The sequence below is a fragment of the Microcaecilia unicolor genome, chromosome 4, assembly GCF_901765095.1.
Source record: "Microcaecilia unicolor chromosome 4, aMicUni1.1, whole genome shotgun sequence".
In the NCBI taxonomy this organism is placed as follows: Eukaryota; Metazoa; Chordata; class Amphibia; order Gymnophiona; family Siphonopidae; genus Microcaecilia; species Microcaecilia unicolor.
In genome coordinates this window covers 294,650,400-294,772,295 of record NC_044034.1, presented here as the reverse complement: position 1 = coordinate 294,772,295, position 121,896 = coordinate 294,650,400, and the positions used below count along the sequence as shown (strand labels likewise).

Here is a 121,896-nt window from a genome sequence, read left to right as displayed (position 1 = left end):
TAGGATATACAACAGTGGGTGTTCATGAGAAAGATTTGCATGGAGTGGATTCAGTGGCTGCAATTCTCTCATGAGTATTTATTACACAAATCCAGAACACATGAGTGGCAGTAGAGGCGCCAGGACCAGGTTTGGGACACACTGACTGAGAGTTCACATTTCCACATTGCATCCTCTAGCAAATGGTAGACTACAGGTCCCACCATGCAGTGGGATCTTCCCAGGAGTGGATCGCCAGTGTGACCTGCATCTGGATCAGCTTGCACTCCTGAATTCTACAACAACTGGCCATTCCCAGAGAGGTTGGGGACTTATGGCACCCTGGCCGCTATTCCTACCCCATACAACATTTAAGTGTTATCAACAGCTCTGAGGAAACGTGAAGTAACAACATCTGGAGAGGAGCAGAAATCACACATAAGCCACATGGAGGCACAACGCATATGATAGACAATTACACCAGCGGTTGCCAACCTAGTCCTGGTTGCCCTAGACGGTCAGGTTTTCATAATATACACAGTGAACACAGTGTTCAGAAGGAATGGATCCTAAGGAGCTTAGCCGAGATTGGGTGGCACAGCCGGTGGCGGGAGACGGGGATAGTGCTGGGCAGACTTATACAGTCAGTGCCAGAGCCGGTGGTGGGAGGCGGGGATAGTGGTTGGGAGGCGGGGATAGTGCTGGGCAGACTTACACGGTCTGTGCCCTGAAAAGGACAGGTACAAATCAAGGTAAGGTATACACAAAAAGTAGCACATATGAGTTTATCTTGTTGGGCAGACTGGATGGACCATGCAGGTCTTTTTCTGCCGTCATCTACTATGTTACTATGTAAGAGAGAGATTTGCATGGAGTGGATGCAGTGGCTGTAAATCTCTCAAATGAGTATTCATTGTGTATATCCTGTAAAACCTGACCGGCTGAAGTAGCTCAGGGACCTTGTTTGCAAAACACAGCACCGGGCTGTGATATGACCTCAGCATTCTCAGAGATGCCAAGTTACCTGTTCCAGGAGGGAGAAATTTTGGCTCAACTTGGACTTCTGCCAATCTCATCATGGTACTTTATGGGACCTGCAGTGTTGGTTTCAATGAATAGAATCATGGACTACAAATACCATAGTGCTTTGAGGTGTAAGTTTACAATCAGGACCGGTCAATAAGCCTCCCCCCTGGAATGGGCAAGTTGTCAGCTCAGCATTCTAATCGTTGATATAGACTGAGGAGAGTTCCCCCACTTTCACTAACACTATGATGTTGCAGAATAAATGACAGGCATAACACACTGAATACCACACTGAATATATAAATCATAGCAGGACTACTTGTTTGAAAAACAGCATCTTTCCACTTACCTATTAGCCAACCATGGCTGTACCTGCCCTACTTGAACTGCTGGAACAGGGCTGAGTGATGCAGGATATAGGAATCGTGGGTGGACCCTGGCTACCGCATTCAGGATTAGCATATTTTCATCACACACCACCTGCACATTTAGGGAATGAAAGCGTTTACAGTTCCTATATATCGCTTCTCTTTCACTAAGTGGTATGAGGGCCATGTGTGTGCAATCTATTGTGTGTGCGGTAGCCCTGTGATGTTCAGAAACTGGTCACCCATGGCCTCCCACTGTTGCCTAGTATTAGGGAAATGAACATAGTCCCTAAGCCGGCACATCATGGCACACAGTACCTGGTGGATATAGTGAGAGACAGAGGGGCGGCCCATGCTACCGACTGTGTCTATGGATTGTTGGAAACTGCCGGAGGCCACGCAATGTAAGAAGCTCAACATCTTAGTCAAACCAGGTATTGGGTGGGACTTGTCTGTAATGGGAACGAGGTTGGCCCTTAGATGTTTATTATAGCTGCCGAGCTCAACCGGTACAGGGCGACCACACAGTCCTCACGCATCTCTCGCAGCAATGTGCGGACGGGGAAAATGCGTGGGCGCTGGGGGCGTTGTTCCAGCCTATGGCGCCAGCACTGCCTCTGCACTGGCTGCTGCTGTCCCTGTTGTGCTGGAAACCCCTGTGCCTGTGCTGGAATGGGTGGTGGAAACTGTGCTGGGCCTGAGCCTCCAACACCCCACCAAATGTTGCTGCTGCTACTTCATCTACATAGAGTACCATCTTGATTGATGGGTGTTAATGTGTCTTTATAGGCTGATGGGGTATGTAGGTGGATGCATATTAAGTCGTCATGCTATTTATTTATTTAGATTTTGCTCACACCTTTTTCAGTAGTAGCTCAGTATTTCCGTTTCAGACGCGCGTTAATAAATTTGACACGTTAATGGAGAAAAATACCTTAACAACACCTATACTCATGGTGATAACACTCATGTGCTAGCATGAGCGTTATGCACCTACGAGTGTCTATGATAACAACCTCTCATAGACCTGCCTACAGAACACCCCTTTGTCCTCCCCAAGCATTAACAGGTGATTCAACACGCGTAGATGCCAGCTTTAATGCTCCGGTAACTAACACGCTTCCATACGAAGTTCAGCCATGCGTTAAAGCACTAACGCAGCTTAGTAAACATACCCCCCAAATTACAACGTTCTTGTACTGAACTGTTCTGGTCCTGTCCTGTGTGAGATAAAGCCTGACATGTAAAGAGAACTGGAAAGAGGTGGCTGGTTCAAATCCCACTGCTGCTCCTTGTGATCTTGGGCAAGTCACTTAAACTTCCATTGCCTCAGGTACAAACTTAGATTGTGAGCCCTCCTGGGACAGAGAAATATCCAGAGTACCTGAATGTAACTCACCTTGAGCTAGAACTGAAAAGGGTGTGAGGGAAAAAAAAAAAAAAACCTACTACACGATAATACACCTCTCTTATAAACAACCTCGACACGAGCTAAAGCCAAACTATATAACTCGACTGTCAATCATAGATATATTCCCGCCTCTTTCAGTAGTCCGAGCTACAGAAACTGGAGATTTTTGTTTCTACAGCTCCGCCCCTTTTTTTTATGTTCCCTCGCGCGCTAAACTTTCTCTGCGTCGGATTGGTCCTCTCCGGCCGTCAATCTGTCCTTTCCGGCTCCATATATATATTCGTACGTTGGGCAAGCTTGTTCTCTTTCCGTTATACTTTGGCGTGAAGAAGTTGGGCGGTTTGGGGCGAGCGGCTATAGCTAGCATGGCTCTCCCGCGAGTATTCTTCGATATGACAGCCGATGGTGCATCTGTTGGTCGCATCATTATGCAGGTGACGGTGGAGTGGGAGCGAATATGCTGGGTCGCTCGGCACCGTGTAGTTCTTGTAATTGGTGCCGTTAACTAGGGGAGGGGTGGGTTATTGTTTGGCCAGTTCTTAGTGTAGCTAAGGAATGGTTCTTTTTCCTGTATAGGTAGTGTTTCGGCACTAAAGTAACGTGTGTAGCTTTTTTTCCCCCTCGTCTGCCCATCTCCTTCTCTATTTTATTGTCCTTTGTCGATGGATTTAAACTATAGAACTTGAGAAACCCCTACCGGCTTCTCTTATTTGAATTATTTTAAGCGGCCCAGTCTGGGCATTGCAAGTGGTCTCGCTGGAGGGGCCGCACGTGGTCTAGAAAAAAAAGGAAGAAAGCCCAATTCTATCTCGTAATTGGTTACCGCCTCCCTGGCAAGTCAGATAACTACAATTTAAATATAAGAGCCAGTAGATGTGTATAAGGTGCAGTACACTAATAGCTGCTAGTGCAACTTATTCAGTATCTTTGTAGGTTTTGTTTCCTGAAAGTTGCTTTGTGCAGGTACCCGAAAAACTAATTGGGTAATTGGAACCGACTTCTGAAGGGTAATATGTGGCGAAATCGGTATGATTCTTGTCTATATCTGACAGCGATTCGGTTGCTTTGGTTAGAGGTCGAATCTCTTTGTTCTGGACGTTTCCTGGATAAGAGCTCCAGGGGCTAGGCAACGTAAGCAGTGGAATGGGAAGGGAAAGGATTTAACTGATAATCCTACTACTAATAATTTCTAAAGCGCTACTAGACAAACGCAGCGCTGTACACTTGAACATGAAGAGACAGTCCCTGCTCGACAGAGCTTACAATCTAATTAGGACAGACAGAACAAACAAGAGATAAGGGAATATTAAAGTAAGGATGATAAAATAAGGGTTCTGAACAAAGTGAATAAGGGTTAGGAGTTAAAAGCAGCATCAAAAAGGTGGGCTTTTAGCTTAGATCCTGATGATTTTAGCCTAGTAGAGCCGAGCTGATGCAGAGAGCTACTGTAGACAGAAATGTATGGTTACTGAACTTGGTGTGTACCTTACCTGGGTACATGATGCAGAAGAAAGGGGTTTTTCATGCAGTAGACATAGGTGCACAGCATCATTAAAACGAATAGCCATTCTGCCCCAATGCAGAGAACTGCAAAAGTGGAGTGCCTAGTGGTTAGAGACCCAGTCTTTCAATCCAGAGGTGGCCGGTTCAAATCCCCACTTTTGCAGTTCTCTGCATTGCTCCTTGTGATCTTCAACAAGTCACTTAACCCTCCATTACCTCAGGTGCAAACTTTGATTGTGAGTCCTCCTGTGATAAAGAAATATCCAGTGTACCTGTAACTCACCTTCAGCTATTACTGAAAGGTGTGAGCCTAAATCTTAAAAAAAAAAAAAAAAAAAAGCACTTTAAAGTGCGCACAACATGGGAACATGAAAGCCAGTTGTGAAGTATGGCTTGAATTTGCTCTCTTGCAGCAGTTGTATTGGGGCAGAGAAACAAATAGCTGCCCCCCCCCCCCAATAGGGAAAAAACTCTTGTGCTGCCGTATTAAAAGGTAGTGGTACTTGAGACCCCACACAGTATATCCTGAGAAGCACTGTATGGGGTCAATGTGCCAAACAAGGGAATTTCCCCTTATTTGGTAGTCTGGGTTGAGGCTAGCAAGTAAAGGGGAGAGATGCCTTATTTGGTGACTGACCCTGTGCAGTGCATCTCAATATGCACTGGGGGGGGGGGGGGGGTCAGGCACTGACACTTTGAGACCTTGGTGTAGAGGCAGGAGTGATTAGGCATAGCTCTCGCTTTTTCAAAGTATGTGGGGGAGGGTTGGCCAGGGGTCTTGGGGATGCCACTAGATATCAAGGATGTTAATTCTGTTCCAGTTCAACAGCAGAAGAGGGAGCTAACCCTTCTACACATTCTATATGTCAAGGACTATGTTCATGTAGGGCCCTGGGGGTGCCACTAGGCCGCAGAGCAACTTTGGAGTAAAATTGGTAGGGGGGGGGGGGGGGGGGGGGATTCACAAGACACCAGGGCTGATTGGGGGTTGGTTAACTTTTATCTCCACATACCTTCATTTGGTTTGTTTGTTTTTTTTTAATGTTTCCCTGTTGCAGTATGAGCTAACTGCGCACACAGGAAGGAACAATTTTGTAGTGAGCTGCAGACTAGTACACACACTTTCCATGAGTAATTGCATGCTCAATGATTACTGCATCTAGGAGGCAATCTTTTGTGTTGGAAACTGCCCTCAGCTATTGTGGCATGGTTTTAACTTGCAGCTTTCTGTGTCCATCCCCCATAGCATGTGGTTACTTGTGCCCAGAAAACACTTGCGGTCCAATAGTTCCCGAGCATAAAATGAGGGTATTAGCATTTAGGTTTACAATCAGGCTAAAGAGGAACAGTGTATGAATAAAAAGGTATGGCGTTCCACAGCATGGCCTGCAAACTGACTGCCCTGAACTTTCCAGTTCAGGGAACAGATGTAATAGGCTGTAAATGGCAATATGTTCCCCACAGCTGGGAGAAGATAAACCTCATTCTCAACCAAGCCACCCCCACTTCTCCTTCCCTTTGTCCGTTCCCCTAACTCCCCAACCCCTCCGTCCTTTTCCTCCTTTCCCGAAATCACTGATGAGGAAACAACACATCTTCTCTCCTCCTCAAAATGAACTACCTGTTCCTCTGATCCCATTCCTACCCACATTCTTAACACCATCTCTCCTACTCGCACCCCTTTTATCTGTCATATCATCATCTTCTCTCCTCAAAACGAACTACCTGTTCATCTGATCCCAAACACCATCTCTCCTACTCTCGCCCCTTTTATCCTTCATATCCTCAATCTTTCACTTTCCACTGCCACTGTTCCTGATGCCTTCAAACATGCCGTGGTCACACCACTCCTTAAGAAGCCGCCTCTTGACCCTACCTGTCCTTCCAACTATCGACCCATCTCCCTCCTCCCCTTCCTCTCCAAGATGTGTGCCGTTCACTGCCTGTCTTGACTTTCTTTTATCTCAAACTGTTCTTGACCCACTCCAATCTGGCTTTCGCCCTCTTCATTCAACTGAAACTGCACTTACAAAAGTTTCCAACTACCTGTTACTGGCCAAATCCAAAGGTCTCTATTCTATCCTCATCCTTCTCGATCTATCCGCTGCTTTTGACACTGTTGATCACAGCTTACTCCTTGATACGTTGTCTTCATTTGGATTCCAGGGCTCTGTTCTTTCCTGATTCTCCTACCTCTTGCTTTGCACCTTTAGTGTGCACTCTGGTGACTCCTCTTCCACTTCTATCCCACTACCAATTGGTGTACCTCAGGGTTCTGTTCTTGGTCCTCTCCTGTTCTCCATCTACACTTCTTCCTTTGGCTCTCTATCATCCCATGGCTTTCAATACCATCTCTACGCTGATGACTCCCAGATCTACCTCTCAACCAGCATCCAGACCAATGTATCAGCCTGCCTATCTGATATCGCTACCTGGATGTCTCATCGTCATCTGAAACTTAACATGGCCAAAACTGAGCTTCTCATCTTCCCCCTAAACCCATCTCTCATCTCCCCCCTTTCTCTTTCTGTGGATGGCACTCTCATTCTCCCTGTCTCATCAGCTTGTAACCTTGGGGTCATCTTCGACTCCTCTCTCTCCTTCTCTGCTCACATTCAGCAGAAAACCTATGGTTTCTTTCTCTATAACATCAGCAAAATCCGTCCCTTCCTCTGAGCACTCTACCAGAACCCTTATCCACACTCTTATCACCTCTCGCCTAGATTATTGCAACCTGCTTCTCACCGGCCTCCCACTTAGCCATCTCTCTCCTCTTCAATCAGTCCAAAACTCTGCTGCGCGACTCATTTTCCAACAGAGTCACTATGATCACATTAGCCCTCAAGTCATTTCACTGGCTTCCTATCCATTTCCGCATTCAATTCAAACTTCTCTTACTGCCTTGTAAGTGCATTCACTCTACCGCTCCCCAGTACCTCTCTACTCTTGCCTCTCCCTATGCCCCCCCTCGGGTACTCCGCTCCTTTTATCTCGCTGCACGTTATGCCTGGAATAGACTGCCCGAGCTTGTACGTCTAGTCCCGTCTTTGGCTGTTTTCAAATCCAGGCTAAAAGCCCACCTCTTTAACGCAGCTTTTGACCCCTAACCACTACTTGCCCTGTACCCTTTTATCCCCTCTTTAATTCCCTTACCTCTTAGTTCTTCTGTCTGTCCTATTTATATTTAGCTCTTTGAGCAGGGCCTGTCTTTTCGTGTATGGTGTACAGCGCTGTGTATGCCATGTGGCGCTATAGAAGTGATTAGTAGTAGTAGATGGCCTTAAGGAGGGAAAGTCACAAGACAGTGTAGTAGGTTGTTTTTGCAGACGTAACAAGATAGGCAGATAAGCTGTGTGCAAAATGTGCAGTGGCATAGGAGAATGCTAGATATACATGCACACAGGGTCATTGGAACATAAGAATGGCCTTACTGGGTCAGACCAATGGAAGCAGGATACTGGGCTAGATGGACCAACAATAGCCAATCCAGGTTACAAGCATCTGGCAGAAACTCAATTAGTAGCAACATTCCGTGCTATCAATCCTGGGGCAAGTAGGGGCTTCCCTCATATCCATCTCAATAATACGGGATGGTTGACAAGGTGTCTGGCACTTTGATAGTGTCTTGACTCTTATACTGAACTCGAGACAGCATATAACATTTAATTTGTCTCCATGGACAAGCAGGTCAGTTACAGGAGCACCCAATAATGACTGCTTCAGAACCACTGTGCTTGGAGCCCTCAGTATAGAAGCTGTTAAAACATGAGCCCACACCCACTGAGTTGGGCAATTCTAAAACCCCCAATTGGCAACTGTTAAACAGGCTGTGGACTTGATCATTGGTTAGCCAAGTATGGTACTAACCTGCACTAGGTGAATTTGTATTGCTGAAGTGGGGAAGTTGAGGCTCTCCAAATTGGCCAAGGATCATGGTACTGTGGTTAGTTTTGTGCAAGAAGGAAAAGTTGGATATATGCCTGGGGGGGAGACAATGGCCAGAAAAATTAGCTCTGGGAGTTGAGAACTGTTACAACTTTGGGAAGAAGTTGAGCCTTCTTGGGGTAGGGGGAAATTCTGCACAAAACTTATAAAATGTACAAGATACTTCCAGAGTATGTATTACCCAATTCTGAGGGTACATAGAGTAAAACATAATAGTAAGGTGACTGAAGTACAGCATCAGTATCTTAAGTTATGTGAATCCTGGAGGTGTGACATCTGAATACCTGAAGTTTTGAAATAACTGGAAGAATTCAAACACAGCTAGGTTCACTGAATTTTTGTGGTGAGCTAAGATTAACTTTTTTTTTTCTTCCCCACAGCTAAGGTCAGATGTTGTTCCAAAGACTGTAGGTAAGTGCTTTACTGTAGGCAATACAACACATTTCATAGACACACAGTATATCTAAACCTATAAGTTCTTTATAGTTGGGCTAGACTCTTTCCATGGTTATACCTACTTTTACTACTTCTAAAGTACAAGGTAGGTAGCCATGGACAATATATCTTGACTGTTGTAATGTGAAGCAGAGTATTAACCCCAGCTGCTGCAGATTCTTAGACTGGATAATTAAGCTTCAGGAAATGAGTACTAGAATTAAAAATCTGCCGGGTAGTTCTGTCACCTACATCTCATCTGGTTTCAAATCTTTAGTTTGTATGGATTTACTAAAACAAATCAAGTGGCTGGACTTTGAGGATTGAAGTATTTCAACCTGCCTAAACTTGACACAGGGGAAGGGATTTGGGTTTCTTACAGCTCGTGTAGGTGTTTCCTGCCCCCTCCCCCCCCACACCAACCTACAGTCTTTAAGTTGTCACCTGAGGCGTGACTTGCCAAGGTTCACAAGGATCTAGAATTTGAACCAGACTTGATGGGCTCTCTGCTATTCTAATCACTAGGCTACTTCTGCTTTGTCACTGTCCTTTTGGGAAGGGACAATCTTCCCTACCAGCAGGGAGAAGGTCCTTCTAATTGAATAAATAACTAATAGTTCAGGGGTTGCATAGCATGTATAGTCTGTTTAAAGAACAGGATAGGGAGTGTTGTCCTTGGTTATGACTAATCTGCATATGTTTGTTGGCAGAGAATTTCAGGGCACTGTGTACAGGAGAGAAGGGCTTTGGTTTCAGAGGATCCATTTTCCATAGGGTCATCCCTGACTTCATGTGCCAAGTAAGTCTATAGGTGTGGAAAATCATTAGATGGGTGCATGGGAAAATGTCTTCAGCTATTGTTAGTTAACGCAGTTGGGTATAGAAGGGCAAATGCCTTTGAACATAAGTCAAGATACTGATAGTATGTGGATACCAGAATGTTGATCTTTTTGCTTAAGCAACAGGTGAGCTAGTAGTCTGGTAGCTCAGTCTCTGCACTGCTTTGGTTGCAAGGAGTACTAGCTTGCAGCTGACAGGGTGGCAGCTGTTCATCTGCTGTGGCATCCAGGTTTTTGATGGAAACTTTTTGTTGGTATAGAGCCTGTTAAGCATCAGACTTGAGGCTGATTCTCCGAGGACAAGCAGGCTGCTTGTTCTCACGACTGGGGGTGACGTCCGCAGCAGCCCCCACCAACCGGAAGAAGCTTCGCGGGCGGTCCGCACGCAGGGCACGCCCACCGTGCATGCGCGGCCGTCTTCCCGCCCGTGCGCGACCGTTCCCGCCAGTCTTGTTTTTTTCCGCACTGGAGAGAGTCGTGCGTCGCCGCTCTCTCTTGTTCAGCCCGAAAAACCGTCGCGTTTTTGCAAAATTTCTTAGTTTTTGTTTGTTTCTAGGTGCGTTCCGGCCTTTTCTTTTTCTTTAAAAAAAAAAAAAAAGTGTGAACACGCTTGTTTTCCCTTGTTTTCTAGCGGGGGCGTCGCGTTGCGGCCTTGTGGCCGCGCGGCCAATTTATTTTTCGAGGTGTGATTTACCGCCACCATCGACGACTTTAATTTCGCCGACGCGATTTTTCCGTCGATGTCCTCGAAGGTCCCGAGTGGATTTAAGAAGTGTGGTCGTTGCGGCCGGCCTATCTCGCAGACCGACACCCACGCTTGGTGCCTCCAGTGCCTCGGGCTGGAGCACAATATCAAGTCGTGCTCTTTGTGTCTTGGTCTCCGGAAACGGACTCAGGTTGCGAGGCAAGTTCTACGGGACCGTCTTTTCGGAACTTGCGCCGGCCCCTCGACGGCATCGGTATCGACGGCCGGTTCTTCGGTACCTGTATCGATGCCCGCGAAATCGGCACCGATGGCATCGACCCCAGGAGCACAGGTCCCGCCGGTCCTCCGGTGAGGGTAGGGGTGAGAGGCCGCCTGGGCAGTCGGCCCCGGTCACTCCCTCGGCCCATGGCCCTCGGGACCGAACCCTGTCTGACCCGGTTCCTCGAGACCGAGGGGGATCGTCCTCCTCCTCCTCCATTCCACCTGGCACCGATGACGGGCACCGCAAGAAATCTAAGAAGCACAGTCATCGGTCGCCTTCGATGCATCCGGCTCTCGGTAGCGGCGAGGAGTCGACACGGAAGCGTCCGCGTCGAGAGGAGAGATCCCCTTCGGTAGTGGAGGTACCGACGCGTCAGGGTCCCAGCACTTCGGTGCAGTCTCCTGGACCCGAGCAGCTTCCGACACCTCTACCGGCCCCCCCGTCTTTCCCGGCAGCGGGCCTCGACGAGTGCCTCCGAGCCATCCTTCCGGGGATCCTGGAAGGGCTGATGCGCCAGGCTGTGCCGGCGCCGGGGGTGCTTGCGCCCTCGGCGCCGTTGACTGTGGCGCCGGCGAGCTCTAGCCCGGTGCCGAGGCCGTCCACACCGCCGCCGCTTGCGGCGCTGGTCTCGACCGCCACGCAGGTGGAGTCGACGTCGATGGAGGGAGCTTCGTCCCCGCCGGCGCGGGAGTCCACCGCTCGACGACACCAAGGCCTCGGTGCCTCGACGTCAAGCCGGGCCCGTTTAAGGACTCAGCTACATGAGCTTATGTCCGATACCGAGGAAGAGGCCTCGTGGGGGAAGAGGAAGACCCCAGATATTTCTCCTCAGAGGAGTCTGCGGGTCTTCCCTCGGACCCCACGCCCTCACCAGAGAGGAAGCTCTCGCCTCCTGAGAGCCTCTCCTTTGCCTCCTTTGTAAGGGACATGTCTATTTGCATTCCGTTCCCTGTGGTCTCTGTGGATGAGCTGAGGGCTGAGATGCTCGAGGTCCTCGACTATCCATCACTACCTAGAGAGTCCTCCACGGTGCCATTGCACAATGTCCTCAGAGACACTGCTTCGGAACTGGATGAGACCACTATCTAATCCCATCATTCCCAAGAAAGCAGAGTCCCAGTACAGAATCCACTCGGACCCAGAGTTAATGCAGCCCCAATTGCCCCATGACTCGGCGGTCGTGGATTCTGCTCTCAAGAGGGCACGGAGTTCGAGGGATACCGCCTCGGCGCCCCCGGGGCGGGAGTCTCGCACTCTGGACTCGTTTGGGAGGAAGGCCTACCAATCCTCCATGCTCGTGACCCGCATCCAGTCGTACCAGCTCTACACGAGCATCCACATGCGGAACAATGTGATGCAACTGGCGGACCTGGTCGATAAGCTCCCGCCGGAGCAGTCCAGGCCTTATCAGGAGGTGGTCAGGCAGCTGAAGGCGTGCAGAAAGTTCCTGTCCAGGGGTATTTATGACACCTGTGACGTGGCATCTCGTGCTGCGGCCCAAGGTATAGTGATGCGCAGGCTCTCATGGCTGCGTGCCTCTGACCTGGACAACCGCACCCAGCAGAGACTGGCCGACGTCCCTTGCCGGGAGGATAATATTTTTGGTTAGAAGGTCGAGCAGCTGGTGGACCAACTGCATCAGCGGGAAACCGCTCTCGACAAGCTCTCCCACCGGGCGCCTTCAGCACCCACCTCAGCAGGTGGACGTTTTTCCCGGGCCCGGCAGGCTGTGCCCTATTCTTTTGCAAAGCGTAGGTACACCCAGCCGGCCCGAAGGCCTCGTCAGGCACAGGGACAGCCCCAGCGCGCTCGTTCTCATCAACAGCGTGCGCCTAAGCAGCCCCCTGCGCCTCCACAGCAAAAGCCGGGGACGGGCTTTTGACTGGATCCACGGGAACATAGCCGCCCTCAAAGTGTCCGTACCGGATGATCTGCCGGTCGGAGGGAGGTTAAAATTTTTTCACCAAAGGTGGCCTCTCATAACCTCCGACCAGTGGGTTCTCCAAATAGTGCGGTGCGGATACGCCCTGAATTTGGCCTCCCTGCCACCAAATTGTCCTCCGGGAGCTCAATCCTTCAGCTCCCATCACAAGCAGGTACTTGCACAGGAACTCTCCGCCCTTCTCGGCGCCAATGCAGTTGAGCCCGTACCACCCGGGCAAGAAGGGCAGGGATTCTATTCCAGGTACTTCCTTGTGGAAAAGAAAACAGGGGGGATGCGTCCCATCCTAGACCTGAGAGGCCTGAACAAATTCCTGGTCAAAGAAAAGTTCAGGATGCTTTCCTTGGGCACCCTTCTGCCAATGATTCAGAAAAACGATTGGCTGTGTTCCCTGGATTTAAAGGACGCATACACTCACATCCCGATACTGCCAGCTCACAGACAGTATCTCAGATTCCGCCTGGGCGCACGGCACTTTCAGTATTGTGTGCTGCCCTTTGGGCTCGCCTCTGCCCCACGAGTGTTTACAAAGTGTCTCGTGGTGGTAGCGGCGTACCTACGCAAGCTGGGAGTGCACGTGTTCCCATATCTCGACGATTGGCTGGTTAAGAGCACCTCGGAGGCAGGAGCCCTCCGGTCTATGCAGTGCACTATTCAACTTCTGGAGCTGCTGGGGTTTGTGATAAATTACCCAAAGTCCCATCTCCAGCCAACACAGTCTCTGGAATTCATAGGAGCTCTGCTGAATACCCAGACGGCTCAGGCCTTCCTTCCCGAAGCGAGGGCCAACAACCTCCTGTCCCTGGCTTCGCAGACCAGAGCGTCTCAGCAGGTCACAGCTCGGCAGATGTTGAGACTTCTGGGTCATATGGCCTCCACAGTGCATGTGACTCCCATGGCTCGTCTTCACATGAGATCTGCTCAATGGACCCTAGCTTCCCAGTGGTTTCAGGCCACCGGGAATCTAGACGATGTCATCCGCCTCTCCACCAGTTGCCGCACTTCACTGCTCTGGTGGACCATCCGGACCAATTTGACCCTGGGACGTCCATTCCAAATTCCGCAGCCCACGAAAGTGCTGACGATGGATGCAACTCGCCTGGGGTGGGGAGCTCATGTCGATGGGCTTCACACCCAGGGTCTGTGGTCCCTCCAGGAAAAGGATCTGCAGATCAACCTCCTGGAGCTCCGAGCGATCTGGAACGCACTGAAGGCTTTCAGAGATCGGCTGTCCTACCAAATTATCCAAATTCGGACAGACAATCAGGTTGCAATGTATTACACCAACAAGCAGGGGGGCATCGGATCTCGCCCCTTGTGTCAGGAAGCCGTCGGCATGTGGCGTTGGGCTTGCCAGTTCGGCATGCTCCTCCAAGCCACATACCTGGCAGGTGTAAACAACAGTCTGGCCGACAGACTGAGCAGAGTCATGCAACCGCACGAGTGGTCGCTTCATTCCAGAGTGGTACGCAAGATCTTCCGAGAGTGGGGCACCCCCTCGGTGGACCTTTTCGCCTCTCAGACCAACCACAAGCTGCCTCTGTTCTGTTCCAGACTACAGGCACACGACAGGCTAGCGTCGGATGCCTTTCTCCTCCATTGGGGGACCGGCCTCCTGTATGCTTATCCTCCCATACCTTTGGTGGGGAAGACCTTACTGAAGCTCAAGCAAGACCACGGCACCATGATTCTGATAGCGCCCTTTTGGCCCCGTCAGATCTGGTTCCCTCTTCTGGAGTTGTCCTCAGAAGAACCATGGAGATTGGAGTGTTTTCCGACTCTCATCTCACAGAACGACGGAGAGTTGCTGCACCCCAACCTTCAGTCCCTGGCTCTCACGGCCTGGATGTTGAGGGCGTAGACTTCACTGCGTTGGGTCTGTCTGAGGGTGTCTCCCGTGTCTTGCTTGCCTCTAGGAAGGATTCCACTAAAAAGTTACTTTTTCAAGTGGAGGAGGTTTGTCGTTTGGTGTGAGAGCAAGGCCCTAGAACCTCGTTCTTGCCCTGCACAGAACCTGCTTGAATACCTTCTGCACTTATCAGAGTCTGGCCTCAAGACCAACTCAGTAAGGAATCACCTTAGTGCGATTAGTGCTTACCATTATCGTGTGGAAGATAAAGCCATCTCTGGAGAGCCTTTAGTCGTTCGATTCATGAGAGGCTTGCTTTTGTCAAAGCCCCCTATCAAGCCTCCTACAGTGTCATGGGATCTCAACGTCGTCCTCACCCAATTGATGAAACCTCCTTTTGAGCCACTGAATACCTGCCATCTGAAGTACTTGACCTGGAAGGTCATTTTCTTGGTGGCAGTTACTTCAGCTCGTAGGGTCAGTGAGCTTCAAGCCCTAGTAGCTCATGCTCCATATACCAAATTTCATCACAACAGAGTAGTGCTCCGCACCCACCCAAAGTTCCTGCTGAAGGTGGTGTCGGAGTTCCATCTTAACCAGTCAATTGTCTTGCCAACATTCTTCCCCAGGCCGCATACCCGCCCTGCTGAACGTCAGTTGCACACATTGGAATGCAAGAGAGCATTGGCCTTCTACTTGGAGCGGACACAGCCCCACAGACAGTCCGCCCAATTGTTTATTTCTTTCAACCCTAACAGGCTAGGGGTCGCTGTCGGGAAACGCACCATCTCCAATTGGCTAGCAGATTGCATTTCCTTCACTTGCGCCCAGGCTGGGCTGGCTCTTGAGGGTCATGTCACGGCTCATAGTGTTAGAGCCATGGCAGCGTCAGTGGCCCACTTGAAGTCAGCCACTATTGAAGAGATTTGCAAGGCTGCGACGTGGTCATCTGTCCACACATTCACATCACATTACTGCCTCCAGCAGGATACCCGACGCGACAGTCGGTTCAGGCAGTCGGTGCTGCAGAATCTGTTTGGGGTTTAAATCCAACTCCACCCTCCAGGACCCGAATTTATTCTGGTCAGGCTGCACTCTCAGTTAGTTGTTCTTCGTAGGTCAATTTCTGTTATACCCTCGCCGTTGCGAGGTTCCATTGACCTGGGTTCTTGTTTTGAGTGAGCCTGAGAGCTAGGGATACCCCAGTCGTGAGAACAAGCAGCCTGCTTGTCCTCTGAGAAAGTGAATGATACATACCTGTAGCAGGTGTTCTCCGAGGACAGCAGGCTGATTGTTCTCACCTACCCTCCCTCCTCCCCTTTGGAGTTGCGTTTTCATTTTTTTTGCTTGTCATTCAACTGGCGGGAACGGTCGCGCACGGGCGGGAAGACGGCCGCGCATGCGCGGTGGGCGTGCCCTGAGTGCAGACCGCCCGCGAAGCTTCTTCCGGTTGGTGGGGGCTGCCGCGGACGTCACCCCCCAGTCGTGAGAACAATCAGCCTGCTGTCCTCGGAGAACACCTGCTACAGGTATGTATCATTCACTGTCCTTAACTGCTCTTAAAAAGGAGGCAACAAGTCTGATCTGACAGCTAGTGTTGCCCCCTCCCCTTAGGTGGGCCTTGTGTACCAAAGCCTTCTATTCTTCACTCCAGAAGAGTAATCTATCGGACCACAAAAGGACTGATAACTGGATGTGGTATACCTAACTTAGAGGATTCCTTGGATTTGCTGGAAGGGTCCACTTCCAGAGGAGGATGATCACTTCTAGTGAAAAACCAACAGTCATACAGACTTTTCACAAGGATGAAATATCACTCCTTAAGACCTGGTGGCAGCAGCATTTTGAGGTGCATCCACTGGAACTAGAGATGGGAGATTGTCCTTAGTTCTCCATGGGACAACTTATGATTGTGGCATGGCATGCAGGTCTATGGCTATGTTGTATCCAATTTATGTTGAGGGGAAAAGGAGGATGTGCCTAAGATAGGTGACCTGATCTAGGCCATAACTTATCACAGGATCAAGAATGTGTCCCCTCTACATAGGGTACACTGGCTACCAGCATCCCATCAGATCTTTTATATTGCTTTCCTTAGTATACAAAATACATCACGCTGGTACTCCTTCACCTATTGATGCCCTCCACTCCTGCCAGGTTGTCTGCTTTCACTTGACTTGCCTTTGTTTTAGGTAGTTACTGCAGCTACTTAATGCCTGGAGTTGCTTAAAGCCATCATTCCCCAACTGCCAGGTCATAAACTCCAGGCCACCTTTAATAACCCTTCTGCTCCCACACCGCTACCTCCACAAAGACCAGCAGCAACAAGAACATAAGTCACAGGTCTCTTCTGGTACCTCCTTCAGCCTGTATATATGCAACTGCCAACTCTGCTGGTACCACCTTCAGACATCGCGTCTGTTCCAAGAGCAGCTGTGTATAGAGGATTGTGCTCTGCAGCTGCTTCTGGAAAGCAGCAGCCACTGTGACACTTGAAACAAGAGTTGGGGAAATATGAATAGGAGGAGTAGGGTATGGAGGAAAGATTATAGAAGGGGATAGATTGGATAGAAGGGAGGGGTGAGACCCTAGTGACTAAATGGAAGAGGGAGAGGGGAGTTTGAGGGAACAGAAAGTAGTGTTGTAACCATGGTCCACTTTTTTACTAGCTTTGAGATCAAAACCTCCCACAGGTTAGCTGAAGAAGGAAGTTTTTTGGGGGTGGTAAAAGCTAAAGTAAAATGTTTTTGTTTGAAATTTTACACATCTTTATTTTGCACAATACAAGGGGCTACATCACCTAGGCGACCCTCAGGGGGAGGAATGCTGGCTTCGGCCTAACCCCTGGTAAGCCTTTCCTCAGCTGAGAGGGCCCAGCTCTACCACCGGCTGCCTTTCAGGTGCTGTGGAGGACTTGCAGCTCATCTGCATATCCTTACAGCCCATCCATCGACTTAATCACCTCACCTTCTCTCCTACCCTCTTCCTCCCTCTTGGCTTTTAATCTCCGCCTCTTTCTTCCATCCATTTTGCCTTCCCCATTCCACCTAAATACCTCTTGCCTTCGTGGCCACACCTCTCCTACTCTCCTCCGCTCTCTTTTACTCCTTCTCTTACTCTCAGCCGGTGACATCAATCCCAATCCTGGCCCCCCTCACCAACTATTATCCCAACTCTACAGATCTCACCGTGACCTCTCTAACCTCATCTCTATTCCTCTACTCCCCTCCTATTCTCTGCCCTTCTCTTGCGCCCTATGGAATGCCCGCTCTATCTGTAACAAACTCGCCTATATCCAGGACCTCTTTATCTCGCGTCACCTCCATCTGCTCGCCATAACAGAAACCTGGCTCTGCCCTGATGACTCTGCTTCAGTCGCAGCCCTGTGCCATGGTGGTTATCTATTTTCACATACTCCTCGCCCTGCTGGCCGTGGGGGCGGTGTTGGACTACTTCTCTCTCCCTCCTCCAGATTTCAACTCCTTCTTCCACCTCAATCTCACTGTTTTTCCTCCTTTGAAGTCCACTCTATCCGCCTTTTCTCTCCTCTGCCTCTTCGAATAGCGGTCATTTGTCGTCCCCCTGATAAGTCCCTTTCATCCTTTCTCAGTGACTTTGACGCCTGGCTTGCCTTCTTCCATGATCCTTCCTCCCCCTCTCTCATCCTTGGTGACTTTAATATTCCTGCTAATGATCCTTCCAACTCTATTTCCAAGTTACTCGCTTTAACGTCCTCCTTTAATCTCCAACTATGCTCCACCTCCCCCACTCATCAAAATGGTCACTGTCTTGATCTCATCTTCTCCTCCAACTGTTCACCCTCTAGTTTCCTTGCCTCTGATCTTCCCTCCTCTGATCACCATCTTATAACTTTCACACTTAAATCTCCTCCCTCCCAGTCCCGTCCTATCTTATCTAATTTATCTAGGAATCTTCATGATATTGACCCTTCATCTCTGTCCTCCCATATTTCAAACCTCCTCTCTACTGTGGCACCATCCACGTCTGTCAACGAGGCTTTCTTCTTACAACAATACTCTATCCTCTGCCTTAGACACTCTTGCACCTTTGATGACCTGCCCTGTAAGGCGTACAAAACGCCAACCTTGGCTGACTTCTAATATCCGCTACCTACGTTCCTGTACCCGCTCTGCCGAACGCCTCTGGCGGAAATCTCGGGCCCTTGCTGGTTCATGCTGACCTCCTTCCAATCTGCTCTTTTACGTGCCAAACAGGATTATTATTATCCAACTGACCAACTCTCTTGGCTCTAATCCTCGACTTCTCTTCACCACATTGAACTCTCTCTCCTCAAGGTGCTCCCTCCCCCAACTTCCCCTTCATTATCTCCTCAGACCCTTGCTGAATTCTTTCACAGCAAGGTTCAAAAGATAAACTTTGCTTTCTCTACCTCACCACCTCTCCCTCCACTAGTCCGTTCCCCTTTCTCTCCTTCCCCTCATTCCCTTTCCTCCTTTCCTGAAGTTACTATTGAGGAAACTACACTTCTCCTTTCTGCCTCAAAATGTACCACCTGTTCCTCTGATCCCATTCCCAACCACCTTCTTAATGCCATCTCTCCTGCTCTTATTCCTTTTATCTGTCACATTCTCAAACTCTCACTTTCCACTGGGACTGTCCCTGCTGCCTTTAAACATGCTGTGGTCACACCTCTCCTTAAGACGCCTTCACTCGACCCTACTTGTCCCTCTAATTACCGACCCATCTCCCTCCTTCCTTTTCTCTCCAAATTACTTGAGCGTGCTGTTCACCGCTGCTGCCTTGATTTTGTCTCCTCACATGCTATTCTTGACCCACTACAATCTTTTCGCCCTCTCCACTCAACTGAAACTGCGCTTACTAAAGTCTCCAATGACCTATTACTGGCTAAATCCAAAGGTCAATATTCCATCCTCATTCTTGATCTTTCCGCTGCTTTTGACACTGTCGATCACAGCATACTTCTCGATACCCTGTCCTCACTTGGATTCCAGGGCACTGTCCTTTCCTGGTTCTCTTCCTACCTCTCCCTCCGCACCTTTAGTGTTCACTCTGGTGGATCCTCTTCTACTTCTATCCCTCTGCCTGTCGGCGTACCTCAGGGTTCTGTTCTTGGTCCCCTCCTCTTTTCTATCTACACTTCTTCCCTTGGTTCATTAATCTCATCCCATGGCTTTTCCTACCATCTCTATGCTGATGACTCCCAAATCTACCTTTCTACCCCTGATATCTCACCTTGCATCCAAACCAAAGTTTCAGCGTGCTTGTCTGACATTGCTGTCTGGATGTCTCAACGCCACCTGAAATTAAATATGACCAAAACCGAGCTTCTCATTCCCCCCCCCCCCCCCCCCCCCCCCGGTTTCTATTTCTGTTGATGGCTCTCTCATTCTCCCTGTCTCCTCAGCTCGAAACCTTGGGGTCATCTTTGACTCTTCTCTCTCCTTCTCTGCTCATATCCAGCAGATTGCCAAGACCTGTCGTTTCTTTCTTTACAACATCCGTAAAATCCGCCCCTTTCTTTCCGAGCACTCTACCAAAACCCTCATCCACACCCTTGTCACCTCTCGTTTAGACTACTGCAATCTGCTTCTTGCTGGCCTCCCACTTAGTCACCTCTCCCCTCTCCAGTCGGTTCAAAACTCTGCTGCCTGTCCCGTCTTCCGCCAGGGTCGCTTTACTCATAGTACCCCTTTCCTCAAGACCCTTCACTAGCTCCCTATCTGTTTTTGCATCCTGTTCAAACTTCTTCTACTAACCTATAAATGTACTCACTCTGCTGCTCCCCAGTATCTCTCCACACTCGTCCTTCCCTAAACCCCTTCCCGTGCACTCCGCTCCATGGATAAATCCTTCTTATCTGTTCCCTTCTCCACTACTGCCAACTCCAGACTTCGCGCCTTCTGTCTCACTGCACCCTACGCCTGGAATAAACTTCCTGAGCCCCCTACGTCTTGCCCCATCCTTGGCCACCTTTAAATCTAGACTGAAAGCCCACCTCTTTAACATTGCTTTTGACTCGTAACCACTTGTAACAACTCGCCTCCACCTACCCTCCTCTCTTCCTTCCCGTTCACATTAATTGATTTGATTTGCTTACTTTATTTTTTTTTTCTTTTAGATTGCAAGCTCTTTGAGCAGGGACTGTCTTTCTTCTATGTTTGTGCAGCGCTTTGTACACCTTGTAGCGCTATAGAAATGCTAAATAGTAGTAGTAGTAGATTTCTTGGGGTTCAGTTTAATTCAGCATGCTTAAAACCATTTAGTATGGGTTAAAGAGAATGTCATTCAAAATACCTTAGACTGTACAGATATGTCTAATGATTGCTGTAATTCAGCTTGACCTTGACCTAGAGCATAAGCGTGTGTGTTAGTGGCTCAGGGAGCTGCCACAGACTGCCAAGGTGGAGAGCAGCTTTTTTAGATGCTATCAGGGAAGGTCTTCAGCTGGTGGAGCTTGGGATCCCTGCCAGCTCTGGTATTTGGGGATGGAGAACTCTAATCTGGTTCTTTTTTTCTTAGCCAATTTGCCAGGCCATGAGTGTGAAAAGGGTTGGAAATGCTGGCTTGGAGCATTAGCAAGATTTCAGCTATCACGGTGTGACACTTCTTACAATTTCCAGTGTGAAAGACTTTTGTAATAGCACATTAATCCTCTAAGTCAGATAACAAGTATGTTCACAATGTATTGGAAATGCAGAGAACTACCTTGAGCATAATGATCTGGAGGTATGCCTCTTGAGTACCTGCTCACACTTAACTGTAGATGTGTTAAGCTGTTAGCTTGCTTTTTTCTCATAGGGTGGGGACTTCACAAACCACAATGGAACTGGAGGAAAATCAATTTATGGAACAAAATTTGCTGATGAGAACTTTTCTCTTAAACACACTGGTTCAGGGATCCTGTCCATGGCTAATGCCGGCCCAAATACAAATGGTTCCCAGTTTTTCATCTGCACAACATCCACTCCCTGGTAAGAGTTCACTATCTTTGTATTTTTTTTTGTAGTGGCAGTATTGAGGCTGTCATCTTCTCTCCCCCCCCCCCCCCCCCACACACACACACAGTTTAGTTTTGAAACAGACTGCCTGGGTTGCTCAGCTGTTCTTGCCATTTTCAAACTGAAAATGGAAGGCTTGAACCTGTCATTATGTAATACTAGAAACTTGGATTGTTCTCTTATGTATGACTGAATACTGTCGCTCCTGATGTGCTTTTTTAGGGCAAAATTTTCTTTGCCTCTGAACTAAAAGCATAACCTTAAAGGCTGACCTAATACTAAAATGAAGACCAAATTAATAATCCTGTGCTATGGAAGCCATGGACCTATAAGTTGCAGCTGAATTCTCAATGTAAAACTTCTTAGCCTGATCATACAGTTTAAAAACTTATTTTTGTTCCTCATGTCTTCTGTTCTAGGTTGGATGGAAAACATGTTGTCTTTGGCAATGTTGTGAGCGGCCTGGAAGTTGTGAAAGCAATTGAGAAACTTGGGTCAAAGAGTGGCAAAACCAGCAAAAGGATTGTCATTGCAAACTGTGGGCAGCTATGATTAGGTCCTAATATTAACTATTGTTCCTTAGCTGGTGCTATACCATGCACTGGTTTCTGGAATTCTATCTCCTGTCATGAAGATGCTTTTGACTAGCTACTGTAATAAACACCTGAGGCATTTTCCCTTCACACTAAGCCCATTTGAACAGACAAATGTGAAATAAAAAAAATAATCTACTCTTTTGTCTTTAAGGAAGTTTGTTATGGTCTACACAATTAACTTACTATAGGTAGCCCCTTCTAGCTGTGGTTAGTAATGACAAAATATGAAATAAAAATAAATTTCTACTGTCTTCAAGGAAGTTTGTTTATGGTTTACACCATTCACTTACTAGAGGTAGCCCATTCTAGCTGTGGTTAGTAATGAGGAAAGCCAATATCAATAGGATGTAGGGCTAGCAGTTGTTTGTTACTTCTGTAGACTTAAACTGCTTTAGCAACTGGTTTTTCTCCCAAGGACAAGCAGGGCATTAATTCTCAAAAGTGGGTAATGTGGTGCTGCATTGCCTGCTCCAGGACAAGCCATAAGAGCTTTGGTGTAGACACGCCCATTCTGCATACTCAAACTGCCTTCCTGCCTGCTGTATGTGTGGCTATGGCAGTGCTTTTTTTTTTTTTTTTTTTTTTTTTTTTTGTGTGCCTTCTATACTTTGTTGTGCTCTTCCAATTTTTAAGCTTCATTGTCCATCTGCTAGGCCTTTCCTGGTGCTTTGCCCTGTTTTGTTTTTTCTTCTAGGCACCATTGTTTTTTGATCTAGTCTTTTTTTTTTTTTTTTCCTACCCCCCCCCCCCCCCCCCCGGCTTAAGTGCTGTACCCAGTGCAGTCAGACAATCTGTGGCACAGACACCAATTCTTGGTGTCTGCAGGGGCTAGGGCCTGACATAGCCCTGCTAATTGTGTCCGTCTTCATATGAAGACACAACGGTCCAGCAAGGCACATCAAGAAGAGTTTTGAGCTCCAGGGTAGCAGATGCATCAGTTCTTATGGTTGCCTTGAGGCTCCTAGATGGAGCAGTAGTGTCTGGGTCTCTAGCTGCTGATGCCAACTGAGCATTTGACATCATCCTCATTCGCATGGAGGAGGCTGACCACTGAGCTTTGGGTGAAGGCCAAGAAGAATCAACATCAATTTTCCTTGTCACACAGTGCCAGGGGCAGTGAGGGACTCAGCACCTGGAAACAGTGGTGCCAGGAGCATTACTCCCCCGCTATCCTGGATGGGCTGGTGCACCCTCTCTGCAGGTAGCCAAGACCTGACTCCACCTCAGTCCCATTGTTCTACAGCCCATATCAGAGCTGAAACCCCAGACTTTATTTATTGCATTTGTATCCCACATTTCCCACCTATTTGTAGGCTCAATGTGGCTTACAGAGTTTAGTTATGACATAATCATTCCATGATATGATACAATTAGTAAAGTACCTGGCTCCATCTGCTGCTGGAAGGCCTTGTGCATTGGTGTTGGGGGTACTTGCACCTAGCATCCACCCAGCAGTGCTGCCTCTTGCACTGCCTGCCACCTAAGCTGGTACCCCCCTCAATAGTAGTGGAGTAAGCTTTGCCAGAGTTGAGGCGGGAGTAGACTCCTCAATGCCCCTCTTGAGGCCAGCTCCTCAAAGTGGAGGCAGGCTTGGTCGCAGCCCTCCCATGAGGAGGGAATGCTCATGTGAGTCAAGAGGAGGAGCTATGATACTTCTCCTCAGCTGAGTCCTATGGTATCCTCTCTGATTCCCTCCATTTGAAAGGAGAGTCGCTGGCAGAGAGCCCTTTAGTTTTCTTCTTTTGTAAAGGAAATGGATGAGGGTTAAGGGAATGGGCATATATACCGCCTTCTGTGGGTTTTCCAACTACATTCAAAGCGGTTTACATATATACAGGTACTAATTTGTACCTGGGACAGTTAAGTGATTTGCCCAGTCACAGGGAGCTGTAGTGGGAATTGAGCCCAGTTCCCCAGCGTCCGCTGCACTAACCACTAGGCTACTCCACTCCACTATTAAGGTCCCTGGACTACACATCTCATAGGGAGGCTGGGGGGTGGTCTTTGTCATGCCCAAGAAGGTTTGATACCTAGTGCCAGATCCACAGTACACCTGGTTTTGATAGGCATCAGTTGCCACACAACTCCATGATGGTGGAGTCCACTCAAAGAGCCAGAAGTTGTAGACATGCCTGGGTGCCCCTAGCCAGAGAAGCTAGGAGCTTGGACTCTTGGGTGAAAGATGTTCCAGACATCAAGGCTTGTGTCACACATACAATTGCACCAGCTGTTTACAAGCGTCTGTTTGTTTGACTCTGTGCAAGACTTAGCACACTCTTTCCCACCAGATCAGGAAAACAATTGGCTATGCTCTCTGAACTTAAATACTCACATTCTGATACTTCATTACCAGTACTGTGCATTGCCTTTTGGCATCATGTCAACACTCGGGGTCTTTACAAAATGTCTAGTGCTAGTCTCAGTGTTACTACACAGAGTGGGAAACCATGAGACACCGACGCATGATCACACCCTAACATTTTGTCTGAATCACCCCAACCTATTTACTGATACTTCTTTACTGTACTTATCACTGTAATAGTACCCCTATACTGTATTTGTTCACACCAGAGTCTGTAAGCACCTCTCCGGAACTATGTAAGCCACTTTGAGCCTACTAATAAGTGGGAAAAGGTGGGATACAAATGTAACAAACAAAAATGAGGGGCATAATTAAACGGGGCGCCCAAGTTTTCATGACGGTGTCCTCGCAGGACGGCTCTGTGAAGGGGCGGGGAAACGTATTATTGAAACAAGATGGGCGTCCATCTTTCGTTATGATAATACGGTTGGGGACACCCAAATCTCAACATTTAGGTCGACCTTAGATACGGTCATCCCCGGTTTTCAGCAATAATGGAAACCGAGGATGCCCATCTCAAAAATGACAAAATTCAAGCCCTTTGGTCGTGGGAGTGTTACAAGATATATGGATTGGAATATGTCCTTAGTTGGAATATGACTGTTATAAGCAAAAAGACTCATCATTATTACCCTTGTTTGCTGTTACTCATGCCTTTCATTTAGGTAGCTAGGGTTAAGTTTTCTGTGGTCAGTTTCCTAGTCAGTCAGGTGGCAGAGTATGGCTTTGCTCTGATTTAAAATAGGCTTGCAAGTACACTTTATATGACTTCAGCCACACAAGCGTCACCTTGTTCTATTTCCCAGAGACCATCTCTTTTTGTGTCACCTGCTCAGGGGCGTAGGCTGCTCCCAAGTTTATGCCACAGGATATCTTACCTAGTATGCTAGCCAAATCAATAGCATGAGAGTGCGCAATTGACCAATTTATACCACCGCAATGGGGTGGAACAATCTATTCAGTCACTATTCTCAGCGTTTGACATTCCAAGGAAAAATACTCTGTGAATGTTTCCCTATATTCTCTATTTCAGAGGCTAACTGATGTATTAATAGCAATAACATCTAAGGGAATAGGTGGTAGTTCAGGGGTGTGTATGGATAAATCATTGGAAACATACTGCAGCATTGGTCTGTAATTACTAAAATCACTTACTATGAACAGTACATCATTAGCAGTAATAGAAGGACAGATAGTTCTAATACAGAAACAAGAGTGGTAATATGGAACTGCTATACTACTGTTTCATTAGAAATAAGAAAGACATATGTATATGCAATTATAATAATAATTTCCTAGGTTACTAGTACACACAAAACAATTATTCCTATCAATCCTATGCAATAATATTTACTTAATCATTGACCAAATAAACAAAAACAGAGTCATGGTATAGTACCGTGAAATACTTTTCAGAGAGAAACTATTTATGGGTAATGTGTGTGGTAAAAGGTTACCATATTTGTCTGCTTTAGCAGTGTTTAATGTAGCACTTTAATAGACAATACTCATGTGTTTAATTTTGTAAAGAATTTAGAAAAGATATGTTAATTGTGCTTTGCACAAGCCAATATTTCATTCCAGAGAGAGACACTCAAGCTCATTTTCAAAGCACTTAGCCTCCCAAAGTTCCATAGAAACCTATGGAACTTAGCCTCCCAAAGTGCTTTGAAAATATGCCTCATTGTGTGCGTACTGGCTGTAATCAGAAACATTCACTATACTGACTGTATCTGGTAGATCATGTAGAGAGAAACCTTTGCTCATATTTTCAAATATACACGTGAATATATAACCTTAGATAGCAATTAGTAGAACTTATTATACGTGAGCCATAGCTTGAATGATTCTTTTCTATAGCTTGCCTGCCAGTGAAAATGGTTTCTCTCTTTTTTTTCTTGGAAAAGGACATGGTACAATGTGAACTAATGGAAGGACTGTTAGTAGGGAGGGTCTATGAATGTCTGTTTATAGTTCTCTGGGTACCCCATAACATAAAACAAACATATAAACATGACCACATGACAATCAAAGAACTCTATAGGCCTTTAGGTCTCCGATTGTCCATTCCAGATCCAGGATTGAGCTTAACCTGCAAATAAAGCACAAAAGCAACGTACGCGGCATCCATCTTGGATTGCCAAAGCATTTTCATTCATTTAGAAATAAGCAACAATTAGCAAAATTATACATGGTTATTTCATAAGTATAACAGGTATAGATCCATTCATTTAAAAATGTAGAAGAGGCATAGATCTATTTTAAAATGTAGAACAGGTATCTGAGATAGCCATGTATGTATTAATTACTAGCGCCATAAAAATATTAATATCTCATAAGTAGAACTTGAACTCTGAAAAAGAAAAAAACATTTTAACATTAATTTAATTTAGCAGGTCACATGGCTCTCCGGTTCTGGTGGGGGTTCACTCTCTTTCTTCACAGTTCCTTCTCAGGACTTTAGATCACGACACGCAAGCGGCACATATACAGGTTTTAATTTCTTCTACAACAATAAGCATATCTTATTAGTTCACATTAAAGCACATTATTTAGTTTCAGCTCAAGTGGGAGTTATTGGAAAAAGAGACATTTTTAAAACTTCTTACCCAGTATTTTAGTTTCAACTCCAGTGGCGGTCACTTATCAGAAAGAGACATTTAAAAATCCTTCATATTATCAAAAACAAATTACAACAGAAGCTATCACAGAGAGACATTTTAAATCTGACTTATTGCAAAGAGACATTATTAATTATTACATATTCAAAAGAACAATAGAAGAATAATTTTAAATCCTTAACAGTGTTACAAAAGGTTAATAGCAAAAACTTTTTCTATATTCCTGTCCAACCTATTCTAAAAATCAACCACCTGGATTTCTCACTGCTATCTGCCGAGTGGGTCACACTGTGGAGAAGTCCAGGCTGGATGCGTCTCCTCATTTTTCATTGAAATACATTTAATGGAGGCCTGAGAATATGTCAGTGTCTGGCACGGTAGGACCTGCAGTTATAGGTTTCTGCTTATCTGGGGGCAGGTTTCTCTTGTTATTGTTGTAAGAGTTCCGGGCAGCTGTCTGCAATATCTGCAAGGCTCTTGCAGTAAGGGTACTGGTGGGTTTATTTTCCCAATATGAAAGATTCTCACCATAAGATTTTAAAATGTCACATGCTTGCTTGTGGGTTTCAGTATCTACATATTGAGTACCTACATATTGAGGAGCTGATTTCTTTATTACAGGTTCGCTTCTATGGGAGCTTAGATCAGAATGCGGCCTAGGTGGTGCATCTGTGTGTTGAGGAGCTGAATATTTAATTGAAGGCTCACCTTTATGAGTGCCTAAATCAGAATACAGAACAGGCTGTGTTCCTATGCACTGGGGTTTTGGATGCTGTGAGGGGGCCTGGGGGGCCTGTTCTTGGTATGGAGCTAAATCAGGATATAGAACTGGTCTTGGATGCTGTGAGGGGGCCTGAGGGGCCTGCTCTTGGTATGGAGCTAAATCAGGGTATAGAGCGGGTCCAGCTGCTGCCACTGGGTACAAGGCATAGGGTTGATACCTTAGTACATTTCTGGCCTTCAGGCACAAATTCCTAGCAGAGGCAGGCTCACCTGGGGCCCAAAAGCAGAGAGCTCTTGCAATAGTAGGATGCATGCCCTGACAAATTTCTCTCAACCTCTCATCATCTACGTTTACATCTAGAAGATCTCCTGGGATCTGCCTTCTGGAATCTCTTCCTTCTACTTCCCCTGTCATAATTAGCAAAAGAATTGCCCTCCTTACATAATCTTCAATGCTCTCATTTTTGCCCTGCTGGACATATGTACTTAAGATCTTGAACGTTCTCATGCCAAAGGATACACTTGCAGCAATAGCCAAATTTAGCAAAGAGAAACCCCTTTGTCTTGCCAATTCAATAGCTCCCTCCATCTGTTCTGCAAATTCCGGTTTAATACAGAGACGGATCACTTTAATTGATTCATCTGCATCAACCCTCCCTTCCTGTTCTAATTTCCATAGCGCTGTGCAAGCATGGGGGAACTTATCAGGGTCTATCTTGCCTATTTGTCTTGCTATTACTTCTATATCTGTCTGTGAGAGGGCCTGGGAACTGATCGTCTGGGTGAGTCCTCCCGGTAGCGGTCTAGACTCATACTTTTACCACGGCTGAAACAGGCATGGCTGTGGCTGTATTTGGAGGGGCATATGGAAGGCCTGAGATAGCTGATATCTGCACATGAGAATCCTGTATTTTTTTGTCTTACATGGTCCGTGTTATTCTCACCTATAGGGGGCGTCTGCAGTATTAGCTCTCTGGTTGGTTGTTTTAGGCCTGGTTGCACTTCTAAAGCTAAAATTTGGGCCTTCATTTTATTTTCCTGAGTTTGCTGGTGCTCTATCTGCTGCTTAGAATAGTCTAATTGATAATTTAAGAAATTAGCCACTGTGATCAAAAAATCCTTTTCTGTGCCTATCTGCTTGCATTCTTTCTCTTTAGCTAGTAATTTATCGTTCAATTCTGCATGCTCCTTTAAGGCTTTCTTACACATGGCCCACATTAACCAAGTGCATGCAGAGATTCTCTTGCTCCCTTCCTTAATTGAATATAAATTACAATATTTCTCGAATTTGCTCTCCATATCAGAGATGCTACTAATGTCCTCCACTACGCTAGGGGTCCATGGATTGGGGCCAGAGGATACTATGCATTGCTTGAGCAAAGTAGGGTTATCTACCCCTAGAATAGTTTGTTTCTCTGTGTGTGTATTCCCTTCAACAGAAGCTGTAAAATTGGTTTTTATTTTATGCCAGAGTATGGCTAAAATTTTTGTTATACAGTGGATACAGTACATAATTGCATAAGTACTTAAGTATTGGCACGCTGGCAGAGCCCAAATCTCGATCCAGCACAGCATTCTGAATACCTGAAAACCTTATCAATTTATCAATCGGAAATTTAATTAATGAAACCTGATACTCAGTTCACTATAAAGCAGCAAAATACAAAAATATAATTTAAGAACACCGCTACTTTGGCACAATATTTCTGCCCACATTCTCCACAATTAAATATATGTTACAAGATATGATTTACTTGGGGGAAAGAGCTCTAGAGCACTCGCTACTGTTTATAATTTAAGAGCAGGCGCTGTATTTATAAGTTTTAGGATATTAATTTCTCCACCAATCACCAAAGGTGATAATTGCAATAAATTAAATAAATTAAGTATATATAAAAGATACCATATACTCAGAACACAAAGAGACCGTATTTTTAGCTTCAAAAAGGTTGATTTAATATACAATTGCACAAGAGAGGTAGGTTTTTAAAAGGATCTTAGAACAGAGAATTTGTGCATAAAATAGAACAAAGTAGCAGGTAGGTTAACTTACAGTCCTTGTTACAAGCATGCTGTGGTCCAGCTGATTGATGAGCACATGAACAGGAGCAAGGCATCAGCAGACTCCAAAGAGAGCAGCAGGTTTCAAGAGAGCGAGCTGAGCTGTTTCCAGGCCTTTTATAATGTTAGCAGAGAAGCATGGTGTGTGCATGTCCTGGATATTTTGCAAGGCATTATGGTTAATGTAGTCTGTTCACATGACCACATTATAAGTCCTTTCTGCAGATGTTCTGGCATCCATTTGTCTGATAGATGATGGGAGGGGCAGGTATACCTCTGATGACAGGCAAATGTTCTGTTTATGCTTTTCCTCTGAGTTCTTTGTTTTCAATGGGGTATTCAGGTACCCACCTTAATCAAGCTTTTGTTAGGTGGGAGGGCAGAGGAAGCTATATATCTCTCTTTTGTCTTTGTTAAGTGTTTGTAATTGACTAACCCTGCCACCAGAAATTCCCAAGGAAAAGGGGAAAGAAGGCATTGAAATGCAGCTTCAATACATCTCCTAAAAGCTGCATTCTTATATTGATAATTCTGACAATTGGCTTACACCATAACAGGAGGAGTCAGAATTTGTAGTGCACTGGTCCACCTGACATGCCAGGGCAGTGGGGGGGCACTGCAGTGGACTTCACAAATGGCTCCCAGGTGCATAGTTCCCTTACCTTGGGTGCTGAGCCCTCCCAAAACCACTCCCCACAACTGTATAGCACTACCATAGCCCTAAGGGGGGGCACCTACATGTGGGTGCAGTGGGTTTTGGAGCTCACATTTACCACCACAAGTGTAACAGGTGGGGGAGGGGATGGGCCTGGGGCCACCTGATTGAAGTGCACTGCACCCACTAAAACTGCTCCAGGGACCTGCATACTGCTGTTATGGAGCGGAGTATGACATTTGAGGCTGGCAAAAAAAATTTTAAGGGTTTTTTTTTTAGGGTGGGAGGGGGGTTGGTGACCACTGGGGGAGTAAAGGGAGGTAATCTCTGAGACCCCTCTGGTGGTCATCTGGTCAGTTTGGGCACCGAGTTTGAGGCTTGGTTGCAAGAAAAAATGGACCAAGTAAAGTCACCCAGGTGCTCGTCAAGGACACCCTTCTTTTTTCCATTATCGGCCGAGGACGCCCATCTCTTAATCACGCCCCAGTCCCGCCTTCGCTATGGTGCCATCACGCCCCTGTGAACTTTGGTCGTCCCCGCGACTGAAAGCAGTTGACGCCCAAAATTGGCTTTCGATTATGCCGAAGTGGTGAACTGGATTAGGAACTGGTTGACGGACAGACGCCAGAGGGTGGTGGTTAATGGAATTTGCTCGGATGGGGGAAAGGTGAGTAGTGGAGTGCTTCAGGGATCGGTGCTGGGGCCGATTCTGTTCAATATATTTGTGAGTGACATTGCCGAAGGGTTAGAAGGTAACGGTTGCCTATTTGCGGATGATACTAAGATCTGTAACAGAGTGGACACCCGGGAGGGAGTGGAAAACATGAAAAAGGATCTCAGGAAGCTAGCAGAATGGTCTAAGGTTTGGCAATTAAAATTCAATGCGAAGAAATGCAAAGTGATGCACTTAGGGAGTAGAAATCCACGGGAGATATATGTGTTAGGCGGTGAGAGTCTGATAGTTAATGACGGGGAGAGGGATCTTGGGGTGATAGTATCTGAGGATCTGAAGGCGAGGAAACAGTGTGACAAGGCGGTGGCCGTAACTAGAAGGTTGCTAGGCTGTATAGAGAGAGGTGTGACCAGCAGAAGAAAAGAGGTTTTAATGACCCTGAAATAAGTTGTTGGTGAGGCCCCACCTGGAGTATTGTGTTCAGTTTTGGAGGCCGTATCTTGCTAAGGATGTAAAAAGAATTGAAGCGGTGCGAAGAAAAGCTACGAGAATGGTATGGGATTTGCGTTACAAGACGCATGAGGACAGACTTGCTGACCTGAACATGTATACCCTGGAGGAAAGGAGAAACGGGTGATATGATACAGACTTTCAAATATTTGAAAGGTATTAATCCGCAAACAAATCTTTTCTGGAGACGGGAAGGCAGTAGAACTAGAGGACATGAAATGAGATTGAAGGGGGGCAGACTCAAGAAAAATGTCAGGAAGTATTTTTTCACGGAGAGAGTGGTGGATGCTTGGAATGCCCTCCCGCGGGAGGTGGTGGAGATGAAAACGGTAATGGAATTCAAACGCGTGGGATAAACATAAAGGAATCCTGTTCGGAAGGAATGGATCCTCAGGAGCTTAGCGGAGATTGGATGGCAGAGGCGGGGCTGGTGGTTGGGAGGTGGGGTTAGTGCTGGGCAGACTTATACAGTCTGTGCCCTGAAAAAGACAGATACAAATCAAGGGGCTGGTGGTTGGGAGGTGGGGCTAGTGCTGGGCAGACTTATACAGTCTGTGCCTGAAAAAGACAGATACAAATCAAGGTAAGGTATACACAAAAAGTAGCACATATGAGTTATCTTGTTGGACAGACTGGATGGACCGTGCAGGTCTTTTTCTGCCGTCATCTACTATGTATCTCCCGATTTGTGTCGGAAGATGGGCACCCTTCTCTTTTGAAAATAAGCCTGCATGTGTTCCCTTACGATAATTGGCTGGTGAAGAGCACGTCAAGGGCTGGTGCTCAGGAGACCTTTTGGGGGCTAGAACTACTAGGGTTTGTTATAAACTACCCCAAGTCCCATCTTCACCCTGCACAACAACTGAAACTCATTGGAGCCCTGCTCAATACACAGAAGGTTTGAACCTTCCTCCCATGGCTGAGGGCAGAGACTAGTCTCATTGGCCTCTCAGGGTTGAGCCACTCAGCAGATGTTGAGATTGTTGGGCCACATGGCTTCCACAGTTTGACACCTTTATATGAGATCAGCCCGATGGGACCCTAGCCTCCCACTGGTACCAGGATACGGGAGACCTGGAAGATAGTATCTGAGAGTCTCATTCAAACAACCCAGTTTCAATGTATTATACCAACAGGGTGGGGGGGGGGGGTGGCATTGGATCATGCCCTCTGTGGCAGAAGCCTGTCTGCATGTGGTGATAGGCTCGTCAACATGGTATGTCATTTCCTCCAAGCCACTTATTTGGTGGACAGAAATAGTCTGGCTAGCAGACTGAACAGTCTTATGCAACTATGTGAATGGTCTCGCACTATGGGCATTGCCTGTGCAATCTTCCAAAAGTGGGGTACCCCCTCAATGGATCTCTTTGCTACTCTACTGAATCACAAAGTCCCTCAGTTCTGCTTCAGGCCCATGACAGAGTAGCATCAAGATGCCTTCCTCTATTGGGGGACAGGTCTCCTTTATGCATATCCTCCCACTCTTTTGCAAAAGACTCTGCTGAGACTTGAGCAAGACCACGAGACCAAGATCTTGATCATGCCTTGCTGACCTTGGCAGCTCTGGTTCCCTCTTCTGGAGTTTAATCTCCACATTTCTTTGGAGGATGAGTGTTTTCCAATCCTTATCAGGTGGAACTACATCCCAGCCTTCAGGCTCTGGCTCTGGCTCTCACGGCCTGGATGTTGAGATCCTAGAATTTGTGCTTATCTCTGTCTGTCAAGGGCTGTTGCCTGGGTGTTGCTGGTTTCTAGGAAAGATTCCACCAAGAGGTGTTATTCTTTCAAGTAGAGGAGGTTTGCCATCTGGTGTGAGGGCAAGGCCCTAGATCCTGTTTACTGTCCTACACAGTCCCTACTTGAATACCTTCTCTACCTTTCTGAGTCTGGTCTCAGGACCAACTCTATAAGGAATCACCTCAGTGCAGTTAGTGCTTATTAGTGTGTAGAGGGTAAACCCATCTCTGTATAGCCTCTAGTTGTTGGTGTCATGAGAGGTTTGCTGTTGTCAAGCCCCCTGTCCAACCTCTGCCTGTGTCATGGGAACTCAATGTTCTCACCCAGATGATGAGAGCTCTTTTCGATCCACTACATTCTTGCCATCTGAAGTACTTGACCTGGAAGGTCATTTTCCTGGTGGCTGTTAGCTTGTAGAGTCAGTGAGTTTCAGGCCGTAGTGGTGTGATTCACCTTGTACTAAGTTTCATCACAAGAGTAGTCATCTGCACGCACCCTAAGTTCCTGCCAAAGGTTGTTTTGGAGTTCCATCTGAACCAAGTCAATTGTCTTTGCCAGCATCTTTCCCTGACCTCATGCTCATCCTGGCAAGAGCATGTTGCATACCTTGGATTGCAAGCGAGCAGTGGCCTACTATATGGAGTGGACAAGGCCCCACAGACAGTCCGTCCAACTTTTTTTTTTTTATTCTTTTGATTTCAGTAGGATGGGTTTTGCCTTCAGGCAATGCACAGTCTCTAATTGGCTGGCAGATTGCATTTCTTTTGAAGAAATTTGCAAGGCTGAGACGTGGTCTTCAGTCCACACATTCGCATCTCATTATTGTCTCGAGCAGGATATGCAATACTATAGTCTGTTCAGGCAGATATTGTTGCAGAATCTGGAGTCTAGAATCCAACTTCACCCACCCCTAGCTAGGCCTGTTTTGTTCTGTTCTAGGCTGCATTCCTAATATATAGGTTAATCTGAGTTATATCCTGACTGTTATGAGGCCCAGTTGACCAATGCATGTTTTCTGTCAGCCTTGGTGCTAGGGATACCTCACTTGTGAGAATGCCCTGCTTGTCCTCTGAGAAAGCAAAGTTACCCTGTAGCAGGTATTCTCTGAGGACAGCAGGGCTTATATTCTCACAAACCCTCCTGCCTCCCTTAAGAGTTGTCTTCTGTTTTTTTGTTTTTTGCTTGCTGTAGTATTTAACCGTGGTAGCCGCTTATGAGTGGCTGGCATAAAGCCCAGACTGGGCAACAAGGTGCCGTGTTACTGCTTGTGAGAATATAAGCCCTGCTGTCATCGGAGAATACCAAGTACAGGTTTATTGGGCTTTACAACCCTGCCTATGAGGATATACGTAATAGAGACCAACTGAAAGCAGGGTCTTCAGTTTCTACCAAAATTAATCTGATAAACTAGCCAAAAATAAAACTCACTGTTGAGAATAGAGAGGCTAGGGTGGCAGTCAGCCAGGGATAACTTGGGGCTGTGCCTCTCTATCCCTAATTCCCCCCCCCCCCCCCCCAATGACACGCATGGCTCCCAAGTAGCTTGGGAGCCGTGAGGAGGCAATGCCTCACAAATGCTCAACAAGCTAGAGAGTGGGAGAGAGCGGTCATGTTTAGAGAACATGAAGCATGCATGTGGATGCTCCAGTTTTGTGTACCTTTCCTGCAGCTCTGGGTGACTCAGGAGAAACAGCTACACCGATTGGTCATAGGGACCCCAACTGGATAAGATTAATGTCACTGATACTGGCTAGTATGGAATTTTAAAAAATGCTGATGGTTGCTGCAGCTGCTCGTGGCTCATCTTTGACCATAGCCTACTGCACAGAACCCTGTCCCCATCCGCAGCCTCTTAGGGTAAGCTGCCTTGTTGAGTCACTTACCTGTTGCTCTCACACTAGACTGTTAGTACTGCGGGCAGTCAAGCATCATGGACACTTTAGAAACAGGAAAAACAATGCAGCTGTTATCCCAGCCATCAAGACATGCGGAAGCTAGTGGCGCAGGTACTTTGTGTCAGGCACAGAACCTATAGCAACAGCCAGAAGGACAAGGATGTGTTCAGTCTCCGAAACAAATTAAGTCGGCCAGCAAGCCAAAGTCCAATGGCCCCTACCAGCAACTAACTTGGAACTACAACTCACACTACTACCCTCCCAGCTACCTTCCCCTCACCCATCATTTTCCCTACCCAGATCCCTGCCAACCCGCACACAATTTCCCTTGCTATGCACCCGGCCTGGCTGGAGCTTGCTCCCCAGGGTTACAGGCACAGGGCAGCGATGCCAGAGCAACCAGCAATGGGCCAGAGAGTGTTCATCGCAGCCAAGAGCCTGGGGCCATGATAGCTCCACCCCTTGCCTCTCATGCTCCCACAGCTCAGGGGTTGGTACCTGGAGCAGTTGTGCCCTGGGCGCAAGGACAACAAGCAGCAGCGGACGTATAAATACAGATAATCTTGGTTACCATGAACAGGGGTGAGTGTACTGCACAAGCAGCTAGCACTTCTATGACAAGAAAAGTAGGAAAAAAGAAGTGGAGATCCTAGAGGAGGAAACACAGCTCATCCAGCTCTAGCAGTAGTTCTGATTCATCCACTGATGAGGGGGTGCAGGTAGCTGACACAGGGACCGGTGGTAAAGGCAGTGACGGGCTCGTCAACACTTACCTCTTTATTGCCATTATGGGAGTTGATGCCAAGAAAACTCAGAACAAAAAGGAAATGTTTAGACATTTTCCAACTGTTAGAAGGGAAATAGAGGAACAGTGACAAAAAAAAGGGGGCCTCTTGACAGGGACATGAAGGCCCTGCGTAATATAGTTAATTGGATGATGGCCTTTCTTAGAACTGCAGATGTACTTAGTGTGATGGGAATCAAGTGGGCCCCATGCTTTCATACATGCACAATATATTAGAAGCATACAGGGACTTTGAGGGTAGCACGTGGCTTAAACATGACACGGCATTTAGAGAAAAAATGGAAGAGAGCGATTTTATGAACTGGGGCACTACACGTGTTAACTTATTTATTTATTTGTTACATTTGTATTCCACATTTTCCCACCTATTATGGTTGCATCATATGACTAAAACTCACTATGAGGCGGTGCAGGGCCAGCACATTCAACGGGCTAGCCCAGCTCAACAGAGCAGGGCAAGATGTCTGCTGGAGATACAACCATGCTGCTTGCAGCATATGGGAATGCAAATTTAGACCCTCTTGTTCCACCTGTGGAGCCAATCATCCAGCAGTTAAATGTCTAAATTGGGCACCGGACAAAGCTCCCACCCCATCCACCTGAGGGGCATCTCACTGCAAAAGTACCATCCCTGGTGTCTTTAGAGCTCATGACCCCCTGGCTAAACATATACCCTAAGTGTTGAGCAGCCAACCTCATCGGGGAGGGCTTCACCCTAGGTTTTAGGACTCCCTACACAGGCCCAATACTGAGTCGGAGTTCTAGGAACTCCCCTTCTGCTACTGCTATGGCAGAAGTGGCCTGCAAGAAGCTAAAGGAAGAAATAAAGTTGGGTAGGATAGAAGGCTCTTTCCCAACCCACCGTTTGACCCTATGATCCTTTCTCTGTTGGCAGTCGCCTGGGCACTGAACTAGACTCGGTTGAGATGGTGTCCAGACTGCCTCAGGAGAAGTTGACCAAGCTTAAGGGACTAGTGGCAAAGACAAGAAAATCAATGGTAACTTAATGCAGTCTTATAGGAGATCTGAATTTTGCATGCAGTGTCACTGTCATGGGGAGAGTGCTCACCTGCAGGTTAGCTGCCGCTATAACAGGCATGAAGAGACTGTCCCATTTCATAAGGATCACGTAGCCAATCCACGAGGACCTGCGCATATGGGACTCCTTTCTGCACTCATATAATGCTCTTTCAGTTTGGCAGGGCAAGCCTGTCTCCAGCTAAGAACTTCAGCTTTATTTGGATGCTTTGGTGTTTATTTTCAAAAGGCATGGTGCGCGACCCAGTGGCCTGATTACTGGCACACAGCAGGGGTTTGTGGGAACATCACCTTTTTGGAACTATTTCCCATGGTAGTTGCCTTATTCATTTGGGGAGACCGGTTGCAGCACAAGAGGGTGGTGATCCGGTCAGTTAACAAAGCAGTAGTTGAGGCCACAAATAGGCAGACAACGCACTGTGAGCTTATAGTAAATTTATTGAGGATATTAGTACAGTGCTTCTTGATGTTTGATGTAACTGCGTGAGTGAAGCACATCCCGGGGGTGCACAACAAGATAGCTGACTGTCTCCCACTCCAAGTGGGCTCTTTTCAGGAAACTGGCCCCGGAGTTGGACCCCACCGGAGCGGCAGTGTAATGGAAGATGTGAAGGATTGCTTTTCAACCCTGCTTTGATCGATAATGAACTCTGAAATCTTCTGTCTTTGACTGAAAGTAACTTTCCTTGTAAATACAAAAACAAGTTGGAAGATAAGAATTAATTTGGTATGCAAAGGGGAGGATGGTTCTTGTTTTTGGAAGTTCAGCTTGGCCACCTGGACTTGGAAAGCATGTGACCACGTTCCCACAGTATGGCTTGTTTAAGTTAAGGTGGGATACAAATGCAACAAATAAATAAACAGAGAAGCATTCTGTATTTTCCTTAGCTCTGAACATGAGTTCTGAGCCTAATAAAAAGGGGAGTTTCTTTCAGTGAAATCGGGAGCTCATCTGTGAGTAATGTATGTACTGTACAGAGGACTTGTTCCTGGTCTAAAAAGCCCCTGGCTTTCGCTGTAATGGGCCCCCCCCAGCTGATGATAAGAGCCTGGATGATGTAAGGACCAGTGATGATTGTATGTATAGTGTATTATTGCTTCTTTTCCTGGTCTAAGAACTCTTAGATTGCTTAGATGTAGAGACCAGTGATGTAATACTACTACTACTACTCAACATTTATAAAGCGCTACCAGACTTACGCAGCGCTGTACAGTCAAACATGATTGTTTATATAGCTAATCATTGTATATACCTTGATCATTGTAGAATTTAGCACCTCTATTAAAGGTTTCATTTATCTAATATGAATCCATAAGAATTCACGGTAATTATTGAGTAGTCTGTGTCAGTGAGACAGGCTGTAAATCCATAGCAGTACAGGCCTGGACCATGTGTGGCTAATAGCATCTCAGAGGCATAGGAGCTGCTCCATCCATCACCCCAAGCCCATGGAGGGCCTACTCACGTGGCTTCCAGCAGATAAAGAGTAAGATGGGAGGTCCTTGGCCAGAAGTCATGATAGTGGACTTCATCAACTCCAAGAAGAAAAGTGGGTCGCTCAGGGACAGCGTTTCCTCCCACCTGTTGGCGGTCGCATTCTTTGCGCCTGTTGGTCGCATTCTTTGCGCAGGTGGAAGGGCACCCCGATCCCACAAAAGAGTTGTGGGTCAAGAGAGTTATGGTAGGCTGGGCAAGGGAGACAGATCTTTGCCCACCCCCCCACCCCCCGATAAATGGTGTCCCATTACACACAATATACTAAAATCTGCACAACCACGTCGGTGAGAGTGTCTTTGAGATGTCTGTTCTGCACAGCCTTCTCGCTGTCCTTCGCAGTGCTGAGTCAGCGAGCTAGTAGCGACAACAAAGGAAGAGGGGGCGGGGCAGCGGGCTGTTACTAAAGGATGTGCAATTAGAGGGGGGCACTTTGTGCTTGTGCATTAAAAGATCCAAAACTGACCAATTAGGCAAGGGCATAGAGTTAGTATTGTTCAGGGTGCGGGAGTTACAAACTTGTCCGGTAGAGAACATCACGAAGTATGTAGCGGTGAGACCAGCTTCGGGAGAGCAGCTGCTGATGTATAATTGTGGCACACCCATGTCCAAATTCCAGTTCACCACAGTCCTAAAAAGATGCCTAGGAGAAATGGGGCTTGAACCTCGTGCATGTGGAACGGCATGTAGGGGTTTGCCACCAGCCGTAATTCAACGACTAGGTAGGTGGAGGTCAGACCCCCTATAAGACTTACATAAGGAAGGGCATATAAAACATTCAAGCCTGTGTCACCCTGCTAACTGCTCTGTTTCTCTTCCCACAGGACATGCACCATGATGTGGATTGTTGGCCATTCATATGTGGCTTGGGTATGCAAGTGAGCTGTGGAGAGATCCTATGGCAGCAGCCTGGGTCTCGCTGGAAGAAAGCTGAAAGTCTATTGGATGGGGCGAGGGAGAATGCGGTGGACCCAGTTACATCCTCGCCTCAGAGTGTACTGCGAGGAGATGGAATGGCCAAGGGCCATCATTATCCATCTCAGAGGCAATGATCTGGGTGAGTGGTCATGTGTTCAGCTCGTGCGCTGCAAAGCAGGATCTCACTGAAATTGCTTCATTATTTCAAGGTACACACTTGATGTGGTCTGACGTCATCCCTTGTCAGCGATGTATGCACCTGAAAACGGGGTGAGGAAAGAAGATAGACAGGAATGTGGACTAGTAGGTTGGGAGGCTCACATATCATGCACGAGTGGGGGACCCAGAGGGTGAGGGGTTTTCTCCGAGGACAAGCAGGCTGCTTGTTCTCACGACTGGGTGACGTCCGCGGCAGCCCCCACCAACTGGAAAAAGCTTCGCGGGATGGTCGGCACGCAGGGCACGCCCACCGCGCATGCGCGGCCGTCTTCCCGCCCGTGCGCGACCGCTCCCGCCAGTTCCTTTTTTTCCGCGTCTGGAGAGAGTCGTGCTTTGCCGCTCTCTCTATTCTCAGCCGCCGGAAAGTCGATCGCGTTTACGCGAATCGTTTGAATTTTCGTTTCTTTTTTCTACTTTGGTTTGTATACCGGTTTTCTTTAAAAAAAAAAAAAAAACCTGAGCGTGTGGAGCACGCGCTCCCCTTTTTCCCTCGCTTCTAGCGGGGACGCCGCGTTGCGGCCTAGTGGCCGCACGGTCGTTTTTCCCCTTTTTCGAGGTGTGATTTCCGCCACCATCGACGACTTTGACTTCGCCGACGCGATTTTTCCGTCGATGTCCTCGAAGGTCCCGAGTGGATTTAAAAAGTGTGGTCGGTGCGGCCGGCCGATCTCGCAGACCGACACCCACGCTTGGTGCCTCCAGTGCCTCGGGCCGGAGCACAATCTCAAGTCGTGTCCCCTGTGTCTCGGTCTCCGGAAACGGACTCAGGTTGCGAGGCAAGTTCTACGGGACCGTCTTTTTGGAACTTGCGCCGGCCCCTCGACGTCGACCTCGACGGCATCGGTATCGACGCCCGGTCCTTCGGTACCGGTATCGATGCCCGAGACATCGGCACCGATGGCATCGACCCCAGGAGAACAGGTCCCGTCGGCCCGCCGGTCCTCCGGTGAGGGTAGAGGTGAGAGGCCGCGTGGGCAGTCGGCCCCGGTCACTCCCTCAGCCCGTGGTCCACGGGACCGAACCCTGTCTGACCCGGCTCCTCGAGACCGAGGGGGATCGTCCTCCTCCTCCTCCATACCTCCCGGCGCCGGTGACGTGCATCGCAAGAAGGATAAGAAGCGTCGTCACCGGTCGCCCTCGGTGCATCCGGACATCGGAGAGGAGGCGACGCCGAAGCGTCCACGTCGAGAGGAGAGGTCCCCGTCGGTTGTGGAGGTACCGATGCGTCAGGGTTCCGGCACCTCGGTGCCGTCTCCTGGCCCCCACCAGCTTCTGGCGCCGACACCCCTACCGGCCCCACCGCCTTTCCCGGCAGCGGGCCTGGACGAGTGCCTCAGAGCCATCCTTCCGGGGATCCTGGAAGGGCTGATGCGCCAGGCTGTGCCGGCGCCGGGGGTGCTTGCGCCCTCGGCGCCGATGTCTGTGGCGCCGGCGAGCTCTAGCCCGGCGCTGGGGCCGTCGACACCGCCGCCGTTTGCGGCGCCGGTCTCGACTGCTACGCAGGTGGAGTCCCCGTCGACGTCGATGGAGGGAGCTCCGTCCCCGCCGGCGCGGGAGTCCACCGCTCGACGACACCGAGACCTCGGTGCCTCGACGTCGAGCCGGGCCCGGTTCAGGACTCAGCTACATGAGCTTATGTCCGATACCGAGGATGAGGCCTCGTGGGGGGAAGAGGAGGACCCTAGATATTTCTCCTCAGAGGAGTCTACGGGCCTTCCCTCGGACCCCACGCCTTCACCGGAGAGGAAGCTCTCACCTCCTGAGAGTCTCTCCTTTGCCTCCTTTGTGCGGGATATGTCTATTTGCATTCCCTTCCCCGTGGTCTCTATGGAAGAGCCGAGGGCCGAGATGCTCGAGGTCCTCGACTATCCATCACCACCTAGAGAGTCCTCCACGGTACCGCTGCACAATGTCCTCAAGGAGACACTGCTTCGGAACTGGGTGCGACCGTTAACTAACCCACCATTCCCAAGAAAGCAGAGTCCCAGTACAGGATCCACTCTGACCCAGAGTTAATGCGGCCCCAACTGCCCCATGACTCGGCGGTCGTGGATTCTGCTCTCAAGAGGGCACGGAGTTCGAGGGATACCGCCTCGGCGCCCCCGGGGCGGGAGTCTCGCACTCTGGACTCGTTTGGGAGGAAGGCCTACCAATCCTCCATGCTCGTGACCCGCATCCAGTCATACCTGCTCTATATGAGCATCCACATGCGGACCAATGTGCAGCAACTGGCGGACCTGGTCGATAAGCTCCCGCCGGAGCAGTCCAGGCCTTATCAGGAGGTGGTCAGGCAGTTGAAGGCGTGCAGAAAGTTCCTGTCCAGGGGTATCTATGACACCTGTGACGTGGCTTCTCGTGCTGCGGCCCAAGGTATAGTGATGCGCAGGCTCTCATGGCTGCGTGCCTCTGACCTGGACAACCGCACCCAGCAGAGACTGGCCGACGTCCCTTGCCGGGGGGATAATATTTTTGGTGAGGAGGTCGAGCAGCTGGTGGACCAACTGCATCAGCGGGAAACCGCCCTCGACAAGCTCTCCCACCGGGCGCCTTCAGCATCCACCTCAGCAGGTGGACGTTTTTCCCGGGCCCGGCAGGCTGCACCCTATTCTTTTGCAAAGCGTAGGTACAACCAGCCGGCCCGAAGGCCTCGTCAGGCACAGGGACAGACCCAGCGCGCTCGTTCTCGTCAACAGCGTGCGCCTAAGCAGCCCCCTGTGCCTCCACAGCAAAAGCCGGGGACGGGCTTTTGACTGGATCCACGGGAACATAGCCGCCCTCAAAGTGTCCGTACCGGACGATCTGCTGGTCGGGGGGAGGTTGAAATTTTTTCACCAAAGGTGGCCTCTCATAACCTCCGACCAGTGGGTTCTCCAAATAGTGCGGTGCGGATACGCCCTGAATTTGGCCTCCCTGCCACCAAATTGTCCTCCGGGAGCTCAATCTTTCAGCTCCCATCACAAGCAGGTACTTGCAGAGGAACTCTCCGCCCTTCTCAGCGCCAATGCGGTCGAGCCCGTACCACCCGGGCAGGAAGGGCAGGGATTCTATTCCAGGTACTTCCTTGTGGAAAAGAAAACAGGGGGGATGCGTCCCATCCTAGACCTGAGAGGCCTGAACAAATTCCTGGTCAAAGAAAAGTTCAGGATGCTTTCCTTGGGCACCCTTCTGCCAATGATTCAGAAAAACGATTGGCTATGTTCCCTGGATTTAAAGGACGCATATACTCACATCCCGATACTGCCAGCTCACAGACAGTATCTCAGATTCCGCCTGGGCGCACGGCACTTTCAGTATTGTGTGCTGCCCTTTGGGCTCGCCTCTGCCCCACGAGTGTTTACAAAGTGCCTCGTGGTGGTAGCGGCCTACCTACGCAAGCTGGGAGTGCACGTGTTCCCATATCTCGACGATTGGCTGGTCAAGAACACCTCGGAGGCGGGAGCCCTCCGGTCTATGCAGTGCACTACTCGACTTCTGGAGCTGCTGGGGTTTGTGATAAATTACCCAAAGTCCCATCTCCAGCCAACACAGTCTCTGGAATTCATAGGAGCTCTGCTGAATGCCCAGACGGCTCAGGCCTACCTTCCCGAAGCGAGGGCCACCAATCTCCTGGCCCTGGCCTCGCAGACCAGAGCGTCTCAGCAGGTCACAGCTCGGCAGATGTTGAGGCTTCTGGGTCATATGGCCTCCACAGTTCATGTGACTCCCATGGCTCGTCTTCACATGAGATCTGCTCAATGGACCCTAGCTTCCCAGTGGTTCCAAGCCACCGGGAATCTAGAAGATGTCATCCGCCTCTCCACCAGTTGCCGCACTTCACTGCTCTGGTGGACCATTCGGACCAATTTGACCCTGGGACGTCCATTCCAAATTCCGCAGCCCACGAAAGTGCTGACGACGGATGCATCTCGCCTGGGGTGGGGAGCTCATGTCGATGGGCTTCACACCCAGGGTCTGTGGTCCCTCCAGGAAAAGGATCTGCAGATCAACCTCCTGGAGCTCCGAGCGATCTGGAACGCACTGAAGGCTTTCAGAGATCGGCTGTCCTACCAAATTATCCAAATTCGGACAGACAATCAGGTTGCAATGTATTACGTCAACAAGCAGGGGGGCACCGGATCTCGCCCCCTGTGTCAGGAAGCCGTCGGGATGTGGCGTTGGGCGTGCCGGTTCGGCATGCTTCTCCAAGCCACGTACCTGGCAGGCGTAAACAACAGTCTGGCCGACAGACTGAGCAGAGTCATGCAACCGCACGAGTGGTCGCTCCATTCCAGAGTGGTACGCAAGATCTTCCGAGAGTGGGGCACCCCCTCGGTGGACCTTTTCGCCTCTCGGACCAACCACAAGCTGCCTCTGTTCTGTTCCAGACTTCAGACACACGGCAGGCTAGCGTCAGATGCCTTTCTCCTTCATTGGGGGACCGGCCTCCTGTATGCTTATCCTCCCATACCTTTGGTGGGGAAGACCTTACTGAAGCTCAAGCAAGACCGCGGCACCATGATTCTGATCACGCCCTTTTGGCCTCGTCAGATCTGGTTTCCTCTTCTTCTGGAGTTGTCCTCCGAAGAACCGTGGAGATTGGAGTGTTTTCCGACTCTCATCTCGCAGAACGACGGAGCGTTGCTGCACCCCAACCTTCAATCCCTGGCTCTCACGGCCTGGATGTTGAGGGCGTAGACTTCGCTGCGTTGGGTCTGTCTGAGGGTGTCTCCCGTGTCTTGCTTGCCTCTAGGAAGGATTCCACTAAAAAGAGTTACTTTTTCAAGTGGAGGAGGTTTGTCGTTTGGTGTGAGAGCAAGGCCCTAGAACCTCGTTCTTGTCCTGCGCAGAACCTGCTTGAATACCTTCTGCACTTATCAGAGTCTGGTCTCAAGACCAACTCTGTAAGGAATCACCTTAGTGCGATTAGTGCTTACCATTATCGTGTGGAAGGTAAAGCCATCTCTGGAGAGCCCTTAGTAGTTCGATTCATGAGAGGCTTGCTCTTGTCAAAGCCCCCTATCAAGCCTCCCACAGTGTCATGGGATCTCAACGTCGTCCTCACCCAGCTGATGAAACCTCCTTTTGAGCCACTGAATACCTGCCATCTGAAGTACTTGACCTGGAAGGTCATTTTCTTGGTGGCAGTTACTTCAGCTCGTAGGGTCAGTGAGCTTCAAGCCCTAGTAGCTCACGCTCCATATACCAAATTTCATCATAACAGAGTAGTGCTCCGCACCCACCCAAAGTTCCTGCCGAAGGTAGTGTCGGAGTTCCATCTTAACCAGTCAATTGTCTTGCCAACATTCTTCCCCAGGCCGCATACCCGCCCTGCTGAACGTCAGTTGCACGCATTGGACTGCAAGAGAGCATTGGCCTTCTACTTGGAGCGGACAAAGCCCCACAGACAGTCCGCCCAATTGTTTATTTCTTTCGACCCTAACAGGCTAGGGGTCGCTGTCGGGAAACGCACCATCTCCAATTGGCTAGCAGATTGCATTTCCTTCACTTACGCCCAGGCTGGGCTGGCTCTTGAGGGTCATGTCACGGCTCATAGTGTTAGAGCCATGGCAGCGTCGGTGGCCCACTTGAAGTCAGCCACTATTGAAGAGATTTGTAAGGCTGCGACGTGGTCATCTGTCCACACATTCACATCACATTACTGCCTCCAGCAGGATACCCGACGCGACAGTCGGTTCGGGCAGTCGGTGCTGCAGAATCTGTTTGGGGTGTAAATCCAACTCCACCCTCCAGGACCCGAATTTATTCTGGTCAGGCTGCACTCTCAGTTAGTTGTTCTTCGTAGGTCAATTTCTGTTGTACCCTCGCCGTTGCGAGGTTCAATTGACCTGGGTTCTTGTTTTGAGTGAGCCTGAGAGCTAGGGATACCCCAGTCGTGAGAACAAGCAGCCTGCTTGTCCTCGGAGAAAGTGAATGATACATACCTGTAGCAGGTGTTCTCCGAGGACAGCAGGCTGATTGTTCTCACCTACCCTCCCTCCTCCCCTTTGGAGTTGCGTTTTCATGTTGTTTCTTGCTTGTCATTCAACTGGCGGGAGCGGTCGCGCACGGGCGGGAAGACGGCCGCGCATGCACGGTGGGCGTGCCCTGCGTGCCGACCGTCCCGCGAAGCTTTTTCCGGTTGGTGGGGGCTGCCGCGGACGTCACCCAGTCGTGAGAACAATCAGCCTGCTGTCCTCGGAGAACACCTGCTACAGGTATGTATCATTCACTTTCCCTGCGTGTTGATGGAGAAAGCACAGCAGTCATACTTTTTCCCTCCCACCATCCTTGCTCTTGGAAATTTTTATTTTCTATGATATGGACTGAGGTGTGGTGAGAGGGGCTAGTTTTGAGTGGAACTAGCAGTGCAAGCTCAGGGTCTTAAAAACAAACAAAAAAAGTTCCCTGAGCTAGGGGAGAGCACCACAAGTGGATCTGCCCAGAGGACTTCACCAACAAGTTTGGCTACATTCCCCTGCTGCCCAGAGAGAACTCCAGTTACAGGTAAGCAATTGCACTCTTCCCTGGCCCCTGATACTGGGTGATCTTTAACACCAATGCAAGCTTATGGAGTCTACTCTCTGAATCAGGTCATACAGGAGACAGGAGCATTCGCCCCCCACAGGAAGAGACTGGAGGTATCAATTGTCCAGAAATGAGGGTTGTGTGATTAGCTCTTCAATGTTTCCACCTGCTCCTGCAAGGGAATGCAGTATGAGTGCTCTCTGACAATGTGACAGTGTGCCTTTCAGGGAATGTCAAAGCAGTTTACATTAAAAATGGAAACAGAAAAGAACTACATCATTGGAAAGGACAGGATCACACCACAACTCAATTGTCCACACTTCAGAACAGAACTAGGCTCAGCAGAGATTGATGCCATTCTGCAGCCCAGGACCTGGAACCTCTAATCTGTATAGGTTTCTCTTGTTGGCTTTGGCATTGCATACTGATATGTTTCAGGCAGCACCACACCTTATATTAGTGATGTCACTGAGGGGACAATGTACTGTTCTAGTCAAAGTTGTCACGTCCCCTACCTCAGCGACATCTTCGAGCAGCGCGGGGCTCTGTGGCAGCGCTGCCTTGATCAGTGTGATGCAGTGCCTGTCTGTGGGTGGCGCTGTCTGCCTGCTGGGAGCCTCTGCAGTGCGATTCGCCACACATCCGCGTGGCTCTGCCCCCGTCATCTGCATGGCCAATCAAGGTGCTCCTTCCCCTGGCCCATTTCCTTTGGCTCCTGCTTGTTCCCACCTTCTGTTTTCTCCTTATGGCTGCTCTCCTTTCTCCTGCTGATGTCAGACGCCAGCACTTTATCTGCTGATCCTTTCCTAGGTTCTATGCTTCGGCTTCTACCTCGGTATGTGTTTGCTCTGTTCCAGCATTCTATTTGCTTGGTTCCTCGCAGTGGCGTTCCTAGGGGCGCTGACACCCGGGGCAGATTGCCAATGCGCCCCCCCCCCCCGGGCGCAGCGCCCCCCCCGGAACAGCGCGACCCCCCAGCGAAATAACCCCCCGGGTGCAGCGCGACCCCCCCCCAGCGAAAGAACCCACTGGGGGGGGGTGCCGCGCGCCTGTCGGCTCTTCGTTTCCATGCTCCCTCTGCCCCGGAACAGGAAGTAACCTGTTCCGGGGCAGAGGGAGCATGAAAACGAAGAGCCGACAGGTGCGCGGCACCTCCCCCCCCCCAGCGGCGTGCACCCGGGGCGGACTGCCCCCACCGCCCCCCCTTGGTATGCCACTGGTTCCTCGTTGCTGACTGCTGCCTATTTTCTGACTACTCTCTGTGCCTGCTACCTGCCTACTGACCCAGCGCGTATTCTGACTACTCTCTGCCTGCTGCCTGCCTACTGACCCGGCCTGTATTCTGACTACTCTCTGTGCCTGCTGCCTGCCTACTGACCCAGCGTGTGTCCTGACTACTCTCTGTGCCTGCTGCCTGCCTATTGACCCAGCGTATACCCTGACTACTCTCCATGCCTGTTCTCATAAGTTCTGTCGGCAGCCTGCACCTGGGGGCCCAACCTCCGGGGAACGGTGGTCATTACAGGTGAAGCCTCAGGGTTGTCTGACCGCTGAGTTAGGACCTGGGTCCTTCTCTTCTCCAAGAAGCTTCAGTGTTCTACTCGGCACAAGGATTCACGAGTCTGACAAAAGTATAGTGTAGCGTAAACCATCCCCAAGCAGAAACTTCACCAGTAGACTCTCAATTCTTAAGGGAAATGGGACTTGATATACCGCCTTTCTGTGGTATTTTGCAACTATATTCAAAGTGGTTTACATATATATACAGGTACTTATTTTGTACCTGGGGCAATGGAGAGTTAAGTGACTTGCCCACAGTCACAAGGAGCTGCAGTGGGAATCAAACCCAGTTCCCCAGGATCAAAGTCCGCTGCACTAACCACTAGGCTGTTCCTCCACTAAGCAACTATTCTTTATTGTAGTACCCAGAATACACAAAGAAAATCCAACTTACAGTTCAGTTACTTGTAAAAGAATTGTAGCCTGCCCATAGAGTCTGCATCTAACCACCTTAGAGGCAAGGAGATGGCCAGAACTTCAGCCGAGCTGAGAGGAAAAGCTGTAACACTTGAGGAAAGTAAGGGAGAGAACTCAGAGAAAATGAATGGGTAATGACTTGGGAAGATGTCTTGAGGAATATCCTGGGGAATGCCTTTAGGAGATGGCTTGGGGAAAGATGGGGAAAAATGGTGGTTCCCAGGCCCTGCGCAGTGCATTCTGGGTGGGGCTAAACCATATAAGGGAAATAACATATGGTGTTTAGCCCCACTCAGTGCATCCCAGAATGCACTGGGCAGGGCCCAGGCACCGCCATTTTGTTCCGGGCGGGCCAGAGGGAGGAGTTGTTGCTCCTGCTGCCACCTTGTATAAAGGGGTGGGGGTGGGGGGGTCAGGTACGGGGGGGGGGGGTGTGCACACGCAAGGGAAGGAGTTCGATCCACTGAACCATCAGGGAACATGTAAAAAGGTTTGGGGGGTCATGGGGGGGGGGTGGTCGCAGTCCACTGGACCACCAGGGAAAATGTTTTTAAAAGGTTCAGGGCTCATGGGGCAGTCGTTCATTGGACCACCAGGGTAAAAAGGGGGGGTCGGGGAGGTCCAGTGTATTAGGTTTGACAGCAGTGTCAAATCCATTTGACAGCTCGAACTCGCAAAAAGTGAGAATGCACAAAGGGAGATCTGTATAACTCATTTGCATGCGTGTACAGCTCATTTGCATGTGATCCCCTTTGTGCATCACTGGCTCTTAGCGAGTCGCTAAATTTTAGTGAGGCAGCCATATTTTACAGCTGCCTTTGTGCATCGGGGCCTCAGAACTAACAGCCAATAGGGAAAGCTCATCACAGGAACTGCAAGCTATAGGAAAAGCAGTCCTAATACACAGTGCTATCTATTATACAAACAATGCAATCAAATATAAATAATAAATATATATCACAATACACCCTGTCTCCATGAATATGGGGGCAGACCAAGGAAGATTGGAGGGGATGGAGAAAGTGTGGGACAAATACTGCAAGTGGGTGCAGGCACAGAAGGTAAGAGGCCTTTTCAGTTTTAGGAGAAATCTAGGGGCATGGAGGGGGGAGCAGATTTGGAGACTTACCCATATATCCATATAGGGAGGAGGGGGTATGGTGATATGAGCTAGTATAGGGTCAATAGTTATCTGATAAATTGTGACACTGGTATCTATTACGGTATAAGCTGGGCAGAGGAGAATGAGAGGGTTCATACATGAATATGTCTAGAACTGATTGCCTAAAGGAAGGGTAATGATGGCTATGTGATATGCTATGCTGGAATGTTACTTTGCACTGATGTTCACAATGGAGAACTATTTAATAAAAATGTAAATTATAAAAAAAAACTAGTGAAAAAGGCCCGTTTCTGACAGAAATGAAACGGGCGCTAGCAAGGTTTTCCTCGGAGTGTGTATGTTTGAGAGTGTTTGTGAGATTGACTGTGTGAGAGAGAGAGTGAATGTGCGAGTGTGTGTGTGTGAGAGAGAGTGAGACTGGGTGCGAGTGTGTGTGTGAGAATCAGAGTGTGTGCCAGGGGCCTCCACCCTCCCAGTTCCAGGGTCCCCCCTCCATCCCTCCCTCCCAGTTCCAGGGTCATCCCCCCTCCCTCCCTCCAAGTTCCAGGGTCATCCCCCCTGCCTCCGAGTTCCAGGGTCCCTTCCAGTTTCAGGGTCCACCCCACCTTCCTCAGAGTTTCAGGGTCCCCACCCTCCCAGTTCCAGGGTCACCTTCCCTCCCTCTCTCCCAGTTCCATAGTCCCCCTCCCAGTTCCAGGGTCCCCCTACCAGTTCAAGGGTCTCTCCCCCTCCCTCCCAGTTCCACAGTCCTGTCCCCTCCCTGCGTGGGGGGGGGGGGGGGTTGGTATTTGCTGTCAGCCTAAGGAGACACTGCTTCTGGCGTCCAGCAGCTAAGTCCTGTCCTGACTCACAGGCAGCTGGAGCTCCCTCATACTCTTTCAGTGACACACATTGACAGGCAACGGCAGGGCTGATGCAGCCACGGGCACTTACCTGGATAAAGTTTGTATTGTTGACAAATGATCTGAAAATACAGAGTTTAAAATTGCTGTTTCTAGCAGGTAGAATCATTTTTAAAGCTGTTTTAGTGATATTTAATTTAGATTTCATGATATTCATATGTACAGATGGGTAGCTTTCAAATAAATTAAAAAGGTGTGCAGTAAGAAACCAAAAACAAAAACATTTTGTCTTTTATCTGTTAAGGCGCAGTTTATTCAGTAGAAACAGCTTTAGACATGTTTCAGATGGAAGAAGAAAAAAAAAAACAACAATGTGGATCAGCAGCTCCTAGGTGTGCTTGGTTTTGAGTGTATGGGAATGACGGCTGTGTTGGGGAGTGGAAAAGAGATTTACCAATGGGCTTCCTTGCTTACATTGTAGTTGATTGGGTCACTTCCACTCGTGTGTAGTAATCGTCCTGGTGCATGGCCAGAGTCAGAGAGGAGAGGGGGTGCGGCGGAACGGTGAGTGAGCGGCTGTGGGAGGGTGGGTGAGGGGGACTGTGGGCGGGGGGACTGGGTGCAGCGGCAATTTTGTTTGGTTTTGAGTGTATGGGAATGACTGCTGCGTTGTGGAGTGGAAACAGAGATTAACCAATGGGCTTCCTTGATTTGTTGAGTGTCAGTGCTCCACCCTCGACGTAATCACATTTGACGCGAGGGCGGGGCAGACACTCATGGGCAAATCGGATATCTACACCACCACAAAGGGAGACGTTTCTGTCTTGCAGGTGAGGCTTCAATAGAACGTTGGAGGTGAGTTTTATATACCGGCACTGCTCTTCTCTTTTTGCGCCGTTGGCTTTTTTTTTTTTTAATACTTTTTTGGTCCTCTGTGACTCCACCCTCTACGTCATGACGTTTGACGCGAGGGCGAGGCAGACAGCCATGGTGCAACTGCGATCTACACCATGACGGAAGTTGGAGATTAGCGATGTGGCTTCATTAGATCATTGGGGTTGTGAATTATGTCCGGAAGGGGCGTGGCTGAGGGCGGGTCTATGAGTGAGGGTGAGTGGTGGTGACAGCCTAGGAGGGTGAGTGCTCCTGACAGCCTACCCTAGGAACAGTAGTTTCAGTGCTTCACAGAACTTTGGAGGTGAGAATTATTTATATAGATCTGTACAGTAGAAGCCAAAGATCACTGCAGAAGACCTGCTAGAAAAGTTTAGCTACCATGACAACACTTGTCCACACTTCTACAGTATAGTGTCAGTTACACAACAGTGACATACATCTTTTCTACAACCTTATCCAAAAAGTTACTGCTTGAAGTATACAAAACACCTTGATAAGACTGAACTTTTGGAACAATGTGCTTTGGACTGATTAAAGTAGAACTTTTTGGCCACAGCCACACAAAATACATTTGGAGAAAAAAAGAGTGTGACTCCAGGGTCAGTCCTATCACTAGGGGGACGAGGCATGGACAATGACACAACAGAACAGCTGAGTGGCACTTTGAAGATATGAGTGCAGTGCAGGGCCTTTTAGCACTTGTACATGCTCAAAGCCTGCCATGTTCCAGCACACATCTGTGCTCAAGGTTCCTGCTCCTACACACAGCCCAAGTACAAGTAGGGCAATGGTTTGACAGCAAACAAGGGGAGGAAACTGACCTGATTTGAGGGGTGGGGAGGTGGGTGGTTAGAGAAGGAGAGATACTGGACACCTGGGGGGAGCATTGCTAAACATTTGGAGAGTAGAGTAGGTAAGGTGAAGATGATGAACTGTGGGAATAGGGAAAGGAAGAGAAGAGAAGGGAAAATGTTAGACAAGGAGCAGGGGTGAAAAGAGAAGAGAAGGAGAAAGATGCTGGAGGGGGGGGGGGTGGAGAAGGGAAAATGCTGGACTGGCACATTTGGAGAAGAGAAGGGAAAATGCTGGGCATGGAATTGGAGGAAGGAAAGAAGGGAATTTAAATAGTGAGAGACGAAATGAGAAATAGATGGGGAATAGAAGGGCTGAGGTGAGGGAGATGACAGCTGAAGGTAGATGCAATAAGAAAGGGAGACTGAGGACTGAATTGTGAGGAGGAATGAAATTGGAGTGGATAAAGAAGCAGGAAAATACATGGAAGAAATATGAAAGCGAAAGATCAATGCCATTGATGGAGGTAGGGAAGGAAGTGAAGATGAGTAAAAAAAAAAAGTAAAAAATGGCAAATTAACAGACTCTGCAAACAGAGTTAAGAGAAGACAGATATAGGAAAGTAGAAACCAGATAATGGGGGTGAGATCAGAAAAATAAAATGGCCACCCTACCTTTGCCTGGGCTGTTCTGCAGCACTAAAAAATAGTGCATGCAGACACAGAGCCCTTGGGTATTGGTGCATGCTCAGCAGGGCCTGCCCTGTCTGTTCCCCTCCAACACAATCCTCATGGAGAATGGAATGGGGCAGGGCAGGGCAGGGCAGGCCTTGCATATACAAGTGGTCAAAGGTCTCTTGTGCTCACAACTTTAAAGTGTCAGCTGTTCTGCAATCCTACTTTACCCCCAAAATGTGCCACTTTATGCAGTTGCCTAGTCTGTCTGCTGGGTGATCAGTTTTTATTTCTGGCCAGACTACAAATTTTGTCTTTTTGAGCATGAAAAAGAAGCAGAACATTTTGAAACACAGGACTCCCTGGACCCAACTGACGTTTCCTGATCCTTTCCATTCTGAGGTATCCACAAGCATTTTTCTTATATACCCACCCCCATGTTTTAATGTGACACAAGGAAGCAGTGGGTCTTCCTTTGATGGTGGTCTGGAGATGCTGATCTTGGTAGGATACTTGGCTCTTGCTTCACTGACTTCAGCTTCTTTCTTCATCTTGCATTCTATATTAATCAGGCTTGAAGAATTTCAGTTTTGTATATATGTTATCCAAACTAGTGGCAATCTTTTATCAGGTTCCAAACCAGTAATCGTTTGGAACTTAACTTCCTTTTGCAGCTTAAGAAGGAGGGAGGTTATCTACACGAAGGACAGTTGCAACCCTGAATAATACAGCTAGCGCAACATGGTAAACAAGGTAAGCGTGGCAGGGGGTGCCAATGTTTAAGGGGTGCCAGGTCCACGCTCAAGCCCTGCTGCTCCTATCCTAATAGTAAGTTGTTGGATAGGTAAGATGTGGCAGCACTGGGGTGTAGGCCTCTGCTAGAAGACCCCACACTGCTGATTTTTTACTCCCTGCAGCCCAGGTAGTAAGGTAGCTGCAGGCCTAGAGGCTAATGCAGAAAGCTACCGTGGGCTACAGCGCACCTTTGACAAGCAGTTTACCTGCTTGTTAATGGCTTCTGTATGCTAAAAGGGTTTCTGCACTCCTGTGATAGACATCAGTGTACAGCATATTAAAATGCATTCTATAGGAGGTGTGAAGGGAGGGCTTTGTCTAGGAGTAGTACCTGTTCAGAATGGGGTAGGGAGTAAAAATAGAAAAGTTGATGACGGACCTTCCTCCTTTTGGTTACTGTTGCATATGTTTTGATTCTGGAATCTTTGCACACTTCAGATGTTCAGTGTGATTTTTGTTACTCTGTTAAGTCATCAATAAAATTGTTGAAACATAAAATGCATTCTAAAGAGCTCTGCCCTCAATGGCAAAAGGAAGCAAGTGCCTGTTTTTACTGACCCTCCTGTTTATTAAGCCACAGCCCATTCACTTTGAATGTGCTGTGTTGGCATTGCCGCACTGCTTAGTAAACAAGGAGGTGAAGCGCTTGCTTCCTTTTGCCATTGCAGAGCAGACTGCTCAAGCTACTCCACAGCATGTAGGGCTGTGCACAGATGTCTACCATGGGAGCTCAACATCAGAAACTTACTGCCAGGTCTGAGGCCGGCGTAGAGGCCCTGTGGTCTACATTGGCCCCATCGCCTTCCCCTCTGCCCCACTTCCCATGCCCACAAAATCAACTGACCCCCCCCCCCCCCCCCCCTGTGATCTTATGACTTCTTATCTAAGAAAAATTTGAACAGAGTCAGGAGAGCTATTAATTCCTTATATGGAAGGATTTCGAATAAGCTGATTAATAGGTTGCAGGTTTGAGAGAGCTACATCACAAAAACTCATTGGATTCCTATTGATGCAAAGGTCAGGTTTAAATTGGCCTGTTTTTTGAAGTTCTGGTTTTTTTTTTTACGCACCTATAGGGATATTTTAGGTGCGTACATGGTTAGCAAGCGTACATGGTTAATGCATGTTAAAAACACTAACATGCCTATAATGTGGCTTATTAAACAGGGCTCTTTATATGGTGATAGTTCCAAACACCTAGCTCACTCTTTAGATTTTCCATCTGCTTTTTGCTTAGCACTTAAAGAATGAAGTCTTAAGCTGAATTATCCCTTAACAAAGAATGTTGGGGTAAATCTTTGTTGGAGTCATCATATTTATTTCAAGGAATGAAGGTTTGGAATTCACTGCCAATGAGTATTTGACAACTTAAGATATACAGTGAAACCTCGGTTTTCGTCGATAATCCATCCGAAAACAATTGGTGAAATCCGAAACCGATGAAAACCGAGGCAATTAACAAAGACGGCCAAAATCGGGAGAAGGACGTCCATCTTCCAATACAAATTGGGAGATGGACGTCCTTCAGTTGGCCGCGGTGGAGGCGTTGGGTTACTACTCTCGCCTTCCTGTAGTTTCCAACCCCTCCTCCTACCGCAGTCTCACTGTTTCTCATCCTTTGAAGCCCACTCCATCTGGCTATTCAACCCAGTACCACTCAGAGTGGCAGTCATCTACCGCCCCCCTGATAAATCCTTCTCTTCCTTCCTTACCGACTTCGATGCCTGGCTCTCTGTCTTTCTTGAACCCTCATTTCCATCCCTCATTCTCGGAGACTTCAACATACATGTTGATGACCCATCCGACCCTTACGCTTCTAAGTTCCTCACCCTAACTTCCTCCTTCAACCTCCAGCTGTGCTCTACCACCCCTACTCACCGAGGCGGCCATTGTCTTGACCTCATCCTTTCCTCATCCGGCTCACCCTCCAATTTCCAAGCTTCAGTTCTTCCTCTCTCCGATCACCACCTGATCACATTCACACTTCTTCACCCCCCTCTGCCCCGCCCAACCTTAACCACCACCTCCAGGAATCTCCAGGCCATTGACCCCCTCACCTTATCCGCTAGTATCTCTAATCTCCTCCCATCCATCATGTCCTCCGAGACTGTCGACAAAGCGGTCTCCGCCTACAATGCCGCTCTCTCCTTTGCTCTGGACACCCTCGCACCATCCACCTCCCATCCCACAAGGCGTACTAATCCCCAGCCCTGGCTGACCCCTTGCATCCGTTACCTTCGCTCCTGCGCACGATCTGCAGAACGCCTCTGGAGGAAATCTCGTACTCATTCAGACTTCCTTCACTATAAATTCATGCTATCCTCCTTCCACTCCTCCCTATTCCTTGCAAAACAGGACTATTACACCCAATTGACCAATTCTCTCAGCTCCAACCCTCGTCGTCTCTTCGCCACCCTTAACGCTCTCCTCAAGGTGCCCCCCGCTCCCACTCCCCCCTCACTCTCTCCTCAATCACTGGCTGATTACTTCCACGACAAAGTGCAAAAGATCAACCTTGAATTCACTACCAAGCCATCACCCCCACCCCCTCCCCTCTTCACCCATTAACCCTCTCCCTCAACCAACCAACCCAGGCCTCCTTCTCCTCCTTTCCTGAGATCACTGAGGATGAAACCTCCCGCCTTCTTTCCTCCTCAAAATGCACCACCTGTTCCTCTGATCCCATCCCCACCAACCTACTTAACACCATCGCCCATACTGTCAACCCCTCCATCTGTCGCATCCTTAACCTCTCTCTCTCCACTGCAACTGTCCCTGACAGCTTCAAGCACGCCGTAGTCACACCTCTTCTCAAAAAACCATCACTCGACCCTACCTGCCCCTCCAACTATCGCCCCATCTCTCTCCTACCCTTCCTCTCCAAAATACTTGAGCGCGCCGTTCACAGCCGCTGTCTTGATTTTCTCTCCTCTCATGCCGTCCTCGACCCACTCCAGTCCGGTTTCCGCCCTCTCCACTCGACAGAAACAGCACTCTCTAAAGTCTGCAATGACCTGCTCCTGGCCAAATCCAGAGGCCACTACTCCATCCTCATCCTCCTCGATCTTTCTGCTGCTTTTGACACTGTCAATCACGATTTACTTCTCGCCACACTGGCCTCATTTGGGTTCCAGGGCTCTGTCCTCTCCTGGTTCTCCTCCTATCTCTCCCACTGCACATTCAGGGTGCACTCTCATGGATCTTCCTCCACTCCCATCCCGCTATCTGTTGGAGTTCCCCAGGGATCTGTTCTTGGACCCTTTCTCTTCTCTATCTACACCTCTTCCCTAGGCTCACTGATCTCATCTCATGGCTTCCAGTATCATCTTTAAGCTGATGACACCCAGCTCTATCTCTCCACACCAGACATCACCGCAGAGACCCAGGCCAAGGTATCGGCCTGCCTATCCGACATTGCTGCCTGGATGTCCAACCGCCACCTGAAGCTGAACATGTCCAAGACCGAGCTCCTCATCTTTCCACCTAAGCCCACTTCTCCTCTTCCCCCACTCTCTATCTCAGTTGATGGCACCCTCATCCTCCCCGTCTCATCTGCCCGCAACCTCGGGGTCATCTTCGACTCCTCCCTCTCCTTCTCTGCGCATATCCAGCAGACTGCCAAAACCTGTCGCTTCTTCCTTTTCAACATCAACAAAATTCGCCCTTTCCTCTCTGAGCACACCACCCGAACTCTCGTCCACGCTCTCATCACCTCTCGTCTCGACTACTGCAACTTGCTCCTCACTGGCCTCCCACTCAGCCATCTATCCCCCCTTCAATCCATTCAGAACTCTGCTGCACGTCTCATATTCCGCCAGAACCGATATACTCATATCACCCCTCTCCTCAAGTCACTTCACTGGCTTCCGATCAGATACCGCATCCAATTCAAGCTTCTCCTCCTTACTTACAAATGCACTCACTCTGCTGCTCCACCCTACCTCTCTACCCTCATCTCCCCCTACGTTCCTGCCCGTAACCTCCGCTCACATGACAAATCCCTCCTCTCAGTACCCTTCTCCACCATTGCCAACTCCAGGCTCCGCTCATTTTGCCTTGCCTCACCCTATGCCTGGAACAGTCTTCCTGAATCCCTACACCAAGCCCCATCCCTACCCATCTTCAAATCCTTGCTTAAAGCTCACCTCTTCAATGCTGCATTCGGAACCTAACCTTTCGAACATATAGGTTGCCCCAATGTCTGACCTATCTGATTAACTGTACATTTGTCTTTTTAGATTGTAAGCTCTTCGAGCAGGGACTGTCCTTCCATGTTAAATTGTACAGCGCTGCGTAACCCTAGTAGCGCTTTAGAAATGTTAAGTAGTAGTAGTAGTAGTAGTTCTTTTTCGAGGAAATTTGAGGCAACCAATGAAAACCAAGACAAATTTCTCGTTGGAAAAATCAACGAAATCCGAAACCAACGAAAACTGACGTCAAGGAAAACGAGGTACTACTGTATTTTACTTTTCAAAATACTCTTAAGAAATATCTTTTTAAATAAAAATTTCAGAAGTACTATCTGTAAAATGGATATGTAACTTTTCCTTTTGTCTATATCAAACGCTGGATTATTGTAATTCTCCAATTATGTAGGTTTAAAAAAATGTTATTTATACTTTTATCAATATAATCAAGTATACAAGTAATCTTAGACTTGTAAAGATTGGAAAATAATAATACAAAATTTTGAAACAATACAAAGAGGAAACTAGTATGTAGGGTTTTATATTGTGTGATCCACTTAGAATCCGTTTGGAAAGTAGCGAAATGCAAGAATTTCAAAACATAACAGGCACACTTCCCTGATATGACCATTGCCCTCCCTCCAACCCTCTGAAACTGTTTCCCTAGTGTCTAATGGCACCCCTCCCACCCACCCAGAATTTAAAGAAAAAGTCCCTGGTGTGTAGTGGCACCCTCATCCAACCTTCACCCAGGTCCATCCCCAGACCTAGTACCTGTTGATGAGGCAAGAGCGATGCCCACTTGTTCTTGCCTCAGGTGTTGTCATTCTCAAAATGGCAACATTCTGAGATGCACTATGTGGGGCCAGTCTGCCATATAAAGGAATTTCTCCTAGTCCCACCTGGTGTATCCTCAGAATGCACCTCTTGAGCAGCAGGAGGAGCCACTGTTTTGAAAATGACAACACCTGAGGCAAGATCAAGTGGGCGTCTTTCTTGGCTCATTGAAAAGTACTGGGCCTGGGTGAGGGTTGGGGAGGTGCCACTAGACACCAAGGACTTCTTTTTTTAAATTCTGGTTGGGTGGGCAGGAAGGGTAGGAGGTTAGGATGCCACTAGACACCAGGGATGATGATTTTTATTTTTTGTTTTTAATTCTGGTTAGGCGGGTGGGAGGAAAGGGTGCTACTAGACACCAGGGAATTTTTTTTTCTAGTTGGGTGATGGAGGGGTAATGGTGGGAGTGCCCTAGACACCAAGATTGTTCAAGTGGAGTGTCACTAGACACTGTTCAGGGTCAGGATGGGATGAGATAGGACAGAAAAAAATGCTATGGCATAAGAAGTAGATACTCTAGTATGAGACAGAAAGGGACACAGCCTTGAGACAGCCTAGTTGGCGAAACACGTGTCGGTGTGAAGCCCTAGACTAAGGATGAGATGAATGATGCACATCTATACGACACCTAAGTCTCGTCTATACAGTTGATACAAAGCTAAGTACAACGGAATTTATTCTATCATTTTTATTAAAATTGAAAAAGTTCTTTGATAAAAGATATTTAAAGAATTTAAAATAGAAAAAAAATATATTGACCAATGACGAGAGGAGCACAAATCTAATCACTAGATGCTCATTAACATCAAAGTGATAATTTGACAAGAAAACCACCTCTGAGGTCTGAAAAAATAAGAATTATGAGCGAATTATGATATACAGTATTTTGATGGGATTTTGATCACAGATAGGAAAGGTGACATCAATAAGCTGCGCATTTGAACATCAGTAATATGCATGCTTGTTGATTATAGCATGCCGCATTTTTTTTTCAGCTCTACCGTGAGGCCTTCTGCATCTAACCCTAGTGCGGGGAAAGAGGTAAGGAAAGTAGGGAAGAGATGAGATTGGGGGGGGTGGGGGAGCCCATGCTGGTGAACAAAGGTTCTACCTGTAGAGAGCAGCAATTGCAACCCTAGACACAAGCATGGGTGTGTGTGTGTTTTTTTTTTTGGGGGGGGGGGGTACCAAGACTAAAAGGTAGTTGAGATTATGGTCACTCAAGGAGGTTTGATTACAGGATGGCATGATGTTACAAGGCTGAAGCTGGTCTTCACCACTCCACCCAAGGAGGTTTTAATTCTCCCCAATGAAGCCACTGCCATCTTGTTACATCCAAAACAATGATATTGATAAGGCAACAAGCTCTGCCTACTGTCTTCAGCCCACATAATGAGTCAGATAGGCTCATGCCATCTTCTGTTACCAAACCTACTTGTGGCCACCATACTGAGCAGAGTAGATAGGCCATTTCAATAGGTCTATCTATAATCAATGACCTAATGTATGTTACAATCCAATTTATTACTCAGGAACCCTCATGCAATACCATAATCTATTCTTCTTTACCATGTATATATGCACATGGTGTATTTATATATACCATGATCTGTTCCTTATATGTTATGTTCCATGTATGTTACCATTTATGTATGCACCTTAAAGTAATACCATATGTAATTCTGTTACCCGGAAATGGCAATCGCCATTACGGCAAATGTAAGCCTCATTGAGCCTGCAAATTGGTGGGAAAATGTGGGATACAAATGCTACAAATAAATAAATAAAATTATTGGTGCTCCTTTTCAAAGCACATGGACTTACAAAGTAAGTAAACTTTGTAAGTCTGTCTATGTGTTTTGAAAATGAACCTTCAGTTTCAGAAAATCACCACCACCCTGCTCATTTTCTTCCTTGGGAGCACCATTGCCAATAAATTGTAAACTCCTCCCCTTCTCCTTTCCCTACTCGCCAGTCCTTCACATTGAAACTTATTAACTAAAACAGGATTTCTGAAATCCCACCTTTTACTTGAGAAAAAAAAAAAACACAATGTAAAAAAAAATAAACCCTTTCTGTTTCGGGGTCTTATTGGTTTCAGGCTTCGACTATCCCACCCCCCCTCGTATTTTGATTGGACAGTAGTGTCCTCTATCAGATGTGAAAGGGGATGGCTCTAATGCTCTGGATTTTGCCTATTTAGGCACGTCAGTTTCCGGCTTTTGCTTCTTTTTCCTTTGCGCTCTCGGAACGTTTAGAGCTCTGGAAAGGAAAAAAAAGGCTAGGGCCGTAGCCCTCCGGTTCATAGACCCCTGACAAATAAAATCTGGTTTTTGCCTTTCCCTGACACCATGGCACGTCCACGCTGCTTCTTCGACGTTACCGCCGATGGTGCCCCTCTTGGCCGAATTGTTATGGAGGTATTTAACAATGATAGTTATAAAGAATATTTAGTGTAAAAAATATTTAATTTTTATTGCTGTGTTAAGTGATCTGGGCAACAAAATGAAGGTTGGTTTCAGACTAAAGGTTCTCAACATTTTGATAGTTTATATCGCCTCCGCACAAAGAAAATTACCGCGCGACAGAGGTTTTCGGAGAAAAAAAAACTAATTCTAGCGGCGCGGACTTTTTTTTTTTGTTTAGCGACTGAGAAAAATGGGTGGGTTGGATGGCAGCACATTCCTAAAATGGGTTTAATTTTCATCTATTGTTTAAATAAGGGGCGACGGGGACAGTGTCATGAGCATCTGTACTGACTCAGAGGTTCTCTGGATGCAGAGCCGATAGAAAAGTCATAAACACGGCGAGGCTCCATCTTTCCGCGCAGAGACGGGGCCATTTTGCAAGGAATGCGGATTTTATTTATTTATTTTTTTATCTTCTGTGCTGCAGTCTCGCCACTTTTAACTGCATGATGTATGCATTTAAATAATTATGCAAAGGGATGGCTGGATGAGAGGGGGAGAAGGTTGCAGATGCAAAAAGGAGTACTAAAGCCTTTTTTTTTAATGATGGATGAATGGTATAATGTTTATAGTCCGCAACGAGGTTTAATTCGCCCTACCTCATTTGCCGTAGTGACATTATTTTGCATAATATGTATATTTTTCTGTATTCAGATCTGATTGTCTCTTTATTTCTGAAATAAAATGGGTCGTTTTTCTTCCCTGTTTAAATGGTGTTTGACAACCGGGTCTTTTTCCTCCCTGTTGAAATGGTGTTTGACAAACTAGCTCTTATATTAGATAGCCTTTAACCATCTGTGATGATGTTTGATTCGGTAACATTACGTTTTATGCGTTTTACTTTTTAGGTGTTTATACGGAGCCAGATGTTGGATAGTGGTAAAATGGTGATTCTTTTCTAAGTGTGCTACCACACCCTGTGTGCCGAGAGGGGGGGGGAGCTGCCGGATTTTCTCCTCCTACTTGTGGGGAGGCTCGGGCAGATTCCGTTTCTAGCCGAGCGTGTACTAACTCCGACCTAGGGCAAGGAAAGAAAACGGTGCCAATTCCGCATAGCCCGGAGGAACAGAGGCGTCGCTTTCCTGTCCGCGCCCTTCCATCGAATTTGCTTATTTGCTGCAGGTGACGTTATTGGGTTTCCCATCTTTTTTTTTGTGTGTGCGCGCGCGACATGAGCTGACCCTTTGTGGAGATGCAGAAAACAGTTGCAAAAAAAAAAAAAAAAAGCCTTAAAGATGTTTGTGATAAAACAGTAGCTATATTAAAAGTTTCTGCCAAACATGAGCTTGGTAGAATGATACCCTTATCAGCATGCCTTATACTGTTATGTATCTCCAAGTCTTGTATTCGATGTTGCCCATGTGATACATTCTGGATGTCTTGCTGGTTGGGCAATTTAACGTTCGATCCCTACATAGGTTTGACTAGAAGCCAACTAATTTGGTATTCGGCACTGAATGCGATGAAGCTACAAAGTAGTACATTTAATGCGAATCGGAGAAAAGTTTTCTTCACACAATGTGTAATTAAACTCTTGAATTTGTTGCCAGAGAATGTGGTAAAGGCAGTTAGCTTAGTGGGGTTTTAATAAGGTCTGGACAGCTTCCTAAAGGAAGTCCATAGATCATTATTAAATTGACTTGGGGAAAATCCACTGCTTATTTCTGGGATAAGCAGCATAAAATGTATTGAACTTTTTCAGGATCTTGCCAGGTATTTGTGACTTGGATTGGCCACTGTTGGAAATAGGATGCTGGGCTTGATGGACCTTTGGTCTGGCCCAGTATGGCAATACTTATGAAACAGACCCTAAATCCCAGTCAGGTTTTTGTCGAAAATGCAGGAAACCAAACCTCCACACTTGACCTGTGATCGCCTTCCTGCACCCCCCATTTTTTACCATCCAATCACCAATAGGCCCTACCTAGGTCTGCTACCTTAGTGAAGCTCTAGTGGCCCCTTCAGGGGAACCCAATTTGTTCCTCCTCCAATATAAATGGCTGCCGGGAGACTGCTGGGCCTGGCAGCCACTTTCCAATTGGCTGGGTAAAACCCAGATTCCCTGTATCTTAAGAGTACTACCTTAATAACAGATCACTATTTTGTTTAGAGTGCAGCAGTTCTCCAAGGAAGGGGAGGGATCCTTCTGGGATCCTTCTTGCTCCAGCGCGCAGCCCTCAAGTGCTCTATCCAGCACACATTCTCTTCAAAAGGTCTAGAACCACCTGGGTCCGGCGTTTAGAAGGGCCGCATCCACCTGGATCAGGGTCACCATCTGGCAAAAAATTTTCCCACCCAACCTGTGCCCCAAAACCAGCCCACAAATAGCCTGGGGGGGTCCCCCTCATTGCAAGAAAATCAATGTGGAGGGGGGGTCTCTGTTTCCCCCCTCAGAGCAAATCAATGTGAGGAGCGGAGGGAGTACCCTCTGCAGCGAAGTGTCCATAGCGCCTCCTCCTTCCCTTCTGCTGATGATTTCATCACTCTCCTATTGGTCAAATTTGGAGTAGGAATGAGGCTTGAGAAACCACGGTGCTAGCAGCTGACATCCTTCACCTGGATCCAACAGGGGGGGCTACACTTCCTGTGGGGGTGGGACACAGTAGAGAAGAATAGAGCATATGTGCAGGGGGTGTCTCTGGGGGAGGACAGTCAAAATAGAACAGCACTCTGTTTTAAGGTAGTACTGAGAGGATGTGGGAGATTTGTCCTTTCCTGCCCCCCTCCCCCCTCCAAGGGAACCAGCAAGGTAGGCCCACTTAAAAGGGAGCAGCAGCACAGGGGAGGAACAAATGGGATTTGTTCCTGTCCCTGAAAAGGCCACTAGACCACTAGGACTTCACACAGTAAGGAAGTGGGGGGGAATGGAGGTTCGGTTTCAGGTATTTTCAGCTATGCTCTAGTAGCTTCTCTTCCTGGGAGATTAAATTGCAATACCTTTTAAAGGACCAACAAAATAGTGTAATATGCATATAAGAACGTTTGTGATCTTAGGGAATTGATCTGGACTCAAAAGGTCACCTGTTTTGATTTGTTAGTACTATATCTTGTTAGCGGCTACTGATTAAAAAAAATGTCGTAGAACAAATCCATCAAACATATAAACGGTGAGTGACCGTACTCACTCGCAAATGCGCAGTAGAGACTTTCCTGTCTGTCCCGCCCCCGTGTCAATACGTGATGACGGGAGGGGCGGGACAGAGAGGGAAACTGCGCCGCCGAGGTTGCTATCCCTCCCCCCCACTCGGAGTCGCCGCCGCCGCCACTCCTCCACCTGGCCCCGGCCCTTTCTTCCCTTCTGAACTTACACATCCATTCGCCGAACGCAGCAACGCACATCAGCTGAGCTGTCCCTTCTCTGCCTGTGTCCCGCCCTTGCTGACGTTACGTCACAGGAGGGCGGGGCCACAGGCAGAGAAGGAAGGGCCCATGGCAGCTCAGCTGATGTGCCTTGCTGCGTTCGGCGAATGGATGTGTAAGTTCAGAAGAGAGGGCACGGCCGGGTGGAGGGGTGGCAGCAGCGGCGGCGACTCCGGGGGGGGGGGAAGGAAACTCCAATACCAGCCCGTTTTTACGGGCTCAACGGCTAGTAAGTACATAAGCATCGCCATGCTGGGACAGACCAAGGGTCCATCGAGCCCAGCACCCTGTCACCGACATCAGCCAAAAGAACAAGCAATTTGTCCCGCCCATCCTAGAAATACTGTATTCCCTCGTCCATTCAATAACATTCTATCGCTTTTTCCTCCAGGAAGCCGTCCAACCCTTTTTTGAAATCCGCTAAGTTAACCGCCTTAACCACCTTTTCTGGCAGCGAATTCCAGAGTTTCCTACGCATTGATTGAAGAAAAACTTCCTCTGATTCGTTTTAAATTTACCACACTGCAGCTTCATCGCATGCCCCCTTGTCCTAGTATTTTTGGAAAGCGTAAACAGACGCCATCGACCAGTTCCATTCCACTCATTATCTTATAGACCTCTATCATATCTCTCCTCAGCTGCCGTTTCTCCAAGCTGAAGAGCCCCAGCTTCTTCAGCCTATCCTGATAGGGAAGCCGTCCCATCCCCTGTATCATCTTTGTCGCCCTTCTTGGCACCTTTTCCAATTCCACTATGTCTTTTTTGAGGTGTGGCGACCAGAATTGAACACAATACTCGAGGTGTGGTCGCACCATGGAGCAATACAAAAGCAGAATAATATCCTTATTTTTGTTTTCCATCCCTTTCCTAATAATACCCAACATTCTATTTGCTTTCCTAGCTGCAGCAGCACATTGAGCAGAAGTTTTCAATGGATCATCGACGACACCTAGATCCCTTTCTCGGTCCGTGACTCCCAACGCTGAACCTTGCATGACATAGTTATAGTTTGGGTTCCTCTTTCCCACATGCATCACTTTGCACTTGTTCAGATTAAACGTCATTTACCATTTAGCCGCCCAGTCTTCCAGTCTCATAAGGTCCTTTTGTAGTTTTTCACAATCTTCCCGCGATTTGACTACTTTGAATAACTTTGTGTCATCGGCAAATTTGATTACCTCACTAGTTACCCCATCTCTAGGTCATTTATGAATATGTTAAAAAGCAGAGGTCCCAGCACCGATCCCCGAGGGTCCCCGCTACCTACCCTTCTCCATTGAGAATATTGACCTTTTAGTCCTACTCTCTGTTTTCTATCTTTCAACCAGTTTTTTTAATCCACAGTAAGACACTACCTCTGATCCCATGTCCCTCTAATTTCCTCTGTAGTCTTTCATGAGGGACCTTATCAGATGCCATCTGAAAATCTAGATACAGAATATCATCCGGCTCAGGGTTTTGTAGGTATATTTTAACCCCAGAAAGGAGATCCAAGGGCCAAATGCTCTTAGAAAAAATAAGTCACTAAATAAGAAAGACTTGGAGGTCATCTACAGTGGTGGAAATAAGTATTTGATCCCTTGCTGATTTTGTAAGTTTGCCCACTGACAAAGACATGAGCAGCCCATAATTGAAGGGTAGGTTATTGGTAACAGTGAGAGATAGCACATCACAAATTAAATCCGGAAAATCACATTGTGGAAAGTATATGAATTTATTTGCATTCTGCAGAGGGAAATAAGTATTTGATCCCCCACCAACCAGTAAGAGATCTGGCCCCTACAGACCAGGTAGATGCTCCAAATCAACTCGTTACCTGCATGACAGACAGCTGTCGGCAATGGTCACCTGTATGAAAGACACCTGTCCACAGACTCAGTGAATCAGTCAGACTCTAACCTCTACAAAATGGCCAAGAGCAAGGAGCTGTCTAAGGATGTCAGGGACAAGATCATACACCTGCACAAGGCTGGAATGGGCTACAAAACCATCAGTAAGACGCTGGGCGAGAAGGAGACAACTGTTGGTGCCATAGTAAGAAAATGGAAGAAGTACAAAATGACTGTCAATCGACAAAGATCTGGGGCTCCACGCAAAATCTCACCTCGTGGGGTATCCTTGATCATGAGGAAGGTTAGAAATCAGCCTACAACTACAAGGGGGGAACTTGTCAATGATCTCAAGGCAACTGGGACCACTGTCACCACGAAAACCATTGGTAACACATTACGACATAACGGATTGCAATCCTGCAGTGCCCGCAAGGTCCCCCTGCTCCGGAAGGCACATGTGACGGCCCGTCTGAAGTTTGCCAGTGAACACCTGGATGATGCCGAGAGTGATTGGGAGAAGGTGCTGTGGTCAGATGAGACAAAATTGAGCTCTTTGGCATGAACTCAACTCGCCGTGTTTGGAGGAAGAGAAATGCTGCCTATGACCCAAAGAACACCGTCCCCACTGTCAAGCATGGAGGTGGAAATGTTATGTTTTGGGGGTGTTTCTCTGCTAAGGGCACAGGACTACTTCACCGCATCAATGGGAGAATGGATGGGGCCATGTACCGTACAATTCTGAGTGACAACCTCCTTCCCTCCGCCAGGGCCTTAAAAATGGGTCGTGGCTGGGTCTTCCAGCACGACAATGACCCAAAACATACAGCCAAGGCAACAAAGGAGTGGCTCAGGAAGAAGCACATTAGGGTCATGGAGTGGCCTAGCCAGTCACCAGACCTTAATCCCATTGAAAACTTATGGAGGGAGCTGAAGCTGCGAGTTGCCAAGCGACAGCCCAGAACTCTTAATGATTTAGAGATGATCTGCAAAGAGGAGTGGACCAAAATTCCTCCTGACGTGTGCAAACCTCATCATCAACTACAGAAGACGTCTGACCGCTGTGCTTGCCAACAAGGGTTTTGCCACCAAGTATTAGGTCTTGTTTGCCAGAGGGATTAAATACTTATTTCCCTCTGCAGAATGCAAATAAATTCATATACTTTCCACAATGTGATTTTCCGGATTTAATTTGTGATGTGCTATCTCTCACTGTTACCAATAACCTACCCTTCAATTATGGGCTGCTCATGTCTTTGTCAGTGGGCAAACTTACAAAAGCAGCAAGGGATCAAATACTTATTTCCACCACTGTATACTGACTTTAACTAACTAGTCAGTCTGATTCAGGCTGACTTCTAATATCCGCTACCTACGTTCCTGTACCCGTTCTGCCGAACGCCTCTGGCGGAAATCTCGGGCCCTTGCTGATTTCTTACACTTTAAGTTCATGCTGACCTCCTTCCAATCTGCTCTTTTACGCGCCAAACAGGATTATTATATCCAACTGACTAACTCTCTTGGCTCTAACCCTCGACTTCTCTTCACCACATTGAACTCTCTCCTCAAGGTGCCCCCTTCATTATCTCCTTAGACCCTTGCTGAATTCTTTCACGACAAGGTTCAAAAGATAAACCTTGAATTCTCTGCCTTGCCACCTCTCCCTCCACTAGTCCGTTCCCCTCTCTCTCCTTCCTGTCATTCCTTTTCCTCCTTTCCTGAACTTACTATTGAGGAAACTACACTTCTCCTTTCTTCCTCAAAATGTACCACCTGTTTCTGCGATGCCATTCCCACCCACCTTCTTAATGCCATCTCTCCTGCTCTTATTCCTTTTATCTGTCACATTCTCAACCTCTCACTTTCCACTGCAACTGTCCCTACTGCCTTTAAATGTGCTGTGGTCACACCTCTCCTTAAGAAGCCTTCACCCGACCCTACTTGTCCCTCTAATTACTGACCCATCTCCTTCCTCCCTTTTTTCTCCAAATTACTTGAGCGTGCTGTTCACCACCGCTGCCTTGATTTTCTCTCCTCACATGCTATTCTTGACCCACTACAATCTGGTTTTCGCCCTCTCCACTCAACCAAAACTGCGCTTACTAAAGTCTCCAATGACCTATTACTGGCTAAATCCAGAGGTCTCTATTCCATCCTCATTCTTGATCTTTCAGCCACTTTTGACACTGTCGATCACAGCATACTCCTCGATACCCTGTCCTCACTTGGATTCCAGGGCTCTGTCCTTTCCTGGTTCTCTTCCTACCTCTCCCTCCGCACCTTTAGTGTTCACTCTGGTGGATCCTCTTCTACTTCTAGCCCTCTGCCTGTCGGCTTACCTCAGGGTTCTGTTCTTGGTCCCCTCCTCTTTTCTATCGACACTTCTTCCCTTGGTTCATTAATCTCATCCCATGGCTTTTTCTACCATCTCTATGCTGATGATTCCCAAATCTACCTTTCTACCCCTGATATCTCACCTTGCATCCAAACCAAAGTTTCAGCGTGCTTGTCTGACATTGCTGCCTGGATGTCTCAACGCCACCTGAAATTAAACATGACCAAAATCGAGCTTCTCATTTTTCCCCTCAAACCCACCTCCCCGCTCCCCGTTTTCTATTTCTGTTGATGGCTCTATCATTCTCCCTGTCTCTTCAGCTTGTAACCTTGGGGTCATGTTTGACTCCTCTCTCTCCTTCTCTACTTGTATCCAGCAGAACGCCAAGACCTGTTGTTTCTTTCTTTACAACATTCGTAAAATCCTCCCTTTTCTTTCCGAGCACTGTACCAGAACCCTCATCCACACCCTTGTCACCTCTCGTTTAGACTACTGCAATCTGCTTCTTGCTGACCTCCCACTTAGTCACCTCTCCCCTCTACTGCCCGTCTCGTCTTCCACCAGGGTCGCTTTACTCATACTACCCCTCTCCTCAGGTCGCTTCACTGGCTCCCTATCCGTTTTCACATCCTGTTCAAACTTCTACTAACCTATAATCGTACTCACTCTGCTACTCCCCAGTATCTCTCCACACTCGTCCTTCCCTACACCCCTTCCCCTGCACTCCGTTCCATGGATAAAGCCTTCTTATCTGTTCCCTTCTCCCCTACTGCCAGCTCCAGACTTTGCTCCTGTCTTGCTGCACCCTATGCCTGGAATAGACTTCCTGAGCTCCTACGTCTTGCCCCATCCTTGACCATCTTTAAATCTAGATTGAAAGCCCACCTCTTTAACATTGCTTTTGACTTGTAACCACTCGCCTCCACCTACCCTCCTTTCCTCTTTCCTCTACACATTAATTGATTTGCTTGCTTTATTTTTTGTCTATTAGATTGTAAGCTCTTTGAGCAGGGATTGTCTTTCTTCTGTGTTTGTGCAGCGCTGTGTATGCTTTGTAGCGCTATAAAAATGCTGCTTAGTAGTAGTAGACTGACTGACAGTGCTTGGAAAAGCTCACTAATGTTCTTCGTACACAGACACATCTACCTAAAACTGTTGCTTCTTGGAGTCGGACCTACAAAATGGTAGAGGCAGTTTAGAAGAGAGCCACCAGAATAGTTTACAGCTAAACTTATTTCTGTATTATAAGTCATATTAAATATAACTTAGGCTGATGGAGCTCTAAACATCTATGCAGTAGAAGAATTAAGGGAAGGCTTCATAGACATTCAGACATCTAGCAGACTTCCAATAAAATATCAAGTAACACTTTTTATGGAATGAAACTGGCCTAGTAGCTAGCTAGCATTGTGTGGAGTACCCCCTGGATGTGATTCTCGCAGGTCTTTACTCCCTGGATTGGCCAGAATATAAGGCACTGTGGAGGCAGTGTTCACTGCCCCGTATGGCAGGGAGTCAGCTTTCAGTCAAGTGTAATATCTATTGTTTGGACTTTGGACTTGAAGTGACTGGGTTCTGGAAGGAAGTAGCTGTCATTGAAATAACTGGAGTAGATGAGGTGAGATTATAAAATATGGGGGAGCCCTGGTCATTTGAGGCATGGGCTATATAATGCAGTACATTTTCCATAACAAACTTTTTGAATTACTTGGTAGTGGCTGAGACCTTTCACATCCCTAAAATGTCAGAGCAGGGGAGTAGAAGGAAAAGAATCCTTTGGAGGTTCACCATAGCTTCTTCTAGGGCCCACCTTTAATAAGGCAGTTCCCTTCCATGTGTAAAGGAAAGCAAAGCGTAGTAAATCCTGGCCCTTAATGTGCAACTGCAAACCAAACAGCCAGCCGCTGCTCCTTTGTCCAATTTCTTGCACATGTTCCCCAGTTTTTCATACCAGTTTCCTACTTACCTCACCATCTTCTCTCCCTAAATCAGCTATCTCCAGCTAGCTTTCATTACCCATAGAACCCCCCCTCCCAAGTCTGTCTTCTGTGTAGCCAGCTACATCACCTCGGCATCAGTAGCCAGTTGTCGAGTCCTGCCCAAGCCTCTACTCCTCCCCCACCCCCCCCCCACCCCCCAAACACATAGCCAACTACATCCTCCCAGGTAGTGTCACCACTCAGCCAGTCAGCTGAATCCCGTCTCCCCCCCCCCCCCCCCCCCCCCCCCCCAAGAACAAGTTTGATGCCTCACAGTTACTGCAGTCAGGCAGCCATTCTTCCAGATTCCTCATTGTGCCAGCTCTACTTAACCTTGTAGCTGCCAGAGCAGGAGGTTCCTCCTTTCTGAGCAGTATGGCTTTGGCTTTGAGCTTCACAGTGCAGGAAACTACCCTGCTTGTTTATGAGGTTTGAGATGACTCATCTCTGCACCATGTAGCTCAAATGCACAACGAAAAATACAGGGCAAAAACAAAATCCTGGGCGCCATGTAATAATTTTTAGTTGCCCTGGTAAGTTGGCACATGAGATCTCTCAAACCATTTTTTTTTTTTTTTTTTTTGTCGACAAGCAAAGGTGTCAGATACACAGGTGAGTGTGATGTATTCTCAGAGGACAAGCAGGCTGAGTTGTTCTCGCAACTAGGTTAAAACTATATGTTAAATTGTACAGCGCTGCGTAACCCTAGTAGCGCTTTAGAAATGTTAAATAGTAGTAGTAGGTTGATGTCCGCGTTGGCCTAGGAACCAGCATTTGCAATAGCAAAGAGAAAAACTTTTGCCAGAGCCTGCTGGTGTGCGTGCTGTGGTGCACCGCGCATGTGCTGAGTGACTTCCTGGCTGTCAGTTTTTCTTCCATGCGAGGAGCGACCGCTTTTTCTGTGGCTGCTTTTAGTGCTGGGGAAAGAGCCTTCACAGCTTTGAAGCATTTTTCTGCTTCGTTTTTTTTTTTTTTTTTTTCACTTTGTTTTCATTTTGTTTAAAAATAAAAAAATAAATAAAATTAATTCCTTTACAATTTTAGTTTAATTTTCCCCAGTTTGAAGTTTCCTTTGTTTTTCACAGCGGCTCTTTTTTTTGGGCAGCGTGTTCAGGTTTTCTCCCTTTTTGTGCCTTTTTTTCTTGGCACAATTGAGCCGTTTGATTTTGCTGGTGCGGTTTTCCCTTCCATGTCATCAAAGACTCCCAGTGGCTTCAAACGTTGTACTCAGTTCAACCGGACCAACTCAGGTACAGATACACATTCTTGGAGTATCCAGTGCCTTAGGCCCGCGCATAGCCCGGCTCATTGTGCCCTTTATCTTCGTATGAAGAGGGCACAACTTGCTCGAGAAGCCCAGAGAGAGACATTTTGGGGTTCGGTCCGGTCCTTTGGCACCGAGGTCAACGACAACATCGAGGGACACATTGACTTCGGGAGTAGAGGTACACATGGCTGCTGAGAGGCCACGGCACGCTGGGAGCAGTGAGGCATCGAGTGGGTTTCCACCTGTCTCAAGTCCTCCTGCTGTGCAGGCCCCCCAGGACCGTCCATAGTCGGACCCGACCCTGAGGCGACGTGAGGATTCAATGTCGGCACCAAGGAGTCTCGGTGACGTGCATCGAGCGAAGGCTAAGAAACACAGTCACCGTTCCCGTTCGACGCATGGTGCTGGGAGCTCCGGGGCGTCGAAGGATTCGGCACCTGAGAAGCGTCGTCGCTGGGAGGACCGCTCCCCTTCCATACAGGAGGTGCCGATGCGTCAGCCTCCCAGCAGTCCAGTTCCTGCCCCCGAGCCTCAACCAATTCTGCCACAGACTGATCCACCGGCCCCGCAGCCTTCTCCGATGGTTGCTCTCGACGAGCGCATCTGGGCCTAACTTCCAGAGCTTCTGGAAGGACTACTGCGCCAATCTGCTTTGGTATCAGGGGTGTTTGCGCCTGCCGTGCCATCTGCTGCAGCTGCGTCTGGCCCTTCACCTGCGGAGAGGTCCACCTAAGGAGGCAGTAATGGCTCTTTGCATAAGGTACTCTGGGAAGTCCTTATGCGAAACTGGTCGTTCCCTCTGGCCCAGTGATCCCTAAGAAGACTGATTCCCAGTGTTGGATCCACGGTGAACCTGGGTTGATGAGGTCTCAATTATCCCATAACTCCATGGTTGTGGACTCTGCCCTCAAGAAAGCCAAGAGTACTAGAGACTATGCCTTGGCACCCCCAGGCAGAGAAGCTAGGACCTTGGATTCTTTTGGGAGGAAGACATATCAGGCCGCTATGCTCGCTGCCAGTATTCAGTCTTACCATCTGTTCACGAGCATTCAGTTGCGGAACTCGGTGAGGCAGCTGTCTACCTTGGTCGATGCCCTCCCTACAGAGCAGGCCGAGCATTTTTGCCAGTTGGTCAGGCAGCAGAAGGCATGTCGTAAATTCCTGGCCAGGGGTGCATACAACACTTTTGATGTGGCATCCAGACTCTCTGCTCAAGGTATGATGCGCAGACTCTCATGGCTGTGTGTCTCTGACATGGACTATTTGGTCCAGCAGAGGATGGCAGATGTTCATTGCCGAGGGGGTAACCTTTTTGGAGAGAAGGTGGAAGACCTGGTCGACCAGATCAAGAAGCACACAGATGCTATGGCTTTTCTCTCCCGCCGGTACCTTCTGCTACATCCTCCTCATCTAGGAGGTTTTTTTTTTTTGGGGGGGGGGGGGGTCGCGGAGTGCTCCCTATTCCTGTGCTAGGCGTAGGTACACTCCGGCGTCCCGCCAGCCTACTCAGGCTCAGCCCCAGCGTGCTCGTTCTCATCAACAGTGTGCTCCCAAGGCCCCTGCTGCTCCCCAACAAAAGCAGAGGACGGGCTTTTGACTGGCTCCAGGGAAGCATAGCCTGGAAAAGGTACAGCGAAGGGCGACGAAAATGATAGTGGGGATGGGACGACTTTCCTATGAAGAGAGGCTGAGAAGGCTAGGGCTTTTCAGCTTGGAGAAGAGACGGCTGAGGGGAGATATGATAGAAGTGTATAAAATAATGAGTGGAATGGATCGGGTGGATGTGAAGCGACTGTTCACACTATCCAAAAATACTAGGACTAGAGGGCATGAGTTGAAGCTACAGTGTGGTAAATTTAAAACGAATCGGAGAAAATTTTTCTTCACCCAACGTGTAATTAGACTCTGGAATTCATTGCCGGAGAACGTGGTACGGGCGGTTAGCTTGACGGAGTTTAAAAAGGGGTTAGATAGATTCCTAAAGGACAAGTCCATAGACCGCTATTAAATGGACTGGAAAAATTCCTCATTTTTAGGTATAACTTGTCTGGAATGTTTTTACGTTTGGGGAGCGTGCCAGGTGCCCTTGACCTGGATTGGCCACTGTCGGTGACAGGATGCTGGGCTAGATGGACCTTTGGTCTTTCCCAGTATGGCACTACTTATGTACTTATGTACTTATGTACTTAAGTGTCCGTGCCAGATGACTTGCCAGTTGGGGGAGAGGTTAATGTTTTCTCACCAAAAGTGTTCTCTTATAACCTCGGACCAGTGGGTTCTTGAAATAGTCTGGTTAGGATTCACCCTCAATCCGGAATCCACACCTTCAAATTGCCCACCGGGAGCTCATTCATACAGCTCCCAGCACAGGCAGGTACTTGGGATTCTATTCCAGGTACTTGCTTGTGCAGAAGAAAACAGGGGGGAATGTGTCCCATCCTAGACCTAAGGGCCCTGAACAAATTCCTGGTCCGAGAAAAGTTCAGATTTGTTTCCCTAGGCACCCTTCTTCCCATGATTGGTTATGCTCTCTGGACTTTAAGGAAGCTTACACACACATCCCGATACTTCCAGCTCACAGGAAGTACCTTTGATTTCGGCTGGGAACGCAGCACTTTCAGTACCGCGTACTGCCCTTTGGCCTGGCGTCTGCGCCAAGAGTTTTCACAAAATGCCTAGCAGTAGTTGCAGCATCGCTATGCAGACAGGGAGTGCAAGTGTTCCCTTACTTAAGACGATTGGCTGGTGAAGAGCACCTCTGAGGACGGTGCTTGGGAGTCCATGCAGATGACTCTTCAGGTGTTGGAAATACTTGGGTTTGTAATAAATTACGCCAAGTCCCATCTCACTCCTGTTCAGAAATTGGAGTTCATTGGAGCACTGCTGTATACGAGAACGGCTCAAGCCTAGCTCCCAGAGGCACGGGCAGACAACCTCTGTCCCTAGTGTCCATGGTACGAACATCTTAGTAGGTCACAGCTCAGCAGATGTTGACTCTTGGGGCACATGGCCTCCACAGTTTGTTACACCCATGGCATGTTTGCACATGAGATCTGCTCAATGGACACTAGCTTCTCAGTGGTTTCAAGCTGCGGGGAATCTAGAGGATGTGATCTAACTCTCTACTGATTTTCAGAATTTTCTTCAGTGGTGGACAGTCCAGCCCAATTTGACCATGGGACGACCATTCCAAATTCCTCAGCCACAGAAGCTGCTGACGACGCATGCATCCCTCCTGGGGTGAGGAGCTCATGTAGATGGGCTTCACACTCAGAGCTTGGTCCTTCCAGGAAGCAGGTCTTCAGATCAACCTTCTGGAGCTCTGAGTGATCAGGAATGCTCTGAAGGCTTTCAGAGATCGGCTGTCCAACCAAATATCTTAATTCAAACAGACAATCAGGTTGCGATGTACTATACCAACAAGCAGGGGGCTGCCGGATCTCGCCCACTGTGTCAGGAAGGTGTCCAGATGTGGCTTTGGGTGTGTCGTCACGGCATGTTTCTCCAAGCCACATATCTGGCAGGCGTAAACAGTCTGGCCTACAGGCTGAGCAGGGTAATGCAACCTCATGAGTGGTCACTGAATATGGGCATCGCCCACAAAATCTTCCGGGCGTGGGGCACCCCCTCAGTGGATCTTCTTGTCACTCACATCAATCACAAAGTCCCTCAGTTCTGTTCCAGGCTTCAGGCCCATGGCAGGCTAGCGTCCGATGCCTTTCTCCTACATTGGGGAACAGGCCTTCTTTATGCATATCCTCCCATACCTCTAGTAGGGAGGACTTTGCTGAAACTCAAGCAAGACCGTGGAACGATGATCCTGATTGCACCCTACTGGCTGCATCAGATTTGTTTCCCTCTTTTTCTGGAATTGTCCTCCGAAGAACTGTGGAAATTAGAGTGTTTTCCTACCCTCATCACTCAAAACGAGGGGTTGCTTCTACATCCCAACCTCCAGTCTCTGGCTCTGACGGCCTGGATGTTGAGAGCATAGAATTTGCTTCCTTGGGTCTTTCAGAGGGTGTCTCTCGGGTCTTGCTTCCAGGAAAGATGTCACTAAGGTGTTACTCTTTCCAATGGAGGAGGGTTCAGTCTGGTGTGATAGCAAGGCCATAGATCCCCTTTCTTGTCCTACATGGACCCTGCTTGACTACCTTCTACACTTGTCAGAGTCTGGTCTCAAGACCAACTCTGTAAGGGTTCACCTCAGTGCAATTAGTTCTTATCAATGTGTAGAAGGTAGGCCTATCTTTGGACAGCCTTTAGTTATTCGCTTTGAGAGGTTTGCTTTTGTCAAAGCCCCCTGTCAAACCTCCACCAGTGTCATGGGATCTCAACGTTGTTCTCACCTAGCTAATGAAAGCTCCTTTTGAGCTGCTGAATTCCTGCTATCTAGAAGGTCCTTTTCTTGGTGGCTGTTCAGCTCATAGGGCCAGCGAGCTTCAGGCCCTAGTAGTGGATGCACCTTATACTAAGTTCCATCACAACAGAGTAGTCCTCCACACACACCCCAAGTTCCTGCCAAAGGTGGTGTCGGAGTTTCATCTGAACCAGTCAATTGTCTTGCCAACATTTTTTCCCCATCTTCATGCCCACCCTGGCGAAAGCAGCTTGCCTTGGACTGCAAGAGAGCACTGACCTTTTACGTCAGACAGTCTGCCCAGTTGTTCGTTGCTTTTGATCCCAACAGAAGGGGAGTCGCTATCGGGAAAACGCACAATCTCCAATTGGCTAGCAGATTGCATTTCCTTCGCTTATGCCCAGGCTGGGCTGACTCTAGGGGGTCATGTCACGGCTCATAATGTCAGAGCCATGGCTGCGTCGGTAGCTCACTTGAAGTCAGCCTCCATTGAAGAATTTTGCAAAGCTGCAACGTGGTCTTCAGTCCACACATTCACATCACACTACTGCCTTGAGCAGGATACCCGATGCAACAGTCGAATTGGGCAGTCTGTGCTGCAGAATCAGTTTGGGGTTTAGAATCTAACTACCCCACCTAGCCCCGTTTTATTCTGTTCTAGGCTGCACTCTCAGCTAGCTGTATATAGTTTCAGGTTAATCTACGTTTTGTCCTCGCCATTGCGAGGCCCAATTGACCAATGTTTGTTTTGCGTGAGCCTGGATGCTAGGGATACCCCAGTTGTGAGAACAACTCGGCCTGCTTGTCCTCTGAGAAAGCGAAGATACTTAACCTGTAGCAGGTATTCTCGAGGACAGCAGGCTGATTATTCTCACAAACCCGCCCACCCCCTTGGAGTTATCTTGTTTCTTTTTGCTTTAGACCTTAACTGAGGAGTGCGGTTGCGCAACGGGCGGGAAGTGACTCTGTGCATGCGTGGTGCGCTGCGGCATGTGTGCCAGAAGGCTCTGCCAAAGGTTTTTCTTTTTGCTATTGCAAATGCCGGTTCCTGGCCAACGCAGACGTCGACCCAGTTGTGAGAATAATCAGCCTGCTGTCCTTGGAGAATACCTGCTACAGGTAAGTATCTTCGCTTTTTTGTCACCAGGATGGAACTTCTTTCAAGTTCAGAACTTGGTGTAACACAATATTTTGGGGATATTTTATCACATTTTTAATTTTTCTAATCTTTTTCATAATCGTGCACCAGTTGAGCCTGTCTGCAGTGTAACGGAAACTTTCAGGAATTTTGATCCTCGGTTTATCTAGTTTGCAAAGGTGCCAGCTATGATGAACATGAGAGCAGTGGATGTTCATATCTTCCCAGGCAAGGGCATGGTCTCTTCTTCCCTCAGAGGTATCTCGAAGACAGTCGTTTTTAACCTTTCAAGACTTGAACTGCAAGACTGATCTACACTTCAGGTTAAGTATTTATAGAGGCTATTGTGATTCAGGGACTGATGCACAAGTTCCCGGTAACATCCACTTGCTACTTCCACCTCGCTAAAATTTACCAAGGTCGAAATAGCGAGCGATGCTCACGACAAATTGCATGCAAATGAGCTGCTCAGACTTTACCGTGCAGCTCAGTAGAGAGAGCAGCAGGGCATGCATAGAAGTCACAGTAAGCATGGTGGTTCTGTGCATGCCCTGGGCGTAGAGAGAAGACAGCCTAGACCAGTGTTTCCCAAATCCAGTCGTGGAGTACCCCTTGCCAGTCAGGTTTTCAGGATATCTACAATGAATATGCATGAATTTGATTTGCCTATACTGCCTCCATTATATGCAAATCTTTCATGCATATGAATTGTGGGTATCCTGAAAACCTGACCGGCAAGGGGTACTCCAGGACTGGACTTGGAAGCACTGGCCTAGACAGGCTGCAGTTCATGCGATCCTGGCACCTCCTATGATCTTTGAAAGGACCACGTGAAGACGAGCAGCACGGGCTGTCTGGGGAAAGACAACTCAACCTCATCTCTCTTCCAGGCCAGGATTTGTGAGCTGGTGGTCGGAGTGTTGGATCGGACCGTACAGCTATTGCTTTGGCTGGTCAATGCAGTGAATTGGGCCCGAGGGGAACGCTGTATTTCATAAAAACATAGCTCTGCTGGGAAGCCACCCTCGCTACAGCTCCTGACCTGGGAGTATCAGTAGTGCTCCGATCTGGCTGGAGTGCTCCAGAACATTTTGCCTCTTTTCTTTTTTTTTTGTTTCCGGGTGATCACACATTCCCCTTCTCTCCTCATACGTCTTTGCGTTACAAGACGTATGAGGAGAGACTTGCTGACCTGAACACATATACCCTGGAGGAAAGGAGAAACAGGGGTGATATGATACAGACGTTCAAATATTTGAAAGGTATTAATCCGCAAACGAACCTTTTTCGGAGAGGGGAAGGTGGCAGAAGTAGAGGGCATGAAATGAGATTGAAGGGGGGCAGAGTAAAAAAAAAAAAAATGTCAGGAAGTATTTTTTCACAGAGAGTGTGGTGGATGCTTGGAATGGCCTCCCGCGGGAGGTGGTGGAGAGGAAAATGGTAACGGAATTCAAACATGCATGGGATAAACATAAAGGAATCCTGTTCAGAAGAAATGGATCCTCAGGAGCTTAGCCGAGATTGGGTAGCAGAGCTGGTGGTGGGAGGCGGGGATAGTGCTGGGCAGACTTGTATGGTCTGTGCCAGAGCCGGTGGTGGGAGGCAGGGATAGTGCTGGGCAGACTTGTACGGTCTGTGCCCTGAAAATTACAGTTACAAATGAAGGTAAGATATACACAAAAACTAGCACATATGAGTTTGTCTTGTTGGGCAGACTGGATGGACCGTGCAGGTCTTTTTCTGCCGTCATCTACTATGTTATGTTACTCACTAGATGACAGGCCAACAGAGCCTCTGAGTATCCAGGAAACCTCAGGCTTCAAGGAAAACGGACGTCTTCAGTGGTGAGATCCAGGAGCCACTATAATGCTACAGCAGTTCCTGACCTCCCATTAAAATTCCCCCAGTAGATGGTAATTGGCTTATTTTAATGTATTAGCATACCATTCCTGTTACCTGCTTCTGTGCATCTCCAGCTGGAACCGGTCAAAAAAGCACATTACTGGTCCTGTAAGTTTAGTGCGTCTCCTTCTCAGTCCCATCTGATACATTCATATTGCATTGAGGGATTCTGATGCTGAGCAAAGGTCATGCATAGGCCTTGCTTCTCATTGATAAATGATTCCAGAAGCAGGGAGAATGGGAGTTTTAGATGGCTGCTCTGGTGTGAAGTCGTTTGTGAGCTCTCCACGTTTTCCACTTACATTATGTCTAAACACTGTGGGAGGCTTTCCATCTGGCGTGCCTTAGAGGCACTCTGTTCCTTGTCGTCTAAGATCCTACCTGTAGTAGCCCATTCTGAGGTTCGGCTTCAGAGTTTGGAGAAGAGCAGTGCAGATTTGAAGGGGAACGTGGAGACACTGGAGAACAAGTTCAACAGGTGACAGCTACACATTCTTTAGTTCTACAAGATAAAATGGTGTTATATTGGGGAATTGAAAATTACATTAAAGGGTTGAACTTGAGACTGTTAAATTTTTCTCCGGTTTTAACATCCACACCTAAGATGTTTATAATTTTTTAATTAATTTTTTTTATTAACATAAAATCATTATCACATAGATACCACTTCGTCATAACACAATTCACATATGAAGTACAACATTCAAACCATTTTTTCTTATGTCAACAGTGATATTTTCCCCCCTTTTTTCTCCCCCTATCCTTTCAAGCTCCCCCCCCCCCCATACACTCCCTTAACCCCAACTAAACCTACCCAACCCTTAAACACTTAACAGTTCAGAATTTTGCTTGTTTATAAATTTTTAAAGGACATATTTGGATATCAGGATAATGCTCTACCCCCTTTGAATAAAATCTGTTATTTTCCAGTTAGATGCGTGCTAGCTCTTCGGAGAAACCTGAACAAGTTGATATTTCTTCAGATAGTTTTGGAGACTTCTGCAGAGGAAGTAATTTCTTGAGTTACTTTTCTGGTTTCATTTGTGTTTCTACAGGATAAGGAAGCTTTTTTAAATCTCTTCTTTAGATTGAAAGAATGGAATTTTGTTGTTGTTGTTGTGGGGGGGGGGTGATATCTATTTTTCTGGATGTTTCTTGTTGGACTTCAGCACACAGGAAAAAAAATTTTGTCATACAGCACTAAAGTTTTGGTATTAGGTGCAACTTTTAACTGTGCTATAATTGTAAATATGTTTCTTTGAATGACGTAAAATGTTTCTTTGAGCCCTCGCAATTAGTTTCCTTGAGGGAAAAGGGCATGCACCCCAAGCATTATTGGCATCAGCAGTCTTTTGAGTTTGATAGCAAGGTCCAGGAGATGCTAATAACCCATAATCTGTGCCAGAAAGTCCAGCATAAGCTGTATCAATGCAGATACCAAAGGAGGTTCAGCTAATCCTGGAGTCCGTGATGCCAAGGCATTAAAAGGCATGCATACCACCTGTTACAATGTTCATCTTGGTAGGAACCTTTAGTGGAAGACTGGGAGTGTATTGGAGTCTAGGCCTCAACAGACAAGGGATCTTTAGAATTTGCTACTGGCTAGTTATATACTTGTACCTCTCGAACATTTATGAATCTGAACAGGCCTGAGGATACTCATGAATCTGAGGACTGCTCTAGTTGGGAAAATTGTCAACAGGCCTCCCCTCAGACCCCCTATTCAGTATTAGGGGAAATGGCAGAGATTCCATTAAAGTTGGAGAAGGAAGTAGATGTCTATAAAATGAGTGGAGTGGAACATATGCAATGTGAAACTGTTTACTCTTTCAAAGTAAAAAGACTAGGGGACACAATGAAGTTGCGAATAATCATTTAAAACTCTGAATCTTTTCACTCGGTGCTTAATTAAGCTCTGAAAATTCTGATGTAAAAGCTTAGTGTAGCTGGGTTTAGGAAAATGTTTGAATGAGTTCTGGAGAAAAAGTGCATAAACCATCAATAAGGTAGGAACTGCTTTTCCCCTGAGATAAGTATCTTGAAATCTGTTTTGGAATCCTGACAGATGCTTGTGACTTGGTTTGGCCATTGCTGGAAACAGGATACTGGGCTTATGAATGTGCTTTTAAGAAGGCCAAGTGGATGAGGATCCACTAAGTGTGTCAACATTGTCACCAAAATCTTAGCATCTGGAGAAGTTTTCTTTAAAACTTCCTCTTGAGACCAAAAAATTCAATCAAAACCATACATTAGCACTCCGGTTTACTAACCAGTGTTAACAGCTGTCTATGCACTAGTGCCGACACGGCCCATTCACTTTGAATGGGCTGTGTCAGCACTAGCACATGATCAGCCACTAGTACTGCTTTGTAAACAGACCCCTAGGAGAAATAGAGTGGTATTTATTCTAAATATTTCCTGATCACAAAGAAAATGAGGGGTCTCTCCTCCTGCACCTAAGGGCCTGGAATAATGTCTCAAAAGTTCAAGATGTTTTCCCTAGGCATCTTAAATCTTTTTGCATAATGTGGGTGTGCTTACTGGATCTGAAAGAAAATTACATTCACATAGGAGTCGCAGGAAGTATCCTAGGTTTGTGATGGGGAAATATCACCTCTGGTATTATATATTGGCCTTTGGCCTAGCATCTAGACAAAATGTCTGGCCATGAGTATGTAAACTGAGGGTGCACATGTTTCTGTTTTTGGGAAAATAGTCAAGAGTATATCTATCATAAAATCATTGAATGCAATCATCTGGGTGGTGGAGTCTCAACGACTCATAAAATGACAAATCCGGTCTGATCCCATTGAAATTGGAATCTCTGGTAGACACGATTAGAGCAAAAGCTTGCTTCCCAGAACAGGATCAGCACCTCTATCTGTAATAGCAGAAAAGCAAACAGCAGATGCTGGCTTGGGCCTTATGGCATTAGCAGTACATGCAACACTCTCTACATAACTTTTAAGGTCCATTTGGACTTGTCTTGCGCACTCAGTGCCTTCAGTTTAGATGTCATTCAAATCTCTTATCTGCTCAGGTATTCTGCTTCTGTGGCTGATCAAATGTGTTCAGGGTTGTCTTTCAAATTCCTTTAACTCTAATATTCCAGCCATAGCCAAGTCCAAACCGGGGGTTAGAAACTCATAGGGAGGAGGATTTGTTCTGTTCCCTCCACCTGCACATACCACCCCAGCACAGACTTTCAGCTCTGTCCTCTGCAGCACATAAGACACACAGCTTGCTCTCTCTACCGCTGCAGCTCACAGGCCCCCAGTTCTGGCTTCATCTCTTCCACACTTCATTCATGTGCACAAACCCAGCGCTCTCCCCCTTTCTTCCCCCCCCCCCTCCCCCAAAGAAAAAATGGCTCCAGACTGGTGAGGATTGCAAGTAGAGTAAAGGAGAGCAGCTGTGCATTGGGCCACATCATCTGCTTTGGCACTGAATATACAATTTGAACACTGTTCATATTTTACATTAAGCGCCAAGTGCCTGCCTGACTTGTAGCTACTCTCCTTTCCTTCTGCTTGTGATTAGCAGTGGGCCTGGGCCTGGTTCCGGGGATGGGGGGTAGAATTGCATGTATGTATATACCAGTGGAGGTGCTGAGGAGAGCCTGCTGCTGACTCTTACCTTCTCACTGCCATATATTATGCTGGCAAAATCTAGGTGCCACGTCCAAATGTTTAGTCACCATGTTGACTTGGCACCTGAGATTTGAGCCCTTGTATAAATGTATAGTTCAGAGATGTTTATTACAAATTTGAGTTAAATACAGGTAGTTTAGTCTGCTTCAGTCCCTGTTCAATATTTGGAAATGTCTAAAAGTGGGCTTGAAGTACCTACACCAAGTTCTAAGGATATCTACTATAAATGTGTATAAGATTTGTATAATGTTCATTGAATAGCCTGAAAAGCCCAACTGGCTGGGGGGTCTCCCAGGCTAGGTTTGGGAACTGTTTTGGGGGGGGGGGGGGGGTTGAGCATTTTATTGATCTTAAAAAAAAAATTAAGTGGATATGTGTTTAGCATGATTAGTAACCAATTGGGATAGTAGCTTTGGTAACTGATATGCAACTTTCCTCTTTTTACAGCTGAGGCCTGATGTGGTCCCAAAGACAGCAGGTTTGTTCTTGTTTTACTACATATACAAAAATATTGCATTCTCCAAAATGTCATAATATTTGAAAACCTGGCATCCTAGTCATAAAATCTGACTTATAAATCATTTCTTAGGTGAGGGAGCTTTCTGGCTGAAAACATTTATACAATTAATGTACCTAATGTATAACACATTCTGCTTAATACCTTATTAGAGAGCTGCACGGGAGCGGGGATGATGGGATTCTCGTGGGTACTACAAGGATCCTGTGGGAATGGACCTAGGTCTTGCGGGGATCCCTGTGGAATTGCCTCTCCTCCCTTGAGCTGCTGGTTGCCCTCCCGGCACATAACTAAAGTCACCCTGGTGGTCTAGTGGATTCTTCGGGGCAGGAAAGATCCCCCGTCTATCTTGCTCACTTCTTCTGACTCTCTTGCTGCCGAGACTTCCAGTGGCAGCCTCGTGAGACTTTCGCTGAAGTCTTGCATAGCCACTGCTGGAAGTCTTGGCAGCCATTTTAAAGAGATGTGGCTTGAGGTATGTGCCGGGAGGGCACTCAAGGCTTGAGGGGAGGTCTGGAATATGTGGGAAGGAAGGTACTGTTATCTGTTTCCCCTTCCTCATGCAGCCGGATCCCTGTGCACTCAAAGCAAGCAAACCTATGAGCTGCAGCATCCACGTTGTAGTTCTTTATTGTTGGTGGAATCTTTATATAATCTCAGATTTTCAAACATGCTGGCTTGTGCGTTCGAATGTACACAGAGGAAATAGAATAATTTATTTGTTATAAAAGTCCCTTATTTCTCATCTTTTTGCTATTTTCAATAGCGTTTGCTATTGTTTTGGGTGAACCAATGTGGTGTCAGTCTCTGCCTATTGGCTTTAGCCTTCATAACGGGCTAGATAGACTCACCTCACCTTTTTCTCCTATTTTATCTAACCTCCTTGGTAAAAAAGGGTGGAAGGAGTGTGGGTCGGTGCAGGGAAGAGGGAGAAAAAAAGATTGGGAAGGGAAAAGTGGAAATAGAGCACAAGTACAGCACATGGGATAGAAGGGGATGGAGAGGAGAGGGGGACATGCTGTTCATGGATATGTGTATATTAATTTTGTATTTAAAATATGGAAGAAATTGTTACTTTTACTAGTATTTTTACTGCTTATAGAATCTGGCTTTCTTGGGAGGGGGGGTCAAGGTGATTGCGGCATGGCAAGGGCAGGGCAGGCCGGGGGCTGGAATGGAGGAAATCACTGAGGCGTGGACGGGTTAGCTTCCCCATGGGGACGGGCGGGGACAGGTTAGATTTCTGTTCCCGTGCAACTCCCTACCTTATGCTTGTTTGTTTCTGTTCATTATTGTATTCTTGGACACAAGTGGGCTCGTTGTAATCTAATACATATCAAATTATGGTGGGCATTTGAATCACTTTATGCAAGTAATTACCACTTTCTTCAAGGAAAGGCAGGCCAGTTGTATTCTCACAGCTGGGTGAGGTCATTTGACAGAGCCTGGTGCAGATGCTGACTGGTGAGATTAATGCAGAATTTTCTATTAGTGTCCCACCATGCATATGCTGGTGCCTTCCCGCCTGATGTGCAAGCAAGGGTCCCTTAGTCTTCCTTTTTCCCACAGAACAGGGAGGACGTGTCATCGTGTTTTCCTCTCTGTGCATCTTTCTCTGATTCTCAGTGCCTTCCTGTGCAGGTATTTCTGTCCCTTTTGTGATTATTTTTCCTTCCTCGTTATTTTATTCTGTTACCCTTTAATTTTTATGGCTCTTCGTTTGCTTTCCTGTTCGTTGAGTTGCTAGGCCCCTTTAGGCCTAAGCATCAACCTCAATTTGAATGCTGCCCCTTTTACAGTTCACAGTTGAGCTTAATTTGGCCAGGATTCTTGTCTTGATGTCCAAGACCCCCAGTGGCTTCATAGGTGTGCCCGGTGTAATCAGGTGATTTCTGTGATTAACCTGCACTCTTGGTGCATCGGGCCTGACCATGAGCCTGAACCTTGTTCTTTGTTTGCAAATGCAGGTGAGGACATGGGGGGTGGGCATGGCAGGTCCAGTAGGAGTGACATTTTTTGACTTCTCAAAGGCTGGTCCATCGCCATTGGCATCTGACTTGATGGCTGCTAAGACTTCAACTGTCACTTAGAGTGCACCAGCATCGAGGAGGTCTCCATCTCTCTCAGCCTTGGGTGCTGATAGTAGGCCTTGGGACTGGTCAGCATTGGACCTGAGACAGAGGTCGCAAATGGGTTCATCCTCGTCAGCACCAAAGGACCATGATGAGCATTGGGAGAAGCCCAAGAAGTATAAGCATTGTTTCTCATCGATGTACGGTTATGGGAGCTGTGGGACACTGGCATCGCAGAGGTGCTAGAGTGCAAGTCTCTGAGCAGCCAGATTCTCGCTTCCAGTTAGCACAGACACTATCTCCCAGCTCCCTTGCCTTTGCCGATGCTTTCCTTCGTTGAGTGGTTCCGCGCCATGCGCAGGAAGAAGCTGGCACAGATGCTGCAGTTGCAATACGCTCAGGAATCGAGGGCACTTGTGCCAACTGCAGATCAGCCCGATTCTTTCTGAGGCACCATCCATACCTGTGGAGAAATCCCCAGCACCTCAAAGGATGTCAATGTCAACATTGATACATGCAGTACCACACTCGATGTCCTGGAGTCTGAAGGTAGGGCTGAACCTTGGTGCTCTTCAGGGCATGGGCATGGTTCCACTTAGCTGAGGCAGGTATACTTTTCACTCAGTCCGGTCTGAAAGATGTCCTTCATTACTTCTCGGAGGAGTCTTATGAGGTACCTTCTGATCTCTTCCCACTTCAAGAGATGTAAATCTCTCCACCTGAGGGTCTTTCACCAGTTTTGTCAAGGAGATATCTACTATCCCCTTTGAATTGGAGACAGAGGATGAGCTCAGGGCAAAGATGTTATCTGTTCTGGAATGAGTTGCCACCTAAGGAAGGGAGTCACAGTACCATTGCACCCTATCCTTAAAGATACACTGATGAAAAACTTAGAATCTCCCCTCAGTGCAGGTCGCACCTAAGAAGGTGGATATGCAGTATTATATCCAGAAAGCTCCTGTATTTGATAGGGCATAACTGCCTCACCACTCAATGTTGAATCCGCCCTCAAATGAGCTAGGAGCTCCAGGACTCATGCCTCTGCTGTTCCAGGTAGAGAGACTCTGACACTGGACTCGTATGGAGGGAAAACTTTTCAGGCCTCTGCTTATTGCTCGCATTCAGTCCTACCAGCTCTACACGAGCCTTTACTTGCTATCTTTGCTTCACAGTACGCTAAGTCTTGCAGCTTTTCTCCCACAGGAGCAGGTCACAGTAAGTAGGAAGTATCTGGCCAGGGACATATGATTCTTCAATATTGTATCCAGATTCTCCGCCATGGATGTAGGGATGCTCAGACTCATGGCTGCATGTCGCTGACCTAGAACCAGCGGTTCTGGAGAGGTTGGTGGGGGTACCTTGCCAAGGAGATAATCTTTTGGGGGACATGGTGGAGTAGGTCACTGATCTCATAACGTGACGGTGTTCACGGCATCGCTAGTCCCGATTTCAGAAGTCCCCAGCTAGTTCTCCAGTCGAAGCAAGGAGTGAGCTTTTGACTGACTCCAGGAGAGCATAGCTACACTCAAAGTAACTATCCTGGACACCTTACAGGTAGGGGGGACTGAATTCTTTCCAGTACAGGTGGCCCCTTGTAACCTCCAACCGGTGCGTTTTTCAAAGTTGTTTCGATTACGTCCTGTATTGGTGTCAAAAGACCACCAAATTGCCCACCAAGAGTATTCATCAGCTCTTGGCACAAGCAGGTACTTGTAGAGGAAATATCCACCCTTGTACAGACCAGTGTGGTTGAACCTGTGCCACTAGGGAAGAAACTTTTGTGCTCAAGAAAACGGAGGGATTTAGTCCCCTTCTAGGCCTAAGGGTCCTGAACAAATTTCCTGGTCAGAGAAAAGTTCAGGATGATTTCCTTGGGCATCCTTCTCCCCTTGATTCAGGAAAAGATTGGCTTTGCTTTGTAGACTTAAAGGATTCCTATACCTACGTTTTGATACTCCCAGCTGAGTCGGTATCTCAGATTCCGATTACGGAAACACCACTGCCAGTATTGTGTTCTGCCATTTGGCCTCACGTTGGCTCCCAGGGTATTCACCAAGTGTCTAGCGGTAGTTGCAGCTTGTTTGCACAGACTGAGTATATGTGTTTCCCTATCTGGATGATTAGCTGGTTGAGCACATCACAGTAGTGAGCAACAGTGCGCCTAACTATTCAGGTGTTGGGGTAGTTTATGACAAACCCTAGTAACTCCAAGTCCAACCTTCTCCAAGTTCAGAGATTGGAGTACATAGGAGCCCTGCTCGATACATTGCAGGCTTGGGCTTTTCTTCACAAGAGAGTAGACTTTGACAACACTCACCTCGCAGGTCTGAAGCAGCAAGCAGATCACAGCTTGGCAAATGTTGAAATTGATGAGCCACATGGCCTCAAAGTGCTTGTCACGCTCTTGGACTGTTTGTTTGTTTGAGTGAGGACCAGTGGACCCTAGCTTCCCAGTTGTCTCTGAGAATCTAGCGGATGTAGTCCAGATTCCTCCAGAGTTGATTTGTGCCCTTCTCTGGAGGACAGTTTAAACGAATTTGACTGTGGGACTACCATTCCAAATTCCACCTTCTTAGAAGGTGCTAACAGATGCATCCAACCTGGGATGGGGAGCTCATGTGGATGGGCTTCACACCCAAGGAACTTGATCTGCTCAGTAAACAGATCTCTGTTATCAACCTCTTTGCGCTGAGGGCCATTTGGAATGAACATAAGAATAGCCATAAGGTCAGACCAGTGGTCCGTTTAGCTCAGTATCCTGCTTCCAGCAGGGGCTAATCCAGGTCACAAGTACCTGGTAGAAACCCAATTAGTAGCTCCATTCTGTGCTACCAATCCCAGGGCAAGCAGTGGCTTCCATAGGTTACAGGACCAAATTCTGAAACGATGACCAGGTTGTAGTGTAATGGGGCAATTTGACAGATTGAAGAGTTATATGTAATTTATCTTTAAAATCAAGCATGGTACCGGAAGATTGGAGGGTGGGCAATGTGATTCCAATTTTTAAAAAGAGTTTCAGAGGTGATCCAGGAAATAGACTGGTGAGCCTGACATTGGTGCCAGACAAATAGACTATTATAAAGAAAACAAATTACAGAGCATATACATAAGCATGTATTAATGAGACAAAGCCAACATGGATTTAGTGAAGGAAAACCTTGCCTCACCAATCTACTACATTTCTTTGAAGGGGTGAACAAACATGTGGATAAAGGTGAGCTGGTTCATATTGTGTATCTGGATTTTCAAAAGGCATTTGACAAAGTACTTCATGAAAGACTCCAGAGGAAATTAGAGAGTCATGGGATAGGAGGTAGTGTTCTAAGTGGTGTTCTACAGGGGTCTGTGCTGGGACCGCTGCTTTGTAACATATTTATAAATGATCTAGAGATGGGAATATCTAGTGAGCTAATTAAATTTGTTGATGACACAAAGTTATTCAAAGTTATTAAATTGCAAGAGGATTGTGAAAAATTGCAAGACGACCTTATGAGACTGGGCATCCAAATGGCAGATGACATTTTAATGTGAGCATGTGCAAAGTGATACATGTGGGAAAGAGGAACCCAACTATAGCTCCGTGATGCAAGGTTCCACATTAGGAATCACCAACCAGGAAAAGGATCTAGGTGCCATCGATGATACTTTGAAACCCTCTACTCAGTGTACAGCGGTGGCTAAGAAAGCAAATAGAATGTTAGGTATTAGGAAAGGAATGGAAAGCAAAAATGAGAATGTTTTGCCTTTGTATCACTTCATGGTGCGACCACACCTCGAATACTGTGTGCAGTTCTGGTTACCGCATCTCAAAAAAGATATAGTAGAATTAGAAATGGTACAGAAAAGGGCAACAAAAATGATAGAGATGGGAAGACTTCCCTGTTAGGAAAAGTGGTAGGGCCCTTCAGCTTTGGGAAGAGAGCCATTTCTTCTCATATCTCCCCATAGCCATATGAGGTCTATAAAATGAGTGGACGTGAATTGCTTACTCTTTTCAAAAACATTAGGTCTAGGGGGCACACAATGAAGTTATTAAATAATAAATTTAAAACAAATCAGAAAAAATGTCTTCACTCAACGTGTGGTGGCTGCCACTTTAGCTCAGAGTCAGTAAGCTTCAGGCCCAAGTAGCTGATCCACCTTATACTAAGTTTCACAATAGAATTGCCAGAGCGTGGTAAAAGCAGTTAACTTATCAGGGTTTAAAAAAGGGTTTGGATAACTTCCTAAAAAAGAGTCCATAAGCCATTGTTAAGATGGACTTGGGGAAAATCCACTGTTTATTTCTAGGATAAGCAGCATAAAATCTGTTTTACTGTTTTGGCATCTTGCTAGGTACTTGTGACCTGGATTGGCCACTGTTGGAAACAGGATAATGGGTTTGATGGACCTTCAGTCTGTCCCAGTATGGCAGCACTTGTTCTATGTGAACAAGCAAGGGGATACAGGATCCTACCCCTTGTGTCAGGAAGCAGTAGAGATGTGGCAGAGGGCCATCTTTCATGGAATGGCCCTCCAAGCCACAAAACTAGCAGGAAAGGACAACTGTCTGGCAGACAGACTGAGCAGGGTTTTGCAACTGCACGAGTGGCGTTTCAACATGGGCATAGCCTGCAAGATCTTCCGAGAGTGGGGCACCCCCCCCCCCCCCTCCCTCAGTGGATCACTTTCCACTCATCTCGACAAAAGTCCCCAGTTCTGTTCCAGGCTGAGATCACATGGCAGATTAATGGATGCCTTTCTCTTACATGGGGGGGGGGGGGGGGGGGGGCTCTTCTATATGCATATGTTCCAATACCTCTCATAGAGAAGACTTTGCTGAAACTTAAGCAAAATGCGAACTATGATCCTAATCGCACCTTACTGGCTGAGGCAGATCTGGTTTCCTCTTCTGGAGTTGTCCTCCAAAGATCATGGAGATTGGGATTCCTTCTGCATCCCAGTCTCCAATCCCATGTCCTCATGGCTTGGAAGCTTAGAGCATAGAATTTGAATCCTTAGATTTGCCGGAGGGTGTCTCCCACATTTTGCTGGCTTGCAGGAAAAACTTCACTGAAAGGTGTTACTTATTTAAATGGAGGAGGCTTGCTGTCTGGTGTAAGGGCAAGATCTTAGATTATCTCACTTGCCCTACAAAAATATTGCTTGAATACCTCCTGCACTTCTGTGTCTGGTTTGAAAACTAACTCTGTAAGAGTTCATCTAAGTGCAATTAGTGCTTATCATGTAGGAGGTAAGCTGCTCTCTGTACAGCCTCTAGTCGCTTCATGAGAGCTTTGCTACTGACAAAGCCCCCTGTCAGACCTCTGTGTTGTGGGATCTCACCGTTGTCCTCACCCTGCTGATGATGGCTCCTTTTGAGCCACTTGATTCCTGTGATCTGAAGAATTTGACTTGAAGTTGTGTTTTTGATGGCGGCCACTTTAGCTCAGTCAGTGAGCTTCAGGCCCTAGTAGCTGATCCCCCTTATACTAAGTTTTACCATAATAGAGTAGTTCTCCGCACCCTAATTTCCTTCCTAAGTTAGTGTTTGAGTTCCATCTTAATCTGTCGTTCTACCAACCTGGCGAGTGTACTGCATATATCTTAGATTGCAAGCCAGCCTTAGCCTTCAATCTGGAGCTGACTAAAGCCCATACAGTCCACCCATCTTTTTTTATTTTGACCCAAAATGGATGGGGGTAGCCATTGGCTAGCAGATTGCATCTCCCTCATTTATGCCCAGGCTGGGCTCACTCTAGATAGTGGGTCATACCAAGGCTCATAATGTCAGCTATATAGTAGCTCATTTGAAGTCAGCCTCCATAGAGGAGATTGCAAAGCTGCGACATGGTCATATGTACACACATTCACATCTCATTACTGCTTTGAGCAGGATACCTTTTATTACAACTAGTTTGGACAGGCATTCCTGAAGAATTTTAGTTTCTAGAATCCAGCTCATCCCCTAGGCCCAGTTTTGTTTGGTTCCAGTTTGCACCTTCACAACTAGTATGTAAATAGTTTCAAGTTAATTTTTGAGGCCTTGACATTTCAAGTCCCTATTATCCTAGCATTGTTTTCAGTGAGCCTGGTAACTTGGGATTCCCAGCCTTGAGAATACATCTGGCCTGCTTATTCTTGGAGAAAGTGAAGTTACTCAGCTGTAGCAGGTGTTTTTCAAGGATAGCAGGCCAAGTATTCTCACCTATCCTCCCACTTCCTCTTGGAGTTGTATTCTTTAGCTATTTTACATGACTGAGGGAGCCACGCTCGCATGCCGAGTGGGAAGGCACCAGTGCATGTGCGGTGGGACGCTGCTAGAAACTTCTACATTAATCTTGCTAGTCAGTATCTGCACCAGGCTCCTTCAGATGATGTCCCTCAGCTGTGAGAATACTTGGGCTTGCTGTCCTTGGGAAAACATCTGCTACAGGTGAGTAATGTATTTTGTAAGCTTTTAAGTGCTATCTCTTTTTGTCAAAACAGTACAAAATGAGTTACATGAAGCTGGCCAAATATGCAATGGTTTGTGAAATTTTGTAGGAGAAAGTTAAAGAAGTAAAATGGCATCTTATTTCAAAGAGATAAGTGAAGTGTAAAACAATCGTTCTGGAAAATACGGAACATCTGACAGGATTAAAACTTGTAACTTGTTTTTAGTAAACTTTCTTTTTACAAAATCTGAAATTAAAGGGAAACCGCAAGCCTGCAGGATACTGAATGGAGTCAATGTTAGGAGTAGGTATCTCAAATATCTTATGTGCTACTTCTAAATTCTATTAAGGATCCTCCAGTCTTAAGGTTTTGGACCACATCTCAGTTCAGGTTCATGCTCATGAAGAAGCTACAACAGCTAAGTTAATCAAGTAAAAACCTACAATTTGATCTCTAACAATGCCTTGCAAACATTTTCATCTTGTACCTTTTTCTGCTGTGAATTTTTTTTTTTTCAAGATGTTAGTTGCACGTGATCTGTACAAAACTTCACGTTTAGTGCAAAACAGTGTTAGAAGTATTCAGCATATAAGAATAAAGCTAAATCTTAACTTGGCCTGTGTCATAGGAAACTGATTTGCATTGGTTTCCAACAATTGCAATAAGGGACCATAAGGTAAACAGAGCCCATCTGTGTCCAGTCTCAGTAGTTGAGAGAGAATTCAAATGCTGGAAAGCAGGTTTCTTTTGTATGAAATGAATTATATGTTTAAAATATATCTAAACATTTTCTGGATGTAGATTATGAACTACTGAAAACTCTGGGATAGTTAAAGTACAGATTAGGGATAAGCTGTAAAATTTTAATGTTTTTTTTTCTTGCCATCCCATGAGGCACTGTCGGGTTATTAGGGACAGCCTGTGTCTTGGTGACACAGGCTGAGCCAAGGGGTTAAGGAAATTGCTGAGTATGTCACTAAGGCGTAAGACTTCTAAAGAACTATAAGTTTCTGCTGAGGCTGGGTAAATGTTCACTGTTCAGTTTTGAGATCATTCTACAAACCTGGCCTCTATGGGAGGGTGGAAAACAGGACGTCTCTGAAGAGCCATATGGTGTGCAGCGTTAGAGTGTGCTGAGGATAGAAGCGCTACACACATCGGGGGGGTGGGGTGGGGGGAGGTTTTGTGATCTAAGATACAAAGTGGAAGTTTTTGATGACGTGCTGAGTGATGATTGGTATACAACACTGACCATCACCTTGTTAATGTTCTGAGAAACCTGAGAAATGGGGCACAGATACAGAAATGACTCTTCCTACAGCACGAACAAAAAGTTCTTCTCTGGTACCAGGAGTTTATTAGAAGCCAATTACAGATTATGAATTAATATATATATCTATATATATATATATTCTACAGATATGAATTGAGTTATCTTAACCACCTCAGTACTTAACATGCTAACACATTATGGTTATGGGTCTGTTGCCCAAGAATATTCTAATTGTGCTGCCTCATCTTCTCCTTCCTCATGTTATGTTTGGTTGCTGCTTATGCTCTCCAGTAATCTTCTGTTCTTCCTTCTGTTGACTTCGACACCTGTCAATTTGGAGGCTGCCTGTAATTCTAGTCTAATGAATTGATGAAGGCCCTTAGTTCTGGAGTGGACATAACCTTTGTATAGTTTTCGTCCTGTCTCTTTATCCCTGACCCCCATTTCACAGGAGCAGCCAAATAGCCAAATATTTCCAGACATCCGCAGCTCATTTCAGACAATTTGAAATTCCAAAGAATTGCCAGACAGTTGGGAATAAGGTGTACCTGCAGGTGGGCATTGCTGGTTTTTCTGGGTATGAGTCAGGCACTGCATGACAGCAGCATTATGAGAGAAGAGAGGTTTAAAGTCTACCAAATACATTAGTCTTTCCTGGTTTGTCATGCATTGTCTAGCTAGAAAACAAAATTCCTGCACTGGCAAAACACCGGTGTCTCTGCTGTTATGTGCAGTCACCTCCCCTTTTGGGCTAAGTACCTCTGAAGCAAAATGGACATGGAGTGTGATTCCAGGGTGATCTGTTATCCACAGGCTTAGGGTAGACTCGAGCTTGGAACTCTTCATCCCTTCTATTATTCCCTAAAGTCCCAAAGCTGGGCTTTGTGACCCTTATCTAAGCTAACACATTTCCTAAATTATAGTATAGTGGTGGCAGCAGGAAGATGGAGAGAAAAATGATGGTGCAGAATGGTTCATCAAGAAGATGAATGTCCAAGTGGCCCGGTCAGTCAAGGCCTTAATCGTAGAAAATGTGGCAGTCCAACCTGAAAACTTGATTTATTCTGCTAATAGGCAAAGCTGAATCATCCTTTGCAAAGTGGATAAAATTACTCTAAATGGCTTGTTGGTGTTGCTGCAGAATGGGGTTCCAGAGTATTGAGATGAGGGGTGTGAAAACTTAGGCAGTTAAGACTTCTTTTTGGGAGGGGGGGGGGTCATTCTTTCATGTTGATAGAGCATTGTGTAGATCAGTGAAACTCCTAATTTAATGCATTTTGAAGTCTAAAATAATATGATGTATACAAGAGTCAAAATCTAAAATGCTAGTCATACAACTTCTTGTTGATTTATTTGCTTTATAAACTGTTATCTAACTTTATATACATTTCTTTGGCAGAAAACTTCTTGAAACTTTGTACTCATGAGAAGGGTTATGGTTACAAAAATTCTTGTTTCCACAGAGTAATCAAGGATTTTATGTGCCAGGTAAGGGAGTATGGGGTGACTTGGGCAATCTTTTGCCAGATAAGAGTAGTAGTAGTAGTACTGATATAATTTGACTTTGGTTCTTTATTAAATGGTTTTCCTTCATTCCCATGCAAATATTTATTTTTAATCGTTTGAGGTAGTTTATGCAGCTGTCCAGTAACTTTATTTATAAAGAAATAGTTTAACATTGTCTCAAAAACAGTACATAGTATACTTTGATCTCTTAATGTTGCTTGGGTTTAGAAATTATTCCATTGCTAATATTTAGGTTACCTGTAATGCTAGAGCAATTTAATTGATTTAATTGAAGTACTAGACTTGATTCTGCTTAGCTGTTTTACCTAATATTTAACAACTTCACTGTCTGCTGTTGCTGCAAGAAGCTGACTGTAGGAGCATTTAATGTGACAAGTTGTTTTTCTGTACAGGGTGGCGATTTCACAAACCACAATGGAACTGGTGGCAAGTCAATTTATGGAACAAAGTTTGAAGATGAGAATTTCACTCTGAAACACACTGGCCCTGGAATCCTGTCCATGGCTAATGCTGGCCCCAACACGAATGGTTCCCAGTTCTTTATCTGTACTGTGCAGACCAGTTGGTGAGTAGACTGTAAACATGGGAAAATAATCTTTCCATTACGTAGCTTCCCACTTTTCCAGAACCTGTCGGATAGTTGTCCATCAACCAGCAGGTGGAGATACAGAACTGAGCAGAGAGCAACATTAAGCACTGTCAAGTCAGATGCAAAGCATTGATAAAGAAGGCTAAAAGAATATGAAGAAAAACTTGCCGCAGACAAACTCATATTTACACCTTTTTCTGGTACGTCAGAAGCAGAAAGCCTGTGAGGGAATGTGTGGGACCATTATATCATGAAGGAGCAAAAAGGGGTAAGACCGTAGTGGAGAGATTGAATTAATTTTTTGCTTTGGTCTTTACGGAAGAAGATGTATGATCCACCTGTGCCAGAAATGGATTTCAAGGGTGACCATTAGGAGGAACTGAAAAATCTCGGCTGGGCATCCAAATGGCAGATGGAATTTAATGTGGACAAATGCAAAGTGATGCACATTGGGAAGAATAATCTAAATCAGTTACCTGATGCTAGGGTACACCTTAGGAGTTAGCACCCAAGAAAAGATCTAGTTGGCATTGTAGACAATACGCTGAAATCATCTGTCCAGTGTGTGGCAGCAGCCAAAAAAGCAAATGGGATGCTAGGAATTACTAAGAAAAGGATGCAAACAAGTCCAAGAATATTATAATGCTTCTATTGCTCCATGGTGTGAACTCACCTTGAATATTGCATTTAGTTCTAGTTGCTGTATCTCAAAAAGATATAGTGGAATTAGAAAGGGTTCAGAGAGCGACCAAAATGATAAAAGGGATGAAACGCCTTCCATATGAGGAAAGGCTTACAAAGAGGTTAAGGCTCTTCAGCTTGGAAAAGAGAGGGGAGGGGGGATATGATTGAAGTCTACAAAATCCTGAGTGGTGTAGAAGGGTAAAAACAAATCAATTTTTTACTTTCAAAAAGTGCAGAGACCAAGGGTCACTCAATGAAATTACATGGGAATACTTTTAAAGCAAATAGGAGGAAATCTTTTTTGACTTAAAGAATAGTTAAGTTCTGGAACTTGTTGACGGAGGATGTGGTAATAGCAGTTAACATATCTAGGTTTTAAAACATTTGGACAAGTTCCTGGAGGAAAAATCTATAATCTGTTGTTGATAGTCATGGAGGAAGCCACTGCTTGCCTGGGATTAGTAGCATGGAATGTTGCTACTTATTTGGGTTTCTTCCAGGTACTTGTGACCTGGATTGGCCACTAGATACTGGACTAGATGGATCATTGGTCTGATCCAGTGTGGCTGTTATGTTCTTACTAGCCGTTGAGCCCGTAAAAACGGGCTAGTAAAGGAAGGGGGGGGGGGTGATCTGAAAGTACTGAGGTTGTTTTCATAAGAGGTGTTCAGGACTCTTATTTCTGAAGCACTGGCAGAGTTTTCCATTGAGGAATATTTTGATTTGGCGTTGGGACTTTCAGCTTCTTTGATCATGAGGCTTAGAGGTCCTTCTAAGGTCTTCCTGATGCATGTAGATGTTCAGAACCTGATTACAGCAGAATGGGCCTCACCATATGCAGGGCAGAGAGTGGGAAGAGCCATGGCTGTCCTCTGTTTGCTCTAGAGGAGAGAGAGAAATTGCAGCTTCCCAGGGTGGGCTCTCTGGTTACAGCGCTGACAAGACTACCTTGCCGGTGGAAAGAGGGCATTGCTTAAAAGATCTACAGGATAGGAAGATAGGCTTGCTGAAACGAATCTTTGAAGTGGCCTCTTTGGACCTTCAAGTAAGTGTACAGATCATTTGTAGCAAGAGCATGCCTGAAGTGGCATCAGCAGTCTGCAATACAAGACAGGTACCATAACACCCAACTGGAAGTGGGGCTGGGCCTGTTTGGCAGATGCTATTGCATGTTATTTACTACCCCCAGTGTGTCTTTGGCTGTCACGCAATTCTGGTTGTGGCATTAGGCAGCAGATGCATCATCAGTCATATCTGGATAGACTGCCCTTGTCGGGCAAGTGGCAGTTTGGAGAAGATTTCAGTAACTTGGTGGAAGAACTTGGGGGGGGGGGGGGGGACTAAGCTGCAGCGTTTGCTGGAGGATAAGCTAAAAGCCTCTTGTCATCCATCTTCAGGGGGGGGGGGGGGGTTCTTGATCGCGACTTTGAGACAGCAGATGGTACCGGCCTGGTTGCCAGCAATATGGTCAGAAGTCCTGTTTTCAGGCATGCCAATTTTCCTTTTGTGCAGACAGGAAGTTGTCCTCTCAGAGCGCCCAGTGCCTCTAGAGCTTTGCAGTGATGCAAGGATGGTCCACTCTTCTCTCCCTCTGGTGGGAGGATGTCTTCAGGAGTTTCGGAGTGTTTAAGGAGAAAGCAGGGTAAAGGATGCACATAACTTCTAAGCTGCTTGTAGATTGCAAGGAAAAAACACAATTTGAAGTGCTTGTATGCAAATGCTAGAAGCCTAAAAAAATAAGATGGGAGAGTTTAGAGTATGTAGCACTAAATGAGGTAGATATAATAGGCATTTCAGAGTACTTGATGGAAGGAGGACAATCAATGTTACTGTAAGGAACACAACCAATGTTAACAGGGTACAAATTATATCGCAATGATAGTGAATCAAATTGGAGGGGGCTTGTGCTATATGTTGGAGGGAATTGAGTCAAATATTGTACCTGAAACGGCATGGAATCCTTGTGGATAGAAGTTCTGTGTGAAAGGAAAGAGTATTCTGGTAGGGCTGTACTACCGTCCGTCAGGACAGAACAAACAGATGAAAAAATGTTTACAGAAATTAGGAAAGCTGGTAAATTGAGTAACATTATAATGGTGATTTTCAATTATCCCAATATTAACTGGATAATGTTACATCAGGGAGCGCCAGGGAAATAAAATTTCTAGATGCAATATACTGCTGCTTGGAGCAACTGGTACTGGAACCGACATGAGCGGGAGCCATTTTAGATCTAGTCCCTCGTGGAATACAGGGCATAGCATGAGAGGTAACTGTTAGATCTGCTGTGAAACAGTGATCATAACATAGTCAAGTTTGAGCTACTATCTGGAGTGAAGCAACAAAGGAAATCTACTGTATAATTTTCGAAAGGGTGACTGTGATAAAATGAGGAAAAAGGTTAAAAAGCTAAAAGGATCGCCTGCAAAGGTTAGGATATTAAGCATGGATATTTAAATATACCATCTAAGAAGCCCAGAGCAGATGCATTCCATGCACTTAAAATGGTGGAAAGAAGAGAAAATGACAGCCAGCATGGTTAAAAGCTGAAGTGAAAGATGCTATTGGAGCCCAAAAGAATAACCTTCAAAAAATCAAAAAAGGGACCCGAATGAAGAAAATAAGAAGCAACTGGCAAGTTAGATGCAAAGCATTGATAAAGAAGGCTAAAAATATGAAGAGAAAATTGCTGCAGAGGCAAAAACTCAAAGTAAACAACTTTTTCAGGTATATCAGAAGCAGAAAGCCTGCGAGTGAATCCGTGGGACTGTTAGATCATGAAAGAGCAAATGGGGCACTTGGGGACGACAAGGCCATAGCAGAGAGACTGAATTATTTACTTCGGTCTTTATGGTAGATGTAAGAGATCTACGTGTTCAAAGGTGATGGTGCAGAGGAACTGAATAATCTTGGTGAACCTGGAAGACGTACTGAGCCAAATCAACAAATTAGAGGAGTAAATCACCTGGACGGGATGGCATGCATCCAAGGGTACTGAAAGAACTCAATGAAACTGCTGATCTGCTGTTAGCAATCTGTAACCTGTCATTAAAATTGTCTGTAGTACCTGAAGATTGGAGGGTGGCCAATATAACGCCTTTTTTTTTTTTTTGAGTTCTGGTATGATCCGGGAAATTAGACTGGTAAGCCTGACATCTGTACCGGGTAAAATAATAGAAACTATTATAAAGAATAAAATTACAGAACACATAGACATGGTTTAATGGGACAGTCAGCATGGTTTCAACCAAGGGAAGTCTGGCCTCATCTATTAGCTTCATTTCTTTGAAGGTGTGAATAAAGGTGAGCTGGTTGATGTAGTGTCTAGATTTTCAGAAAGCTTTTGAGGAGCTGGACTGTGTGCTTCAGCTCAGTTTTGTTCTCTCCACCTCTGTTGGTTGATTTCATACATCTATCCCATAGGTTCTGGAATAGTGGGAAGGACTAATGGAAAAACTTACCAGATAAGACCTAATTTCTCCTTAATGTACATAAAATGCAATAAGTGTTCATTCACCTTGATTAGTTGAATTTGCTGATATGTTGGTCTACACAAAACTATAGGTGTAACTTTGATTTATGATTTTAATACTATGGGTTTATGATTTTAATACTATATTGAAATTCCTGAATGTTTTTGCATAGTTTTATGTAGTGTCTTAATTTAGAACAAAAAATACTTTCCCTTGTGTAATAAGTTGTCCTTGTTCAAGAAATAATGTATGTTTAGGGCCATAACTGGGCTATGGACTAGGAGAAATACATTTTGAAAACGATGTATTAAGTCATTTTCCCAGTAGTTCATTTCATACTTGATACCTAAATTCTTAATCTGGTTCTGTTCTTCCTTGTTAATAATGTAGTATGTGGCCCAGTGACAGGCTTGTTTGGACTGCAGCAATAGGCTGGCATACAAGCTCTTAAATTACATGCTATGTTAAAGTAGCTTTAACCCCACACAAAGGAAGGTGGATAGACTCCAGGGACCACTCTCCAGTGTGAAACTGTTAGAAAACAGGGCATGTACCGTGTGGTTTTAGACCCTAACCTACGCCTAACTCCATTTTGTTAACCTGGCATACCAATATTTTAGAATTTTTTTTTGGCGCTTCGCCAACGAATATTGCTGATGTCTGGTGTGTATGTGTATCATTGGGGGTCATAATAGTAAACCCCAATAGTTGAGAAACTGTTGTAGCTAGTGTTAGGGGTTTCCATGTAAGGTATAACGGTACCTTTTTGTTTCCTAAATTCAGCACTATATTACATTAAAATAATTAGGCATTAAAGCCATTTATAACATTTTTATTTCCCTTTTAGGTTGGATGGAAAGCATGTGGTATTCGGCAGTGTTGTGGAAGGAATAGACATCGTTAAAAAAATGGAGAGCTATGGATCAAGCAGTGGCAAGACTAGCAAAAAGCTAGTCATTGCTGACTGTGGATCAATGTAATGTCATCGTATCTTAAGCACTGCAATCATTCCTTCTGTAGCTGGCAGAAAATAACTGCCCTAGTCTGATTCTAGTCCTCTGAAATCTGTACTCTTGAGTTGCTGCTGTAATAGTAGCATTTTATGTTCTCTTCCACATTCTATAAGTCAATGCAGACTGCAACATTAAGTTTAAGATGAGAATTAAAATAATCAAAACAATCAAAACGTGTTCTAGTGTCTGTACCTTCCTTCATAATCACTGGGTCCTGGGCAAGTATCACTGAACATATGTTCCAAACCCATTGTATTGATACAAAGGGAATTCTGCAGGTGGCGAGTTATAATCCCTGCTATAGGAAGCTTGATGGACTAAGATGATGTTGGCAAATCAAAGAGCTCAGTATAACGGTCCTACTATGGATCCGCCTTTTTGAATTCCATTATCACTGGTTTTGCTTCGGGTTCAGGAGGAATTTCTGTGGCTTTTGGAGCTTGGACTTGAGCAGGGTACACTTGCTTTAAATCAAATCCTTTAAAATCACTAGTCAGGAAGATCCTGCATTATTTGGATCCTGCTTTTACAGTTTATTTTCATTTCATTAAAAATAGGATCAAAATAACAGAAGAATTCAATCCCTAACTTGAAATTCACCCAAAAGCTATAGCCAATGCCCCTGTTCTCCTATAATGCTGTAGCAAAGATCTAAAAAGTCAGCCCTTGCCATGCAATTAACCAGTTCCCACAGTCACCAAGGGAGGTAGGGGCCTAGGCCAAAGGAGCAGTGGCAGTACCTATTCCCCCCTCCCCCACCACGATTGTCCTTTCCTGTGCCACTAGGGGCTTGGAGTGCAGTGCATTGGACCACATTCTGTCTGGAGCCTGAGTACTGCATTTTTGTATGAGGTAGTTAAGTCATTAGGCATATAGATAGCTGGCTGGTGAACATGAGAATCACCTGGTCAGTTGCCTGCCTGGTGCGAATGTGGCAGCTCTCATGCGTCACCTAGATTTTTAGATAGTGCTGGGGAAGAGCAGGCTGTCTTGATACATGTTGGGTACCAATGACAGGAAAATGTAGGAGGGGGAGGTTCTGGAAACCAAATCTAGGCTCTTAAGTAGAAAGTGAAATCCAGATACTCCAGGGCAGTATTTTCAGAAATGCTTCCTGTTCATGAGCAGGAACCAAGAGGCAGGCAGAGCTCTGAAGGCTCAATGTGTGGTTGAGAGGATGGTGTAGGGATAAGGGATTTAGATTTGTTATGAACTGGGCAAATTTCTGGGAAAGGGGGAGCCTGTTCCAAAAGGATGGACTCGACATTAGCCAGGATGGAACCAGGCTGCTGGCACTAACATTTAAAAAGCAAATGGAGCAGTTTTAAACTATAATTTTTTTTTTTGGGGGGGGGGCAGGGGGGGGGGAGGAGAAGCAGATAATTGCCCAGGAGTGTATGGTTCAGTGTGGAGTATCCTTGAAGGATACTATTGAAATGGGATCTTTAGGGAATCCCAATATAGAAGTTTCAATAATGGTGAAAGAAAACCAGTTTAATGGGAGAACAGAGTAAACTATGCAAATTATCCCAGTCAACTTCAAAGCAGCTTGTAGATGCAGGGAAAAACACAATTTGATTTGTCTATATACAAATGCTAGGAGATTAAAAAATAAAAGATGGGAGAGTTGGATATAATAGTCTTCTTAGAGACCTAGTGAAAGGCGGACAATCGATGAGACACTTATCAGGGTACAAATTGTATTACAATGATAGTGGATCAAATTGGAGTTTGGGGGGAGGGGGAGGTTATGCTTTATGTTAGAATTCAGTCTAAATAAACATTCTACTTACAGCAGTGTGGAATCCTTGTGGATAGAAATGCCATGTATGAAGGGAAGGAGTCTATTGGTGGGGGCTCTACTACAGTCCACCAGGACAGAACAAACACGTGAAGAAATGTTTACAGAAATTAGGAAAACTGGCAGATTGGGCAGCATTATAATAGTGATTTTAATTACCCCAATATTGACTGGATAAATATTACATTAGGGAGGTAAAATTCCTAGGTATAAATGACTGCTTCTTGGAGAAACTGGTCCAAGAATCAACAAGAGGGGGAGCTATTTTTAGATCTAGTCCTTAGTGGAACGCAGGCCATGAAACGAGAAGTTGGATCAGCTGGGAAGCAGTAATCATAAAATGATCAAATTTGAGCTATCTGGCATGAAGTCAATATGGAAATCTACTGTAGCAGCAATTAATTTTTGAAAGGGCGACTACGACAAAATGGGAAAAATGGGTTAAAAAGAAGCTAAAAAGATCGGCCGCAAAGGTTAGGACTTGAAATCAGGTATGGATGTTTAAAAATACCATCATGGAAGCCCAGACCCAGATGTATTCCATGTATTAACAAAAGTGGAAAGAAGAGTAAACAGCATGGTTAAAAGATGAAGTGAGAGGCTATTAGAGCTCAAAAGAACATCCTTCAAAGAATGGAAAAAGGATTTGAATAAAGAAAATAAGCAACATAAGCATTGCCAAACTAGATGCAAAGCATTGATAAAGAGGGCTAAAAGAGAATATGAAGAAAATGGAGACACTAGTAACAGCTTTTTCATGAACATCAGAAGCAGGGAAGCATGTGAGGGAATTCGTGGGACCACTAGATCATGAAGGAGCAAGAGAGACACTCAGAGGACAAGGCCATAGCGGAGAGATCAAATGAATTCTTTACTTTGGTCTTTATGGAAGAAGATGTAAGAGATGTACCTGTATTGGAAATGGTTTTCAAGAGCAACGATGCGGTGGAACAAAAATTGCGGTGAACCTGAAAGATGTACTGAGCCAAATCAACGAGTTAGTGATAAATCAAGTGGACCGGATGGTATACACCCCAGGGTACTGAAAACTCCAACCTGAAATTGCTGATCTGTTAGTGATCTGTAACCTAAGATCATCTGAAGTACCTGAAGATTGGAGGGTGGCCAATGTAATGCCGATCTTTTTTTCTTTTTTTTTTTAAAGGGTTCCAGGCGATGGAAATTGGACCAGTAAGCCTGACTTCAGTTCCAGGCAAAATAGTAGATTCTGTGTTCTGTAATTTTATTCTTTATAATAAACATAGTTTAATGGGACAGAGTCTGCCATGGGTTCAGCCAAGAGGAGTCTTGGTTCACCGATTTGCTTCATTTCTTTGAAAGTGTGAATAAACAGGTCAATAAAACCATATAGAGAAGCAATATATGGAGACTATTCACACACATATAGTTAGCAGATAGATGTGGGGGGGGGGGGGAAACGAAGGGTAGGTGGGAATATGGTATGAAGACCTAGGAGCCTACGGAAATTAGTATAAAACTGTATTATATCATTAGTATATAAGATGTGGCAGATGTCGACCAGCCTTTGATGTGTTTTTGTCAAAAGTTCAAACATTGGAGGGGGAGGGAAAAAAGGTTGATGGATTGTACAATTTTGATTGGCTGAGTTTAGTCCTCTGAATATTTGAATTTTACCATATTAGCTGGAAATGTTTTAGATATGTATTCTTGCTGAACTGTCATCAATAAAAAAAAGTTGAAAACTAAACAGGTCGATAAAAGTGAGTTAGTAGGTCTAGCCTATTTAGATTTTTAGAAAGCTAAAGTTCCTCATGAGATCCCTAAGAAATTTAAAAGGTCATGGGATAGGATGGCCATTTTTCTTTATGGATGAGGGTGAATAGTGGAGTTTCGTAGGGACTGGTGACATTTAACGCATTTAGAAATGATCTGGAAATCGAAACAAGTGAAGTGATTAAATTTGCAGATGACAAAACTATTCAAAGTTGTCAGAACACATGCAGACTGTGCAATTGTAGGAAGACCTTAGGAAACAAAGACTGGGCATTTACATGGCAGATGAAATTTAATGTGGACAAATACAAAGTGATGCACATTGGGAAGAATAATCCAAATCATAGTTATGTAATGCTACGGTCCATCTTAGGACTCAGCACTTAAGAAAATGATCTAAGTGGCATTATAGACAACACACTGAAATCTGCCCAGTGTGTGTTGGGAGCCAAAAAAGCAAACAGGATGCAAGGAATTATTAGGCAAGGGATGCAAAATAACTGAGTATTATGCTTCTGTATTGTTCCATGATGCAACCTCTAGTATTGTGTTCAGTTCTGGTCGCTGTATCTCAAAATATAGCGGAATTAGAAAAGATTCAAAGAGCGACCAAAATGATAAAGGGGATGGAACTCTCCAATATGAGGAAAGGCTAAAGAGGTTAGGGCTCGTCAGCTTGGCAAACACACAGCTGGGGGGGGGGGGGGGGGGGGGGGGATATGGTTGAGGTTCTACAAAATCCTGAGTGGTGTTGAATTGGGTAAAAGTGAATTGATTTTTCACTTTCAAAAAGTACAAATACCAGGGGCCACCCACTGAAACTACAAGGAAATACTGAGGAAATAACTATTTTAGTGAAAACATAGGCGCTGGAACTCATTGCCACAGCATGTGTTAACAGCGGTTAAAGGTTTGGACAAGTTCCTGGAGGAAAAATCCATAGTCCGTTAGTGAGATGGACATGGGGGAAGCCACTGCTTACCCTGGGATTGGTAGCATGGAATGTTGCTACTAATTGGGTTTATGCCAGGTGCTTGTAACCTGGATTGGCCACTGTTGGAAGCAGGATACTGGGCTAGATGGACCACTGGTCTCACCCAGTATGGCTATTGTGTTTAACGTATGACACTTTCCTTTCATGGTGAATGACATGGCCTGAAGCATTGTTGCACTTGTCTTTGATGTCTCAAACATATAAGAGGGGATAATGGCAGTGGGTGAGTAAAAAGGAAAAATAAATTAAGGTATGGTGGAGTAGACATTATGTAAAGGGAATGGTAGTGTGAAGAAAGAGGTTAAGGGAGGAATAGCTGCAGGAGCGTGTGAGGGAATCAAGTGGCTGAAGGAATAGGGGGAATGCAGTTAGAGAAAATCTGTTGTGGTTCTTGGGAAGGGAGTTTGGAGAATGGCAGGGAAATTAAGAGCAAAAGATGTATGGGGAGTGAGACCTGGACTTATCGCAAAAGTGTAAGTGCAGATTCCATCTCCTAATCATACTTCTCCCTGTGATGATTTTTTTTTCTTGCCTCTGTTTTGGCCCTTAATCCCCTTTGTCTTTACACCCAATGCTTACAGGCTCAAATTTTCAAGGTCTTCCTAATAAATATGCCTGAGATTTGCAGTTCTACTGCCTCCATTGACTGTAAATTCATGGATGTCTGAAACCCTGACCCATTGATGCTGAGGGTTTTGGTCTTCACTCCCAGGCCTCATCTCATCCTCCCAACACTAATTACTGATATTCCCTCTCTGACCCAAATGGACCTCAAACTTTTTTTTTAATGTAAAATACAAATTGGCATTTACCATATTTCTTTGTCGGTATATTGATCTTGTGTGTAAGTCAAGGGCAGTTTTGGGAGCTAAAAATTCTGTGACCCATGTATAAGTTGAGGCCGGGTCCAACATTGCTCCCTCCCCTCCACTATCTCTGCTGACTTTCCCATATTCCAGAGCTTCACAGATTTCAACAAGGTCAGAACAGACGCGGTCAGAAGGAAACGGCTAAATCATCAGATTTCAGTATGATTATTTTTTCATTTATTGGTTCTTGTATTCCACATTTTCCAAATAACATTTGGTTCAATGTGGCTCCACAATTTAACTTCCAAGTTAAAAGCTTAATTATATATTTATGCCTCATTAATTCCTCTCACTCTAAACTTAGGCAAGTTCACTAAAGCAAGATGTATTTTCACAAATCACTCTTCCTATCCAAAGAGAATGTTTTATTCAAAAATCAATATTTCTCAGTGCTGATACACATGCACTTGTTTTTCTTTTACAAAAAAAAAAAAAAGTAATGTCATGCACCAGCTCTTTCCTAACTGTCTCAGCTAAACTTTCTTTGAACCATCACCCAAGCTAATGGCTGTTAGCTGCCACTGGATAATTTTCATGCAAACTGTGCCGAAGGCTGCAGAAGTATCAAATGCTAACATCTTACCACCTTTACACAACACCCAATTAACTTCAACAAGGTCTGAGTATTATGAAAGGAACAAAACCCATGTTGTGAATTAACAGGAAGCACACATTGACCTCTTTTGTGGCTTAAACATAAGCATTTTTTTTTTTTTTAGACACAGGAAACAGATGCTAATATGTGCTTTTGGATCTGCTGTTTCTCACACCCAGCGCTTAAGGGCTTGGAAGGGCTTCCTTCTGCTTCCAAAAGCAATCAAACCCAGCAGATTTTGCAGAAAGAATCATGAGAGAGACATGAGAAATCCTCTCTTCCACCACACTAACGCCTGCTCTGGCCTGGTGTTATTTTTTGCAGTGGTAATGCAATTTGTTTCAGTTGCTCTTTTCTGAGCAGTGGGGAGGAATACAAAATGATCTCGTTAACATGAGCTTGACTACATTAGCATGCTATTTGTGGTGTTTGGCTGTGTGCTCATTTGTTTGTTTGTTTTTTTTGTTACATTTGTACCCCGTGCTTTCCCACTCATGGCAGGCTCAATGCAGCTTACATGGGGCAATGGAGGGTTAAGTGACTTGCCCAGAGTCACAAGGAGCTGCCTGTGCCTGAAGTGGGAATTGAACTCAGTTCCCCAGGACCAAAGTCCACCACCCTAACCACCCATGCTCCGGGCCTCAACATTCTGTGCGCGTAAATGCGGGTGTTAGTATGGTGCTAAGGCCTCTTGTGCCCCCCCCCCCCCCCCCCCCCCCACTGTTTACTTTTGAGCATTGGAAGAGTTCAAGAGCTACAGACCAGGTAGAGTTAGTGCCACTAAATCATTCATGGTGGATACAGAGGCAGTCAGGTAGCCTTGGGGGGGGGGGGGGGGGAGGATGATGCTGTAATTCTGCTAAGAAAAGAATCACATTCCAATGGGGAAAATGTATAAGCAATGGGATAATTAAATCTCATTTGTAACCAAATCCCATTTATCACTCTTATTGTCCACATGTTCTAGCTTATTATTGTAGAGAATACCTTATATTATGTTCTCATAAAATGTTCTTAAGGACTACCAAAGATCTATATTGTGTCCACAAGCTGTTGATTATTGCACATAATCTGTTTCTTATATTACTTAATACTTTCCTTTAACATTGTTCTTAGATCAGCACTGTTTTTAGAGCAAATTATGCCACTTAGCTTTTAGGGGTCCTGACACTGACCATGTTTCGCTATCGCTGTCTCAAGGGACCCAACTTTAATAATCACTGTGGTTATGGCTGTCCCTAGAATATTTAAAATAGATTAGTGATTTATAAACCATAAATCTTTATCATATCTGCTTGTTTTAAACCTCTACTATGTTATTCAAAATTTCTATGTAACAATAAGTGATTACGTTCTAATCTATTACCACCAAGAATGATACATTGTAAGCCACATTGAGCCTGCAAAAAGGTGGGAAAATGTGGGATACAAATGCAATAAATAATAATAATAATAATAAAATCTCACCCAAAAAACTTTACACTCCTTGCTGGACGGAATCTGTTACTGAGACAATGGCTTACCTCTGAGCGTTTTCATAAACTGGCAAACGCCGTGGCAATCCTGGAAGTCAAGTGGTCCACTGTTTAAATCTTTGCAGAAGCACGACTGACCCGGGGCTGACAACTCTTAGATGAGGTCATAAATTCATAAATATGCCCACCATTCCACCTCCCTATTTAAACCAATAGGTTCTATAGTATTCCAAAGATAAATTTATTGTTGTTCTCGTCTCCATAATTTTCTTGATACATTGCCTCCTCTACCCTTATCCGTTGCTTCTAACACTATAAACTTAGGATCATTTCTTTTCCAAGTATTAAATAAAGATGGCACCTGTAAATCCTTTCAAGATTTGTGTGCAAGCAATCATTTGACTCCTCAAACCTATCTCTTCTACTTGCAGCTGTGTCATTACATTGCCTCGCTGCCATAGGAGTGGCCTAGTGGTTAGGGTGATGGACTTCGGTCCTGGGGAACTGAAGAACTGAGTTCAATTCCCACTTCAGGCACAGGCAGCTCCTTGTGACTCTGGGCAAGTCACTTAACCCTCCATTGCCCCATGTAAACCGCATTGAGCCTGCCATGAGTGGGAAAGCGCGGGGTACAAATGTAATAATAAATAGGCCTCCTTGTTGCTGAAAAAATGGGAACAATTAGTAGAGATTTATGATCTAGAAGCTCAATTAGCAGTTCCCCCCTGAAATACTTTCATTGTCAACTAGGCGTTGCCTGTGGTGTGCTAAGGGGCCCTAGCACAGAGTTGGTCTGGGGCATTGGGGTACCGAATTCAGGATAAATTACTTCAAGCTTGTGTGCGTGTTATGGGAGTGCTGATATTCGGAGCTGCAATATAAATTTTTTATGCACCTTCACATCTCCCCACATAGGGCCTTTAAGGCTACCCTGCACCCCTGTGATGATTGTCTGAAGTGTGCAAGATCTGGGGCCCACTTAGGCTATATATTCTGGCTTTGTCCACCAGTCCTGGCATTCTGCGTGACCTTATGTGCCCATGTTTCTGGGATCTGGAGGATTAATTGGAGACCCTCCCCTGCACTGCTGTTTGATTTATGCCATGTAGGGGGATCTCATGGGGTGGGTCTGATGGCCTTTTTAAGAAGGGCTGTGCTGATGGGGGAAAAAAAATACAATTTTAAGTACCTGGCTGCTTCCCAGTCACCCTTCGATCCAGCAGTGGAGGTCCCTTATGATCTCGAGTGCGATGGAACATAAGGATGTTCAGGATTTGGCCTCACAACAAGGGAGCCACCTTTTTCAGTGCTGGTCCCCCTTCTGGGATATGTTAACAGGAACTGCTCCAAGCAGAGTTCTGAATGGTTGATGTCCTCCAGGGGGAGAGAGAGGGTGGAATGGATGTTGGGGAGGGGGGGGGGGGGGGGTGTTATACAGTGGGTTTGTATTTTTTAAGTTTTAGGGCTAAGCAAGTGTAATATGGTGTTTATGACAAAAGACAAATGATAAGGCTGTAGATTGTAACCATATAGGCTGGCATAAATAAAGTTTAAAAAAAAAAAACAACAACTTAAGGATCATTTAAAGAATGTTGACATTTGCTCCAGTGCACCTCTAGGGGTGCCTGTGTATTACTGTGCGAATTCTACTCATATGCTCAATTATTCTATGTTTCACTGCAGCAATTTGGGGCATGGGCACTGCACTGCATAGATGACATTTTCTGTAGTACATTCAGTAAACCTTGGCATTGTCTGTATTTGATGAACCGTAGGGTTTTGAAAACTTGATGCTTCTATGGCATGTTTACAAATACTGCAGTGTCCACAGCTGGAATGTTTTCCTATCATATCCGCTTTGTGCACAGGACAATCTATAACTTGGGATTTAATCAAACTCTGAGCTAAGTTACAACTTCTTGAAAAAGCAAACGGAGGAGCTTCCTGGAAGATTGGGTTGGTATTGTAAAATGTGCCAATATTTTAAAATTATGTTTTATTTGAAAGCTTAAAAGCTAAGTGGCATAATGTGCTCTAAAAACAATGTTAATTTAAAAGAAAGCACTAAGTAATATAAGGAACATATTATGTGCGATGATCAATAGCTTGTGGACACACTATAGACCTAGTTTGGTATTTGGTAGTCCTTAACATTTTATGAGCACATAACATAAGGTACAATTATAAGCTAGAACATGTGAATGATAAATGGGATTTGGTTACAAGTGAACTATTTCTGATAAGGGCAGAATTCAAGATTTTTACCAGAGGGTGGGCCCAGTTAACTTCAGATCAGTGGGTGCTTGAAGAGTTGAAGTCATTCAGGAAGGCTATGCCATAGACTTTGCCTGCCCTCTGTCTGACATGTTTCTCAAGTCTCCTTATGATTCTATAATCAAAGTAGCAAATCAAAGCAGAAGTGCCAGTTCCCTTAGAGCAGAGAAAGGAAGGTATTTATTTATCACATAGTCCCCAATAAATAAGGTTTATCTTTGTCCCAGTTTTGAACTCAAAGGGGTAAATTGAGCCTTATGAGTTCCACATTTGCACATGGAAACCTTGCAATTAGTAATAGCTGTTCAGCAGGGTGAGAGTTCTTGACATTGCTAGAGCTAATAGAGGCCTATTTGTGTATTCACATCAGAAAGCAGCATCAGCAGTTTCTCAGCTTTTCAGTCATAGAGCAGCATTTTTTTAAATTACATTTGTACCCCGCGCTTTCCCACTCATGGCAGGCTCAATGCGGCTTACATGGGGCAATGGAGGGTTAAGTGACTTGCCCAGAGTCACAAGGAGCTGCCTGTGCCTGAAGTGGGAATCGAACTCAGTTCCTCAGGACCAAAGTCCACCACTAGGCCACTCCCTTCAGTTTCAGGCCCTACCATTTAGTTTGCCAAGATCATTTTTCAAAGTAATGGCAGTTGTCACCACAGCCTTGAGCAAGGAAGAAATGTTGGTGCAACCCTGTTTCGACTATTGGCTCATTTGTGCAAAGTCCTTCATAGAGCAAGGCCACAAATTGTGGTTCAGATTCTTCAGGAGCTTGGTTGGGTAGTCAAGTTATTGACTCTTGTGCTTTCTTCACTGTTTCACCTCTTTTCCCATCTGCTGTTATCCAAGTCTGTCAATGAGGCTGTCTCTTCCTATAATACTATTTTGTGCAGTGGAAACTGAGGACACCCATCTCAGAAACGACCAAATCCAAGCCCTTTGGTTTGGTGAAGCGTATGCTCCCATATCAGGATAAACCATTGATGGTTGTGGGAGATATGAATAGTTTATTGGACCCGATGATAGATTGTACAGGGGCTAGGGGAGAGAGAGGGGGAGGTCTCAAAGAACGTAAAATGTTAAAGGAGTTTAAGAACTCTCTCTCAATGGTGGATATCTGGAGGGTTTTACACCCTGAAGTTCGCGACTATACACATAGGTCTCGGGCGCATGGTTCATGGAGTAGGTTAGATTATGTTTTCATGACAACTGACCTTGTTCCTCATGTGAGGGAAACACAAATTACAGAGATAACAATATCAGACCATGGCCCGGTGTGGGCAGACTTGGGGGCCCCCAGAGACTACCAGCAGGGCAAAAGATGGAGGTTCCCTAATCATCTGATTAAAGACAAATCTTTTCAAAAATTTCTCATTGCAAAGTGGGAAGATTACATGTCAAATAATAAAGAGCATGTATCCAACCCTCAATTATTCTGGTGTGCGGGAAAGGCATTACTAAGGGGCGAGTTGATTGCCTACATGTCAGCTAGGCAAAAACGACATGCTCAGACCCTTGTAGTGTTAGAAAGACAGATGCAAAAAGCCAAACACCACTATGCGGCACAAGCAACAGAGGGCAACAAAGATGCCTACTTATCAGTTCAAGCAGCAATTAATTCACTCCTACATGAACGCATGCAAAGAAACCAGCTGTATCAAAAATATCAGTTTTATAGATTTGGAAATAGGCTAGTGCAAAGGAAGGGGGGAAATAGGACAATTCCTGCATTAAAGGATAAACAGGACCTAATTACAAACGCGCCAGATAAGATATTGTTGCTTTTACAAGAGCACTTTGAAGACTTGTACACTCCAGACACACCCAAAGATAGGGCAGAGATTAGAGAATTTCTCCAACGGGCAGACATGCCGCGAATGGGAGCGGAGGAGAGATCCCTTCTTGAGGCCCCCATACAGCCTAAAGAGTTGCAAGAGGCAATTAAAAGTCTAAAATCATTCTCGGCACCTGGAACAGACGGGTACACCGGGGAATTTTACAAACTCATGCAGACAGCCTTGCTAGGTCCACTATTTGCTTACCACCAAGCCATAATTCAGGAAGGACAAGTCCCACAGTATGAAAATACAGCCAATATCTCGTTATTATTGAAACCCGGGAAGGCAGCAGAAGTACCTGAGTCGTGTAGACCCATATCCCTTATCAATGTTGACATTAAATTACTAGCAAAAATATTGTCCAGACGCTTGGCGAAGTGCCTGCCACCCATCATAGACCCGGCACAGGTCGGTTTTATACCGGGGAGGCACTCAGTGCTACATGTGCGGAAGGGCCTTATTGGCAATGGCTCATTGCCGCTATCAGCAAATTCCAGGGGTGGTGGTAAGCTTGGACGCCGCTAAGGCTTTTGACAAAGTAAGCTGGGACTTTCTTTTTGAAACCATAGATTGGGTGGGAATCCCTGGCGAGATACAACGAGCCATTAGGGCCCTATATACAAATATGTCTGCCCAAGTCACAGTTAATGGGGGAATAACACAGAGATTTCCAGTAAAGCGAGGAACAAGACAAGGCTGTCCCCTTTCTCCCCTATTGTTTGACCTGGCATTAGAGCCCTTATTGAGATTACTAAAAACAACAGAGATACAAGGGGTGACAATGGAGAAACATGAGATACTAGCACTAGCTTATGCTGATGACATTCTTCTGATACTTACAGACCCACGCAGATCCCTCCCGGCGGCATTGGGACTTGTTAAGGAGTTTGGCCAGTTATCAGGATTTACCCTTAATTATGATAAATCAGGGGCAATGCCAATGGACGATGATATCCGTAAGGGGTGGTCAGGGAGCTTTCCCATTAAGTGGGTGGATTCCAAAATGAAGTACCTAGGGGTTTATCTCTCTGAGACAAGAGCTGGCTTGTACTGGGATAATGTTGAACCACTCTTAGATATGACCAAGAATAAATTGATCATGTGGAGGGAATTACCCCTCACAGTGTGGGGCAAAATTGCACTATTTAATATGGTGATTGCACCAAGATGGCTTTATGTATTCCAAAAGTTACCCTTATTCTTGAAACGCAGGGATGAAGGGAAGCTACAGCGAATAATACAGGAAAATCTATGGCAGGGGAGGAGGCCTAGGATCCCATATACACTGATTGCGTCCCCACGGGAGAGAGGAGGAATGGGTTTGTTAAACATCAAATATTTGACTGTGGCCTGTTCCATGAGACATATTAATGACTGGTATAGGGGGGTCTTCAGAGTTCTCTCTGACAGAGTTAGAGACTTCTAGATTTCCAGGAATACACTTTAGCCATCTACTACACACTGGAGGGACCCTGCCCAAAGACGCCTTTAAACGACACCCGGTACTGCAGGCTCTGATGGAAACTTGGTGCTGGTTATGTCGGCAACACTTCTTCTCAGCCAAGGTGACTCCATGGATGTCCATATGTGACAACCCGGCTTTTCCACCGGGGCAGGGGAGGAGTGTTTTCACCAGATGGGCAGAAAAGGGAATAATATATTTAGCTCATGTAGTGAATGAGGAAGGCAAAATGTACTCATACCCAGAACTGCAATTAAAATATCAGATTTCAGAGAATCATTATTTTGCATACTATCAATTAAAGCATTACGTGGGCACCCTAAATTGGACAGATTTAACAGAAGACGTGGTGGAGATAATTTCTGAAGATTATACCCTGGGGGCTCAATTGTAGGTACCTTTGAGATTTCACCATCAGCAGTTAAAAGATATGACCATGGAACTTGATGTGGGTAAATTGGCCTCAGAGTGGTTTAGAGATTTGGGAAGTGAGGTCACCGTGGACACCTGTGAAGCGTTTCTAAAGTCATTGTATAAATGGAGGCTTTCCATACCACAAAGAGAGAGACTATACAGGTGGTTCATGCGGACACACATATCACCATATAGAGCATGTCGTGCAGGGCTAGCAGAAAATGGGGACTGCCCAAAATTCCGAGAAGCTTCAGCTGCTCTGGGGCATATGTTTTGGCACTGCAAATATGTGAAGCGCTTCTGGCGCAGGATACTAGAGGGGATAGAGGGGATGTGGAGTTGCACTGTGGTTTGGGACCCTTTAATGCTGTTTAATGTATTCAAGTTGTCAGCCGCTCCTCCCGGCCGCGTAATTGTCTCTCTCACTTATCCGTGCTGTCTGCTTCCGACTCCACACTCGTCCGTGCAGTTCACTCTCACTGCCACACAGTTCCGCTACACGGCGATGCAACACAGTTCAGCTGGCCGGTCTTTTAAACAAAGTTCTGCTAGCCAGGCTTCAAACACAGTTCGGCTAGCCCAGCCTTCCCACAAAGTTCAGCTAGTCAGGCTTTAAACACAGCTCGGCTAGCCCAGCCTTCCCACAAAGTTCAGCTAGTCAGGTTTTAAACACAGTTCTGCTAGCCAGGCTTCAAACACAGCTCGACTAGCCCATCCTTCCCCCAAAGTTCAGCTAGTCAGGCTTTAAACACAGTTCTGCTAGCCAGGCTTCAAACACAGCTCGGCTAGCCAGACTTCCCACAAAGTTCAGCTAGTCAGGCTTTAAACACCGTTCCGCTAGCCCGGCTTCAAACACAGCTCGGCTAGCCCAGCCTTCCCACAAAGTTCAGCTAGTCAGGCTTTAAACACAGTTCTGCTAGCCAGGCTTCCCAACAACGCCCTCTTCAGCAAGGCCTCAAAACCGTTCAGCTTAGCTAGGCTTTTTTCCCCAGCACAGCTTAGCCAGGCTTTTAAAGATCCACCACCCTCACTTGTCAACACTTTACCTCTTGACAACCACCCGCCGGATCTCTCCTGACTATTACTCTTTTCTGATACTTTTGGGCTCCTCTAGAAGTCACTCTTCTTCTCCAGCCACTTCCTCTCCCACCTCCATTTCCTCTTCCACCCCTTCTCCTCCTACCTGCTCCAACTCCTCCCATTCCATCCCCCCATTCTCCCCCCCCCTCCCTCAGGTGTTCCACCCTCTCCTCAGCTGATTCCATCTCCCAATCAGCCCCCTCTCCATTCCTCTCATGTGGCTCAGGTATTCGTTTGTCCTCCTCTCTCCTATTCTTCCAGGCAGTCTGAAATCTGTGTTCTCTACGCTCCTGCCTCCGCCCCTCCCGCAATGCATTCTGGGATCTGTAGTTTTTCCACTCTGGCTTTTCTCTCTTCCCCCCTGCATTCTGGGCTCTGTGGCTTCTCTGATTCTCACAAAGTATACACGAGAGATGAGATCCCCTAGAAGGCTTCAAAGTCTTCATTAGGTTAGCAATTTACTTTGGAATTACAACTATTTTACAGTACTGGAGAAAGAGCGAAGAACCGCCGCAGCAGGTGTGGCGATCCCAGATTATAAAGCAAATGCGAGTGGACAGGTGTGGGATTCAGGACCTTGACAGCTTGCCAGGCAGGAAATTCCAGGCACAATGGGAACCTATATGGGATACTGACCCCCAGAGGGAGAAGTTTCCTATTGAATTTATAAAAAAAAAAAATAATAATAATAAATTTTGAACATTGTGGCCTTTAAAAGACGCAGGTTGAAGGGGGGGGGGGGGGGACAAGATAAGGAAGGGATCAGCTTTAGATATAGGTTTAAGGCTTACGAGACGCACAGATAACTTTATTGTGTTGTAAAAATAATTGAGATGAGGCTCCTCTTGACTCTGGGAATCATCAGAATAATCCAAGGGAGGGGGGAGGGGAAGGAGAAGGGATAGGGTGGGGGGTAGATCGGGATAATTAAGAGAGCACATATATGTTATGGTGATGTGACATTGGAAAGCACATTGACTATGGGAGTGACTCACCCGGAGTTGGGGGTCACTAGTTTATGTTAAATATATCCTCATTTTGTTGATTAGAGTATGGAGTTGTGATTCTTTACTGACGCAAGTTCATATGTTTGACAAACTGGTTACACTAGTCAAATGAATAGAGCGGTTATTATTTATAGCGATAAGATAAGGAACCATTAACATATGTTAGAAGTTGTGGGGAGGGGGGTGAGAGGGGGAAAATATAAAATTTTGATGTTGCAGTAGATGAGAATTATTGAAGTGTATAAAGTGAAAGTAGACTACAATGGATATATTAATGCTGTCAATAGTGTTTATTATGCTGTTCATCAATAAAATTATTGAACCATACTGATGATTCTTAGCTCTACCTCTCCACAGCAGAAACTTTAGCAGTAATTCAGGCCCAAGTCTCAGCCTACATGTCTGACATTGCTGCCTGAATGTCTCACTACCAGCTGAAATTGAACATGACCAAGACTGAACCTCTTATTTCCCCCCTAAAAACACCTCTCTTCTTCCCTCATTCTGTTTCTGTGAATAACTCTAATCTTCCCTGTCTTCTCAGCTTATAACTTTGGTTTACTTGACTCCTCTCTTGCTGCACATAGCCAACAACTTGCTAAAACCTGGCATATCTGTCTCTATAAGGGATGCAGAAGTGGGAAATGAAAGACAGCTAGGCAAACCTCTGGTTCAACCAATTCACTTTATTCTTCTAACGTATATAAAGACTCAACAAGGCAACTGTGCTTCAGCATGCAAGATGCCTGCCTCAGAAGTCTACAAATAGAAAAAAATGCACTTACATATATATAAAAGGAATAGGTAATAAACTCATATACTGATAAGTTAAAAAGTATGTAAAAGAGGATATAGGAGTACATACATATTTGAGAATAAAAACAAGTTCTGCAAACACCACCACTGTAGATATGTAAAAATGTTTCATATATAAAGAAAAGTTTCATATATAAAAAGATATCTAATTTGCATAATCAATGTGAAAAAAGGAAAAAACTATATTTACAAGCATAGAAATGATATGAGGAAAACAAACATATAAATATTAGAAGAAGGGAATGAAACTAACCTGTTGTTGGTAATGGCTGCAAGCTCTATATGGGTTTTTTAAAAGACCATGCATATACAGACACTACTCTGTCAGGAGAGTAAACAGTTTTGAAAACAAACTGGAGGATTACTACTACTACTACTACTATTTAGCATTTCTATAGCGCTACAAGGCGTACGCAGCGCTGCACAAACATAGAAGAAAGACAGTCCCTGCTCAAAGAGCTTACAATCTAATAGACAAAAAATAAATAAAGTAAGCAAATCAAATCAATTAATGTGAACGGGAAGGAAGAGAGGAGGGTAGGTGGAGGTGAGTGGTTACAAGTGGTTACGAGTCAAAAGCAATGTTAAAGAGGTGGGCTTTCAGTCTAGATTTAAAGGTGGCCAAGGATGGGGCAAGACGTAGGGGCTCAGGAAGTTTATTCCAGGCGTAGGGTGCAGCGAGACAGAAGGCGCGAAGTCTGGAGTTGGCAGTAGTGGAGAAGGGAACAGATAAAAAGGATTTATCCATGGAGCGGAGTGCACGGGAAGGGGTGTAGGGAAGGACGAGTGTGGAGAGATACTGGGGAGCAGCAGAGTGAATACATTTATAGGTTAGTAGAAGAAGTTTGAACAGGATGCAAAAACGGATAGGGAGCCAGTGAAGGGTCTTGAGGAGAGGGGTAGTATGAGTAAAGCGACCCTGGCGGAAGATGAGACGGGCAGCAGAGTTTTGAACCGACTGGAGAGGGGAGAGGTGACTAAGTGGGAGGCCAGCAAGAAGCAGATTGCAGTAGTCTAAATGAGAGGTGACAAGGGTGTGGATGAGGGTTTTGGTAGAGTGCTCGGAAAGAAAGGGGCGGATTTTACGGATGTTGTAAAGAAAGAAATTCTGTGAGAAAAGGGAAAAAAAATGAGTACAAGACTTAAAAAATACAACGGAAAGGTAACGCCTCATGGAAGACCCATATACAGCTTGCAACTCACTTCCTGGACACTTGGTGGCCAGTCCCAGAAGCAAACATCAAAATGAGAAAAGTGACAGTGAAAGCAAATAAGGCTGTTTTGAAATACGCCTATTTGTGAATACGTGAGCAACACTGCACACGTGGAGGGGCATTTGTGAAAGGGGCGCCCAAGTTTTGATTTGTACGTCCTCGCTAAACGTCCCAATCCAGGGGCGGGGAAACCCATATTTTCTAAACAAGATGGATGTCCATCTTTAATTTCGAAAATAACGTCAGGGGTGTCCAAATCCTTAAATTTGGTCATCCCTAGACATGGATGTTTTTGATTTTCGACAATTTTCGAAACCAAGGACGTCCATCTCAGAAACAATCAAATGCAAGCCATTTGATCATGGGAGGAGCCAGCATTTGTAGTGCACTGGTCCCCCTAACATGCCAGGACACCAACCTAGGGGGCACTGCAGTGGACTTCATAAATTGCTCCCAGGAACATAGCTCCCTTACCTTGTGTGCTGAGCCCCCCCAAAACCCACTACCCACAACTGTACACCACTACCATAGCCCTTATGGGTCAACGGGGGGCAGCTAGATGTGGGTACAGTGGGTTTTGGAGGGTTCGCTGTTTCCTCCACAAACGTAACATGTAGGGGGGGGGGATGGGGCTGGGTCCACCTGTCTGAAGTGCACTGCACCCACTAAAACTGCTCCACGGATCTGCATACTGCTGTCATGGACCTGAGTATGACATCTGAGGCTGGCATAGAGTCTGGCACAAAATAGTTTTAAAGATGTTTTTTGAGGGTGGGAGGAGGTTAGTGACCACTGGGGGAGTAACAGAAGGTCATCCCCAATTTTCTCCAGTGGTCATCTGGTCATTTTGGGCACCTTTGTTTGCCTTAGTCGTAAGAAAAACAGGTCCGGGTGAAAACGTCCAAGTGCTCATCAGGGACGTCCTTTTTTTTCCATTATGAGCCAAGGATGTCCAAGTGTTAGGCACGCTCAAGTCCCGCCTTTGCTACGCCTCCTACATGCCCCCTTGAACTTTGGCCGTCCCTGCAATGGAGTGCAGTTGGGGACGTCCAAAACTGGCTTTCGATTATACAGATTTGGACATTTCTGTGAGAAGGACGTCCATCTTCCGATTTGTGTCAAAAGATGGGCATCCTTCTCTTTCGAAAATGAGCCCGAAAGTGGTCTCAAAGCAAATCTCCACAAATAAGCAAAATCATGAAGACCGAATGTGTGAAGAGCGAGAATGCACTATATATAGGTTTTTTAATGGCCTGTAGTAATATTAACTAGGTAGGATTGTTGCTGTTTGAGGGGCTTATGCAGAAAGAAATGTGCTGATCGCTGAGTGCATGGCTTTTACTGCAAAATTAGTGAGACAATACACTACAGAGATGTAGCAAGTTAATGAGATGTAAAAGTGCACAGAACCAGTGAACTAATCAGGGAAAGCCTATTGGGCACACATGCATAAAGGTTCTGCAGTGAGGGCAGCTTCACTGTGTGCATGCCCAAATAAAACCAAAGTGCCAGCACAGATCTGGGCATGAACTGGAATGTGGTTCTGTGCATAAATATTAGTCTTGCAAAAATTTCCTGCACACAAAAAAATTTGTGAGGCTGATATTTATTCACAGACCAACATTCTGGTTCATGTGCAGATGTTTGCTGGTACTTGTGTTTTGCCCAGACATGTGCAAAGTTGTTGCTTTCTGTTCTGTCTTTTAAAGTTGCAGGCACTTATTATGGCATTAAATTCTTTCAACTAACCATTCTACACTACCTCAGAACTGGCGGAAAATTTCTCAAGTTGCATATGTGTTAAAATCCCCTGCATACTTCTGTGCATTGTGGTGGAACAACTAATGGACTCATTACCATTCATTTTATGTGAAATTTGTTTTATTAGGATTTACAAAAATTACAGTACATCAACACTTCAATGAGTGATATATAAGGAATATTTAAACCTTAAACAAGGTATAGTGCAAAACAAAAAATGTTCCTATTCACTAAAAAAAAATCAAGATTTGTTTCTTACTGTATATATTCTTGTAAACACAAGCTAATTAGAAGTAAGCTCCCAACACAGACTCAAAAAGAAAAGAATGGCACATATCCTTGCAATATATCCAGCTGCAAACTATGCCAAAACATTTCGCAGGACCCCATGGTCATTCACAAAGGAAAAATATTCAACATTAAGGAATCTTTCACGTGTTCATCTTCCAATGTGGTATATATCATTCAGTGTAAAAAAATGCAGCGAAGGCTGCTACATTGGAGAAACCAGTCAGATGCTAAAGAAGAGATTTAATTTACATAGACACCATATGAAAAATGCCAGTACCAATAAAGATGTCACGCCTGTGGGGCAGCACTTTACAAAACCAGAACACTGTACCAGTGACTTCATGGTAAGAATTTTAAAAGGGAACTTTAAAACAATACAGGAACTAAGACCTTTGAAGTCAGAAAGATTAAATATTTTGACACCCACCAGACAGGACTTAACAAAGATCTGGGTTTTCTAGCCCATTATAAACCATAAAATTGTACTGCTTTGTCACCCTCCTGTCTCCATGCATATCTCACCTGTCCCTCTTCCTGTCTCTCACCTATCCACCCCCATCCTGTTAGACTGTCACTGGAATGCTTTGATGTTTCACTTATATATACTGTCATCTACCAACATTTTATTATTTCCGATCTGACGAAGAAGGGCAACCTTCGAAAGCTAATCAAGAAATGTATTAAGTTATGTCCAATAAAAAGGTATCATCTTATTTTCTTTTCCATGTTTTATTTTGTTTTATTTCTATTGATTACTTTTAAAAGTGGACTAACATGGCTACCACACTTGTAAACTAATTGAAATTGAGCTGAATATTCAAACTCTAATCTTAGCTAACCCTATAACTCATATAATGACTGACCTATACTAGTAGGATACCTCTGCTTCTCTATCTTTAAAGTGAATTTAACACTAGAGTATGAGCCCTGTGTGATAATGACTGTATATATATGCCTTCCACATTATCATTCATTTTAATAAACTGTGCCCATGTGTTCTGCATGAGTTAACTTCTGCGCTGAACCCCTTTGTGCATTGTGCACTCAGTAACGTGTGTGTACACCTTGTGTAACTGCATGCTTCTACTTCTAGTAGCTTTCTGCATCGGCCACTGAGTACTGGCAGTTAGTGCTGGTTTGGTATGGCAGGCTTGCTATACAGGTTCTGAGTATGCTTCTTTGTGGGTTTTCGGTAATTGTTCTGGTTGGCACCACAGCAGTACATGTAAATAAGAGATGATTTTTAGAAGGTTAGTGACATAAGTAGTAATCAGTGGCATATTTAAACAAGGTGTGTGTGCTATTTACGCATTCCCTGTCAGACCCGGCCCCCTGCCTTAAAATCATCTCTGCTCCAGTCTTCGCCTGGGCAGTGGCACTCATAAGGCTGCCTGTGGCCTGCACTGGGACTTTCTCTCTGAACCTTCCCGCCCTTCACAAAACAGGAATAGCTCCTACCTGTGTCAGAAGGAGTGGACGATTCAGAGAGAAAGTCCCGGTGCAGGCATCATATGAGTGCACTACTATGCAGAAGACTGGAGCGGAGATGATTTTAAGGTTCCTGGGGGAGAGGGAAGGGGCGTGGGAGATGTTAACTCCTGTTAAAAAATGCCTGGCTTATGTCATTGGTAGTGATTTCAATAAAGATGCTGTTGTTAGGTGAAAGCAGCAGTACAAAAAGATCTTAAGAGGTCACATTCTGGGTGTGATATGAGCAGGCCTTCAAAGTTTATATTCTGTATTTTAACAGTGACAATACATGTAAGCATTTATACCTGCTTTGAGTCATAGATTGGCTAAATGCATAGATTGGACCTGGGGTTTGGAGGGATGCTTGAGGGGGGAACAGTGTTTACCTCTCATGAGTTCAAACCTATCCTGAAGTACCAAAAGGTGGAGTTTTGGAGCTCTGCTCCTTAATTGGCTCTTCTCCGACTTGTAGTTTAAAACAAACAAACAAACAAACAAACAAACAAACACCACTTACATATATATAAAGTAGCAAGACTGCCAGTAGGGGGTCATTTTGTAACAATTTGCTTAAATTGAGAAAACAAAGATTCCTATGTATCTGTACAAACTACTAGCACAAATCCTGCTGAAACTGTATCTATATCCATGTACACTTACACCAGCTGGAGAGCAGAGCAGTGTAATGTATATAATGGCAGATCCCTCCCCCCCCCCCCCATACCTCT

General features: G+C 46.1%; 2 protein-coding genes across 2 annotated transcripts; both read left to right on the top strand.

The window, feature by feature from the left end:
* The first annotated feature begins 3,081 nt into the window (after positions 1 to 3,081).
* Positions 3,082 to 22,000, top strand: LOC115469265 (peptidyl-prolyl cis-trans isomerase-like). The gene is made up of 5 exons (XM_030201740.1): positions 3,082 to 3,218; positions 8,613 to 8,643; positions 9,378 to 9,466; positions 21,067 to 21,239; positions 21,686 to 22,000. The coding sequence occupies exons 1-5, from the start codon at positions 3,150 to 3,152 to the stop codon at positions 21,816 to 21,818; spliced, it is 495 nt and encodes a 164-aa protein (XP_030057600.1). The 5' UTR covers positions 3,082 to 3,149; the 3' UTR covers positions 21,819 to 22,000.
* A 38,421-nt stretch (positions 22,001 to 60,421) lies between these two features.
* Positions 60,422 to 100,232, top strand: LOC115469264 (peptidyl-prolyl cis-trans isomerase-like). Its single transcript, XM_030201739.1, has 5 exons — positions 60,422 to 60,622; positions 82,938 to 82,968; positions 94,169 to 94,257; positions 94,689 to 94,861; positions 99,890 to 100,232. Exons 1-5 carry the CDS (start codon positions 60,554 to 60,556, stop codon positions 100,020 to 100,022), a joined length of 495 nt encoding a protein of 164 aa, XP_030057599.1. The 5' UTR covers positions 60,422 to 60,553; the 3' UTR covers positions 100,023 to 100,232.
* Positions 100,233 to 121,896: the final 21,664 nt, after the last annotated feature.

Bases quoted from the DNA above. Each gene is read 5' to 3' on its own strand.
- LOC115469265 (XM_030201740.1), top strand. From the start codon at position 3,150: ATGGCTCTCCCGCGAGTATTCTTCGATATGACAGCCGATGGTGCATCT. The intron at 3,219-8,612 runs GTGACGGTGGAG...TCTTCCCCACAG, and splicing joins TTGGTCGCATCATTATGCAG to CTAAGGTCAGATGTTGTTCC. The intron at 21,240-21,685 runs GTAAGAGTTCAC...CTTCTGTTCTAG, and splicing joins TGCACAACATCCACTCCCTG to GTTGGATGGAAAACATGTTG.
- LOC115469264 (XM_030201739.1), top strand. From the start codon at position 60,554: ATGGCACGTCCACGCTGCTTCTTCGACGTTACCGCCGATGGTGCCCCT. The intron at 60,623-82,937 runs GTATTTAACAAT...CTCTTTTTACAG, and splicing joins TTGGCCGAATTGTTATGGAG to CTGAGGCCTGATGTGGTCCC. The intron at 94,258-94,688 runs GTAAGGGAGTAT...TTTTCTGTACAG, and splicing joins TCAAGGATTTTATGTGCCAG to GGTGGCGATTTCACAAACCA.